This window comes from Toxotes jaculatrix, chromosome 20 (assembly GCF_017976425.1).
Source record: "Toxotes jaculatrix isolate fToxJac2 chromosome 20, fToxJac2.pri, whole genome shotgun sequence".
Classification (NCBI taxonomy): domain Eukaryota; kingdom Metazoa; phylum Chordata; class Actinopteri; family Toxotidae; genus Toxotes; species Toxotes jaculatrix.
Window position 1 is genome coordinate 2709321 of NC_054413.1, and position 144179 is coordinate 2853499.

Sequence of the window (144179 nt, forward strand, 5' to 3'; positions counted from 1 at the left end):
GTAAATAAGGTTAATTGGCCGATCTGTCAGACCCAGGAAGATGCTCAGGCTGACACGAAACAACCGGAACATGATTTCACCCTTTGCGCCCGCGCCCACACCCACCCTCCTCTTGTTTGTGTTCATTATCATTTTGAAAGGGGTGTGACACAGTAGCTGTAGTGGTGGAGACTGTACCCAAGGTGTGCTGCGTGGAAACCACAGGTGATGGCAGATGAACCGGAGAGTTCAAACCTTTTGTGTTCGGTGTAACATTCACTTAAGTAATGGTTTGTTGGGGATAAACAAAAGATATCTTGACTATCTTGCCGGTTAGGTTAAGGTTCCTGTTAAATTTAGGATATTTTTGCTTGTACTCACTGGGACCCAGTATATCAATGTACCTTTAAGAGACTGCAGACGTCATGAAAACTTTATAATGATATATAAGGCCTCTTACCTGCTGCAGAGTGGTGGTAGAACTCAAACAGTTCAGTGGGCAAAAGCACTTGAAAGAAATAGCGTCAGTGTTAATGAGACTGATATGACAATTACTTACAAGGGTAACTCATTAGTTCTGAGTGAAAAGAGAGGACAGGACAGCGCTGGGCTGGATGGTTTAATGTGCATAACATCAGCATTCTCTGCTTTCTTTCTTCTTCACGCTCTCATTTGTTTTCACATTCACCACCTTATGAGTTAGGTATTGTAACGGCTAATGGAGGCTATAGTTTTGGGTGTCCTCATAAGCTATCAAGATTTTTGGCTGCTCCCGCTAATGACAAAAGACAGTTAATTAAAGGTCTTGTCTTGTGGGAAATGTACCTACCATCGCGTTTACTGAACCAATCACAGCCCTGCAGGGGAAAAATGAATTCTATAAGGAAGCTGCAGCTCATATGTCTTGATTAGCTTAATATTTCTGCACCAAGATGGTGATTGCAGAGGGAAAATTCAGAGAAAATCATCCATTATGGATTGCTCTTGAAAGTAAGAGGAAAAAAAGAAAAGAAAAATCACTTGAGATTATCATCTCTGATACTGAGCATAATAAAACTAAGCCATGTGCATTTTTTTGGATATTGCAGCAGGAACTTGAAGAGCTGGAACCCAAATCCGATTTTTAACTGCTCTCATGTTTTCTCAGTATGAATCCCTCCTGCGCCTTAACATCCACTGCAGTTACACTGGAATCTGCTCTAAGCTTTCATTGGCTAAAGAAAGAATAACAAACACATTCAGCTGAAGGAAATATTTTATGGTTTAAATCAACAAATGTCAATTATTTATCTTTTTTTTTTCTGTGAGAAAAAAAATCTCCACTGAAGATATTTGGTGTCCTTCAGCAACCAACTCACACTCAATGAGTTCACTGAAATTGTTAAAAGAACAGCTGCAGGTGCAACTAAAGGACAAGCAAAATTCTCAGAGCATAGACTGAATAAGAAAATCTTACAGGGATAATCTGGATTTGGAAAAATAAAAAAAAAGAAATATCCCTGTAAGCCTGTAGTTGTCATCCATTGCAACATCACAGGTTGATTTCATAATAATAATTTTTCTTTTTTCTTTTTTTTTGTTCATTTTTCCCCCCAGACTGGGTCATTATCGTTGCTCAGATTTAATTCTGTTATGGCACTGCTATAAACAAACACTATAAAATGAGTTATGTTAATGGTTCTATCAGAGATCTTGAATATTACAGGGAACTCTGAAAGGTTTCATCAAATGAGCACTACACAGTGAGAAACCATGGCCTAGTTATGATAATCAAACTGTAAAATATTCTTAAATATATTCTCACAAATCATATATTGGAACTTAAAAGACAAAGAAAGAATCCTCATATTTAAATTTAAATCCGTGTGGATGTAGGAATGCACACAGTATAAGCACCAGGTGAACCTTTAAAGCCCTGGAAACTATTCATATAACATATTAATCACATAGAAAGTCAAAGTGTGTGCCCTGTTTCCTGTAAAGATTTAAAAAGAATCACACCAAAACTAAATTATTCAAAAGCATAGAAACATTAAATTTTCTGAATTTTAACATTAGCTTCAAGCAATGTGCTTGATTCTTGTAGAATAATTAAAACAGGTAGATATCGGTACAGTAATTTTACTTTCTGTGAGTATGGAGCTGGTAGACTTTTCCCCATTAGCTGATCTGCCTTTGATGTTAATTTATCCTGCTGGATCTCCTTGTCTCCTCTGAGCCAAAGTAATGGATTTTGAACTAACGATCAAAGCACCCTCAAGAGTTGGTTCTCTCGCCTTCTAGCGTGTAATCCTTCTGCATTTAAGCAGTCCATGTTGAACAAACCACTTGGTCGAATTATAAACTCTGAGCTTTAGTCTCGACCTCCAGAAACTTTAAACTGGGGAGAAATATCATTCTCAGATCAAGTGTCAGACCGCTGATAGACAAGGCTTCTGCTGATTTAATGTCAAAACAGATACTGTGTGACTTGAAGAAGGATGCATGTTGGAGAAAATATGAGATGACATGACCATATTGAATAAAAACACTCTTTCCACGTCAATAGACACCTTCATCTTACTGTGTTCTGAACTATGCATCTGCAAGCAGATAAGAATACTTTGAGCCCACATGTCCTCAAGACACTGACCCCTGAAAATTATTTATCTAATCAATGAAAAACAATTAAAACGAGTGTGACTCACATGCCAAAGAGAAAAGCACAAATGTGTTCACCTCCCATTGAACCTTAATGTTTTAATATCTCCCATTATGTTCTACAGAAATAATGAACCTAGCTAAATGTCCCTCATCCCAGATCCCCATCTAAATCACTTTTTTAATCAAGTGAGTGCCCTCTCTAATAAACACTGTGCTAAGAAGTGGCAGACTGAGTGTGACCCTTGGCTGGTGATGTATCTGTCAATGCTTTTATTTATGCAGCCATCTTATGATCACGCACCAATAAATCTTGGGTTAAATTTTAGAGGCGCTCATGTTCAAAAGACTAAACTGTCACCTGACAGGGGATAGGAAGACTTTATGAGCACGAGGAACAAAACCACATTAAATAGCCCCTCGTTTAATCACTAGTGGATCGAGAGGGATGCATCGTTAGGGCTATTAAAGCTTCCCCAAGGCTGGAACTGCAAGACTAATAATAAATCAATAGTTTCCCATAAATTGACTAGACTAAATACTTGGGTGTCAGAAGTGTGCACATAACACTCTCAATGTTTGGCCTTAAGGGCTTAAAATGTAAAAACAAGACATGCTGGCAGTACTTGAGCAAATGTCATGAGTGTACACAACTCGAAGCTAATGTCAGGGCAGAGACTTCAGTATTTTCATGTTGCCTGTCCTAAGGAAACGTTGTACTAACAATAAATATTACTTTTGTGTGTGAATGTGCTCATATTTTCATACTGTGAATACAGAGGTTGAGGATGAAGTAGCTCAGTGCAAGTACCCTTGTGGTGAATCACTAAAATAACACTTAAGTGATAGTCCATCAGCATGTTGCTTGACTGTTTTGCATGGCTTCCTCTTTAAAAGGTCACAGTCAAAACATGTAAAAGGTGCTGGCTCAGTTAAATGACAGTCAGATTCTGGCACACACGCAGGTGGATCTCACTCTTTCTTCTAAGAGGCTATTGTCATTTTTTTTTACCCACTTTAAATCTGATCAGCATGAAGCACCTTACCACCCACCCAGCTGATTACACAATACTGAATCTAAGTCATGTGTCTGGTTCTATTTGGAAGCAAACTGTTGAAGAGCAGGTTTAAAGTGCTGAGTGGCAGGCAAGCAAAGAGTCAGAAGGTAAAAGCCATAAAATGTCCAGAGAGAGAATCTCACACAAACAAAACATCACATGGTTAAAATCCTGACGAGCAATGGAGCAACCAGCTCGTGGTTTCCAACGGAACGGGGTGGGAGATATCAGTTGTTCAATGCCAAAATAATTAAATGTTGTATTGACACATACAAATAACTGTGCAAGAGACATGAGATATTATTCAGCATCTTTGTGACACTGAATTGTGAGAAGTAGAAGTGTCATGTTACTATAAATTCATATTCCTTCTCATGCACCGACTGTTGCAAATTGTCTTCTGTATTGAGATACATGGAGCTTAATAGCTGGAAGAAAGCATTGGCTCACTGCAGATCCTGCCACTGTTTTCCAGTCAGCCTAAAATGGAACACCCTTGTGCTATTCATCATATGCTACTCAATTATGAATGTCTGAAAACTTGAACGTGCTGCAGTAATATATTTGCAGGGGATAAGAGGAGAAAGAGCTGTGCTCGGAAAGTCAGGCCGAGTCATGTCGCTATTAGAATGCAGAATGGATTCTTTGGGAACTAGACTTTGAAATTAAACCCTTTCTGATTTCTGAAATGTGGCTGCATTCACAATAAATACAAATCAAACACTCATCCACAGTATCTCATGTTATTGATTTAATAGTCTTAAAAATATCTGCAAGCATCCCATGAAATACTGCTTAGCCAGTGGGTGTGACTAATAATGCATTTAAAAGCTGATGCATTATGGTTTGTGGTGCCCTCTGGTTAATTTTCTTTTTGATGCCTTAACATATGGCTAAATAATCAGGGCAGATTTATCATTCCAGTCATTGTCCTCTTGCAAGCCTAACTAATAATAGTGAATCAGCCAAAGCCATTGGGGTTCCCAGACTTAATTACCCAAGCTCTCTTTGTCTAAAGAAGCTCAATAGAAGATCTAAAGCAGCCTTAGATGTGTCTGATCTGATCTTCAAACTGTGATGAGATTTCACTTCCTTTATGGCTCTAATTACTGAAATTAGATCTCCAACGGAGAAGTCTACTGTATGGAACTGCAATAGGCCGACTCTTTATCTCTATAGCTGTAGCCAAGTCTCTTTGTTCTGTTACAAGCCTTCATTTCTCTGGAACACGCCCATTTTCTCACATAAGAAAGGCTGATCCTCAATTGTAACACAATATGTCAAATGATGAACCACAGTTGAGAATTTGTTTTTTTTGTCAGTCTTACTATTTATTTATTTATTTTTTAAGTTTTATTATTGCTATTCTTGTAGCGTGTCCCTTATTGCTCCTCACCAGCTCCAATGTGCCCTACTTTCCATTTTGAATAATAAGGGGAAGGACTGGTACTTGGATGTGAATGGTTGTTGTAGTCCTTGACCTCAGGTGGCAAAACCTTGCCATAAGCTCAATCATAGGGTCTCGTTATCTAGTACATACATAATTAAAACCCGAAAACTCCTGCTTCAGAATAGGTTTGTCCTTGGAGGTTTCATATTTTAATAAAGATACTCAGAGGGCCAATTGGGGGCCTGCTTCCTGCTGACTTACTTTCAAGAGTGACAGAATCTCTCATGCCAACAGTTTATCAGGCACTAATTTGAGTTTAGATAATACTCTGAGGTTTATCAATTCAAGTGAGATGAGAAAATATACAATAACATGTATCCTTACTTTCTGTTTAAAGGTAAAATATCTTCAGCCCTACAGAACATGTCACAGTGAATCACTGAAAACCTATTCTTATAGATTCACTTCTGGTTGTGGTCTGATATTATGTGTTGAAGTGTTGGAGGAAGTCTAGAATGAACCTTAGGAACCAACCGGCTCTTTATCCAGCTCATTTTGCTCAGGCTGAATCAAGAGGTATGTTTAATTTATTAGAATTTCAAATGAAATTTACCACAGGCATTTGAGAAAACAGCTACCAGCTTTGCCATCAGCCAACACTATAATTTGTCAAACACATTTGGCAAAGCCAGCAGGGAGATTTTTGTTTTCTTGAGGACCCTAATTACAATGACTCCTGCACTGCAAAATGGCACACGGATAACAAAGCAGCACATTGAGAATAGTAAATAGTAGCCTGCCAGCAAAATACAGCCAGTTAAATTTTAGAGGTCTTGCTGTTAAAATGCATAGGGGTCCAGAGCATTTAGAGTTCATCTTAAACGTGATCCATCTTTTATCTTTTTCCAAAATCAGGCAGAAAAAACAATTTCATTATTTGATAATTGATTAAATGCTGCTTTCAACAGTCCACAGATTTCTCCAAGCTGCTATACAGAGTCATTATTCACAGACACACTTGATTCAGCTGTAGTAATGCTTGGACTGGAGTCAGTAAAAAAAAAAAAAAACACAGCACAGATTTAGTTCTGTAATTTAAAGGCATGTTTGGAGCAAGTAGGTTCTGAGAAGTTTACTCCAACTCTACAGGGTTTACTTCTTTGGTTTGATTACCTTTGGCAGGTAAACAATGGAAGTGATAGATAGGTGGTGGGGTAAAAGCCCACTGAGACACCTGAAAATGTGAATCTTGGTCGTCTCCCAAGAAAACTGGAATTTGAGAGGATGTAACGACAGGTAATGTTACATCATATGGCTTTTCAATGCTGGCCTGCTAGAGATATGTATTTTTTTTTTCTTTTTAACATAATCAAATACAAGATTTCCTTATTTACCTATTTACTGCTATGCTACAGCATATGTGCAGTAAAAATGTGTCATCGATGTGTCTTTAGCACAGCTGACTTACTATCCTGGATACCAATAATGTCTTCCACAGCGGAACAATTCTGAAAATTGATGGTATCAATATTACACAACCTTTCCTTTCTTTCCTCTGGGACTGAGTCAATACCATTCTCTCCTGAGCAAACACTGTAGGTATGAAATTAAAGTGTCCCTGCTGAAGAGATATCAGTGGGAAAAACATGTCTCTTGCTCCAAATGGAGCCAGGTTTATGCCTCAGTGCTGTGTCTTTCTTCTGCTCTCTCCTCCAGCATGACCAAACACCTGTGACCTCCACGACACCACTGTGCACCAGATCTTTTGGTAAAAGCTGTTGGTTGACATCAGGCAGAGATTAAATTAAGTCAGTCTGGGTTTTGCTGACATGTTCACAGGATTAATGCTGCTAGCGGTCAACAGGCTCCCAAACACACACCAACCAATGCTCCACTGTGGTTCTGTACCTGTGTCGCATCACAATCACCACACTCATGAGTAAAAATATACAACTCCCACTAGGACGCATTCTTCATGTGTCAAATTAGTGATCACTTATTAATTAACTGCCTATTAGTAATATATGTATAATCTAGTAAGTCTGTTTTGCTATCTAAAATCACCAAAACTGCCCACGCATTTTGCTGGAATGAAAAAATTAGGTTTCAAACCTTCAGGCAAACATTTATGGAAAGGAGAGAAGAAGCAAATTTAAAGTCTTCTGATTATGCACTCACACCTACAGCAAGAGACAAAGACACTGATTGCAATTTGTTTGAAATGAGTGCCGAAAAACAGGGATCAAAAAGAAAGGGGACAAAACACACGGAGAGTGGATGCAGCAATAAGACGACAATAAGTAAACCTTTCAACAGAACAAGAAGAAAACAAAATCAGAAAGTCAAACGGAAAGCTGAAGCAGTTACTACGTATACCGCCAGGGAAACGATGTTGCTTCACACTGCTAAAAAGTCTCAGAGATTTATTTTAAACACCTGACTGTCATAAACTCCAGTGTTTGACCACCTCATATTGACTTTCTATTTTTCATTGCCATTTCAAATGGGTAAAATTTCATTGTACAGCTGTGCACAGTGCATTTGATTAGCTCAGCCCCTTCTCTCCCTCTCTCTCTCTCACAGCTGTGAAAAACTGTATGTACACAAAGAAACTCAACACAGTGGCATAAAAACTTGCGTAGGCTCTGATCCCACAAAGAAGCAAAAACCAGGATTTACGTTTAAGTCCAGAAGTCCATGCAACTGTTGTATAGAAACCTTCCAAACCATAAAGCAAATTTCGCCATGACTTTGCTTTACTCTCTGTGCCACATTCATACAAACAGAGGCCAGGATGTAAAACTGCAAAACAGGTGAAAGAAATGCCTGTTAGAATTCAAGTATTTTGTTTGAAATGATACTGTCACGTACTGGCATATTAATTATAATTAAATATGAATAATGGCACCACATCTGGCAATGGTTGCTGTTCAAGCTTCTAAGAGGCAATTAAAAAGTTTTGTGCCCCCAGCGTTAATTGGAAGGAGTAAATCCACTGTGTGGCTCTGCTGGTTAGTCAGGTGTTATGTCTGCGGCTTCCAAAGGCATCTGGCACAAGCTGATTCCTTACACTTTTATTACAAACCAACAAGCCAGTCAAGAATGTTAGACTGTATGGTAATCAGTCATTCAGAACGACTCGAGCTCAAAACACATGCATTGGAGAGTTCATGAAAGACATGAAGTAAATAAGCAATGAAGAATAAAGCAGTGTATCACCACCTTTTGATTTGTGCTCGGCCAAGAAAGAAGCAATCATAAAAACTAAGGCACCAGGTACGCTATGTAACAGGCATGATAGTCTCATACCCCAACTGCAAATAAGCCATAAGGGAAAAACAGCAGGCAGAGTGACAGTTTGAGGAAAACCAGGTTTACACACAACTGTGCTGCTATTTATATCCTCCCTGAATTCACACACGCAGACACATTTATCAAAGAACTGAATGGCTATGACTACAACAATGTGAACAGTGATACAAACTCAATACTTTGTTGTGTCTTCATTAAAAAAAATAAATAAAGAAATTAAGTATATGTAGTTGTTAACTTACCAAGCTAACTACCCCAATTATTTTTTTTTAATTCATGCAACACAGATAAAAATATTTGAATATTTAAAACAGGAAATTTACAACTGTTGTATAGATGGAATATATTTATCTAACGACAGGCATTCTTTTCACTAAACTGCTACAGATTTTTATGTTAGTCTTACAGCTAACCAGCCATTTGCCCATTGCGATGACAGTGTGCTTTCCATGGGGCTCAAACTTTCTTGGAAGCACTCTGTGACTTCTGAGTGTCAGTAACACGACAGGGCCACAGATAATGCCCTGTCTTCTCAAACACTCCCCTTCCAATATAACTTCACTTTGAAGTCCAGTCAAGGGATCAAGCAGAACATTTTAAGTAGTTAATCCCTCATTTTTAGTCAAATGCACACTATCCACTTAATATTTACCGCTGAGAGGTTTCTAATTGTCCTGCTTACTAGTTCAAACTTAAAGTACCATACTGATTTTTTTTTTTTTATGTGACCACTGGGGAGATCTAGGCTGTATATTGAGAAATTGAGAAAGGGGTGGAAAATGCTTTTAAATGATATAATTAGCATAACTCTGTAAGGAAAAAAAGAAAAAAAAAAAAGCATCTCCTTTTTTAGTTACCGCAAGGTCACGGTGTTTAAGTATGGTACTTTAATTAAATTTGCTGTCCATAAAGTTGTTTGAGGAACATTATTATTGCCATCCCAAGTGTCAAAGTGCTTGTCTAAAAGAGAACAAAATGCCTTCACCAATCCTCCCTCATTTCCCCTAGCTGCATTTCATCCCATAAAATAAGAATAATAATAATAGTAATGAACTGAATTAGTTCCAGTTCATTACTAGTGCAGAAACTTTTTCCCCACATATTACTGTCTACTGAAAATAACTCTACACCACCTTAACACCCACTGGCTCACTAAACTGTAAAGACAACCATCCATTTTTCATTGTTCATTAGCACTTTGACAAAGCCTGTGTGAAGCCACTTTTATAAAAGAAAAAAAAAACTCCATCTGCTAAATGATTTTAAATGAGTGAGAATTTTACAAAACGCAGGTAAATTTTAAGTTTACTTTTTCAATATATTTGTATATAATGTACTGAAATTTTAATATTCAATCAATTAATAATAAGCAATGCCAGCACTCAATTTTTTTCTTCACATGGCAGATGTGTGGGCAGATGCATTGAATGCATTTATAGACCACAATCTCTGGTCAATTCAAAGTACATGGAAGCTACTCATGCCTGAAATTATACAGTTCAAGGGGCACTGATTGTGGCTGCACACTTAGAAAGTCAAATATTGGCAAAAGCTGCCACCACAGTTTAAGGGAATTACACATCTGGGAAGGGAATTAAAAAAGTTCAAATGGGGGATGCATAGGCTCCGATGACTGGGACCTTGATCAAATATTGATTGTGTGGCACAGTAGGGAACGTGAAACTGCTGAGAAATCCTAAATCCATACTGTGGAATTTGCGAGACGTGGGCCTCCATGATTTAATTATCATTGCCTTGAGTGAGATCAACTCTCCAGTCAAGCCTTGACAGCTCCTTTAGAAAAGAACCTGCCGGAGGAACCAAGGACTTTAATTTGCAACTTTTCGGTTTTCTTTCATTTCCGCATAACTGGTTCACCCTGAAAGCAGAGTCGATTCAATCCCTCAACAGTGAAGAACACAGACCTATTCCAGCTACGAGTAATAGACGTTGGTATTGGGGTTTATCACCAGAGACAGAGTGTAAAGTGTAAGAAAATGCCTACTTCTGAAATGCTTAGACAACCATTTAAGGGAATCTGGAATTCAAATCAGAGCACTTTGTTGTTAGTGAAGGTCGATACACCTCATTAGTGCTATCCCATGTAGTGGCTTACACGAGCAAGTGCACATTTCCTAAACTTAGTCAATCCTAAGAATTTATTTATTTTTATATGGGAACTCATTTGATATGTCGATGAAATATCTACACTCTGTTCAGTCCTGTTTTTTGTGTTCTTATGTGCATGGTGTGTTTGTTCATGCATGGGACTAAACACAGGGGACCCACTAACTCACAGCTGGGTCTCACATGCAGTTTTAAAGTCAGTGGTTTTAGAATAGATTTACAAAATTGTCATAGCTCACCCAAGTAGGAGTATTATGAAACATTACTGTCATACTTTTTTTTTTTTAGCCACGCCCACAAACTAAGAGACTTATTCAGGGTAAACCTGAGATTACACTGCCTGCATGTTTTCGCTCTGCAGCAGATGGACAGCAAATGGGTCTATTTTCTCTTCGATGACACTCAAGCAAAACAGGATTTATGTCTCTGCTCATCAGATCAGGGAAATACGTGGAAGAGAAAACCAGCTGAGCTTTAGCTAACAAGGCTTAAGTGAGGCAGAAGCAGAAGTTCTCTTCGACATCCAGGTTGCAGCAAGAGCACAGAGTAAACCAACTGTTAAATTTCAACAAATTCATCTCTTTTGTCTTTTTTATTTTCCTCATGTGTGCTTCTTTTTAATGGTTGGCATGAATTAGAAAGAAATCCCCACATTTAAGATGTTTTGCATTCTCACCTCTCTCTCTCTCTCTCTCTCTCTCTCTCTCGCCATATATATATGTGTGTATTTATGTATGCATGCATGCTTAAGTAGAGAAAGAGAAATATATCAACAGTAGTAAGCCTTAAGCCCTGCTCTCACGAGACCTTCATTATGTGGGGACCTCAGGTAAATAATGAACTATCAGCAACCTCTGTGGCTTGTGCACTGTGCCGTCGCATGATAAAAGTTCAGAAAAACCACCACTGCCCCAGATACAAGAATTTCACATTTGTCACTTTATGATTTGACACAAGAAAATTTCGAATTTGTCCAGGAAATATATCCAACACCTTCCTTTATCTCACTACTGCCACAATTTTTCATATGAAGAGAAACAGAATATTTCCCATGGAGCCAAAATTCACAGCAACCATACGTTACTGTAGCTGATGACCGGTGTTGTCATCTTATCAATAAAGCTGCAATCTCCCTCTCTGCTATGAACCACATCGGCATCAGAGGAGACAAGGTTCTACACAGAACAAAGGATAAAGAACAAAGAGTCATGTTTTCTTGACTTGCCTTTAGCCACAGTTTAGTTTAAGATAGCTTAGATTTGTTCCTGTACTTACTACAGTTAGTAATTACGACTGTTAGAGCCGGTTAATTTTTCCTCCAAGCCACAGAGTTTTAAAAGAAATAGAAAACCATTGATTTCCTTTTTATTTCTAGTGTCGATGACTCTCTGGTCTCCCTCCAGCACTGCTGCAGAGACACAAAACCCAACCTAGCTGACGAGCCATGACAACAGAATATCACGCCGCCGGATCTGCTCAATGCAATTCAGCACAAAGGCGGACTCACACACATCCAGTCGCTTGGAAGAGCGATCATCAAGTAAGGCTGACATCTGGACAAAGCTAGCTATAAGATTTCGTGCTACTAGATGCAGAATGCTTGTGTTTTCAATACTTTAAGTGAGTTTTCTGCTCTGTGTAAAGTGCTTTCACTCAGATTAAACCTTGCATGCTTGTCTCCCTCTCCCTTTATTGCAGAAGTGGCAAACATCGCCACCTCGGCATTTTGACCTCGGCGTTAGGCCTAAGTTATATAAAAGTTTCATTTTAGAGACTCGAGCAGAATTCTAATTTCCTCACCTTGTGTTCTAAATCCTTTGTCTGCTCACTTGCACACCCACAAGGTCTCACCCTCACCTTTGCGGTTCGGCGCCTGCTGCTTCCCTTTGTCTCCCTTTGTCTCTTACGCACACCCGCACACATCTCTATTTAGTCTAACAACTAGTTAGAATTTCTAATTTGTGCCTTGTGTGTGTAACTCTTCAATAGTATTGTCTGTATGCTTACTGTTATATTTTAATAAGTGCTCATCATTGATTATTCTTGCCAGAATATCCTCTGCCAACAAAGTACTCCCAACTGCCTCTATTATACTGTTATATAAACCTAGTTGCAACATAATTATAACTATAGTTAAGTACTAATAGTTTAACTTGATGTTCCATCTATTTTTATAACTTTTTTATAAAATATCTCATATCTTACTTTTTTTTAAAAACCTGTCACAAATGTTGCAGAAAGCACAGAACATGAACAACATGTTATTGTGTGTTAAATGTTATTATCACATAAAAACATCAGGGATTTATTATCGATTCTGAGGGATTAGAGCTTAGTGACCAATACCATGCAGGAAAAAGTCAGCTCCTATTTTTTTTTTTCCTTCTTCATTGTGGTAGATGAAATCTTACGGGTCAACTTGTCAATCAAAACAAAGGTCAGGAGAAAGCCAATAAAACAGTAAGTATGTCTCAAGGCCTTTGTTTGGAATGTCTCAAGGTTTGGAAATGAAGAACAACTCTAGAGGAATTCTCAAGATGAAATACTTTACTGTCATCAATTATCAACTCTTCTGTTGCAGGATCCTTGCATTGTGGGAAGTTTTTTTTTCCTTCTAAAAGTTTGTCACTTCAGTCATTACTTCTTTAATACAAACTTGAAACCAGCTGCCAATCCAATATCAATGGGATGGAAAAAGTAATACGGAACTCCCAAAGGAGTTTGGAGTTGTCTTCAAAGAGAAAGAAGTTACCGCTGGCGCACAACATTTATTGCAGTTTATGAAATATCCTTACCCAAAAGGCTTAGATGTCCATCCTGCACTTCCTGTGAACTGAGCCCTAAAAGAGTAAATGCATGAAACAGATAAATAAGTAAACACACACTCAGCTTTATACTCTGTCTGTAGACACCCACCTCCTTTTATATTGTTGGGACTAGCTTCAAACAAGGTGAAAAGATATACCCTTCCAGACTTCAAAAGTGCATTTGATATCCCAAGATGGACATTTGGCGCATAAATAATGGATTGTGTGATTTTATTATTTAAAAATGAATGGATGCCTTTTCTTCGAGGACTGCTTCCTTTTCATCATCTTTATGTGCAAGAAGGCTGAACACCAAGAAGGCAACATGGGGTCCAACAAAGGGGAAACTGTCAAAACAGCATTTAAGCTGGCCTTTCTTTTTCTTTTTCTTCTTCTTTTCTTTTTTTAAAGCCCTCCTTTGCTATATGCTATGAGAGACATAATGCATTTGTTCCCCACCACTATAGAAGGGGGAGGTGACCAAAGTGCAGTAATGGTGAATGACTCATATGTAAGTGGATGGCTCACAGTTCACCTGCGTCTGCCCGTAGCATTTTCTGCATAGAAGAAAGCCCCCAAGCAACTGTGAGCTACTGTTTGTTTTCATGTTCATTATTACAGCTCTCAGTGTCCATCTTTGTCATGCACCTCTTCTGAAAGGCAATCACACACAACAGGCTGTGCTCCACTGAGAAGGCAAGTTATTCCCTACTGTTTAGAGGTAACTGATGAGTGGCCATCAGTAGAACAATGTGCAAGTACCGGACCACCCGAGGAGCTAATCGGTGTAGCATTATGCAAAGCGACACCCTCCTGAAAAACAACACACATACTTTGAAAATCTGTGCTGAAACAATACAGGCTTCTAAAGATTTCCCAGACTTGTGTTTTGAATCCTTTGTGAAGCAGCGACCATTTTGGTTCAGTTTACATTCCAGATTGTGCTAAAACCTGCTCGTCTAGTCCGTGTTATTCTGTTTGGCCTACAGCAGTTTTTAACATGACACAAAGAAAATGTTATTATAGCATTCTGGTGCACGGATGATCTCCAAAGGCAAAGGCTCAATTTTCTTGACTCTATCTTTTCCCCCGGACGTTTGTATTATTGATTTATGTTTATCTGATTATTTGCTCCCTCTATTTGCCTGGGGAAGGTAGATTGAACAGTTTGCAGCCTCCACTCAAAGGCACCACAGAAATTAACCAGGTGTAATTTTTTTTTTTTTTTGCTCCCTCTCTTATCTGAACAACACAATCGGCCAAGAAAAACAGCTACACAGAAGTTACCAGAAGACAAAATGTTACCTAATTCTGAACTACAGTTTCCACTGTGGAGGAATTTTATAGAGCAAATTATTATTTGATAAATCAAGGAAATAACCGGCAGATGAACGGGTAACTAAATCATTAGTTCTCATTAGTAGTCCTCATTCATGTCAATATTTGGTAAGTTATCACAAACAAAAATGTTTTGTTGTTGTCACATACAGAAGGTCATTAATATTCTGTTGCATTTCTTCACTCGTGACGCTTTTCTCTCCTCCTCATGCCATCCTCTCATTTCGCCTTCTAAAATTTGTTTCATTACCATAGTCCCTCCCTGAGCCTTGAACACAGCTGAACTGACACATTCTGGCCTTCCTGACAGAGAGCAATTAGTGAGCGTAAGGTTGAACAGCTTGAGGCCTAAGGCTGCCAACACTACTCTTTACTGCCTGTTGGAAGAAACCACTTGATAATGATCCTGCACTCAACATCACCGTAAGCTAATGGTAATGTTGAGTGCCGGACCCCTGCCGAGCAGGCTGGACCTCTTCTTGACAGGTCACTGAAAAGTATGTGTTGAAATGGTATAAAGTGACAATCATTCATCAAACCTATTCTAAGGTGTTGTGCAGTGCGCCACATAATAAGCCCCCAGCTGAGCCTGCGAGAATTCACAGCAGAAACAATTTGTTTAGTCTACTTCGAGTGTAGTGCGTATGCACGTTGTTTTTTGGATTTGTCTAAATGGAAAAACAAGAGCAGATTAAAATCTTCAAGTCACTAAGAGCATTCAAGCAGGAACAGCATTATCTGTCGCGTACAAGCCTGTTGAAATAAGTGAAGAATGCCTGTGATTTCCTTCACCAACAACACACAAAATGCAGAACATCTAAAAACTTTGGTAAAAAGCGGAAATTGAAAGCGTCCTTACATGTAAGAAGATCACACACTGTACTGCCTCAAAGAGCCTGATTCTACTCAATATCCAAAGCGTGTTTCCTTCTTACTGTGACGCACAAATATGCATCAGGGGGAAAAAAATAGTACTATGAATAATGTCCACAGCCAAGGACCATATCGAATGATATTCTACTATTAGCTTACACATTCAGAGGCAACAGCAAGTCCCAGTAGCCCCTGGTAGAGATTACAGAAAGAAATAGGGTGGCATTTTTAGAAAGCATCCACCCCCTTTGTAGTATTTTCCTTCCAAATTTCCCTGCAGAAATTATATGAAGCAGGAATATCCCTTTATTTAATTTACCACACATGTTGACCACTGATAAACCATGTATGCCTAATGGATTGGACAACTCATTCAGCCAATCAGCTAAATGACACACGGTAAAAAGAGCAGCACATGGTGCCATGCTTTTAGATGAATTTGTGGAAAAATGTGTTCTGGGATGTAAAAACCACGGAGTATATTTATGGTCACAAGATGTCGCTCAACATAAAACAGAAAAACAGCCAGCAGATTCAGGCAGTGGAAGAACTAGCTGCAGTCACTGATGTTGTGTTTACGAGTTGTGCTAATGAAATACAGCAGGCGATACAAGTTTATGAAGCTCAGCGTGTATTCCCCAAACTTTAGGGTCCCTTATTATTCATGGTGAAAACAGTTCCTGAAGGAGAAGGTGAAGCAAGTCATTTGTTTGTACGGGTACCATAATTTTTAAATAATCTCCCTCCCGCTCTCTTCATCTGTCTCTCCCCGTGTGTGCACATGCAAACCAATCCAGCTGAATATTAATTTAAGCTCTGCCAAGAATGGCGGATGCAGCAGTGCTGCAACAGCATCAGTCTGGCTTTAATGACACAGTGCCAAATTAATTAGACTGACAGCAATTTATTGACCCAATTTTGAAAGAGAATTGCTGGAATCATCTTCATCAGTAGCAAATTAGGCTCTGGATGGTAACTGCTGCAGATCTACCTCGTACGTCGGCAATATCCAAGCTACTCATGGCACATGTACAGGCCTCATTATTTCTTTTCTTTTTTTTTTTTTTTTTTTTGGGGGGGCAAGTTATTTATTTTTTAAAAAGATAAATAAAGGGCATACTAGAGGCATACAGCCACATAGGAACCTTTGTTGCATGTTATTTTCCTCCCTCTCTCTCCATGTTTCCCAGGTGTGATCAAATAAAGTTTAAAAAAAAATCACAAATAAATTTAAAAAAAAAAACTAATCTCTTAAGCAGCTGTGGCACATAATACACAGCTCATTTGTGTTTTATGTCTGTTGTACTCTTCAAAGGTCCTCTTGTGTTTTCCAGCAGAGACTAACTTTAAACAATACAGAACAGAGCTGTCGTAACACATGAAAATACACAAACATCCGAGACGTAAAACCCAGGTGAAACTGAATTTAAGCCAAGGTCCTCCTTTGAAAATATTCAGGTACATTTTAGTGAAAATAGGTAACAACCAGAATCACTGATCATATGTAAATTAATAAATAAATTAATAAATGATTTACCCTTTCAAAGGCTTTCTACCTTTGTCCTAAACCATCTGGGATCTCAGCGTTTACATTTCTAAAATCTCAGCCAGCACCACGATGACCAATCGCTGCAAGGTGGAATTTGTTTTTATGTGTCATGTTTTAATATTTAAATATATTCATATTCTTCATATTTACATACTAAAAATTGCACTCTTTACTCTTTAAATTATATTTACAGTTTTTGCACTTTATCCCTGTGATTACAACCCTGGCTTTAACTAGCATGGAGCTAAACGCTGGTTTGATATCGTAGCTGAAGGACAAAGCGTTTGCTCAGTGTCAGTCAGATGCAAACCACATCTGCAAGCAATACCTTGGCAATCATGACAAATTTGCCATGTTCTGTTAAATGATAGAATATCAGTGGTTGAGGGGTGGCTTGTTGGGAGGGGAAGATAAATTCAGTTTAAACACATCTGTTGATTGGCCACACCATGGGAATTCAGCGAATAATAAACCTATGAAGGCAGTGGGAAAGAGCTGGGATGAAGGGCTCTAAATCCGTGCTGTGGACAAGCGGGAAAGCCGTTTCCCTGGCATCGTCGCTCCTTCAGAGATTACATGTCTCTCGTTTTCATTATAACATCCAAGTTGGCTTGCTACCATTAATAGGACAGACCTCAGCGCTTATCCCATCACAGTGGCCAGAAAAACAAAGTGCAGCAGGGCAAACTGTGTCATCCACACATCATCACAAACGTACAACATATAGCATCACAGCAGCACCAGAAATATGTGAGATAGATTTAAATATAGCACTTCTTTTCAAATAAGGAAACAACACAAAGTCTTTTTCACAATAGGAGGCTGGAGGTAAAATTATGCAGCTTGAGTGAAATACTAAAATACTCTCAAAAGGCTCAAGTGTGAGGCTGTGGGCTGCACTCAGGTAGACAGCATGAAAAGGTAATATACTGTAGCTGCAGAGCACAATTCAGAGCCCGCGGTGAGTTGAGGCAGTTTCTGCACCACAGCCCTCCTGGCTGTTCAGCCCATCCACGTTCACTCGTTCAATATACCTCCAGCTCTGCAGGCTGGATCCCATATACTGGCCGCTTCATCTCTCCGCAGTATTTAATGCGTTTCTTCCTTCCCACTCCCACTCGAAACCTTTGCCAAATGCTTGCCTGACAACACATCCCTCAGCCTTTACAGCAGACAAGTAATACAGGCTCATTTTGCAACAGCCCGTGGCACTGACAGCAATGCGCTTGTGTCTGCCAGAACTGATTACTTGCAAATATTGCTGATCAAATTGTTAAATCATCCAAACTTTGAGACAGTTTTCATTCCTACCTGCAAAAAAATGTGACCCCATTTTAGTTGTGGGGCAATTTCTGTAACATCCACATTTTGCAGAGGGAACCTGATGTGACTCTGAATCAAACTGCATGCGGGTTTTTCTCCCGTACGGCCAATATTTTTCATCCATGAAAATGAATTCCACCTTCAATATCTTAAATCCTGTACCAGAATAATTCTTCTAGCGTTATTACCATGCTTTTATCTTCAGCTGGTGGAAGAAAAATATCATCGAGGAAACATTCACAGGCCACTCTCAAATAAGCATTTTTAATCTCTTTCATTAGGCTGGAATTACTGCTTCCAGAAACTGATTAGATGTCTCATTCCTAGTGCCTGCACTGATTGTCGTTAATGGCAACCTGTATTGCAGGGGCATTGTCAGACTGAGTGTTTGGCTCGCTCCGTTCAAGCAAGTCTCTGAAACACATGGCTGTTTTAATTACCGCTCCATTCAGATCAATGCGGCACTGGTGCTGTGATCAGTATTCAGTATTTGAGTTTTCCTTAAAAACTCCTCTCGTTGTGCCTCAGGTTTTGATTGTGAAGAGCCTGTTTGTGCGAGCACACTTCATCCGTGCTGATTTAACACTGTGGATGGAGATGAGTTCTCACAACCAAATATAACTATATCCACAAGGAAAAGCTCTGCTCTAACAGAGTCGTTAAATGCTTTGTGTTATTAGCTTCCAACTGGTTCTTTGAAATAAAGCCGGTTTTCTTTGTAACAATAGTGACTGAAATGTTCCTCTTGAACATCTCTACCATAACACATTATGAATTAATGCTATCAATAGCTGAGAGAGAACATACTGTGTATGTGGAGATGTACTGATAATACCAACAATGTGATATCTTGATAGAATAGGAGGAAATTGATGGTCAGATCTGAAAAAGCACAACACGACTTATTTTGATCACTAAATATGGTCATTTGATGCACACTGGGTTAAATATACACTGAATTAACCACACTGAAAATAAAAATCCTGCTTAGGTTCATTCTCACCAATATATTACAAGGATACATCTCTGAAACTTGTCAAAAACAAGGTGTGCTTGACCTAAATGGAACCACAAGCAGAAATCATGAGGCACAGATCTGGTGCATTCGTTACAGGCTAATGCCTGTCTCTCTCCTGCTGGTAATTCCAGTGAGTCAGAGAGGAGGAGGCAGACCGGAGCTCCAGATGCCCTATTCTGGGCTAGACCTCCCTCAGGACAGGCTGGTCTTGTCTTGAGCGGCGTGATCCAGAGAGAGGCAGACTAGTGATTCCATTAGCTGGGCTGCTAATAAGAACTACACCTGGGTCCTTGTCCTGCTACACGTCACCATCCATCCACCCCCCTTCATCCCGTCATGCTCCAGAAAATTTATGAGTAGAAAAGAAAAATAAATAAATAGTTGCAGTAAAATATCTGGATTTTTCTGTTAATAAATTTCTCTTCTCTGCAAGCCTCAGAAAGTCACCCACCAAAATTAGGTTCGCAGAAAGTTTACTTCAACATTACATCTAAATTACTCTGTATATTGAGACCTAGCTTGATGTACTGCGTTGCTGATCAACATGTATTTAGGATACACAGCTTGCCCTCTTTTCCATTCTTATTTTATGTACACTAGAAATCAAGTTTGCATTCCAACTGAAACTATAGCCACCCAATGAAATTTTAAAGAAAAATAAGCCATTGAACTCCTCTGGTGGCCAATTAAAGTTAACAGATAAACCAGATGCAATTAATTCTGAATTATTACTGTGCATTAGTTTGACAGTGTAAATACTCCCTTAGCTTATTAACAATTCAGAGACATAATTCACAGCACAGTTTCTTTTGATATTTTATTCCTTACGAATATGGCAATATTTTAATCAAATAATAGGGTATGGTTCTGTCCTGTGGAGCCATTGAGGAAACCAAGCAAGTCTGGTGCAGTTCAATCAAAGTTACCTATTTCTGACCCCCACCCTACATTTGTTTCTTTATTTGAATTTTTTTTTTTATTTAAACATAACATTGTAGAGGGCTGATGCCGATATTTTCCGTATCGGGAACCTCCATCCAGTGGCCAGTAACTGTGAATCATGACCTTCAATTAAATGTCAGTCAGTCCTTTGTATGGACTGATGCCATTCATCCTTGCGTGGGACAAATTTGTGTCCCACACAGCAGTGGGCCAGTCTGAAATGCCCTGATTGACGCCTGACGCCGAGCATCCGTTCCACCTCTTGCTTAGCAGAGTCTGTGCCAAGAGGATTAAAAATGGAGTCCTCTAGGGCCACGCCATGCCATCTGGACAGGGTTGATCTGGGAGAAGGGTTGTCAGCCAGGACTGCTGAGTGTATAAAATGCTGCATAACTACATTCAAACACGGCTTTCAGCTTCTGAGAATAATATTTAAAAAAAAAAAAAAAAAAAGAGGGGGAGCATTATTTTCATGTGACTCCGAGTTTGTTTTTTGTTTTTTTTAATTGCTTTCTGTTTATATTGGGTCTTCTGAGAACTGTGATTTTCACAGTCTGCAGTTATATTAGAAGAGAAATGGGAAATAGGATGTAAATGGTGGAGTCTTCAGTTGTTCACTATCTTTAGATAAAGTGGTTCTTGCTGCCAAGGACAATGTAGTGAAACTACAAAAAAGAGAAAGTGAATAAAGTATTTTAGCAAGTAACTGAGAATTTGTGAATCAACAATCGTGACTGCACTGAAGTTAAAGCATTTTAACAAAATGGAAGGAAAAGAGGGGGAATTTTGTTTCTCTGTGAGGCCTGTCCATCTTCAAGACAGTGAAAATGAAATATAGAGAGGACTAAATGCTAATGCCGCAATAACCTTTTCCATAGAGTGATGTGTGCCACCTTTGATTCCCACATCACATCAAGGTCTAATTTTAAAGGTTAAAGCTGGTGGTTGCTCCTCAATATGCCAGAGAGAGACACGGTGACATCTGTGTTCTGCATGACCAAGTAAGGCAAGTGGCTGTGCATTAAATCATGCAAGACATGAAAATAAGAGAATTTAGGTCACCGTCAGCAACAACTGCCAGACTTCAGAGAAACCCGTAAAGTTTTGATGTTTAGATGATGTAATTCTTTCTCTGCGCTGATATCTGTTGGGAATAGAGGGGGGAGGTGATGGGTTTCTTTATTAGCTCTTTCTCTTTGAAAGGTTATGGTATTAGCAGGAACCAGCTGATGCCTCCTCTTCCAACTGGATTTCCCACCCCAGGCCATTCCCCTTACCCATGTACTTTATCACTTCTTTTACAGCCAGCACACGTGAAGACACATTTCACAACCCCAGCAATATATCCCCGCACACGCACAACATTTGCATTACAGCACCCTAGAATCAGATACCAACCTTACCTAACATTAACCATCCGCTAACCTTTAGCCAAGTTCTTTATCTCACTTTAATCCTAATACTTACTTCAACCATAGAACCTGACCATAAAGTACTCCTAATTTAAAGTCTATAATTTTATACATAAAATTCAATGAATATGTGTTTAGCATTAATCATTTAACCATAAAATCCCACTTGACCTCTGGTTTATACAGTTTCAATTCTATTTGCTTTAAGGTTTTTGTTTGTCTTCTGTTTTCCCCAAACAATAATCTTAAACATCCATCATAAACCTGACACTAATTCCACCATTAACATGGCCGTGTGGCCTCACTGAGAGAAGGGCAAAAAATGAAATAAAGCTTGGAAACAAATCCTGTGACTGTAACACTAACAGCCATTCGGCAGCAAACGACATCAAAACAAAAGAGATGTAAAAACATACGTTTTTATAAAGCAATGTAATTATTTTATCTGGAAGCATGAAGCACAGACTCACAACTCAGCTAGCACAACCTGATAACAAAACATATAAATGGACTCGTTAATGTCAGCTGTAGCAGCTTTTTCCACATTCTGATCAGTTTCAATGCTGACAAAGTAATAAGATGCCATTTCTTCGCTACCAGCGCATTCTTGGTAGCAAACACCCGTACACCAACACACTGCCCGGCCTTCTACAGAATATAACTGGATATAGCCAAAGAAAAGAAGATTTTTTTTTTTGTCATCCTGTCCAAGAAAAGATTAACAAACTGACTTCTGGCTGCAAAGAGGGAGAAGTTCTCTAATTTCAGTTGGACCACAAGCACACAAACTCTGGACAAAAGAAACCCGTCCAAGTGTCTCTCCGATTAGAATATCCCTGGTGACCACAGCACACACCACTGGCTGTGTGTCTGTGTCACTGGGGGGGGGTTCGGGGGTGGGGGCTCTCTAGTTGGCGCTAATCTGCCTGATGATGAAGATCCCTCGGTGCTCAGGGGACCTGACGAGGAGGTGGGGTGGGGTGGGGGGGGGGGGGGGGATTTGCGCTGCTGCTTTACGCCAGTGCAATCACAACTGACGCTCGCCTCTGAGCCTGCAGCGCTCACAACCCCTCTAACATTCTCTCTTGCTTTCCCCCCTCTCTCTTTCACACACACTTCCTCTCTCACTGTCTCACTCACTCTCGGATGCATGCACACACACAAGCTTCTCTTCTCTCACTTCACCGCTCACTCACTCACTTGCTCTCTCGCTCTGCCTCTCTCTCTCTCTCTCTCTCTCGTCGTCATTCTGTAACCGCACGGACGCACTCCACTTTGTGTGTATTCTCCGGCTATTCTGAAGCTGTTGTCTCTGTACCTCACGCAGCGCATACACTCACAGGCATCTGTTCTGCTTCAGCGTGGGCTCAAACTGCACACACAGAGCGGGGATAATGAAAGAAAGGCACCAAAGAGGAAAGCAGGGTGAGAGAGGGAATTAAAAAGAGGAGTGAAAGAAGCAAAGGAGAGAGTATCCTCTTGCGCAAAGGTGGGAGGACAGTTTGATTCAGTGCTTATTTGGATTAAACTGGCTACGTCTCTGCTATAAAGTGTCCCACTAAAGGTAAGTGTATCTTCCTTTAAGCTATCCTTACTCTGCCTGTAGGTATTTTACATGTAACCTAGTTTTCACCTTCATGGAAATTAAACTGATTTCCAGCAACTGAACTGTCGGTTGGTTCGCGCTGTTGATATACATTTTATAGCTTGTCAGGGCTTCACAGGACACAAGCAGCTTTATTCGATTCTGCTATTGGTATCGCTCCCTCTGCAAACACAGTTCAGACACTTCTTTCTAACAGCTGGTTAAGTGTGATGAAATGTGGCTCTGCTGTGTCCTTGACAATGTTTGAACCAAAGGAGTTAGAAGAAACAAGACTGCTGTTTGAGTCAGACGACCGCAGACGCTTAGGCAGTTGTGTGACTCTTGTGCTTTCTGTCCTGGCTTGTAGAATGAAATGAGAATTCGTTAAGTGTCAATTAAAGCAGATTGGTTCACGTGACAGGCAACACTTCACTCTGAATGTGCTGACCCCATTTGTGGGTCTGAGTTATTTTAGTTCATCTGCATATGAAAGGCTACGTAGCTTTTCAACTCCGTGTTGGAGTGTGTTCAACCCTGATTATAACACCATGGCATGTCAAGTAGTTTTGGCAAGTCGATCTAAGCTGCGCGCAAATAAGATCGCAAACTGCAAGCATTTTAAACCACATTTCCTTTTCTTCTTTAACAATTATAATTAAAATGGGAATACTATTAATTAACAGTCTGCTCCGCGTGGAAATGATGATTTCAAGGACAACAGAGTGTGCTCAGTTGAAATGTAACAGATAGTGTGGTAAATGTTTACACAGCGCAGTGCTAATACAGCAGCGTTTTCTGTGGAGAGTTAGGGCGCACAGGGTCTGACGGCTCAATCACAGGCTTGAGATTATTCCTTTTGTTTGCACACAGTGTATATCAGCAATATTATTAGTGGCTAAGACCATTCTTGTGGTGTAGATAGGGATTAGAGTGAACAATCTGAGAGGATATCAAAGAGGCTTGACAGAATCTGATTTGCTGAGAAACATGGGATCACAGATGCAACCTTGCCCCTGTTCTGCAGTAGCAGATGCTTATTCAGATGAGCCAGAAAGGAAATATAAGGACGCAAAGTATAGACACGTACCCTCCAGCGATGCTGAGCTGCATCTGCTATGAACTTACACATTTGATTTTTACATCAGCAGCCCCACTGCAAGTTGTTATAACATCAAATCTGCGTCTCTTCAAATGTGGCGAGGCACAGTTATCTCAGTCCTCTGTTGCACCAAACGCATGTGAGCAACTAGCAGCCACATGGACAGAGACATAGTCCAATGACTACAGCCACTTTATGGACTTTTGTACCAATGTACATCACTATTATCACACCAGGCATACCGCAGATCACTTACTTCCCATTCCCAGTACGAGTGTAACGTTATTTCAGTCTGACTGAAGAGATGCCTTGTGAATTCTAGCACCTCTTTTCAAAGTCAATTCCATCTTCACTTTCAGATTAGATTAAAAAAAAAAATAAATAAAATAAAATAAGCTCTCTCCTTCCACTACTTTAAGCACATCTAATGTAACTCACTTCAGTGTCAGAGGCACTGAGTCTTCTTATCAGCATGCAGCTGAAAAACACCTGCTTTGGAATAATCAAATTACGCTCCAAGGAGTCCACTTCGAGGGGAAAAGAGGAGCTGGAAGCTTTGAGTACACAGAGGCTACTGTGCAGAAAATGAGCATTCAGAGAAGGCAGCCACCATCCACTCAGGTATTATAACTGCATTAGAGGGGATAAATGAAGAGACGTGCAATGTACTCGTGGTTTATTAAGTGATGGCAGTGATACTACACGGTTCAGGTGCATATCATGGCATAAATGTATTTATTTAAATACAGTGACAGAGTGAAGTGGAAGAAACCCTTTTTCCTGACAGTTAAACCTGCTGACTAACTTTTTATTTTAGCAATGATGTCAGGTTTCTGTAATATGTCTCCCGTTATATATGCACACTTTCTGTGCTGCCCTTGATATGTGGTGCTTCCCTGCAAGGACAGGAAGCAGCAGCCTATCATATTGTGTTATACTGAAGTGTTACTCCAGATCGTCTTGCTTCACACTGTACCACACTGCCTCCTGTTCAGACAGATTTAATCAAGTCTCAATGCTCAATTCTTCTTGGCCGATGAAATGATTTGAGCATGTGCACATTTAATCCTACCGCTCTGCAATCAAGTTTCATTAGTTTTTAAGATTTATGACTAATTTAACTCAAGACACCTTGTGCCCAAAAAATGAGTTTGTCACTGAACATTCCTTTCTTAAGAATTTCACATGCACATGTAGGACCGGAAGAAACCCGACATGGCCAAAGCAAAACGTGATGTTTTCAACTGCCGTCATGGTCTGACAGATATACATCTCCCACCGCAGGACAACAACACCAGTGGGTGAATGTAAAGTCAACCCGCCCCATTATGCCCGTCTCTACGCTCCACTGTGTCCATGTAAATTTAATGGCAGGACTGAGTGCTTTGTGGTAAATTAAAGCACATGTCCACTTGGCTTTCATCATATCATCGCATCCGCTGCACTGTTTGATTAGGGTGAGCTGTTATTTATGGACGGTCCGTAGCCTTTAACGTAAGCAGAACCGCAGTGCTCAGTCATCCGGATATGCCACCTATCATTGCATTTTGAAGTAAGTGTCCATCAAGAGCCTTGGGCTTAAACAGGATCAATACTTGAGATTATTTGGAGTCTCCTGACTCTCTTTACCTTGGGCTCTTCAATCTCCGCCCCCACTCAAGGACTCATTTTGACATCATTCCGCTCTAAATGAGGTGTGTCCAAGTGTGCATATGTGAAACCATGTGTGTGTCTGTGTGCATGCGTGTGTGAAAAGTGACAGTGTGTCTGTCTGTATGCATTTCAACAGCATCATAAGATGTAACGACGTGACAGAAACTCGCTTATACACTTCAAAGCAACCAAATGCTAATCAGTGAGTGAAATTAGTTGTTTTGTCGGCAGTTTCAAGGCCAATCTCAGATGAAACTATTGTACTTGTGTGAACATGCTTTGTGTCAGGCAGCAATTTCTCCCACAGCGAGCCACACTCAGCCAAGACCCCCGCAGACCTCTAAGACAAGGCTCTCCCCAGCTCTCAGACAATCATCAGCAAGTCCTAAACATCTCAAATTAAAGTCTTGCAGTGATGGATGACTCTCAATCTCCAGGAGATATTGCGCACGCTTCTGCTCTGAATGATGGGCAACTCCTCCTCACTCCACTTAGCAATTATTTATATAGATTTGTCTCTGTTCATTTGTCAGTTTTTTGGACACGGTGTTTCTTCCTCTCTGTGGTAGAAATACCCCGCAGTGGTTAACCCTCACAGCCTGTGCAGCCCACTGATGCCGAAGCTTTTCTGGAGAGCAAACAAATATAACCTTCCCTGTGGTAAATGTGTGTTGTTTGAAGTAGCAGTGAAAAGAGGAGTAGGAAGGATGCAGTTACCTGAAGATGCTGTTTTATATCGAGGACAACGGCTTTGCTCTATAAACATAACAAAACAGTGAAGTGTGCTGTGTGACATAAAAGGTGAAGCAGGTCCCCAGAGACTCGCCTATGAAGAGTTTGAACATTGATTTTATATTTAATATATATTTTGGAAACTTCACTGACATTGTTAAGCTGCTTTGCTCAGCTTTTTTTTTTTTTTTTTTTTTTTTTACAAATCCATTTAAATGCTTTTTCATTCACAACCGCTCCCTCTGAAGACGTTTCCAGGAAACTCCACAGTGAGGTCACTTCATTGTTTCTGCTTTCGTTAGAGTACTTTATTAATGAACTCTCTTTCATACATGTTTTGAATACTGCAGAGCAAAGTCTTAAAATAGCCCAAAGAGACCTTGGGGCCTTTGTGCCTTTGAATACATTTCTGCCATCCCTTTGAAAAAATCCACCACAGATTCTCAGCCAACAGTGGGCAGGAACGGTTGTGGTCATGAAAATCACTGGAGGCCATGCACAGGCACAAGTACAAGAGGATGATGGAAGGGGTTTTCTTTGCCAATGTGTTTACTCTACTATCTATAAAGTTGTTGTTTGTTGTGTCTCCATATTTGGCAAGCTCTGACTAACTGGGTTTCATTGCCTGCCAGTTTCAGAGAGACAGGCAATTAGCAGGTTATATATGCAATGCCCATCCTTTGCATTCGTGATGAAATGCTTTCGATGTGACACACATTCGTTCATCAGGATCCATCCAAACAATAAACAGTCATCTCTGGCTGGACTCGACTCTATAACCTTAAACACAACCTCACCAGCCCCCAATGGCAACTTGGGAAAGATTTCCTGTCACACAGGTGAATGACTATTAGTTTACTGACCCTAGAGGTAGAGGGAGATTGTAATGATTTCTAGAGAGGGTGCTAGGGGGCCTTTCATTATAGGGGCTGAGCAGCACCGGAGCACTTCTGCAGGAAAGTGTGAGGTGGAAATAGATATGGAATACTCCATTTTGGTGAATTGATTAAATCTTGAAGAGAACTCCAAAACCATTAACATGACTTCCTCTTTTTTTTTTTTTTTTTTTTTTTTTTTTTAAGATAATGGCTTTGAAGGATCAATAAAATTCATACGTGTTTATTTTCATTAGAGTCAGGATTTAGTCTAAGATGACCACCAAGATACAGCTGTCTCACCTGTCTATAGTAAAGACAGTGTTTTCCTGGAATCTGCCATTAATTCTGTCCTCTACTGTATGCCACATCAAATTTTCACTTTTATTCATCCACGTCAAAACTCATCTTCATTTCATTAAAAGAAAATGTGCTCCTTAAATCACATCACTTCCCACTGCGGCAGACACCACCTTCCTGTGAAGTAGTATATCACATAGTATAACATTTCACATTTTGCTTAACACACTTGAGCAAGTTACACTCCCGAGCATACAGACCAGTTTAAATGCAACCAGTGCAGCATAAATGTTTTAGCCTATATCGACTGTATTCAGCCATCACAGCATCTCGAACCAAACACACGTATCAAAAACTCCACAAAGCTCCAGTTGTTACTACAAACTGACAGAACAAAAAGGATATACACATTAAGAAACTGCTCCATATGATTTACAATATCCGAGGTGTAATTCCAAATCTGTGTGCATTAGAACGGCTTGTGTAGGTGCTGAATTATAATTTGAAATATTTACCCACGGAGGTTGCTCCTTCTGGTATCTCCTCCTCTTATCGTTATCAAGGCGGACAGGAAAATTACATCATAACTTACTGGAGTAGAACAGAGGCTTAGCTAGCATAGCAGCAGGCAGTGGTTTGATATGGGCAGATGGGGGCTAACCACAAAACTCAGTTTCACTTACCCCTAAAATATCAGCCTCATTTATATTGTTTTCGTGCTTGGAGTCTATAGTAGGGTTAGACAGCCCGTCACGTCACCCAATGCTGATACGATGAAGGTTCCACTCTGTGACCAAAGCTACATTAAAGCATGTTAAACATGACCTGGGACTTTACTGATACTGCTTTTAGCTGATTCATTTAATAATACTGGACTATGGTTTTTGTAATAAACTTTATTTTACTTCATTTTAATATTTATATTATTCTATTATTAAATCTGCGTTTATTGCAATGGAGTTTTTGCAAATGTTGAAAAAGTTTTGAGGAAATTATTTGGAATTGAATGATAAACAGTGATGTAATGCAACTCCTGTCGTTAACATTATCCTGCAAAGTAAAAATCTCTCAGTCATTCTAGTCAGAAACTTCTGTTAGAGCATAAGAAACTCAAACTCTGAACTGTGGTCTTAGATGAGCACATAAGGACAAAGAAACACTTCCCTCTGTATCCATTCATGCTTATCTTCCAACAAATGCCTCAGTGGAAAATGTCATTGAGGAGATCGGGGACATTGTCATCTGTTTCTTAGTTTACTATTCAGAAGAGTGCCCATTTAACATAAAATTACCCATTCACCCCCCTCACACCTAAATCACTGTGACTCTAAAGGACATCTTTTTTGTGTACAGGGTTTTTGACTTAACAGCTTACCATTTCAAACAGGGTGGGCCCTTATGCCTTATATAAACCATGAACCTGGGGAGTGATAAAGCATTGCACTTCTTCCATTAAATAGAATAAGAAATCATCTTGACAGACCCTAGATCTTGGCCTGGGTGAGTCTTCTTATGAGCGAGACTTCCTCAAGGTCAGCGTGATCGTACTTTCCTCAGTGTGTGCAGTGCCTGTGATGAATAGGAGGAGGTGAGGGCCGGGGAAGGGTGTGTGTGTGTGTGTGGGGGGGGGGGGATTCAGTGGGGGTTAATGTATTGTGTTTACCTGTAAAAAGAGGCCACAGAGAGTTGACTGTTTCTCAGTTGTGATAAAGATTAAAGAGACAGCAAATGCAGAGTGCCTTTTTAATTGTTAATGCCACAAGTTGCAGAGGAAGACATAAAACTTTGGCTTATCAAAAGTTACTTATATTGATAAGTCACATGACAATGAAAAAAATTAACTCTAAGATCTGCTTTTTTTTAAATTGCCATTTACAGACTCAACAGCTCAGTTCATTTTAGATGTGTAAATCACAACAGCTGACAAAGTTTATCAATCAATTATCAAGTTTATTTCTTCATCAAAAAGTCGAACAACTTTTAAAGTTGAGTGGGCTGAGGTTGGGGTTTCACTAATTTTTTAAATGTACAGTTAGCCCATTCAGCACAGGAATGTTATAGGTAGTGTGTGTTTTTATGGTATCCTTAGACTGCTGTCTCAGGAGGACACCCGAGCTCTGTTTTTTACCATGAGAGTGTATTTCTCACCTAAAAGTGGACACTTCACATAAAGTACTGCCAAAAATATTACACATGAAAAGAAGTCAGCCTTACTATGAAGAGGTAGAAATATGTTTCTAGTGCGCTTCCAAAAAATAAATAAATAAATAAATAAAAAGGCGAGAACTGTATTTTAAAAAAAGAGGGCTGGAACAGACAGAGTCTGGACTTTGACAAGCAAATACTTTAGTCAGTGCAACAGACAGATAAAAATGTAGCAAGAGCATCAAACGGTTCCTCTTGCCTTGAGGAAAAACTAAACTGGTTGGTAGAACTGGTGCCAGCAGGGCCACAACATGGAACTGAACAGAACCAAAAAAAAAAAAAAAAAACCGGACAGAATAAAAGGTGCGAAAAATGTGTTTTAGTCGTGGGGTAGGTCTTGCCATATTGACTTTCAGATGACTGTGTTGGATTTTGTGCTTGTGTGTGTGGGTACATACTTGGGGTGCCAGCAGGCATGTGTTAGCCCATGAAGATGATGCTTACACAGGTGCTGCACTGCAAGACTCTGGTAATATGATAAATACGATGAATTTTAATACGATAAATTACGATTCAATACGTTGCAATATATCGTTTACCGTATCACCGTAAGCAAGGCGATATACTTAGTTTTCTTTTTTTTTTTTTTTTAAATCATACATAGGAAGTGTTGTAACACACGCCACCATATGAATAACATATGAGCGAATTTACCACAATCCCTGTGACATCCAACAAACTACTTTTTGTACAATCTGAGCAAAGGAATAACAGTAAATATCGCTGTCCTTTGGTAAAAAAAAAAAAAAAAAAAAAAAAACAATAAACGTGCTTGCAGGATGTTGTTCTAAAAATCTTTCCATCGAGTCATTAGAGCTGTTCCACCCTGTGACATCGTCTGTGATTAACCTGTGTTTTGGCAGATGGAGCAGGTCTTGTTTGTGCTTCAGCTGATGGCTGGATGTGGTGCTGCATCTGAAAAAGGTAGTAACACATGTGATCCTGCCGAGTAGGCGCTCCGCTGCTGGAGTTTTCAGTGCTTTCTGTGAGACGAGATTCAGGCTGTGCTGTCCCTGCGATATTCTCTCCTGTGTGATTGTCACACATCGCTCTGGTTTGTACCACACACAGGTTTAAATTCATCTGTTTTTATCTCCTTGTGTAACTTGGGCAAAGAAATGTCACTGATGTATTGTAGGAAGGGTATGGTGTAACGAGACTCCGAGACTTTTACGCAGTGCCAGGTTTATCAAACAATTTAAATAATGTATATAACTTTTGATAATGTACCACAGACTCCCACAGAATCAGCTTGTGTTTTATGTGAGGTCAGAGATAAAACCTTGAATCCAGCACTTGGGAAAATGAAAACTAACTACCACTAAAAAGTTTTCTATATGACAGATGGCTGCTGATATGTTTTGACTTTATTCACTGGGTCTTATTTTGTTTGGCACATAGTTCATGAAGCTGCAGTTATTTGTGAATTGACCCCAAAAAAACATCTGGGTTTTTACATGGTAATGCGCATGTTGTGAAGGCTGGATACTGTAGTTACACAGGTTGGTTTTCTCACCTGCTAAAGCACATATCATATATCAAGGCTGAGGCTTTACCAACAGCGAGCCGGGTCTGAATCTGGCCTGGGCCCTTTGCTGCAGGACATCCTCTTTCTCTCCCCTGCCTTTCCTGATGCTCTCACTGTCTCAAAAATAAATGAAAGGCACAAATGCCAAATAAAAGAAAAATGTTAAAAAACACTCCAAAGACAGAGCCCCAAGCTCTGTATTTGACCTAGCCTGCTGAGTTTCGCTGATGAGCAAAGGTCCTTTGACTTCATGGTGTAGAGCATAAACAACAATGTGCCCAGTCACCCTTGTACAAGCAAGGCCTCCGCCGGCCCCCATCTCCGACTGTCTACACAATCCACTGGACTGACAGATCTATCATCTTTCTTCTATGGAGCCATAAATCACTCGGGCTACGTTTTTGGGAAACATCTTAACTTTAAAATGGATAACTTTTTATTTCAGTTTAATTTGAGGCACTGAGAGGCTGCTCTGTTACAGTAACAACGCCGGATTTATTGCATGTGATCGATTCCGAAGAACAGTGATAACTGAACAAATTAGACGTGTATATAAAACTGAGTGTGCGTGTCTTACAGTGATTCTAAATTGTCAACATCACGTTTTTAAGAAAAGTTATTTTTTACTTGGAACTAAATCAATATGTTGGACACAATTTCTTTTTTTTTTTTTGAAGATAATAGTTTTGCTTCTAACCAAAGCACTGCTACCTGTTTTTCTATGCTGAAGCATTCTGCACATTTCTTCTTCATCCATAAAGCATTTACTGTAAACACACAGAAACTATTCACAGCTCTGCGGTGTACTGATGTTGTGCTATCGAGCTAATAAGTGAAGTTAGTGATCATGGTTTAGATGAAAACGCAGCGCAATTAAAACAAGTTGCTGTAAATAAACTACTGCTGCAACAGGCATTTTACATTCATTGTAATGATTTACTCTGTTTACCTCACTCACATTGCAGATGTTTTTGGTTGAGTGATGGTTACATCTCCACATGGTAATGCATGTCGTAGTGTAACATTTAGATATACAAATTATGCCTGATAACTGTGTCAAAGAGAATGAAAAAGATAAATAACTGAGACATGCGACTAATTCAAGAAACATGTGGATGATCTGTCATCTTATCACATGAGCATGAATTACATAATTAACAACTGCTCCGGGGAAATCATGATTTGAGGCTTGAAGCTGCTGGAAAAAAAAAAAAAGAAGCTGCGTAGTGTCGTCACATTAGACAGATGTCTCACAATAGCTGCTCATCAACCCTTTATCACATTTCCTTCCTCACTTTAAAAATCATTTCATTTTTTTTCCCATGTGAACAGCAGACTCCATTACTGGGAAAAGATAGCCGGTTATACTTGATTTATTTTCCAGTATTTTATGGAAAAAAATATCTGGTAATCTACAATATACCAAAATACTGACCTTGTATGAGTTGGGGGTTTTTTATTTATGCTCTATTCCACTTGAATCACATTACCTGAGCACATTTTACAGGCTACAATAAGAACAAAAATAAATCTTATACAATAGTTTTTTATGTTCACTTCAGTTATATGGATGAACAACTTCAACTGTCTGTGGAAGATTTCCCTCTTCTTAAGGAATCCACATTTACCTGCTCCAGTTTAAATACATAGCAATAGCTTTTCAAACTTCACTTGCTAACTGGAACTGAATAACCTAGAGGAGGGAAAAAAAATGCAGTATGTGAAGTTATTCATAAGCCTTTTATAGCCATTGTCAGCATCAGACTCCATCTATTCAATATTTCAATACAGCTTTGCAAAGAATAAAGTACAAATGGAAAGAGAGCGAGTGAGAAAGTTCCTCCCTATGGGACTTTTAGGGCCAGTATTGTTGCAACACAGACTAAAGATATTGCATGCTATCTGAAATACAGAATAATCCTTCATAAAACTCGACCAGTAACGTATGAGAGAGGTGCTTCCACTTCTAAAATGTAATGCAGGCATTTTTACAAATATTTTGGTATCTCAAATCCAGCAGTCAATATTTTGGCTTTTAAATACAGGAGTTTCCATTGTTAGACATGTCAGCGATGGTTTTTTAACACGTGGCTGTCACTTCTTCTTAACTTAACAATGCAACAAACACTAACACGCAGTGGCAATGGCAAACAGAGCTTTTAACACTGAGCGAACAAAGTTGCACAGACAGACCATCAGAGAAAAGGAGCTGCATCTTCTGCGCTCTTTACTTTTCCATTTGGTGCACGGGGCAAACGATTTCATTCCAAGCCATGAAACCCCCTTTGCACCATCCTCAAATCTTCCTTAGCCCACTTTTGTATGCTATACCATTATGCACCATTGACCCAGTGAGACAGAGCCATTACAGAAAAGACTAATTCTTAATCTAGGATATTGCTTTCTCATTATTCTCTCTCCCTCTGGCCTCTTGCGTGATAACTGTTTGATTAAGGCAGTTATGTCACCTGAGAGGCTGAAAGAGCCCACCTTTTAATATTACCTGGCTGACTGATTATACCAGCACTGCTTGAAGCTAATAATGTTTATCTGTGATGCCTGATTACCAATGCTGATGGGCCCTGAGTGACACAGGGCCTTCTGTGACAAAGTAGCCCTCAGAATTCTCAAATATTAAAATCAATAAACAATGCAAATTAATTTTCCTAAAGACCACAAACCGGATCTCATTGCCAATTCATTTTTAATGGTAAGCACTCAGGCAGACTGCCCATTTACCTTATTTGCTAACTTCCAGTGTAGGCTATGTGGGTTGCACGGTCTGCATGAGACGTTATAGCAGCCGCCTTTCAAAACTGCACGTTACATGTTGCATCATTTCTCTGCACTGAAAATTAGAACGTGGAGCACAGGAAAAGCAGCAGTCCACTTCAGCGAAGTGAAGAGACTGTCATACCTTCAAGAATGCTCTGATTAAACACTCTGGGAATACTGCTCATGTCACATTAATTAAGTGCTGAAAAACACTGGTGCTTAAGTAGATTTCCGAATGTCTCTGACGTCAGACCACTCCTCTTTAATGGCGAGGCTCATCTGAGGGTCCGTTACATTATCTTTGATTTGAAATGGGGGCTCGACAGCCTAAAAAAAGACATCTCATGAAGGGGGAAGAGCCATGGCAGAGACAGAACACTCTCAAAGGGGCAAGTATTCAAACAATAAATAAAGACAACTGTTGTAGCTTGTTATTTACTTATAAAATGTGTTTTCAATTTCAGAAAAACATCAGACTTTTGAGGCATGCAGCTACCCTGAGAGAGAACACAGGATACTGGAAATGCTGGAAATATTTTAAAAAGAAAAGAGAAAAAAAAGCACTTCCTCTCTAATTGAAAGAACATCACCCTTGCCATTCCTAATGCTCTCTGTCGGCTTTGTGCCTCATATTGTTTTCAGTAATCAGAGCCAGATGACAGCAGGCAGTGGAAGTGGCAAATAAATGAGATCACAACCGTTTCAAAACGATAATCCCACAGAACATCCACCTCAAAGTCACTGACTCTCAAAGTGACTCCTTTCCTATCTGCACAAAAGGTATCACAGGTTAAAGTGAACCTCTTTTCCTGGAACTGAGAGTAATATCGTCCAGCAGTACAGACTACATAGCTGCAAACATCAATAGCTCGCAGTGCCGATTGCTAAAGGGGCGGAAGATGAGATTCCATGAAGCGTATCATTTATATCACATACTGTGGTCACTGAGGGCTGCCTAAGGCAAAATCCTGCACACAATTCTCTTCTGCTTGCACTCTTGATCTGCATTAATTAATCAGATAATTATTACACTGAATTTCCAGTGTGTGCAATGTGCATAATGGCCCATTAGTGCGAGGTGATGAGATCGGACCACTGAGTTTCTTCCACTCACAGAGTCTACGAAAAGAATTTGAGGAAATGTTTACAGTTTTGTTTATCGGTCCTCTTACACCTGGCGCACCGTGATCACCACGTTCACTCTCCAACTCTAAGGGAACATACACACGCACACATGCGTACACAGATGCACACGTTGATGAACATGGCCATTAGGGTAGAACATACACACAGAGAGAACACAGAGACCCATTAGCATAACCAACGTGATGATCATAGCTATACATCAGTGAGTTCCAACCCTAATGCTTTTTGAGTTTATCTTTGCCGTGATAATGAGGCTCAGCTTAATGTGACTGTGTGCCTAATAACCCATAACACCATGAAAAAAATATTTGTTTTTGGCTCTCTCTTTCTAGTTTTATTTTGCAGCACAGCTGAGCAGAAAATGGACAACGTGCAGGAGACAATGAAGGAGCCATTTAAAACAAGGTTAAAACCGAGCAAGTTGAGGAGGAGTTGAGGTTGACTGGAGGCCAAAGCATGGTAACCTGTCTGAGGTTGATTCACTCCCACCCCTCCTCTCCCCTTGACAGAAACTGGAGACCAGAGAGTTCAACTGCATCATTTTAGGTTCACCGACTTGGCAAAATCTACCGTTTAATGAAATTAGGTCCAGAGTGCTTTGTCGGGAGGTTTCATTTCAAGGACATAACTCCAGCAAAGGAGAAATCAGCCCAGTTATATTACTCATATGATATTCTTCTCCAGGCTTCCACTTCAAATTTTGGCATTTATTATTTTGTGTCTGTTGAAGGGCTTTCTGCATCCAGATGAGTCATAAGACACATCAGTAAACAGGACAGACGAATCATTATTAATCAAATACGTGTTCTACACGTTGAAGTATCATGGCCTAAAGAAGAGTTCTTTAAAAAGCACGATGACACCACATATGTTTAGCTGTGCTTTTTATCAGTTCATGTCTCAGAAAAGAAGGAGGCCATTGTAAATCAATTTTATAAAAGCAGGTGACTCATCTCTGTCTTATGCATGTTAACTTCAATCAGCTCCATCTGTCTTTACAACTGTTGTTTTATTTGTTTGTTTTGTTTTTTCACCATAAGTGCTAAACAGGAAATTGTTGCTCTCCAGGGTTCCACAGTAACAGTTGCCCAGTTGCCCCAAGCAAACGGATCCGAACCAACGTCAACAATTATGTGAAGTATGGGTGACTCTGCTCGCAGCCAACCGTAGTGCTTTTGAAAGAAATGATGCACTTCCCTTGGTAGAATCTTCTAGCTGGACAAATAAGTAGACAGCCTTTCTGATAAAGTAGCAGCCAAATAAGACAACAAAAGAAAAGAAAAAATAAATAAATAAATAAAATAAAATCATCAAAACTGCAGAGGCAAAGTCGGGCTGATAAACAGGAGCAGAGCTAAAACAATATGGCAAAGAAAAAGCATTACAGCAGATGCACAATGGACACTGCAATTAAAGAGAAAACAACAAATCAGGCTCCCGGCAATTTTCAAATGTGGACCCTTTCAAGTCTCAGCTAAGATCTCACACAAATGATCTAACACACATCTAATCACGCATGCAAGAGGGACTTATTGTTCCTCAGGTAAACTGCCCTTAAATGGACGAGCTACCTGCTAACACTGCAAACATGCAGTCTTAACTTAGTGAGTTAACATATGTGAACTGATGTCTAGTGTGTCTCCTGTGATACACCTCTGAGACACCTTTTTTTTTTATTTCTGTCACAGAGAGAGGGATGAAGAGAAAATAGAGTAGGGTACAATATTTTTTAAAAAGACACAAGGGGCAACTATTGAATTATTGCTTCTATATCCGACTTCATTTAGGCTCTGTTGCTCATGGACATCTAAAAATTAGAACTGTTCAGTTGGTTTCTATACTCCATTGAACACAAACACAAAAACAGCAGGAGGACTGGAGCAGTTCATTCCTCCTCCTGATAACTAACAAAGATCTCTGTGATATAATGAAACACAAACAGGCAAAATGCATTTTGAATCCTGCCATTAAAGCTCACAGATATGGTCAATGGTGTATGATGATAACATTTAACTGTCCAATGACCTCATTCCAGTGCATTACCCCGTTAAATAAGTTCACAATAACACTCCTATTTCCCCTATCACAGTCACCAGCAAAGGCTCATGTGAGCAGGCAGTCCGTGTATTTTGGCTCTTGCGATCACGCTATTCTCCGAACAGTTTTATTTTCCTTTGACAAAGATTCCAAACGAGAGGGGACACACTGGTTAAAGGGTAAACGGGGTAAAGAAGTACATAAAAACTGGTACAAAGGACATGTCGGATAACAACACTGACATAACACACAGGTCTTCACGATTTCATTTTATTCCTCTAGGACACATATTTGTTGTGCTGACATTTTGACACTCAAAGCTGAGAGCGATATCGATTTGCAGACTCAAGGGGCATTTGTTTAACTATCCGCAGCTCAACCTGCACACATAATCTAAAATCTATCAAAATTTAGGGAGTGGAAGATGTATCTAAATCTCAATCACATAATTAGAGCAAGACCAGCAAAGCTGCATATTTCTGGGTTATACTGGCCTTTTATCACTTATCAGCCAGGCATGTCGTCCACCACAGATTCAATAGAAATCTCTCCCTGACTACAGCTGTATAAAATCTGCCTGCTCCACCTGTGCACTATATATTTAATTAAAGTGGCCTGTGGATGTATATTTTTATTAACTATTCATTAATGGCTGTAATGTATTCCAGAGCTCTCCCCGACACTGAAGTGTTAAGTGTCCCCACTGCTGTAAAGGATTTTTTTTATTTAATTTATTTATTTTGTTTGTTTTTTTTTCTATAATCTTACTTTCACATTAATTACGATCATGTCGGCCAAGCGACAGGAGCATTCAGATATCAGATAACCAGACAGGTCTTTGATTAGAAGAAACAGAAAAAGTAAAGGTCTGTTATGACTGTGGTCAAGTGTAGTAAGGAAGTAACTCCACAAGATCTACTGGTCATTTACAACAGCTAATAATTTTAAAGTTCACCTTTATTTTCACTCACTCCAGCTCTGTCGATCATGAAAACAGACCTTTGCATGGGGTTAAAGGTCAATGCTTAAATATGCTGCAGGTCTCAGGGGGTCTTGGTCGTCCTGCAATAAAATGTCAAACATCTGATCCCTGCAAGACTCAAGACTTTAGTCTTCTGTCACACAGACTAATTAAGAAACACATTGAACCCGCGTACACGCTGATGAAGTGTTCAGTATCATAAATTTACATGTTAATGTGCCGCTTCCTGTGCCTGGAGTTTCGAGGACTCCCCGCAGTTACTCTGAGTCTTTGTCATTATTCGCTGCAACAGATGTAGTCCAACAATGGTGATACCTGTGGAGTTGGCTTATCCTGACTCTGTCATAACATGGACAGACAAACATAATCACAGTTAATCTGTGTTGATTTTCCATGTGCACCTCTGTGTTCTCATGGTCAGCACATCGTTTCCATTACTCACTGCAGCCGCAACAGTAATAATAACGTATAAATACTGAAATGCAGCTATTTTTAAACAATTGTTTGCTTGTGCTTAGAGGAACCTGCAATTATTCACATACTGATATGCAAAGAAAACGGATAATTGATAACAGATGACAGAATGAAGGAAGAAGACTGAGTACATGTGAGCCAACAAAAGGATTTTCTACCTACAAATTCTGCAGATTCAGCTGTTTCATTTAGAGTGGATGGGAAGTTCTGTAGCAGAATAATTGTCATCTCCTTATCCTCTGTTTGATGTTCATCCATTTGATATAGATTACCGAATCCATTTGAGGTATTAAATAATTAAGCAGACCTTTCCGAGTTAAGATTTTCTCATTATTTATTCTAAACGCTTGCTGGACCACAGCAGATACGCTCTCAAACGTAATTATCATTAGAAATGATTAAAATGTTTGCATAAACCCGTTTCTCTTACTAAAGGAAAGCTCAAGTAAAAACTAATTTAATACGTTTCCTGTGAGAAAAGTTCAGAAAGTACTTTGACATTTTAAGAGTTATTCTTTTAGTTTCTGTTACTTTGAAAATTAACCTAATGTAATAATGTTCATACTGTATAGAATTATTTGCTCTGGTGATTGATTGCAGAGGAACAAGCTAAAGCAGACAGCAGTTAAATGATCAACAAATCATTAACCTTGTCAGTGTGTTGTATTTAGCAGTAGTTAACTGTGGATATTGAAGAGAGACTTTCCTGTGCAAACAGATGTGTGGCCACTATCCATGAAGCCATTTCCATCAGGAGACAAATCAGCACCATGGACAGTGACAGAGAAGGAAAAAGGCTGGACCTGATGTTTTCAGTAGTTCATCTTATCAATCAATCAATCAATCAATCACACTGTAACAGCACACTGCCAGACAAAAATTTTGATTTACAATATTTTTGTGCACATTCAAGAACACAGTAACAACTAAGACAAGACTCCATCCAGCCTGTTCCTCTCCTGAGTTCATTAGGCTACATGTAACTGCCAGTTCACCTTTAGGTGTCCTATACTATTTCTGTGGTGCAATGGAGTCACATCATTAGTAACTGCATTAAAGAGAAACCAGTTCACACTCTGCTACTATATAACCTACACATCCTCAGGTCCCCATTGTTCACTCCTATATCCTCATAGTCTGACCGCTCTTTTTACTTGTTAAAACTTTTCTGCTTTTCACTTGTACTTTTAGTAATTAGTAATTGTCTTGTGTGCAGTAGCACATAAGCTTGTTACTGTACATCTCTCTGATCCCTCTACTTCAGCTCTTATTACAAAGATGTTCTGAGTTGCAACTAAATGTCAAAATGTTAAACGAAACATTAAATCCACCTTCACGTTCCAACGACACACACAGACGGCACAGTTTGTCAGCGGAGACGGTAAAATGTGTAATTAGCCTCAGCTGAAAGAGTCTTCTTGAACTCATCAGTGTTTTATCAGGTAATTTTACGAGCACTGATAGAATCCGAAGCGTTGGCATTACTCAGGTCTTTGACTTTAAAGAAAATGTTTAGATGTCGTATTCAAACAGCCTTGAGAAGATTAAAAAGATTGTGATTTTCACCGCATAACCAAATGTACCACCAGACTCTTATCACCAACAACAGATTTTTTTTTTCTGTCACACACTGTGTAACTTCCAGTGTTATTCTTTCACAGGACAGTTCAAATTCCTGGCGCCTACACACAAAAAAAAACTGGGAAACAGAAATCTGAAAAGAGTTCTATTAGTTTCTCAGGGAAGTAAACAGAGCTGAGCGCGTAATGTTGAGCAAATTAGGCACCAACAGGCTCATTTTAAAAATCCTGTCTGCAAGCCCCCTTGTTAACAAGAAAGATGGTAAAGAGGATAAACTCTGTTGTCTCATTTAAACATCCTAAGCCTGAAAGCTGACATGCTTTAGGACTACTTCACCAAAAAAGTGTAAACCTTGTATTCATCTGATCATTTCTTTGTCCCAGGTTAATCCTTCATACAAGAGTCCAGCTTCCTTTTACCAGTCTCAGGCCAAGATTTGGCGTCTTGTTCTGAACTTCGATTGCCCTGCAACACTTCCTGTACGACACCTGAAATTTATCTGCAGAAATATAGGAAGCTTTCGTGCTCCGTGTGTTTCTGTGTTACAGCCTAACTTTGTGATTTAGCTTCATGACAGCCAGATGGCTCTCATTTTGGATTTATGTTGCCGAGCTTTAGGAGACAGTGAAGAAATGAATGATGTGGATGCAGATACTCCGCAGCCTTCGCTCCTCTAATGAATGAAGAGATGATAAAAAAAAGGCCACAGCTGGCGCCCCTGACCACAATGATAGGGTACAATTGAGTGGCAATGCCAAAGCAGCAATGCATGGAGGAAGATTATTGGTATCAGACCACCGACACGTGGGTTTAAAGTTACACGGGGACAAGCACGTTCAGCTCCTGCGCTATGGGTGTATTTACAGTCCTGAGGAAGAGCGGAGATAGGAGAAAGCAACTCACCAGGTGTCACTCAGGACTATGCCCATGCAGGGAAAATTGATGGCAGGGGCAAGAAGGAAGACAGGAATGATGAAGCCTTTCACTGCCACCAATCCATATCAGTGCACCCAGGATAGCTGTGGCATCACACTGTGTGTAGACAGTGTGTATGGTGTGTATTTCCCTTCTCCCTGAGCAATGAAAGTAGCTTGGCTGACACCTTCAGTGAAAAAGAAAAAAAAACCCTGCAAAGCTTACATTTAAGTCCAGAGGGTAAACGCAGCATATCCCCCAAGGATTACAATTAAACACTGGATTTAAAAAGGACTTGATGTTGGAACCGGAATATGATCAGATTCAAAATTAAGATCATCGTGGAGTACCACCAAAAATCCATAACTCAACTTCCTGATTCCTCCCTGTAATTCGATGATTTATTTCAGTGTAACAGTCCACTCTTTAGTCATCTCAGTTTTACACAGCTGACTCTGTCTTGTTCTGTAGATGCAGATGCAAAGCTTTATTTTTGTTCAATTAGTGACATCTTTTCTTTTACAATATGTCAAGATGATAAGCAGTCTGCATTGGAGATTAAATTTCCATGTAACAGAGGTAGAATAGGAGGGGAAAAACACATCTCAATTCTAGTGCACATGCTGTGCCAGAAGCATCATCCTGGTGGAAATCGGGACAGTTAAAATTTGCATTTAGATTACTGTGGTAATAGAAAAACCATGGTGATGAATCTTGTTCTGAAAAAGAGACTAATGTGGTTGTATTTTGAATAAAATGGTAAAGTTAAACGCTCAGGGCGAATCTGTATGAAAAGATGTGTAATGGAATCGTCATAATCAATCCATCATCATTAAACAATAGCAGCTAAGCCCCAGTTTTTAACATGTAGGAAACATTATGCAAAAAGAAACAACTGTTATGATGATGGACACAACTGTCCACACTGTACATACTGCACAGCTACTGTTAGGGAGTACACTGGGACTTCAGCCAATCAGCTTGCCACCACCATTGTTTGATAATGGCCTCATCTGAAGTGTGCTCTAGTTCAAGCTTTCTTTTTTCATGTGTGATTCTACAGACAGTAACAACAATGCCAAGTTGAGATTTCAGGAAATATATCTTTATAAATATAATACATATGAATCTTAAATTCTGTTGCCTTCACTCGTACGTATAAAAAAGAAAACCACATTTGTACCATATAACTTAAGAGACATGGGAAATAGTAAATCTACAGTATTTCAGTCCTGAGAGGCATTTCCTACACACCACGTCAAGTGTTGATTTTCATATTCATGAGCACCACATTGTTGTCAATAGTGCATACCAAAAGGGCTTAATTTGTTTTCGGTTCTCCCCCGTCCTCCAATCGCAAAAGTGACGGCTCCACGGCATCAGAGCCACTTAATTAAGCATCACCGAGCCTCTAGACATACACACTTTTTAGAGCTGTCTCAAATAATCAAATAATAAGGCATTCATCGGGTGAGAATTCCCCCATCGACTGTAGTCATTACTGTGGAAGGGAAAATGTAAACAAAAGCAAAGAAACACAATTGAACACAAGTCGGAGAAAAAAAAAATATTCACCAATAACTTATTCTCTACTTTCTTTTCAAGCTGAGAGAGAACTTTATATTGCAGCACAGCGTGACGACAGGGTGGCTGTTACTTCATACGGCATGTATTATCCACGGGTGGTGACACAAATAGAAGTTTTTGTTTGTTTGTTTGTTTGTTTTTTGTTTCTTTTTAATTTCTAAGCAGACACTAACAAACGTGTTGCACCACAGAAGTCTAATGAAGGGCACAAACTGAACTGTCAGATGCCATTAGAATTCAGTTGACTGCAGAGGTAAAGATGTTAGCCCTATTTAAGCTTCAGTGAATAATAATCCTGAAGAGCTTACTATTCATATATTTGAGAGTACTCAAAATCAACACAAGAGCAATTCTATTCAATACACGCTTGCACCATTTTTTCTTTCCTTCATTTCACCAACCTCAGGAGAGAGTGTTATCTCTTGGTTGTGAAATGTGAGTTATCTGTCCACTGCATCAACAGGATAAGTACAACACAGGCTGTGGTTGATGTGAAGACTGTTTCTGGGTGAAAACCTTCTGATCTAAATGTTGAATATAAGCTGCCATGTGTAATAGCTTTGCTTGTCCGTATACAACATGAGAACCAAATGAAAAACTAAAATAAATAAATAAATAAAACAAGTCCCCCTCAGATGGGGAACAGGGGCAGCTGCCTACAGTACCAGATCCACACTTGTTGATTGGAATAGGGACTGGCACCTTCAAAATGCCACAGAAGTGAACAAGGCAGGTTCTTTTTTTTTTCTACCAGTGAACAGGAATTCAGGAACTGTTGAGGCCACTGCCTATTTTCTTGCTCTCTCTCTCTTTCTCTCTTTCTCTCTCTCTCATATCTAATTTATTGCCATCTGCTCAGCCTGGGTGTAAATCTGAATGCACACTGACTTGCTCGCCCAAGCTTTATCTGTTAACATTTAGCAATGTCTAATTAAGCGAAAATGGGAAACGCGTTGGCTGAAAAATGCTGCGGCCGGATAATGACAGTCATAATAGTTTGGGATATATGTCTGTCACAGCAAGCAAATGCACTTATTAGATCAGGGTAATTAGAAGAAGACAACAGCTGTAATAGGCAAAAGCTGTTCATCCGTGATTAAAGAGGCCAACATGCAGTACATCAATTGTTTTCTCATAAAGTTTCAGCTGTGCAAATGACTGATGAAGGTCACAAAGGCAAAATACCTAAAAATCCTCCGTTCACCACACCCACTGAAGGCTTGATTAAAAACCTACAAATACTTAAAGTGTTCTTTTGGATAATCTGATAAAAACAACACTAATTAACTGTGCTGGATCTGCTCCATAATACTGAATCACCACTAAGTTGGCTCAATACAAGGCTTAAAGGCAACGTTTCATCCACCAGCAGCCAGGACTGAGCAACAACAGCTGAACAGCTCACTGCTTTTCTATAATTTGTCAACACAACACAAACTGATAGACAAGGTGCATTTTTGTTGTTTACTGTATGCTTGATGACAGAATAATTTGGCTCTGACGCATATAATCAAGTTTGTGCTGCAGATAAAGCCATATTGTCTGCTGCATAGCAGCATTATCTGGTCAGCTGTCACCGTTCTGCTGCCAGGGACTGTATCAGTGGCTCTGTACCTTTAAATCCATGAAACTGTAAGCTGTATAGACTTTACAATACCACTTTGCAATGCATCCCTAAGTCTGCTGATTGATTTCCAGCCTTTATCTTATTAAAGTATAAAACTAAAGTTGAACATAATTATGCAAAAACTGTTTTGAAACTAACTAACAACCGAATGATACCAGTTCATTCGTTATGGGGCTTAACCCATGACTGAATTTAATGTACTATAGTTAAGGGCCCACTCCTCAACCTCACGAAGTACAGGGTTAACTGACGCGTTAAATTCAGTCATTTAAGTGACTCCCAATTTGATCTGCATCAGGGACAATAAAGACATTTTCAACTAGCTTTTTAAAAAGAGCGCTGGTCCCCTGTAGTATCTCCTGAATATTAGGAGTCAACACCATCAAATAACGTTCATGATGGAAGCAGGAGATTTGTGGTTCAACTGACTGTATTTTTTATTTTTAAATCTCATCTTTAGTGGGATTGAGGGACATCAGCATGTTTGCAGCACGTATATATTGTACTTTTCCACTATATTATTTGACAGCTTGTCAAAGAAGACCAGTCACCAACAAATAGTCACATTCACTGACTGTTAGAGTCAGTTTTTTTTTCCTGGAAAAGGAAACTGAGGTACATTTATACTGTAAATCCATACCTTGTGTGACATAAATAAAAACATTTAAAGTTTATACAAGAATTTTTTGGGGTGATTTTGGAGTTTTTTCCCCTCTTTGGACAATTTCACATTTTTTTTTCTACCTTGAAAAGTCAGTGTACTTGACAACTTGCCCAACACCATCTGTCTTGTTATAATCTGACTTCCCGTTTATAACCTCTGTAAATAGTTGACATTGCCTTCAGCAAATTTAATGACACACTCTGTACCACAGCGACGGGGTTCAAAATTCAGCCTTACAGTCTGTCTTTTCTTAGTTCAAACTGAAGCAGCAGGGACCGAAGCACTATCTGAGTTTGCACTGCACACACCCTGTAGTAGCAGGTAAAGCAAGATTTCCCCCCACTGTCAATTTGGCTTGTGGGTTCATAGTCAAGCTGTGCACTGACAGGTCTCCACGTTCACACCTTTTATTTTAACGTACATTCATTCAGTTCAGATCAGAGAACAGCGGCAGCCATGACTCAGACAACGGGAACCGAGCATCGGTTCTGAGCTGTTCCACCTTAAGGGAGACTTTCTGTTTATGAGCCTGCATGTGCAATATGCTACAGATTGTCCATGGCATCTAAGAGTGAGGAAGAAAAATCCATAGTTCTGATCCTGGGCACATATCTGAAGTTTTATATAAATTTCCTTTTTAATCATAACCTTTCATTGGAGCTACATCTGTTGCCTCATAGACTTTGTTGGCAGGGGATCCAGACGTGTTCACGCTGGGGAGAGCTGAGTCAGTGTGGTGCTTCTTTATTGCCTCGGGCCAGTTTTGTCTCCACAGCTAAGCCTTCCATATCTTCGGGGGGAAAAGTTCATTCTCTAACAGAGAGGCAACCTTCGTTCAGTAGGACACTCAGCTAATTTATTTATTTTTCATCATCGCCAGATTATACTCAAGGTGATATACCATCTCAAGCAGTGTATGTACTCAGTAATATGAGAGGTTCTTAATTGGACAGAATTGAACTGATGAAGCCAAATCTTTTCAATAAATATTCAAGTCTAACACAGCTACAACACAGATAACCACACAGCAATACAGTAACTAAAAGCACCCAGAAAAGAGGGCCGACGCTTCTGCAGGTCTACTGAGGTGCTTTCAATAAGCAGTCAATAGCATTTCAAGCAGCATAAGTCACAGGGTCAAAAATCTGTTGTAGCCTCACATGCTTGAGAACTGTCTGCTCGGATGACAACAGTTGCCTGTGCACCAGTGGTGCTCCATAGCTGCCTTGGGGCAACAGCGATGCTTCACTTCACCTTTCATCTCAGTAGCTGCCTGTCTTTCACTGCTCCAAAATAAGATCAGGCATGTCTCCTGACTCTGAATATTTGTATCTGTCAAAACTTCAGATGTCATGATAAGATGTGATAAGACACGATAAAAGACAGCAGGGGACTGGATTATCAGTATTTAGGAAACTTAGGGGGGAAAAAGATTCGATGTTTTGATTCATTACCATAATAAGAAACATTACTGTAAGCTCTGGTCTGACTGTGTAAAAAGGACTAGCCTGAATAAACTAGAATTTAAATGTATGTTTAATGTAAGATAAAAGCCGGTGTGCTTCTATCCAGTTTTTACTTCTCTGCTGTTTAAAGTTTAAATATTACTAACTATTCTAAGAGTTTCAACATATCATTGTAATATAAAAGGGAAGTTAATATCCCCCACCCCCTGCCTGATTTCTGTTGATACATGATAAGCACTGAATTGGCTTGGGTTCAGGCTGAAAGTATTGTCAGGAAGGAGTCGGAGTGAAAATGTGGGAGTGATGGAGTGACAGGCATTTTATACAGAAAAAAGTTGACATCTGTTGTATTTCTTGCTGTGACAAACCTAACCTCGTGTCGTTGGCTTTTATTGCCAGACTCTGCTTTCTGGCAGTCACTTGTCAAAGCCTTTCCATTATAAACACCATGAATATTGCTGAAACTAGGGAAGTCCCGATTATTCTGGCCATGATCCAAGTCCTCTAACACTGGGTATCTGCTGATTCCTGGTGTAAGCCGACGATTATATTTACCTTAAATTTACTGTTGATTAAACTTGTATCTAACACACTGAAATAGCGGCTGTGAACAGCTAAACCTGCATACTTTAAGTTTCACAAGCTACTTAACTACTGTGAGTTCTGGCTCAAAACTGCTAAGTTGATTAGCCCTAGAGTTGGAAGCTTAGTGAATCCGTGTGACCTTATTTTGCCAATCCAGGTGTCAAAACACCGTCACTTTCACTGGTGTGCATGAAAACATCCACACACACACACACACACACACACACACACACACACACACACACACACTCTTTCACTGGCACACAAGCAAAGCAGAGTGCTGCACTGTGGGGCCCAGCTATGGACAGTAACACTGCAAGAGTAGTAAGCTGAAGTGAACAAGACAGTAAAGAAATAACTGTTTTTAATTGTTTTCATTTGTTTGTTTTGGTTTTTTTAGCTGATACCTGCCCCTAGGATGCAACAACAATTTTGATAAGTGGATATTAAATGTTTCTGCAAAATATTTTAAATACATACATCACATACGATTTGTGAATGAACTATGTTTTTTTAAACAGAAAATTGATTTCTTGATGCTAACATTTCTGTAGTCCAACATTTTTATTTTTTATTTTTTTAAATCACTGGCAGCCAGTAAAACTGTACTTCCAAAACAGCTTCCCCAACCCTAACAAAACCCTCTGCAAAGTCTCTTTCCAGTGATGACTTCTCAGTTCTGCCGACATAGCACTTCAGTAAAGTAAGCATCAAGACACATTTATCACAGAAATAGCCTTGGCAACGAAAGAAGTTGCCATTTGTCACTATTAAAAGAATGTGTTTTGGCTTACTGTCTTAGTGTTCTAATGAACTCAATGAAAGATAGAGGTGTTCCTCAGGACAAATCTATGGTTGAGAAAAAAAAAAAAAAAAAAAAAAAACTTAGCCCTGGAATTCAATTGTGATATTATCTCTTTTAAATCGCCAAGGCTATTTATGGCTGACTCAAATTTTCAGCTGTGGTAGCAAATAAAAAGTGCTGTGCTGGTGGTCAAAGCCCCTGTTACGAGTAAACTAAGCTGCACACTGAGGGGTTACAGTGAGAGAGGCAACTATCAATATATGATAAAAACAAAATCAACTGTAGTCTCCCTGCAGTGATGTCCTACAAGCGCCAAATCGTTGCTAGAGGAAACATCTCATTAATGCATTCGCACTTTAACCCAAATTTATAAAGCTGCTGTTTTCAGGGTCTGACTGGGAACCACAATGGGTGGGAACGTTATTATTATTTTGTAGATAGAACAGCATCAGTGACACACCGAGGGGTGACTTTGGCCAAGTAAAAACTCATCATATTCCTGGTATGAGTGCCCTCAGCATTTCATATCCACCACCAAGTTTTACTACTTGCCAGACATAATGTGAGTTGAAGGCATCCTTTGGCTCTCCCCAAACATAATGTGCGTGGGATGTAAGAAAAAGCGGGGAAGACGACTCATCACATCATATTAATGTTTCCATAGTTCAGGGAACCAAATTTTGTGCACAGGCCTTGCATGCAAGCAGCCATCCTATGAATATCATTAAGAAACTAAAATAATAAAAGATCTGTTTTAAGCGCGGTATCTTTCTTCTCCCAACTCTGCAACATATCCACTGTGGTGCTTTGCATCTCACGGTAAAGTGTCACTGTTTCACACCTAGCCACAGATAAAGCGTCCCTGTTTTTGTGCCTAGCCAACACAATTCCTGAAGCCAAACTGCATCGTAAATGAGTAAATGTATCTGTGTAACTAACAGAGCCATTCTATTCACTATTCATTACTTTAGTTGTGCTATAACCTACGCATGAGGTGTTTTTTGATAATTTAGCCTGACTGGCCAGCTGTGTTGATACTCCCATTTTCATTACATTGCTTCCACCTACACTTCTCTCCTCCCACTCTTCCCCTGAAGGGTTGCAGTGATATTACAGTCTTCTTTGGTCTTAGTGTTAAAAAAAAAACAAAAAAAAAAAAACAATGTCTTCAAGGTGATTTCCCTGACTGACTAACACTATTTTACTTCATCTCCTCAGCCTCAGTGCACATATTTTCTCTTCAGTCAGGGCTGTGGTTCAGCTGAGGTCGCAGTTTTGATCACTGAGGTGACAGTGCCGAACATCAACACATCTGTTATTATGAGAAAAGCCTTCACTGCTATTACAATAAGATTCTAAAAAAAATATGATCCGTACTATTATAGCACTGATCCTTGTATGTGTGTGCAGTGTCATAAATAGACATTATTAGATAATTTTCTTTCTTTTAAAAGCAGAGAACTGTTAATTGCTGGGCTAGCACATCTACATCCACAATACACATACAACACCATATTCAACATTTACCATACAGCACATGTGAATGCAGACACACCGCTTCTATTTCTTCTGGAATCATTAAAAAGGAGAAGAAAAAAAAAAGATTTTACTTTTCCTGTGTTCTCATCAAATAAAGTCTGGTTTGTGATGCCTGAACAAGAGTTTAGAAGCAGCTCTGCGATGCATTCATCAATACTGATTCAACACTTATGTTAGCTTCATTAGACGTTTATGTAATACTTGAAGAAACTAATCACCTTGCTATTGGCTAATCATTGTTTGTCCAGTTACTATTCTCAATTTGTGTTACTTTTAATGTTATTAGTTTATTGAATTATATTGTGAAACTAATGGATGACCACTTCTGAAGAAACAAAACAAATGCATAGTAAACTAAGTACAGGGTATAGCTGGGTTTGTGTGTTTTTTGTTTTTGTTTTTTTTTAATAGATGCAAAACTTAATGCTACATGAATTTTTTTTCCCCAAATAACACAACTGTCATTTAATTCAGTTTATAAAGTATAAAGCTGGCAACATGTGCTCATCCTGATACTCCTCATAGCACAAACATCAGCTTCCCAGACTCCTCAGCGCAGCCTGTCTTCACGTCCATCATCTCATATCCATGCATTCAACATCACCATCTCTCAGCTGAATCTATACTATGTTAAAGTACTGCTCGTGAACCGCACATGCTTTGGTTGCATGATGATTAGGTGATTTATGCATCTGTGTATGGCAGAAAAAAAACAGCCCAATAAACTGACACAAAAGAGTCAATACATTTAGAGCATTCTTCCAAATTTACACATTAAGCCAATTTTTTTTTTTCAACATTTCAAAAGCCTTCTTGAAAAGTCAGTGATGACTAATTAATTCTTGTCAGAAGCAGGAGTAGGCAGGTCCATAACCTTATTAAAACTATGACTTCTTTATATCCCTGAATGACATGTCAGTCCACAATGGAAAATGCTGCTGTTGTTAAAGGGAAAAAGAAAATATCTCTGCCCACATATCTCTCAGGAAACAAAAGTGTATGCAAAACAAGAACTTGATCCAGATGACTCATTACTCCCCTCCATTCTAGAAGTCAATGCCTACTTATTTGTTTGTCATGTTTATGGCAGCCTTGACGACTAATAACTTTCTGTGGGAGTCTCTTGTGGGTGGTAATCTGCACCAGCAGATCGGCTGGCCATATGTTCTTTGATTTTTGAAGGTGGTGTGTGAGAACGCTGTCAGCCCACTGTGTCGTGTTATCTGAAGTAGACACATGGGTCAAGGCTCACAACCGAAGCCCGACACATGCTAATGAACTTATCTCATAAAATATGCATCAAGCCCTCCCAGGGCCGTGCAGTGGCAGAGGCGTGATTTCGCAGGAATTATGGGAACAGTCATTTTCCATTATGTCAATGCTAAATGAGGAGCGACCCGAGCGAGAGGCATGTCCGACCCGTGTCCAGATAGTTCCTGCCAATTTTGCAAGCAGAACTTTGCAGATCAGTTTTGACTTTTAAGATACTGTAGTGACAGAGAATAAATGGATCTGGGTGCACGGCGTAACCTTGTTGAAGCGGTCCCCCTCTGAAGCCGACATTCCAAGTCTGTATAATTAATCAAAGACAATGATGTCAATGAGGGCGCCGGTTATGAAATTAGAGGCACGCTGTCTTCCATTACTGTACAGCTTATAAGTGCATTAGGAGGGAGAGAGGAACAATGAAACAGGTGTGGAAACCATTAGCTCCATTCTTCATTCCAACAATTTGTGGTTGCCTTCTCTTCTTTTCAGCGCAATTAAGTGTCTCGTAACAAGGCCAGAGCTGAATGGTTCAGTGTTGATATGGTAGCCAGGATTGCAAACAAGGTGTGAACAGCAACAGTAAAATAGCGGTTTGCACCATAATGAATGAGGCTTAACAAATCAGGCCGTGTCTGTAATATTTCTTTTCCGTCGATGCATCAACTGTATAATGAACAGCAAAATCATGTTTTAGTCCTCTTAATGATAAACATGTGCCATCTGTCCAAACATAACTCACGTGACGTTGATAAATACAGGTAAATAATTTAAACCAATGTTTTATTTCTGTCTACACTCAGAACCTTCAAAAGTCACAGAGTGCAGAGTACCCTATCAGAGCTAGATGGACTTCTAAAATCCTGTTTCACCTTAAAAGCTCTAGTTTTTGGTTTGTTTTTCTGTTTGTTTTTTTATTTTATGAATGCTTTTACATCACATACACCTGATATGACAAAATGTTCAGTACCTGCATTTCTTTTGGCTCGTTTTTATAATCCCAAATTTAAAACTTAAATATTAAATCTACATGTACTGTGATTGAGTTGTTTAAAAACTGTATGAAATCTGTGTGGAGAAACATGCACACTCATTTTTTTTTTCCTGACTACACTTGTGCTTGACTCATGCATGCAAAATAAGTCTAAATGGCATGACATGACAAAGCTGTGACACACTGCATCCTGCCCATGCTTAGAATTCACTGGTACCTCCACTGAACTATGTGAAGACATAAAACAAAACATATTGGAAGAAAGAACAAATTAAATATTCAATGGCATGTCTGTGAGCTGGATTTCATATTGGTAATCTTCTGTATGAGTTCCCTCTTTCTCAGAAAGCAGTCTGTCAAATGACATGCTGCAGCAAGCGGAACAATCTCCTGTGGCCGTGGTTGTCAAATCTGTTGTGCTCCTCACCGGAGTGATGTCTGAGAGAAAGCAAAGTATCTTAAAGAAATCATTGTGAGCACGATGCTTTGCACTGACATCTCATAGAGCACACATGTCATTTTGATATATGAACTGCCAATGTATCAAGCTGTATCTTCAGATGGTTGCTGCAATTGATGGAACAACATCACTTTTTTTTTTTTTTAAAGGGCTTATCTCCATTTTTAGCAGCTTTCTGAGAAGGTTTAACTTAAAACACTGAGACAAGGTTTGTGAAGGGTTAGGGTTAGGGGTTAACCCTAACCCCTAAACCCAAGGTTTGTGAAGCAAAACAAAAAAGGGTTAGGGTTAGGCTCATCAGCACCGTCTCATTAAGTGCCATTAAATAATACATGATTTTCAGTGTTAACAGGCGATCAAGGAACTGCAGTAACACTGACAGGTCTACGGCACAGTGTGAGGTGGCCTGTAACTGACAGCGAAAATAAAGTCACAGTTTTCACTTAAGAGACAAGTAATCTCGCTAATTAGACAATACGCCCAAGAGGACAGTCTTGTTCAAAGGTAAACCCTCAAAAGGCAAATAATTTTAACACTCACTTTTATGTTTGAGAATGCTAGTGCTCGTGTAGATCAGTCATCATCACTGTGACGTTTATGAACGATTAAACACCTCATACCTACTGTTCATGATGAGCCCGTGTGCTGTGAGTCAGCCTTGGACCGGCTCTAATCAAAGCAAGATTCAGCAAAAAGCAAACGTTTTAAACTCTGTTTGTTTTGTTTCCTTCAGGTGATGAACTCCATAAATCTCTGAGTGGGATCCTGACAGCCCCAGGAAAACTGCCTTGTGGATTTGCCACACCCGGTGCAGCCCCCTCCCCCCCACTTCACCCATTCCCCTTTACGACCTGCACAAGTTGTTTCAGTGTGGCTCAGCTCTCATCACTGGACTTTAACTTGGGGACCTGAACCTCACAGATTGCCAATGCTAACAAGGAACTGCCTGCTGCTGTTCCTGTGGATTCTTGTCGACGCAGGCTCAGTCTCCTCTTTACATCCACCTTCACCGCCACTAGGACGGAGCAGGACAGGGAGGGAGCACGCCAGGAGCTTGGTGGGCCCGATGAGGAATGGGGCAGCTGGATTTCAGCGGGTCAAGAGGGGCTGGGTGTGGAACCAGTTCTTTGTACTGGAGGAGTACATGGGGTCAGACCCGCAGTACGTGGGCAAGGTAAAAGCCTTATTTTTCCAGTTATTTATGGTGCACAAGAAGTCATAAATCACATAGTAAGGAGCTCGGGAGAAATTGAACTAGTGGCAAATGGAGGGAGCCGTAGAACACGAGGGAGACAAAACAGGAGGAAAAAGAACAGAAAAGAAGAACACAGCAAGTTTAAACTACTCTGGTCTCAGCTGGGCAGCATGGAAATGTATTATTGATACATGGACATGTAAATACTGGGACGATCTTTTGGCTAAGGCTGTTCTCCTAAACAATAATAATCGTACATAGTCCATCTACAAATTTTGATCCCTATTTTCATCTTGTCCATGTAACCGAACCTCAATCTAATAATGCTCCTGTTGTAAAGCTGTCCCTGTTTGTTAGTATTTTAAGATATAAATGGTCTCAGGCACGGGGGGAAAAAATCCATACATGCTAATGAAAGTGTGCCTACACTTCCGTGTTAAACTAGCCACACACACCACAGTGAAGTGGTGAAGAATCGATGGCATGGTAGAAATAAATTTAAACTACAGTCCTTGTAAAACTGTCAGAGCATCATAGTTATGAGCCAGGGAAGATGCTGTCAGCAATAAAAAGACAGCATAGAGACCCAATAGCCTGAACTGAATCCAGATTGAGATATATACATGCATCCCATCAGACACACTTCTTTTTGTCCCCCCTCAAACCTTCGCCATCTCCATTTTTAGTAGAGGATTTTATATTCTCTACTGTGGCTTAAAACATTCGTAAGCAAACTCTGTAGGGGTTTAAGGCTAAAGTTGTAATTTGGCACTCCTAGCTTACATAGGATAATAGTAAGACTGACTTATCTGCCCCAGTGCTGCTGCAATCAGCCCTGACAAGCCACGCTGTTTGTGGAAGTCTCTAAGGCTAAAAGTAGGGGGAGGGAGGCTGCTGTCTGCTGCACTCCTAAGTCACTTAATCCTGGGCTGCTGCACTGCTTCAAAATAATTGACTGATTCTATGCCATATGAAAAGCATTTGGAGAGGAGATCCTCAGACCTTTGTCAGGACAATCTTTAAAGGGAAGGCTTTTGCTTTAAAATGATTGGATTTGAAGCAGGATAAAAGGGAAACAAATAAAGCCCAGAGACTGGGAGGGCAGGGTGTTAGTGACATGTCTTCTAAGGAGTTGTCAACTACCATCACACAGGCCTGTAACAAAAGGTAACAGTTTTGTTTTCAAGGCGCATAAATGAGCACTAATGGACCATGAGTCTTACTGCAAAGAATGCTTGTCCCATAATATATCAATGTCTAACTGTGGTAATGTATTCACTCTACAATGTAAACGTGATTTCCACTCAGTGACCTACAGAGTACTGGGGCAAAACTATTACTCATATTATTTTTTAGGTTTCAGCATTAATTGCTTTCAGTGACTGAGTTGAGGAGGCATGCTGAACATTTTACCTCTTTCTTACATTATATTCATTGATGTCCAAAGTAAGTTCGTTACCATCATGTTGGAGATTTCCTCAGTTACGGTCGGTTTGCTAGTTAAAGCCAGTGCTTTTAAAAATCAGGTTATGTGCCTGTTTCTTTGGTTGAGAGAGGCAACACAAGCTAAAAGAAAAAGCTGAGGGAGACAGCATCTGAATCACATTTCATGTAGAACGTACTGTCTTCTGAACAGTTGCTTATCCAAACACACCTGTAGAGTGTGTGCATGCTACATCATGCTATTTCTGATGATGTAGTAAGCCACTTCCACTCAAAATGTCTGTGGCCAGTGCTGTTCGTTATTCTTTTCTGACTGATTTATGTTCTCTTCCCTCCATCCCTGCTTATATTCATTGAGAAAATGCCATTTACCTTTTAAATGGCTCCGCTTACACAGAAAGCCCTGTTTGTTATTTTAAGGTAATTTATAACATCCCTTGCCAAGACTGGAATGGTAGCTAAGTGGCTACTTTGATTTTCTTGATGGCTTAAAATACGAACAAGTCTGTTAGTTAAGCCTCAAGAGCACCTGAGATCTGTAACATTATGCTTATAATCAGTGCCAGTTTTACCAAAACCTGACCGTGTCGGAAATAATAAAATCTATTTCAAGAGTTCTAAATTAAATGAATCACTGCCAAATCACTACTAATTAGCACTGGCCAGTAAAAACATAATTCTCATTACTAACAAGATGTGGCAATGTTGTCAGTTCTGACAGCACGCAGAACGCAACACAACTGCTGAAGGAAGAAGGGAGGCAGGGGTACAACCACTGATGATGGAGAGTCAGAGTACGAGTGTTACGGATCAACTAGTTTGTCTATTAGCTGGTGACGTTCACCTGAATGCACCAGTGGTTGCTAGTAGTGATGGCAGACGTTTGGAAACAAGATGATAACATTTACTTGTCCTTTTGAATATTACCAGTTTCTTTTTGACTGAAATTTCAAAACATAGTCACCCAAACCTATATCTACTACAGTGTTCTGGCACATTCATCGCCATAACACAAATACAATTATCTAATGCTACTTGATACTAACACATTTCACCACTAAAGTGTTGTGCATAACAAAGTCTTCAAGCACCTGTTCCACTATAAACAATACAACCTTACAACAACACAATACAATGCATCATTGTGCACAGTCCATCTTTACGTGATGTCTAAGCACGCGACCAAATCTGAGAACAAAAAAAACAAACAAGAAATACAATACATTCAGATTGACTGTACACACAACTAACATTCACTTCCTAAATGTGAAGTGAATGTTAGGAAACCTACAGTCACAACAGGGAGCTGCTACTTACTCGACTTACTTAATTATCCTCTTTGCTCCCTGAGGTGCAAATAAGGTCATGACAAGATTCAGCGTGGTATTTAGCACTACCACTGGCCTACAGTACTGGCATTAATATGGGAGCAACTGCCCTCAGGCCTTGCTCAAGGATAACTGAACTGCAGTGGTTTAGAAAAGTGGTTACTTAATTTTTTACAGAGGGTCATATTCTCTAAAGAGTCTGGACCACTAAGATTCCTCTGTGGATGATGAAACTGCTACTAAGCGAGAATGAAATTTATTTTTGAATTGGTAAAATGAGGTTATTAGTACAACAATGGGCATGTACTTTAAATAAAGTCAAAGCTCTCTGGCAAGAATATTAATAGAAAGGTTTTATACCACTTATTACCGCTTCACGTTTATTGCGAGGCTGGACTTCTGAGTGAAAAGCAGTGCTGTGTAATTACCACGATCCAATGCCATTAACAATAAACAAACAGAGACGAATATCACTGCCGTTGGAATGTTATGACCGTCTTCCTCTGCAGTTAAAAAAAAAAAAAAAAAAAGGTTTTAAACTGGTTATGAATAACCATCCTCTTGCTTGAGACACAAAGGAACCATGAGAGCATATTGATTAGAAATCAATTTTAGAATCAACATTTCACATTTACCACAAGCCTTCATGTAGAGAAACTTCTGACAATCTCCTGTTGACAACAGCCACATTATGGCAGATTAGCAATTAAAGCCCAGAGGGCTTAAGGGGGTTAATGTAACAACCCTGTGCACTCACAATTAGATAATGCTGAGGCCTTTCCTATGCTGAGCGGTGATTATCTGCAAGAAAAATCTGCCATTAGTGGTGTGGCTGTATATCAAGCCAAGCTGCTTCCTCTCACTCTCTATTAAACTCTCCGCTGAGTTCAGCAGCTATTCTCCGGCATTTCTGTCTGGAATCATGGCAGTCTTCATTGAAACATAATGGCCATGAATTGCTGTTCGACATATTTTCTCTGGAATTACAGTAATATGTCAATTCAGAATCCACTTAAAGGAATTGTGCTTGTCATTTTGATGAATGATAAATATTACGATGACCACTTACTACCAGAGGAGGTGTAATCAAAAGCAGCACATCTCTCAGGCTTGCCATCACTAACAATGCTGGGACTTTCTGACTAGATGCTACAAAACAAAGCATACAGTGTGTCATTGTGATGTAAGTGGATGAAATTCAGACCACGGCAAAAAAAGAAAAAGAAAGATTTTCCATCTGAGCTGCCTAATTATTTATATTGACTTTATCTGGTGATAGCACAAAGCACATAAAGGCTTTAATTTATGAGTAAAAGATGAACATGTTTTTTTGTGTATGAAAGAAAGAGTTAGATACAGAAGGTACAGAGAGACTGGTTAGAAAGCAAGGGAGCTTAGAGAGACTACACAGAGTATTTGTCCTGAGCCCCATGCTTTGCAATTTCACTGACAAGGGACTGGACCTACATGTGGTAACATAAGGGCAGGGTCATCTCTAGACTCTCAGTGTATTTAAAAAATAAATAAATAAAAATAAAATAAACATCTTTGCACATCAGAGGGAGTCCATTGTGTTACCTCCCACAGAAAGCAACCATTACATGGCTGTGGCTGGTGTGCAGTAAGGGAATCAGTTCCATAAATTGGAAAATGCAGTAAGGGAAACTCACTCAACGCTCCAGCCATTAAGTTCAGAAAGCGAACATCACACCCGTAACAGCACATGCACTGAAGGTTAAAGAGAAATCCAATCAGTTTAGATAGAGTCACACTTAGTACCTATAAAAAGGAAAGGAAAAAAGTTTCTCTGTAGCCTTTACTGCAATACACAGCATGCGATGGCATGCACCGGCATGCTCCAATGCCTCGTTTCTTACACTTGCCGACAAAAGGTCGCTCATTTAAATAAAAGTCAATAAACCACTTTTGCTAGAAAGGGCAGCCCTGTTTCTCCCACAACTTGTTTATTCCCTTGCTTCCTGCCTGACAAGGAATGACCATCCTTCTCTTTATTGATGGCTCTTCCTCCCAGTCCCACCCCACACCTGGCTGAGATTTATTACTGATGTGGAGCCCGAAATTTAATCTTTCAATGAGGACCTATAAGAAGGACATAAAAACCTTTTCAACAAGACTTATGTACCAGGCCCAACAAAGACAGATTCCATCATCTGACCGTACGAAATTTACCAGCCTTACTGGCGATAGCGTGTTCCACATTGTTAAATATGGTTCGGTTTAAATGCTCTGGAATTTAGCTGTAAAATGCTTGAAAACCTAAAGAGGCCCATATAAAAGCAGCAAACCTGTTTACACGGCACGATGATGATGATAGCCACTGCTGTAAAATACTTCAGTGGGACTAACTGCAAGCCAGCAGCTAATTAACCTCGTCTCCGAAATCACAGGGTTCATAACTTGATTGCTTTGCGCTGTATGCAGAGGTCTATTCAGTGACCTATAGCTAAGCAGGGCTGCTACATGCAGAGCCTGAGCAAAGCGCCAAACAATAATCTTGTTGATCTATCCATGACATCCATAAAGCATGTCCAATGCAGTAAATGATTGTCTGACACAACAATACTGCAATCACTCAGACGGGGAACAAAGCACACCAGTACATAAATCAGCAACTAGACGACTACAATCTAGCGTTAATACAGTTATTAAATAAGAGGAATTATACTCAGTGATACGGATATATGTTTGAAAGCCGGGGGAAAATACAGTAGTAAATATGTAGATCGGAAAAAAAACAGTCTCCTCCATATACGATCTTATCCCTAAATTCATCTGGAAATTTGTTGACTATGTAATTCACTGTCAAATGCAAAGTAATTTGAAAGGATTGCTCTGCTGAAGTTTATGCACGAGGTGTGCCAGTGATTCAGGTGCTCGTTAGAACATATTAAGAGGCTGAGGGCATTTACAATTGTAATGTATGTTGATGATGAATGTTGGGAGAAATTCTGAAAAGAACAGCTGAAATAAAAGCTAATGATGCCATTCATCTGTCCTGCCAGAGTAATATATTTCATATATTTTGTCCTCACGGGTAATGGACTTTTCTCCCAAATTGCCTGGATCATATTTCCAAATGGTGTGCTAATGTCCCAATCAGTATCACTTACTACCGTGGTCAACATTTTCCATTTGAATCTTGACATTGATGGGCAACATCGTCGTGATTCTAGGTAGAAAATTGCATTCTGTATGTTGTATCAATATCACTGTATTGTTTAATCAACTGTGATATGAGAAAAGGGAATCAAGCCTTAACCCCAGTCTCTGAGATCAATAACAATCATGTACATTAATGTGATATGGCAAAAATCATTCTTACACTATGTCATTTGCTATGCAAGACAACCTCACATGATAACATATTTTAGGTAACTTTTGTTAAAGTATTATAAATACGTTACATTTTGCATCTGAATAGTTCATAAGATCATTGACCAAAGAAACAGTTATATCAACAACCATATTTACAAACCTCTATACATCCATCTACAAACCGTGCACCCACGTTTTCGTGACTGTTCACAGCTGCAGGTGAGATGTACGGAGCACTGAACTGCACTAATGCAGCTTTAGAGGTGAATATAACTCAACTGCTGCTATTTGTTGTCACACCCCGTAGGCTGTATCTGTCAATCTATTCCATTTTGTCCTTTCTCCGTCTCCCCATGCTTTTTCCCCCTCTCTCTTCCTCTGTCTCTCACATACACACACACACACACACCGACATGTTTTCCATGGTTGCATATCTACCAGTAGAGTCTCCTGTGTGTCTGTGTGCATTTTTTTTTACCTCCATCCTTATTACCTGACTGAGGCATGACACAACCCAGATAGCAAGCTCCGAGCTGTCAGCAGCAAAGAAATGGCTCGCAAGCCAATATCGATCAGCTATAATAAGCCTGCAGCATTTGACAGTGTTTTCTTGCCATCAGCAGCACACCCGTACACAGACTACCTGCAAAAACTTGCCATGCAACCAGAACTCATGATGTGGTACGGCATGGCACTGGCCTGACAATGCACAAACTCGGAGCCACCAACCCACCGACATGCCAACACCCTGCCAATCTGTCAACACAAGTACTGGGGTTGGTAGGACAGAGGCTGCATTGCTGTTGGATTGAAAGGTTATTTCAGACCTAATAATGAATGGCAGCATATAGATAGATTTCAGAGAGCACTAGGCCAGGGATGCATACTGAGCAATTTAGACTAATTAAAAGCCCAGTATGAATTCTGACAGGAGACATACATATAGTGTATGCTCTGCTCTTGCTTAAAGCAAAATTCATCATTAAATATGGATCAGAATCAATTTACTCATAAAGTATAATAAAGCTACAATAAATGGCTTTGTGATACCAATCAGGAGACAGGTTTAAATTATATACCAATAAATATCAATACCAAACACATTAAAATACTATAGACCTTCTCAGAGGGTATAAATATACCAGCTGGCGTAAGGTTGCTGGGCCATTCAAGGAACAATGTTGGCTCACACATAACAACAAAGAGTTGTGGCTTCCATATGCATTCCTGAGAGGAGCTCCACATAATCCCGGTTGCAGAAATCCAATTACAGCATTTTCTACAGAGGTTGGTTACATTCTCCTCTGAAATCATTCAAATTAATCAATATGCAAGTTTACTGCATAGCCAATGAGGGGCTATGCGCTGCAAATCCTGTAAGTAAAAGGGAACACCATCCTCTCTCAGAGTCGAGAAGAGAATTCCCTGTGAAGCACAATCACTATTCTAAGTATGTGGTTGCTGCACAGCCAATAAGATGAGCTACGATTTTACCCATTTGTACCAGTAGTTGAGTCGCTTCAGTCAGTGGAAGTATTTTGCACTTATGATTAATAGGAGACAAATAATGGGCTTGCCGATATTTGTTTTGAGAAAACCGCTGATGCACTGGATGCACATCTACGCTGCCTGAACTGTTCCAGACAGGGCCGAGGCGGCCTAATGAGTAGAGAGAACACTGTGGAAGTTACAGGTCACGACTTTGAAACCCTACAGTATCTATTGCACGAGCATAAAAAGCGATACATCCTGGCAAAACGGATAAGAAGGATAAGAGTGACTCTAAGACAGTCCGTCTTGGCATCTTGAAAAACTGTGAACACTGAGCAATCATTTGAGAAAAAAAAAAAATATCATGAGTGCAAACATAATTACTCAAACAGATGGTAATAGTTTGGATGGTAACACAAATCTTATTTCAGTTCCTCGTACTACCTGTGTCTTTTTATAGCTGCCGTGTCAACTGGTACCCTGAGCAGAGCATCTTGCTAATTATGCTTATCGTGAAAAATGGAGTGTAAAGACATTTTCACCATAATATGGGTGCACATCATCATGCTGTCTCCACGAGCCGGCTCTCATTCAGTCTTTCTGCACATGCTTTATGCTAACCAGATGTATGTTTGCTTTTCGAATTTACATAAGGTTATCACGAACTCCATCATTTGAACGCTGCATGCATAGACTCCGTTTTGTTGATTCATGTGTTATAAATTGGAAACAACTGTTACAAGAAAGAAATGATTAATTCTATCCTCTCTTCAGTAAAATCGCTCCTTTTCTTCTGACACACTGAAGGTTGTGGCTGCTGTGGATCTGCCTCTTGTCTACTGAGCTCAATGGGTGTTTTCCAGTTTAAAAGAATCCATTGTCTACCTCTTTATTAAGGAATCTTTTTTTATATAATTGATTACCATTGTTAGAGTAATGGAATTTTTAATTAATATCAGTCAACTTCCTCTTATAATTAATGATGCAATGTGCCTATTCTTTTTACATTTGCATTTCTTTTTCATCTTTAATTGTGCAGTTCTGAATTGATTTGCAGGTGCCTCTCCTGGGCACTTGTATTGAATAAACCACAACTGTGGAAATTTTTTTTTTTTTTCCACGTCAGTCAAAGGACAACCAAATGTAAACTCCCCATTAATCATGAATACAAAGTGATAATATATTCAGTATACAAAATATGATCCTGTCCACAGTACAAAGACGCCCGATGCCCTATCCAGCACTCACAGAAAGCATTTTGTGTTGCCTGAGCAGCCTGTTAAAGTGAACCGCCTGTTCAGTTGTCAATATAGTAATCATTATCTATATAATCATCAGTGTCACCACCTGCCTTCACATGCCTTTGTGCGGTGTAGTATATGATGGAAATTATCACACCTAAACAACCTTATGCAATTCAAAACAATCTGCCTGTAACAGATTCTGCTATGAAGCTTACGATGCCAAATTTCTGAGTGTGTGTCAGAAAGCTGTTGATTCAGCGCTACAAGGCACAGACCTCCCTGTGAGGGGCTTGTTATTTTTGTCCACCGGGGGCGAATGACAAAATAAGATAAATATCTTGTAATATAATGCAATCACACTCACAAACTGTATGCCATCAAAAATTCTCAATAAAACTAGAACACCATATTTTCACAACCGTGTTTGTTGCGATCAATTTGTGTTGGATTGCATAAGGCTGTACACAGGTGTTCGTGTTGTTGTTGCACCCACTGCAAGGTTTTTGATGGCTGCGTCTAACTAATAAAAGATTGTGGACCCTAATATGACTGCACTGTTGCAACAGTCCATCTGCCACTCTGATTTCTCTAGTATGCCACAAGCAAAGAGAGTAACAACTGTCACCACGCCTAAGAACGGAAATGTTGCTCACTGGTATTTTCATTTCATTTGTCTAATAAGACAAAACTGCTTGAATAAGTCAGAAACACTACAATCTTGAGATAATCTATTATAATGAGGTCGCAGATAATATGAATGGATTGCAAAAGATTACAGGATTACAAAACAATAGGAAACGAGATGGATATTAAATGAACAACAGTTACGCAAAACAGCTACTCTTTCAGCATTCCCTGTTACTGTCTGACGGAAACATAGGGTACTGGAACACAGTGTTTCATTAAAGATTGGCAAAGCTGGAAACATAAGTTTCTAAGGAGCACCTGAGGGCAACAAGACTCTTAAACCATACTGCTGACAGCATGATATGCCCACAAGAAATTGCTCTTTCATTTGGCTCAACTTAAAATGTTATTGTTGGATGATTGTGTTTTGTTTGTATTATATATAACTACAAAAAAAAGAAAAAACACACAACCCCTAGAGTAATCTTTACAAGTTAACATTAAGAAGGGTTGCAGACAAAAACACTTATGAAGACTCATACCTCTCTAGCTCTCTTTTGTTTTTAAGGGTTTAAACACAAGGCTGAAATCCTAGACATTTTGTGCTGGTAATTATTGTTCTGCAGCCTCACCTACAGACATGCCAGTGAAATCCCATTTCACACAATGATATATAACTATGACTGTTACTGCTCAAATAAGTGCTTCCCCATTTTTCTGATGGGGAACTTTAATTAGAGAGGGGGCTCTCTGCCCAGGCCATTTTCCAAAACAACCAGATACGAAAAACACAAACTGTAAGCAACTAACAACACTGCCACAGGTCGACAAAAGTATGACACGCATACATGAGTAGGCACAAGGGCACATATACACAGGCACGTACAGTGACCAATATAATACAGCCCTAAGCAAGACCTTCACAGTATCCATTTCCAACCTTAAGTCAGAATCCCTGCACAACGGTTTCTACATTTCACACATCATCAACTACAATTGAGACCAAATCACTAAATCACTTTTATACTTAGGCAACCGTTTAAACCCATAAAGTTGAAAACACAAGCCTGCTGGCTTTGTGCTAATTAATTATAAATGAACCAAGCCTACATTTTAGAGACATGCCATGCCTCACAATGATGAGTTATTGCAACAATTACAGCTCAAAGTATTCCCCCAACTTGTCTGATAACACACCCCAACACATAAATGTCCACAACTAAAATCCATAGATCAGCCATCACTAATATCCACACAGCAGGTGGGACCAAGTCGTGACGCACATGCTCACAGGTAATGACTGGTGCAGCAACCAACATCAGTATAAGGGCATGGCCGCCAAGCAGCACAGAACGGTATGATGTCCTACCTTTTGTAGTCAGTGAACGCCTCTCCGAGGTCAAATCTTCCATCTGGTCCAGAATTTCCTGCTGTGTGTAAAAAACCATCATAATACCCTTCTCCTACTGGTTGTTTTGGGCACACCATGCAGGATATGAAGAGTATTTTGTGGCGTAACAAGAAACCGTACATTGCAATAAAATATTTGGAACAGAAAACAGAATTTAAACGCAAATACTCATAAGTTTACATCTTTTCCATTTCGATATCAAACAAATATCTGTGCACACACATGCACAGAGGGAAATGAGCAGCACAGCAGTAAACCAAAGCGTAATGGCACAGCGGCCTACAACCAAAAAGCATAGGACAGCCCAGCACTGCACTGAACTGAACAGAATAGAATAAAAATAGACCAGAACGTCACTTCAGTATCTAAGACGTGCCTGTGCATATGTTTACACCCACTAAAGCGCAGAAGACTGGGCAATATGTTTTCAAAGGATGTCCCAATATTTCTTTGAGCGTCCATCCCCTAATTTAATATCGTGATATCATGTCAAATGTTATCAAAGCACATACTGCAGCACTGCAGAATAATCAATGGCACGGCGGCCTTTCGACAAGGAGACAGTAAAAGAGGCAAAGCGACCTGCAAGCATCACAAAACAGAAGAAAATTAAATTGTATCCAACCTGTTGTGGTCTCAGGTAACTCGGACGCGTGTTGACAACCTGTCCACGTCTCCACAAAGCTTTTCGGCTGAAGTTCAACTCCTCAGTCAGCTCCGTCAAACGTTCACCTGGAGAACGAGCCGTGTGTTTAAGGTGTCCTGGCTCCTGGTGTTCTGGCTCCTGGTGTCCTGGTGTCCTGGCTCCTGGTGTCCTGGCTCCTGGTGTCCTGCCATGTTGAGTCAGCGCCATGTCGGTGGCGAGATCCGCTCTCATGAAGGGCAATGCGTTTTTAATAGTTCAAAGAAAGTCAGAAGAGTTTGCATTTGTGAACTTGTACTTCCAGATGTTTTGGAAACGTGGTGAAACGCAGCTTGCGCTAAACTTTAGCTAGCTCTTGTCCTTTCACCTGAGTAGTTTTGCAGTTTTAAAAGCACTTTTTCACCTTGTCGTTTCTTGGTGGTGATTAACACCAACACAGCGACTTTTCACCTGTGAAAGTCCATCCTCCTCCCCGGGAATTAGGAGGGGAAACCCCAAACTGCTCGACAAATATCACGAACACGTTTGGCGCAAAAGCTCGCAATACCCTTTCTCCTTCCGCCATTATCTGCGCATGGCAATTGGTTCACCTGAAACTCCATGTTGCTGCGCAGGTGTGGGCGTAGAGGTGCTCAGTGGTCCCACAAATTCACGCCTACATTTTAAACTTAAGTGAAAATTTTCGGTTTTAAAATCAGTTTTGATTTTCCCTAATTTCCCAAAGCTGCACAATAGACGTTTTCTTTAAAAAGCTCTTTATTTATTTATAAATAAGGACACATGAAAAAAAAATCATAAAAAAAATAAGTCCTGAAAGAAAAAGAACTAAAATAGTTGTATGATGGTTACTGATTGTGTTGAGTCAATATGAGTCTCTTCAAGCATGTTTACATCTGTAGGTTTCCCTGCTTTCAAAGTTATGGCATCACTTTCATTGACTGACTTTGAGACCTGATAAATTTCAACTTTAGTTCATCCCTTGTTCCTTTGCTCAAGACTAAAAGAGCAAACTTCATCATATCACAAAGTAAAAGAAATCCAAAGGGGAAAATTTGCTTCGATCCACAAGATTTTGCATTTCTGTTCACCATAATGAACAAACATGGCTCCTTCACCTTCTTCCTCCTTTGGCTTCAAATTTGATGGACTCAAGTGTAGACTATTCTTTGCAGCCCAGTTATTAACTGTTAAGCTGGTACCTTACTCTCCTGTTGTCAATCGTGGGTTGGAGTGGCACATCACAGCTTATTGAACATGGGTATCATAACAGTTAAAATAGTAATTATGGTAATAATGATGGTCATCTTTATAGTGCTGTGTGCTGGGAAAGGATAAATGGGGAGTTCAGTTTGTAATCTACGTTGTTCTGGCAATAAGCAAGATTGCCTAGGGTGTGGTGAAGGAGCATGTCGTTCACATAATTCATACAGACAATATATAATTTACATTTCAGATTTTTTGGCTTATTGCAGAAAATGTTGTGGGATCTCATTCTCATTCCCAACAAGGGTCATGTACTAAAAATAATTCATTCATTTGAATATCAATGAATAATGCACCATGGGTGAGAACATTATAACGCCATGCTATGCTGTGTGAACTGGGCAATTTGCACTGAATCACCAATCACACCCAGTGTGTTTGTGCTTGCATCTGCTTGTCTTGAGGTGTTTTGAGCTGCAACTTAGAGAGAATTTATAGCAGCATTTCAGTTTTTTTCACTTCTCCATGACTGGTACTACAATGAAGGTTCAGTGGAAAACTGCCTATATGCAAATTAAATGCTTAATATTTACAAGTGGGGTAGAGAAATGCTTGAGTCACTAACTAGTGCACAAATAAGCAGATGACTAGAGGACGGTGTACAGTCAGATGACAGCAGTTTGAGAAGGCTAGTTACCATCTGAAAGCAGCCAGAAAAGTAACCATGTCCATTTAGTTATAGCTTCAAAAGACCCCACACCCAATAAGAAAGTGTAGAATTAGAGGCATCTCAATGCAAGTTATGGAAGAAGAATTTTGGCAGAGAAAAATGAATCCGCATTGCCTCAAGCCAGCAGGTTTCCTGGTCAGCCGGGTAGTGCGCGTGCCTCTGCTTCAGCACTTAAAATATCCTTTTCTCGTCTTCTTGTGTCCTGGAATAAGATGCTGTTTAACAGTGTTGGTGGAAAGTCCATGCCATTGACAAGAAGGAAAAAATCCATATCCATCCTGTACATGGTGATGATCACATTGCATTAGAGCCCTTAAATATTTAAAATGCTTTGAATTGTATAACTGATCTCTGCAGGGAGGTAAACATAACTATGTCAATAGGCTTTCTGCCAAAAGTCTAGAATGTGTTTGTCTTGCACAAAGCGAGCTGCCGTGGCCCTGGATCTATATTAACAAAGATGCTCTGTGACTGGAGTCAGAGAACAGTTTTGCAGCTGTGCTGAGAATCACCCGGTCACAGACCTCCGCTGTCAGGTGAAGGAATTACAAGTATTTACTTCCAGTTTTCGCAGTCAGATCTTTACCACTTTGAGGAAAAACTCCTATCTCGCGTCTCACACAAGAGAAGATTTTTGAGTCATGCTTGAATAGAAATGAGTTCATGATGCTGAAGAGTTATCACTGCAGTGTAATTGCACAGAGAGAATACATTATTTATGTGAGATTTAGCCTCATTAATCTGTGAAATGTTCTGACAGTACGATCATTTTATTTTTCTCATGACTTACTGTTTTGCAGATCTTTGCAGAGACATGAATTTGCTCTTTGATGCACAGTCAGTTTCCTTGAGTCTCTTTGTGAAATAGTGTTCTTTGACAGCTCTTCCCCTGTGCTTTCAATGAATCATTATCTGTGCCAATGTTTGCACTCAACTTGTCTTTTTCCTCTTGTCTTGCAGCTGCACACTGACCTCGATAAGGGGGACAGTGCGGTGAAGTACACTCTCTCGGGGGAAGGGGCTGGCTCCATTTTCACAATTGACCAAACAACGGGGGACATCCATGCCTTAAGGAGTCTTGACAGGGAGGAGAAGCCTTACTACACTCTGCGAGCCCAGGCTGTTGACATCAACACCAATAGGCCCCTAGAGCCTGAATCTGAATTTGTAATCAAGGTTCAAGACATCAACGACAATGAGCCAAAGTTCCTGGAGGGACCGTACACAGCCAGCGTCCCTGAGATGTCACCAGTAGGCAAGTGACCATCTGCAGTGACTTGTTCTGCCCAGTAAAGATAGAAAGGCCTCTTCACAGTAAAAGCTTTGTTTTCTCCTTTTAAACTGATGAAGACAGAGTTTCAGGAGAATCACATGTACAATCAGAGGGGCGAAGCTGCCCCCCCTATCCGATTCTGACATTTCAGAGAGCCACTTATTCTTGGTGTGCCCTGAGTATATTTCACAGCTTTGTCTTTAAATACCCCCCCAGGGAGAACAGATCAAGGTAATTCGCTGAGAGACTGGCTCCTCTTGATCTGAATGGCAATGAAGCCCTCAAAACTCCAAAATCAGCAGTCTCCCAAGTATGAGTAGAAAGCAGGACCAACACAGCCCAGACTCAATGAGCACTTGAAATCATACACTACTCTGAAACTGTTCACTGTACAATCAGTGAACCGCATGAGACGTTCAGTGACCAGTATGAGCCACGGCTCCCAAAACTCTTCATCCTACATTTCACATAATGCAACTGGGTATCATCCCACTCTGTAACACCAGCTTTCTGTTATAAATGTAAAGTCTTAAGCGCCACTGAAAACATTAGACAGCTTTTTTCGCAGGCTGAGTAGTGCTTCCTGTAATGAGTAAAGTTAACTTCACGTGTTTGCCCCTTTTAATCGTAGGGGATTACGTTAATCACATGTGATTAATAATGCCAATTATTCATGAAAAGAATTCTAGACAAAATATGAGTGATTACTTTTTAGGAAGAGGCTAAATTTGAATATACAGTGTTATTTATTTATCTATTTTATTATTGTTTTTTAAAATAGCAATGTAGGAAAAAAAACATGAAAGAATATCCCAGAGGTATTTCCTGCTCCTGTGCTTTGATCCGGATCTTGCCTACAATATCAAATCAGCTTAACTCCAAAAAACAGTCAGACAAATAAAATATTCTGATTATAAAGCAAAATGAATTAAGGGGTGTCTTCAGAAATAACTTTCACTGTTACACAATACACTGGAAACCATAAAAAAAAAATACAACACTGATAATTGCTGCCAAATTCTGCAGAATGATACTACTAATAGAAATACCTTTGTTGAGAGCTGAACTGTGAGTTGTAAACATCCCTCTACAATGTGTGTGATAAGTTCTTTACTTCCAGTGGAAAAAAAAGATACTGCAGGGGATGCAACCATTGAATAAATATCAAACCCACTAAAGTCTTTATCAATATTTATACTATCAAGACGTGTGTGATCAATGGGTTCATTAACTGTTACACCCCTCTTGTTGTCTTTGGCTAGAATGTCCCTGTGGATGTTTTTATGTTAGCAGGGCAAAACAAAAACTAAAAGAGAGAGATGCCGAGCTTAAATATGCAGTAATGGTTGGTAATGAAGACTAATCTACGGCCAAACATTATAAAATTACTAATGGCAATACTCCAGAGACTCCCTTTGAATAGTTAGCAGTGAGCTTTTCCCTGATTCATTAGAGAGGAGAATGAAAGTGACAAATAAAAAAATACTTTAAAGAGTTGCCTGAAAAGAATGTAATTACCACAAACTGTCTTCAGCTTGATGAATAAACTTGCTTTTAATTGTGCTAATATCAGGCTTTTCATCTTTTACATATACCTCTGCAGAAGTCCTTTTCCAATCACACCAGTCTTTTCATTGCACTGTTGCACTTCTTTTATCTTTAGCTTCATATTTGAATATAAAATATGTTTTATATTTCAAATATGATGAGAATATCTGTAAACATTGTATACTGTGCTAGGTTAACAGGTTTCCTCTGGATTGTATTGTAACACAACTGCAAACTGTCAAATAATACATATTGAAGTGAGATAGATAATCTCTATTTTGCAAAACTACTGTTTGCTTTCTCTTTCTGTGTTTTCCAGTAGTGACCTTTGAAGCCACTCCTTCCACCTAGTCCTTTCTCACACACCTGAATTTCCATAATCATACAAATAGAATTTATTTGTTTATAGTCTCGCACGTCAGTAAAGGCTGCTGCCTTTGTTGCCTGGAAATGCACAGGTATTGTTTTGAACTTTCACTACGTCTGAGCTCTTGGTGCTGTGGATTTTGTCCCCTTTGCTGAACTGAAAACATGTTCATGAATTATCTCATCTCTTGTAAATTCATGTCGAACATGATGCAGTCCTTCTCTGGGATGTCTAATCAGGAATGTGTGCCTTTGTTAGGGAGGATTGAGACACTAATCTCTCTCACCTAATGTTTTAATGCCATTGTTACCATCTGCTCAGACTGCAAAGCCTGATCGCTTTAATATACAGCAAGTTCTTTACAGGCAGCTAGGAGCTTACCAGAATTTAAAATGACCATGTAAATCCCATCCCTCTAGTTAGTGTCTCCTATTCGTAAGTAAATCCTGCTCTTGAAAACATTTGACACACCGTGTTTTTAAGCTATAGCCACATGTGGATATGTGATTGATACATGAACATATGTGCACGAAGCCGTCTGCCTGTGAAGGCATCCATGTCAGCCTGTCTGTCTGAATCTGAATCTGCCCATCTGCCCAAGAAACATCAGGCTCGTGTTTCTGTCTTAGAGTTATAAAATAGGCTGACAAGGCAGTTTTTTTTTTTAGTTACTCAAACTGGAAACTTTTGATTGAATCTGTTGAAAATAAATGCATGGTAAATAAGGACTGTGCTCATGGAATGGTGTTTTCAGTGCCAGCTAGTTAAGAGAGATGACCCAAACCTCCAACAAGTAATTATGCTGTCCCTGTTACTGCAAGAGTTTGGAAGACTGCCATCTTAATACTATTCTTCTCATGGATCTTTGTTTTCTTAATGGTAGCATTGTTAAATAAATGGTTGCTTTATATTTTTGTTTAAATAATAGCCATTTAGTAATGCTACAAATGTGCAAATCAAAACATACAACAGGAAAATTGGACTCCACATTCTGTCTCCTCCACCCTCCTCCTCATTGCACTCTATCAGGGACTGTTCAGCATTAGCTGCAGCTTTCTCAGTTGTGATTCATCATTTGTTGGTGTCAGGTGTGGTCATTTAGTAAACTGATGAACATCAGAGAGTTTGGATTTCAGCCTCATGGGGAAATGAATTAAGTCAAAATCAATAAGTCTTCCCACTGTTTTCCACAGGGACGTATGTGACACAAGTGACAGCCACAGATGCAGATGACCCTACCTATGGAAACAGTGCCAGAGTGGTATACAGCATCCTCCATGGCCAGCCATACTTCTCTGTTGACCCTAAAACAGGTAAAGTAGTCATCCTACTTTCTATTGAGTATTTATGTGACAAAATAGTGATTTAGCCAGTGGGAAGTTCATAAACATCTTTATATTTTACTTTAAATATGCGAGTCAGAAAAAAGTGCCTCTGTTTTATGTGCACCTGGCACTTGCAGCGAGGCAATCTTGCAGCGATATAAGCTTATCTAGGCCATTAGTCTTGAATGATGTGAATGATTGAGTACCCTCTAAACAGTGAGTGTAATATAATGTGCTCTGGTGGAACCATGCATCAGGACAATAAAACAGGTCCAACAACTGACCCTTGGGACACAAAAGGACACATGCTCTCCAGAAAACAGTGAATTATTTCTTTCACAGGTATTAAGTAAAACTGGCAATTGTAATTGTAAGAATGCACTTAAATCAAACAGCACTAATACCAAGCATTTGTGGGTATAATGTATAATGCAATGTAAAAGATTCACAATATCTGTTTCAGAGAAAGCTAGGGAAAAAAAAATCAAACATATAATTTCTTTCTGGTACGGTCGCGCTAAATATAGTAGGTGCTCCTGCGGTGGTACTGCAGAATGTCATCACTTTTTGCAACATATCAAAATGCTGGGTAAACCCATAAACTGACAGTCTCAGTGTCAAGAAATAAAACTGCTATCTCTAAACCCCCGGTGATTTTCTGAATCTTTGCTGCAACAATACTGAGTAGTCAGAGTTGTATACTGTTAGTTAACTGCTAAAGCAGGCGGCTTGAATTCAAATCACCAAAAAAAAAAACAAATAGCACAATAACATTTGATGCTGAAACATTAACAGTGTTAGTTGTTTTCACTTTCTTTATACCTGCACTTTGCTGGATTGGGTGGATGGTGTCATAGGGAAAAAAAAAATGGCAGTAAAAAGGTTGTAGAGTGGCAGCAGGGTGGATATGGCAGATGACTGCTCTAAATCTGAAACACCTTCATAGCACCAGTGTTTGCCAGTAGTGAGCTGCTGCTGGCTTACTATCTGGGACAGTTCAAAGCATATGAAAATAGGTTCATACATATCACACAGACAGATACTGTGGAATCTGTTGCTGATTATCCCTCTTACAGAGCACATACTGTGACTGTATTTCGAACTGATGCTGGAAAAAATCAAACTGTTAAAGTAAATGTTTGCCCTGCTGGGGCCTGCATTTATCTCCAAACCCACACCAACAAGTGGTACAAACACAGGGAGGAAAAAGGTGAGCAAGGGGAGGGGGATGACAACAACACACGTAAATCACCATGCATGTGATGGAAATTATCCCTGTCAGAGACAGACGCCCCTCTCTCTCCAAAATATATGACAGAAGTTTAAGAAATAAACATAGTCTTTGATTTTGGATTCACACACAGGCACACAGGAGACTGTGGATCAAATGGGACATCCTCACCATATTAAATGGAATAAGAAGAGGGAAAAAGTGCAGGCCCACCTATGCTGCCCGCTTCCTTTTAACCTGACAACCTCCCACTGACCTAGCTATTAATCTGCAGTACAAACGCTCTCTGATCTCAGGGTCTCTGATCCTGAAGTGAATCATCATATGGCTTCACCAGAGTTCCCTATTGGATGTCAAGTGTCTCCAGTTTGTGAAATGACCTCCATTTCAGCCTTGGTCAGACGCACATGTGCAGCTTCTTACTGGGGAGCGAACTCCTTAGGTGGAAATATATCGTGCATTTTGAAGTAAATTGTGCATTTGGCATCAAACATATTTCAGGGGGTTTTATGTGTACGGCTTTTTCCCTTTGTCTTTTTATCTCACCATCTCTGTCTCTCTCTATCTCTTCTTCTTCCTCTATTTCTCCCTTTTTTTTTATTATCTGTATTTGTCATCAATCTTGCTGTACACCAGGGGTTATAAAGACAGCCCTGCCCAATATGGACAGAGAGGTGAAGGAACAGTACCAGGTATTAATCCAGGCCAAGGACATGGGGGGCCAGCTAGGGGGGCTGGCCGGGACCACCACCGTCAACATCACCCTCAGCGATGTCAACGATAACCCACCCAGGTTCTCTAAAAGTGAGTGCCCTTTGTGGATAATGGATATTAAAATTTAATGGCTGTTTGACAAGACCGACTTTCACTTTTGGATAACAGTAATAATGCAGATGACCTTGTACAGGTTGACACGTTTTATGATAACAAAATAAACACTGTGCAATTACAGCAGGGCAGGGGGTATTCATCATGCCTACTCTTTGTAATTGGTTTTCATTATTTGTTATTATGCTTTGTTGTAAGAAAAGGTCTGTTTATTTAGCATGATTGCATCTGCAGCCACTACTCTGTGCAAATAAACCGGGATTGGTGTTATTTCACTCTTGGGGCCTCTTTCTATATTTAGATCAGGTTTGAGTGTGATGGTGCTGCACCAGGGATTGAGTCAGTGTATTTAAACACTGTATTTTAGCTGGTATTTTACATAAGCTGCTAAACCAGATTAATTTGATTGTGGCGTTCACCGGGTCATGTAAAGAGCCAAGCTGGAAACATAACTGTAAACTCATTGATCTGTGAAAGCTGTTCTGCCTGTAATAAGCATAAATATTAAACTATGTGCAAAATGTATTCTATTCTAAAACAGCAAGTGTATGACAGGAAAGCAAAAATACTGTTCTGTCCTGACGCAGTCTCTTCAGGTATTTTGAGGTGACACCAAGTGGTCTCCTCTGAATGCAAATTCAAGCAGTCAGACGGTCAAGCTCCTTTGGCTGCGTGGAAAAGATGATATTTCCATAATGCTGTCACAGCACAGAGCTTTGGGCCAAGCATGGCGGCTCCTCTGCCCTGTCCCAAATCCTCTCTTTGTCTTCCTCTCTTTTCTGTCTGTAGACGGCTTACAGGTAAAAAAAAACAAAAAAAACAAAAAACGTGTTGTGGCTCCATCAGATGTTTCAGATCATGTATTATATTGTTGCATGAATCCACCCCACATCTGTCTTTTCCATAAATCTCTCTTTTCCTCCTGTGTTATTATAGATTATGCATTTGTGGACCGTCAATCCCCTAAACCTCTACGATGGCACCAGAGGTGGTTGCAACTGCAAAGCCTGCAGAGGTCACGAGTAATAGTGTTGTTTAATACCTTTATCTGGCTTTGCTGAATTATCCTAGAAGCTTGTTTAACTACTGACAATGCCATCTAGCAGCCATTTGTTAATTTCTCTTAACCTGTACAACAACCTCACTCCATTCTGGCACTGGAGCTGACAAAAAGAAAAGCTGTCCCACGCCTTGCAAGGACATGAACCTTGAAGGACCTTTTAAAATTAATGCATGTCCTTGAAAGTATATGATTATTTATTTAAATTGTAGCATCCTTTTTCAGCCCTCTAGTGCCAAGTGCCTGACACTCTCGCTTACTTTGGGCATTTGTGTTCAAGTTCATCCATCTCCAACTTGCCATTATGTGTCAAGTAGAGAAGGAGTTTATAAGACACTCATCCATTCCCTTCTCTGTGGCACATCATCTTCTCTTAGATGTATCCATTCTTCAGCTCCAGTTTTTTTTTTTAGAATTGGTCTCGGCTGTTTCTTTGTTGCAGCAGGGAAATGTGTTAGGAATTTGTTTAATTAAAAGTGTGAATGTGTTAAATCAATGTAAATACTGCTGTCAGAGCTACACCATCATCTCTTTCATCTCTGAAATGTGAAGAGTATGAAAAAGGAGGTGTAATTATGAACAATGTAAGGATTTGCCCACAAAATCCCAAGTCCTGAGAATAGTAGTTACAATACTTTTATATTCTATGGCACACAGCACCTGTATGATGCCACCAGGTGTAGTTGATAGACTTGTAATGCAGCAGTATAGCTTTAATGTCTCTGGCAAAAGCAGATGCCATTAGTTGATCCATTAGCAAAGAGTGAAGGAAAACACAGAAAAGATTCATTTCCATGTCTTCTCAGGTGTAAATGATAATCAACAGTCCACTGTTTGTTGGTTTGTAGATTTCTTCCCAAGTCCTCAGCAGTGATTTCTGTTGTTGGAAGAATCAAAGCGCCTGGGGTCTTGTGTTTGTTGATCTTACAGGTTGAGCCAGCCAATTATAAGGAGCTGAACAGCCTTGATGTCCAGACACATCAAAACTGAATAATGTCATGCCTATAGCTACAGGCCTGACTTCAGACAGAGACCATATCAACTGCTTGCCTGTGGGTGGATAAGACATCCTCGGGTGGGTGAGAGACTACACAAAAGACAGAGGATGTGAAGGGCTTGGTATTTCCATCCGATGTCAAGTGATGATAATGAATGGCCCTGAGCCCACTCTGATGTTTGTTTGTTCACAGGTTTTTTTCACCTGAGAGTTCCTGAGTCTTCTGCAGTGGGGTCGGCTGTGGGTAGAATCAAAGCCCATGACTTGGACATTGGGAAAAATGCCGAAGTGGAGTACACCATTGTGCCAGGTGATGGAGGTGCCATGTTTGACATTACCACCAATGAACACAACCAAGAGGGGATCATCATTCTCAAAAGGGTAAGGCCTCAGGCAAAACGTTAAACAGATCTGCAAATTCTCATGTAAAAACTGAAATAAAGGCTGAGTATGAAATAATACGCAGCCAGCACAAACAAATAAATGCCAGTGCTAAGCAGGGCTGGGGAAAAAAACATTATCCCGTACGGCTCACATGATAAATTCAGAATAATGTTCCTTTCCACAGCACTAATTCTTCTGTACAACAACACAGTCAGGTTGTGCTCTCCACTCTGCATTTCTATTTTTTAACAGAAGAGCTGTTTCATCCATCTGTTAATTCCAGTGTTTTTCATTTGTCTGTTTTGATGTTAGGTTGCTGTCAAACAAAGTCAGGACTTACTCTAGATTTTTCACTTTAAAAGCCTCCCAATAATGGGAAGGCTGGAATACTTTTAATATGAAAAATTTGCTTGCCTAAATGTTAGAGTGAAACAAATAGAACGAGATGGTTAATTAAAATGGTTTTCTGTCACAGAGGAAAAACTGAGAACAGCGGCGGTAAGTACAGTATCACATGACTTTCTGCTCTACTGATGGAATTAGTGCTGTGGAAGTGCACACAATTTTGTGTACGCTTCTTTGTATACAATCTCTAATATAAGCCAGATAAATAAAAGCCTGGTTCTCTCCGACACTGAGGCAGCTAAAAGGGCCAAGGGCCAATATTTGAGAAATTTTTACATAACTTGATATTCAGGAAGTAGTGTGTATTCCATTTGCATTCTGTGTAGGAAAATGTCTTGAATGTTGTTTTTTTTCCCTGAAACATAAAACATGTGAAAAATATATCAGTAAAATGTTGCCCTATGGAATCCATACAGTCCATCACATCACATCCTGACAGCACCACATCATGTTATCAGACAATCTGACAAGATAAAAAATCAAGAGTAAAAATAATTCTACAGTAAGACGTAGCACAGAGTTGTGACTTTTATTGCTACTATGCTACCGGTTGAATACCGCACAGGGAACTTAAATATTTCTTTCATTCTTAGGAGGCCGTCTACATCCTGTCTTAAACTTGTTCTGCTTACGATGATTTAAAAGAAGAAAAGATATTGCCAAATGGGACCAATAGGATGTAACACAACACAACAGAAAGAAACAGTCTTGCATCTATTCATACATACATACACATATATAGTTTATAGCCTACCTCAGCAACTTGGAAGCAGGCGTGCTGTGCACCCGGGGGTGGGAGTGTTGCTGCACTTCTAGCCCCCCTACTTCCCACAGGTATGCCATTCTGTGTGTTATATTTACACCTAGAAACTTCCCATTGTTACTATTCCACATTGTGACTGCTGTTTTGGAGCCGTATGGAAAATTACCTTTTGCAGTGTATTTTACACTGACATGTATTTACTTCAGGAACAGAAATGTCATCATCAGTAACATCTCAGGACAAAACAAGGGAGAAAATAACTTATAGATACACATAACAAAATAACTAAGAGAAGATATATGATAAGATACTAGATTGTAAGTGTGCATATGGTATCTCATTATTTACCACCAGCAGGACACTTTGCAGACATGAGGGTCGAACCTATGATCTTTCAGTTTTGTGATATTGCTCTCTAGCTGTTTGTCCTTGGTGTCCGTGCCTGAAAGCACAGTTCAGAGCAAAGGGATTACTCTCTCTGAGCGACTGTGCTATATAAAGCATTCACTCAGCATGTCAGGGCTCATTTACTATGCCATATGTTCTTTTTGCTACATGGATTAATACATCCAGCGCATACTGACCCACAGCAAGAGGTCTTAGTCTTTGGTTGTACTTTCTTTGAACCAGAGAGCAAAAGTATCTCATTTAATACCAACTTTTACCACATATGTCATTTTTAGAGCCATGATATCACTTCACAAAAAGACAAGTGGCACAAAAGCACCAGTGATATTAGAGAAATTTATTACTCCTAGGATAAACCCCTTGAGATCTGTCATCTCATTTTCAAGAGGGGACCCACAACTGCTGGAGGTGAAGAAAAAGGACATTACAGCCCCAGACTAAAATTAGAGGGAGAAATAGAGTAGTCCAGTCAGTGCAATGAGCACTAATCTACTAAATATCTAGACTATAATAAGACTTATTATGCAATCAATTATTAACTTTAGCCTATATATTAAAAAATTATAAACCTCTGTTCCAAAATTCGGTTCATTCATATTTAAATAATATGACCTTATGTCCTTAGGACCTTAGCACAGAATGAACAAATGATAGATATTTCATCTCATTTCAAACATACCACAGTGCAGTTTTTTTCCCCTAAACAATGCCACTAATAACCCTGCCAATTTTGAACTTGGATTAGAGGACAGTGAGTAATAGAGTAAGAGCTTCACAATTGCTCTGTGGATAAGCCCGATAATGTCATCTTTCATAATGTATTCATAATGTTTCGCTTTATTTTGTACCCCCGCATTTGTGTACGTTCTCAGCTCTGCCGTGACAGTCTTCTAAGGGTATAACTAAAGATTTAAAAATCCATCATACCCAAAGACACTAAACAGAAATAATATCATTCTTCTACCCACAAGCATGACTGTAGGAAGTAAGAGCAGCATGCATTAGTTCTCTTTAGACACTGAAAACATTCGGCTCAATGACAGTGGGTGGGTAATGTACATTTATGAGTGCTGCATGGGCAGAAACAGAGTCTCACTGTTGTCTAATTTAGGTTTGAGGACCCTACTCTTAAAAGATACATGTGCTTTTAAAATTGTGGCAAGCATCATGGTGCATTCATGAAATCATCATTATACTGACTTCTTGCCTACATTTGGTTGTATTAATCAGAACGTAAGTGCACTGTACCGGTGAATCTGGGCTCACTGAGGTTGGTTTGCTTCCCTCTCTCATCTCTACATCAGACATCAAGCATCATAGGCCAGGTTAGTAAACAACACTGTGCAGTTTTCAACAGTTGACAAGCAGTTACCTCTCTCTGCCATTTTAAGCCACCAGTGAATAATAGAACTGCTCACACTTCCACACTTCTACCATTAAAACACATCATGTCATTATCACTTGAAAAGCTGGCGCGTTTGCTTTGAATCTGCCATAAAGCAGTCATGAAGCGTATAATATCAGTGTTAAAGTTAGTAGGTCTCGCCCACACACCAAACTATACAGGTGCACAAATATGCCTTTTTTTTGTGTACTCTCACACACACATGCAGGCAAACCTGCAGAAATAGAAGCTTTCAACCTGCTTTTGTGTTACACACTCAGCCTGACTTGCTCACACAAGCCCTTGCACATTGATTCCTTCATTCTCTGTACTGCAGTTGCCTTTGGCAGGATGCAGTAGACCCCTGTGGTGAGTTTAAATGCCATTTGTTGTCAGTGCTATTGAGGTTCAATAAAAAAAAAAAAAAAAAAAAGAACTGCACAGCAATGCTAAGTTTGCATAATGCAACAGTCACAAAATACCTCTGCGATACAACACAGGAGAAAAATGTAAATGTCAGAAAGTGAAGATTTTTGTAAGCAAGGCTCTAATGATGAGATTCATTTTCTGGCATGAGTTCTCTTCTTATTTTCCCAAAAAGCTGTTTGAGATTTGGGTACAAATTGGCATTGGAGATTTGTGTCATTATTTCCAAAACGTATAAAAAAGACTTTCATTATTAGAACAAGTTACAACTTTGCTAGCAACTCATTCTGCTTTACCATCACGTCAGCAATAATCTTGTGAGAGCAAACATTATTATATACAATGGATAATATCTCATTTTAATTTGTTTAATCACACAGCACTATTGTTGCTCTCTGTTGCTGTCGTACACAGACTGTCCTCCCATAAAAAATGACCAAATAGGTCATCTGTGCAAGTAACTTATTATGACCCATAGTTATGTTTTGTCAGGCGAGCTCTAGCGGCTGTAGTAATGATGATGGGAACAAAGGAGGAAGTCAAGTGACGTATTTGATTAACAAAGTCCGTGTTGGGAGAGGTTTGGGGTGGGTGCATGGCTCAACAACACACAGGACTTTCAAACAGTTTCCAAACCACAAACTTTTCCTAAACCTAACCAAGAAGTTCTTGTGCCTAAACCTAACCAAACTGCGACTGAATGTTTATTATTGTTACTGTGGCGAGGGACACTAAGGGGAGGATTGAAATCACAGACAACGCCACCTGGGGACTCGCACCCCAGGAAACTCCTAGCATAAACTTCGTAGTAAATGTACAAGACACACAGGTACGTTACTGAGGCAGAGACGTGAGTTAAAAGATTTATAAATGTATTTAATAATCACAAAAAAACAAACAAAGACTGGAACTGATGAGAACTGCTGAAAAAGAAAGAAGGAAAGGTGAAAAGAATACCAGCAACTGAATAAAATAGTTAAAATGTATTTTATTATATTTTATATACTTAAAAAAAAGGAGGAAGGCCTCAACAATAGAGTTAAAAGGACAATATATTTAAGATTTTAAAATTTAAGTTAAAAACACTAGGCAGAGGCCACATGCAGAGAGGCAGACTACACAAAGGAGTGCCAGGAGTGCTACCACTACTCACCCTTGGTGCAGCAAATCAAACTCACGGCAACCTCACAGCAAATGGTGCAGCCTCCAATGTCCCTGTGTATTAACGCACATGCAATTCAGTGAAGGGCCCTCACCACAGGTGCCTAGCCTCTCCACAGTAGCACTCCGGCTAGAAAGAAAAGAATCACAAAACAAAATTTAATCGCAAGCAAATGAACAATAATGGTAAAGCAAATATAACCCGGTAAACAATAATCAGCCAAGCAAAAATACAAAATAACCCAGTTGGCCAGGAGCAAATTCAAACAAAAGAAATCAGTAAGACAATAACTAAAGGAACTGAAGCCTAAACTCAAGGCAAAAGTCAAAAACAAAAGGTCAAACTAAATCTACCAGCCAAAACTAAATGTAAAAGATAAATCTAAACAAGTAGACAAAGGTTAAACTAAGGTCCAACAAAGGCAAACTAAGCGCAAACAAAGGGGCAACTAAAGACAACTAAGGGGCAAATGAAGGGGCAAAACAGCAATAGTGCAGGTGAACCACAGGATGATAAAAACGATTATCAAACCCCTCACAAGCAATGCAGCACCTGGACGGCCACAGCAGGAACAGAGCAGGAGGCAAAGAGAGAGACAAAAGATCACAGGTGTCTTATATAACTTGTTCCTGATTAGGCGGAGTTAGGAGGGACTGGCTCAAGGCTGCACTCAGCAGCTCCACCTAGAGTAGGGGAGGATTCCCCACCACATTACCATGATGACAAAGGCTTGGTTTGCCTGCCGCTGGTACAGTCCTATGAGTTGCATTACTGTTACCATGACGACAAAGGTCAGGTACACATACGTCTGGTATGACAGGGATATGATATGATAGGGACAAGCAACTGTATGGTTGTTTAATTTGGAGGACTTAACAACATCAACGCAGCACACAAGCTGAAATAAAATCAAATCAAATCCTTCAGACTTCCTCCAAAACTTTGCAGCTCCACAAGCAAATTCATTTCTGGAAGATTAAAAAAGTATGTTTCTCATTAAATTTCGCCTTTTCCATGAAAATTCACAAAATACTTTTAAGGAGTGGTAATATGTCTGTTTTTGTCACTTGTTTCATTTCAGGCAGACAGCATATATTTCATCTGATTGCAAAAGTAATAGAAGAAAAAATGAAAAAATGTGCATCCAATTCTATCTGGTTTTCTGCCTTTCAGGGTATTTCTGATGTAAGTGTCTAAAATGTTCTTTGGGGGAATGCAAATCTGCATTTGTTTTTCTGATGTATCAGGCTGAGGTATTCGTTAACTGGTACATTTTTAGTACATGCCCCAGCACACAAGCACACAAAGGTGTGTGATCCTTTGATCCCTAAAAATATGCAGCTGAGTGAGTAATTGATTCCCTGCTCAGTGTAAGAGCCCCCTCAGTACTCCATGTGCATGTGCGTATGAACACGTCTGTGTGTGAGTCATGAGCATGTATACACTGTATGTACTGAACGTATGAATGGTGCTTATAGTCATGGCTATATATCACTGTGTGGTGACCTTCTCATTTGACAGTAATGTAATAACAGAACGAGACAGAGAGCAGTTATGATGTAAATGAAGACAGTTATTTGTTTATATCATGTATACCCTCGATGGATGGCAAGAATGCATCTTTCCTCCTAATTGTTTTACTTCCAGTGTTTGATATGCTGCCATAACAACAATGAGGCAGTGTGATGTATCCCCTACAGTGGGAGACTACTGCACAAAGCCACTGTGATGGGGGATGTTCTGAGCCCCTTTCACTGACCAAGCCTCCCACAGTGTAATTTAGTAAACAACATGTGATCCTACACATGTGAGATTGTGATATTGGCAGGACATGGACAGAGTAAGGAAGAGAGGAGAGAAAGAACCAGCCATGCCTTGGAAAGGTGTGTGTGTGTGTGTGTGTGGAGTAGGTAGCTGGAGATGGAGCCTTTATGAGTTGTTCTCTGTGTTCCCAGAATACTGACCCGCCCACAGACTTGTCTTATTTCAGATTGGTAGAATATCCCCAGAGACAGGTGTGCAAATGTGTGTGTAGACAATCCTTCTCTCTACCCCTCTCCCTCTCTTTCTGTCTCTTTCTCTCTCCCTCCCTTTTGACTTGCCTCCCTCACACACACATCAAAAAAAAAAAGCAGGACAGAGACGAAAGCCACATTGTACACAGAGCAGACTTTGGCAGACCCCAAATTAGAGACTCAGGAAGGTTGGTTATGATAAGAGGATCAGGCTGAGTAATGGGTTCAAAGGATGATCATCTGTTTCCCAGTCTGCCGATACACAGGGAGAGGAAAAAAGAGGCATGGAGGCGCGAAGGGGGTTTGCACATCCCATCTGCAAAACATAAGATTATGGGAGACAATAGATAAATCCACCAATGAATTCCCAGGGAAACGTTCAGACAAATGCGTGCACAGAGAGGTACGTACTGTACATGAAAAAGCACGTGGAAGGACACGGCTGTATTCAAACACTGCTATACATACAGTATACCAAGAGCAAGAGCACTCCCACATATTGAGAGTGTCTGAATGATAACCTTGGGTTGTGTTGGTAAAAGAATTGTTAGTCAGATTAAATGTCGTTTGTCCATTTGCATGTTTATTTACCTCCTCCTGGGAGAATAGAAGATGGCAGATATGCGTAATTGAAATTTGCTGTTCTAAGCCTAAAGGAACAGCATTGTTTAATGACAGCATGTGTGGCATAATAGTTGCTGGCTCACATTCAGGGAATCCATTTTAATATAGGACTATCTCCTCTCTTTACAAACTCAGTGCCCCCAGCGCCAACAGTGCATTGAATAAAGAGCATTTGCTGCACAGACCTCTGGCACTGCCTCCAAATCCATTGCCCTAGGCTGTCAGAGGAGTTCCCAAAACAATGTAGTGCAGGTGACTTGTTTACTTCAAACTGAAGTGTGTACACTTAAACACTAGCATTTAGTTCTAAAATATTTCATAGAAATATTTAAACTTGTGTGGTTGACCACCAAGTAAACGTATTTTGGTGGTTGCTTGGTTCTTCAGGGTGCAGCTAAGGTGTTGTGAGGTTATTTCTAGGCGTTACAGTACTTAATGTGGTGATCACAGTGGTTGCTATGGTGTTGTATACTCAATGTTAATTGGGCAGCAGTGACTCAGGTTGGTGTTTTGATGCCTGGCTTCTTCTGTCCACATGTCCTTGAACACGACACTGAACCCCAATTACTCCCGCTGGCTAGGCCCGGGAGAATGATAATCACAATGCAAAGCACTTTGTCACTTTACCAGCGTTTGTGGCAGCTCTGATATTCAGAGTTGTCATTCTGGTGTTCGTAAGTGATTCCTGGAGTGTTCATGTTGGTTGTTAAAGTGTCGATAGGTGATTGTGTCCAAAACGACGCCCCATTGCAAAGTGCAAAATCCAAGCCCAAGTGCAAATTTAATTAAAAAAAAAAAAGAAAAATAGAAACTGTTGGCTGACTCTAGTCCTAGCACACCGATCTCAGACCACGTTGATGTTTATAAGTATTATACAAGTATGTAATTGGTTTAACACCGCGAACTGATTTTTAATGAGGTAACAGTCTAAAAAAGTATGCAGTGATTCATCCCGCTCACATAAAATGACATTGTTTTTCCACTTCCAAAGAACAGCAGTTGTTCAAGTGATTAATGTTATAGTACGGCATGACATTTAAGAAAAGAGCTTGTCACCAACAGAGTGCAAAACTGATAAACATTAGCATATAAAACAAATGCCACTAATCGCCTGGATTACCTCAGCTCGAACATGGCTCTGTTTGGACTTCCCCAAAGTCAGAGCCATTGGCAGTATTGAGGCAAGAAGCCTTTTTTCATCCTTCCTGCCATCAATTAAGGACTTAATTTCACTAAAGCCAGACAGTGACTGCAGTCTAATTTCTCTATCAGAAATGTCATTATTGGGCTGTTTGAACAGTAAATCATTTCAGAGAATGGGAACTGTTAGTGCCTTTTCAGTGTTGATGAGATACTATCAGGCAGTAAAAAAAAAAAAAAAAAAAAGTAATGGCCAAATGACAAAAGTAATGAACAAACTGCTAACTTGACCAAAGGCCAGAAAACACTGAGGAATGTTGGTTCAGTTCGAAAAAAAAACCCCCACAACAGGCTGTTGTTGAACATAGTTTGTGGTTTACACAAGGACGTTTTAAAATAACGAAATGTCCTTACCTTGACAAACATATGAAATGTCTATATTGCCATTGGTGTAATTGCAGGATATTACAGCTTAAAACTGATATCCTTTGTATCTAAGAGCTCATCCAGTAGCATGATACCAACTGAGGCTTGCTCACAGACAGGAGTTGAAACTAATCTATTGATTATGGTGCTGAATGTTCCAGTGGGAGGTGAAATGAGTTATTTTAGGCCCTGGTGTGAAAGGAGCCGAAAGAAGGCGGAAAGATGGAAACAATACCTCAGAACAGCAGGAGACCCAGGTGCCCAACACAGAAGAATAACACCTCACCAAGCAACCAAGCAGGGAGCAACTTGTGTGCGCATGTATTTGCATACGTCTGCGTATGCATGTGCTGTGTGTGAGAGAATCAGCACAAAGACAGAAAGGGAGTGACACAGATGAGGCTGAGGTGGTGCTTGGAGCCGATGAAGTACCTTGTCTCTGGTGGCCTGGGGAGGCGTGGGTGTAATAGATTAAACTAGTGTCTCGGGGCTCATCCCATGGCTAACCCTGTCCTATTAAGAGTGGCAGTGTGAGTCTCTCACAGTCACTTCACTCTGCTGCAGTGTGGACAGGCCTGCTGGCAAGGCTCTCAGATGGCACTCCAGTGTTGTGAGCATTGGGGCGATGGAGATGCTTCGAGGCAGCCAAGGACACAAACTGATGTGACTGATGGCAGCACAATAAAGTGAGCATCTCCTCTCCACAGTGTTAGGACCCCCTGGTATTCAGATGGACATCAAATGGCTCTCTGGGGCATGTAAGCTTTTCTCAACTGAAGATAAGCTCATTGTGTTGTGCTCTGTGGTCAGCCGACTGCTGATGGCACAATGGTGGCTAGAGGTCTTTAGCATTCTTCTGCATGGCAGAATATTCCTGAACTGTCATGCAATGACTGCAGTGACCTTATAAAGAAGTCATTCATTCACAACAGAGATATTAGACCAGACTCAAACCACTGAGTCATAATTGCCTATCTCGGAATCTCAGTGGAATTTTCACACTGAAGCGGCTTTGCATTCCAGAAATAATGAGTTTAGCTTATTGGGTATTGTTAGGACTATTTGGGCTTACTGCAGCCCAACAGGCAAATCTTTTGCTTTTCGATGATGGGTGCCGTCATGTGGGATCAAGAGGTTTTGGCCTCACTAGCATTAAGCTTTAAGACATGGCCTAATGTTTCTGTTTGGAGAAATGTGCTGGCTTACACAGCTGCAATTAGAAATGTGTGATATTCTAGGCATGTTTGGCTTAGCTTTGATTTGCTCTTAGGGGATAAATCGTGTGAGGGGGTGTTAATGATTCATAAGTTGTATTGTAAATATATAATACTGCGGTTAAATGGATTTAAGGCCTCTCTGCATATCACAGATTAAACAACATTTGCAGTATTTTTCACCCCATTTAATCACCAGCCTCTTCAGGTAATACCTGTGTTCAGCACAAACAAATGAAATCAGCCTGCTAATGACCTGCTATGCTGTGATAATGATTCTTCAAGGGGGAAAGACTAGATTCCCTCATGGGTGTTGGCAGAAGACCGTTCCCCATATTAGCAGGTGAATGCGGTGGAGGTTTGAAAAGAATATTGAACTCTGCTATTGTACTACTGAACTGAACACACAAACAAACTGAGAACCTATTAAATATGCATATCATCCTGCTTCTCCAATCCCCAAAATAACCACCAAGCTGAAAAAACAGCTGCAACTAACACTTTATACCATGCAGAGAGCAAGCTGTGAGGGAGGGACCAGAGGCAGACCCAAGTATCAAGTGAGGAACATATTTTGGTGTATGGATTTGCTCTTATTATATCTCACTATGAATTATCAACGAGCGCATCCATTGTTGTGTGTTCACACATCATCTGACAGTATGCTGACTTTTTAATGTGTGTGAAGTATAATACTGTACCTGTGAGACTGTGATGCCTTGATTAGTCCCCTGTTCTAAATTAACAAATTCCCTTGGAACATAACAGGTTCAATTGGCAAGAAAAAAAAAAAAGTTCCTTCATTCAGTATTACTGCCAGTGCAATGAAGGTGCACATTTACATATCAAAGGGCGCAGCACCATGTCTAGAATTTCAAGTGTGTTCTGTTGTGATGTTGAAGAGCAGCAGCACTGACATGAGAGGAACTCGGTCTGTCCTCCTTACAAATTCTACCGTTGATACACTTCCTTGTTGTGTCCGCAGTAACCCATAAAAGGTGCATAACAACTGAAGCTATAATGAGACACTTCAAACGTGTAATTGAACATGCAGTGGCGTATGCAGCGTGTTTAAGAATGATATATGTGTGGATATGGGTAATAGTCAGTCATACAGCGCTGGTGCTGAGCAGCGTAAGTAGGCCATCTTCGAGGAAAGGGGAACAACGGAAAATGGTACATGCAGTCTGAGAACCAATGGCCATTTTTTCCTGGGAATTTCCCCTACGGCCTCCAGATCTGATTTGATTCTCCCCAAGTCAAGTGTTGACACATTAGCAAGTCTTCTCATTAACTCTGAGTTTCCCATTACCCCCTCCTGGCCTCATTTTATTCCTATTTAACAATGGATATCCCAGAAACACTCAGACCATCCTGCGTCTCAGACACATTAAAAAGACAGTCGGACTCTCAACATTACTTTTTGCACCCAAAAATATGCAAAATTAATCTGGGGGATTTGCATGACAGTTAATCGTATGGCAGTCCACACATTGTTCCACTAGTGTCAAAAAGGCCTCTCCCTCCTCCATCTGCTGAGGAAATGAGCAGCAATTTGTTCCTGAGATGTTATCTCTTTTCTTTGCTGCAATTTAATGAGTACCTTTTCTGGCAAAACCTGATCATCAACCCTGATGATATACTATAGTGTGTACTAGACTGGATAAGTATGTTAAACGGTCTATGTATATTTTATAGCAAGTGGCCATGTAATGATTGTACAGCCATGGTTTCGTGACCAGCTGAATTTCAATAATAACAATAATAATAATACATCAAATTTATATAGCGCTTTTCCGGGTGCTCAAAGACGCAGTAGTAGAAATATGTCTCTTATTTTTGTTGTCTAGTCAGTGACAGGAAGGCCTGTTAATGCAGTGGTGGCCACATGAGCCAAGAATTCATCAAACAGGTCTTAACTCAGTGGTGACCAAATATTTTTACCTTTTCAAACCTTTTCAGTCACTTTTAACATTACTGAGTCCACCTGCCACTAAATAATATTTCTCATGTTCAGCTCTTTTAAATTAAGGCATTATTTACACACAATTATTTATCAGCTGGAGCTCCAGGATGCCAGCTGTGCTTGCTGGGAGATTTGTGTCAAAACTGCAAAGCCTGTGTGAGAAAGGAGCAGCTCCCCATCACACCACACAAGTCTCTGTCTTCAGCTAGCTGAGTATTACATGAAAATTAGACAGTTATAAAAGGTGAGAGTTTGGGCTTCTATCCTAATTGTGGTGATGCAGCATGTTGAGATGGAAAGCAGCGCTTCTCCTCATCCCCAGTGAGACTCATGGCTAATGAGGCCTGGTGTACACCTCCTGCTGTCCACCTCCCCAGCATCGCCTTCCCTCCTCCTACCCCACCTGTGCACGTATTTCAGCTGAGCTATGCATGGCTCTCTGCATGCACTGGTCTGGGCACAATTTGATACAAGAGGGCCTCCTATTAGGTATTTATATATTTATATATTTGTATGTTATTTACTTTAATTTTTTTTTCTTTGTGGTTTTGCATCACATAAACTCCACTACTTAGTACTTAGCGAGGTAAAGTACATTAGGTTCCCTCTGATGCTGATTTCCAGCAATTCACAGGAACCAGCGAGGAGCTCGGAAAACTGAAATAACAGCCGCCGTGCATTTTCAATCACTTTATACGTGCTTGACCGGAAGTCTTTGGGTTTGATTGTAGGGATCAGCCTTTGAATGACACCTTCAATGAATTGAGTTTTTATACGAGACTGTTGCTTCGGAAAGCTTGGTCTTCACTCAGTGTTGTCACTTCTTGAAAGAGATTGAAAGGGACAGAGTGTATTTCCTGTTGAAGGATCTTATAGCTGTGCCTAGCCAGTTGCATCTGGTGCACTGTAATCAAACCAATCATGGTGGTTGATGGTCAATGATTGCTTTCAGATTGGCTTGCCTTCACATAGCTCTCTTTTTTTTTTTTCGTTTTAACGGACACCTGCTGTAGCAGAAAGACTGTGAAACCATGGAGATGGGGGAGAGACAGAGAGCTTGAGAAGCATCTGCTATCCCTGTGAAATCATGACTGCACAGCCTCTGATCATTTCTAGTGGCTGGACTCTAATTATATCCCTAATTCATGTGCATTTAATTTGGACAGATGATTGGTCATATTTATCTTGCATCACAAAAAAGCTTTTTTTCCTACACCCTCCAGTGCACCTCCCATCTCACATTCACTGTCTCTTTGCATAAGCGCATTTCACAGTGCCATTACCAGCTGTTTTCACTTGGTGTCTTTTGGAACAACATGCCAGAGAAGCCAAAGTCCTGAGGCAGAAAGATAGCATTGCTGCCATAGTGGTTACATGTTAGTCAATTTGAAATACACAGAAAGGAATGTCTCTCATGTGACTCCAGGCCAGCGGAGCATGACCGACTGCAAGCTCGCCAAGTATGGTTGGTCACACATGAGAGGGCAGGAGACAGGCAGAAGCACGAACACGGGTGTCACTGCTGTCGAATGTTTACACCTCAGCTGCAGACATGCCGAGGATGCCGATTCCTCCCCTCGCTTTTGACTAATTGACCCTGAGCTGATATGTCAGAGGCTTGAGGGGGGCGGAACATATGAACCTCTAAGCTGTTGTCTGAAGAACTCTTGTAAAGAGGTGAAGTTCTGTTGAACCAAGTAAGCGCAGCTTGACTTTCTCACGCTGGCAGGGCAGAACATTAACCTGGTCAGGGCCCACTGTGAGTCTCTCATGAAACAGACACCGCTCTTCTATTGACTTCCATTTGAGCTGCCAGTTAAACAACAAAAATACATGCAGTAATCACCAGTGATACTATTTCTGAGGGTGTTTTCTCCTTCATTTCTGCTTTTCATGAAAGTGAGAACAATGCTATCTGAATGTGTTTTGTGTGACAGCATAAACATAGGAAATCACCCAAATACTGGAATTTGTTGGATATGAGGAGAGTGATGTTGACACCTGATAGCAGTTACTCATCCTCGAAAATGCTAGAATAACAAAAACAAACCGAGAGCAAACTGCTGTCGACACTGATGCTCCCATTCAGTTACAGCATTTCCTCAAGAGCTCTTATCCACTGCAGGATGAACACTACACAGAAAGTAAATTACGGCAGGAGCGCTGACACGTTCTCTACCATGACACCATTATGATTTGAAAATAAACTGTTCGTGTAAAAGTAACTTGAACTGTACTCTTTATTGTTTTTTGTAGCCTCTGGACTATGAAACCAAGAAAGCGTACACCTTTAAGGTCGATGCCTCCAATGCTCATCTGGATCCACGATTTCAGAGCTTTGGGGCCTTCAAAGACACAGCTACAGTGAAGATTAACGTTTTGGATGTGGATGAGCCCCCGGTGTTCAACAAACCCTCCTATGTGATGGATGTGTATGAGGACACGCCTGCGGGCACCATCATTGGAGCGGTGACGGCACAGGATTTAGACGCCAGCAGCAGTCCAGTCAGGTAAAGTTAAACTCTTCAGTTTGAAACAATAGGCTCTTCACACACAACTTTCTGGACACGGTGTTATATGATTCTGTTGTGTGAAAGAGCATTCAATCAGATTTTTTATTTTTTTACATTTCAGTCATATGCAAAGTGATTAAATTTATCAAAGTGAAAGCAACGTTTTTGTTGAAATACAAATTTGCTTTGTTTAGGTTAAACACATAAGCAAATGTTGGACATACACTTTGACTTTGAAGTTTTAATTCCAACATTAATGGAAATTATAGGGACTTGGTGGAGCATCAGTATGCGTGAAAATAGAGATGATTCAGCTCTATTTTTTAAATATAAACATATTTCATCCCTTTTCGGTCTTTTTAAAGGTCCATCTGCAGTTTCAGTGGATTTTTCGAGTCTATTTGTTCAAGTCTTGTTTATTTTAAAGAAGCCACCGTATCCGCAATGACTGAGTCTTAGTCTGGAACAAAAACTTATAGTAAATGAAGCAGGCCTGGGTCTGGGTGCACATCTTCATCGTGAGACGCTTTACTATTGAACCAAATCTCCTTCGTTACTCCTGTGAGGACAAAAGAGCTAAAGGGAGAAGTACTGTGATACTGCAACCAGTGATTGAAGGTGTTAGAATTCTAATCCATTCATCAATGTCATCGTGGCTTTAATCTTGAGAGTATTGTCAGTTTTACTCATCAGCTTGAGGACTAATCAATCTATGTAGAACATTTAACAATGTCATGTAAAATCCTGCTAGCGTCATCTCTTGGCAGGTCAGGAGTTGTTAGTGACACTGTGCAACAGAGAATATTATAACATTATCAGTGGCCCCGTATTTGCATAAACGCACCTGATGTCTGCACTCTCAAAAATGAGAGTAATATTTGCATGAGAGTGCAGATTTTATCTGACTTTAGTTTGATAATGGCTGATAAAACTATATTAAACTTGCACTTTAAATTCATTCAGCCACTGTATTTGCAGCTGGACGTTTGATGGTACCTTATGTTCAGTTTCTGTGACATTATGTGTTTTGCATGTTAAGTGTTTTGCCCTGTAGCATATGGTTTAGGACTGTAGTGCTGTGGGAACTCACAGGCAACTTTAAATAAATAAATAAATAAATAAAATTTCAGCTGAAAACTAAAACTCCTTATGGCTAAAAACTTGACATGTTTTTAGTTTCAGAAGGAAATGATCACGCCACCTCTTGACCGGTGATGTTTATATGCAATTTCTTCCTATTGTTGCATCACACCTACTGTTGCGGCCCCTTCTGTTGGCTCTTTTGAGGAACCATGCATATGCACAGCATGTTATCCCCTGTGGCTAACATCCACTAAGGCTCCAGAAGATTTAAGAAACAGTTAGGTCTTTGCAAATGATATCATTGGCTTTCATTTCATTTCCTGAATAGAGGGGGCAGCTGTTTCCATGCAGTTAGGTATGTTATTTAAAGCTATTTAAAATTTAACTGGTAGATTATTTTACATTATGTTACAGTTATTTATTGGGATGATTGACATGACTAATGGTACTTATATATTCTTTAGTTGTCTGGATGTTTGTGTAGAACTACATAACACTGAGCACACCACCTGCAGTGTTGTTTGGCTTGGCAGAGTGGTATGACATAATTGAAACGACAGAGAAGTGGATGTATTGAATATTTGTCAGAGTTCTGTTGTACAACTTTCTCTGAGGTAATTAAAATGGACACAGAGGAAGCTATCCCAGTGTTTTTATGTTTTATTAATCTTAGTTGATGCTAAGATTAATAATATTGACTTTAATCAGAAAAAAAAGTGTTTGGACAATACCAGAAAGTATTGTAGATACAATCTAAATAAAACATGACAGCTGATAAAAAAACATAAGCGGTTGTGTAGTATATCAGTATATCCCCACAGAAGCAGAGGAACTGAATATCAATGCAGTCTCTCTTTCTTTACTGTTTTAATTTATTCATTAAAATGAATTTGTTTGGGAATTGGAATTTTGTTTTGATTTGTCTTTAATTGTTGAAGTTAAAAATAAATCCTGTCGAACATCCTGTCGTCATATTTTAACAAAATTACATGTTGAATAAAATACTTTTACAGGGCAGGACACCGTAGATCACTGGTCTTTGCTCTGTAATTATTAGATGAGACATTCAAACATCACTGTTCAGTTTTATAGATCTGACATGCCTGACTCAACTCCTGATTCGTAGTCAGGACAAGTCATTCTTTTTCTTTCTCAGTCTCTCCGTCGTACAGTACACCCACTACCACACACTCATGTACACACACGCGATCCTAATATAAAACTTAAGTGGTAGATAACAATAGACTGTCTTTTGCAAAGACAAAGGAAGTGCATTCTTAAAAATGTATGAGAACCCTTTTGTTTTTAAAATTTATTAGCTGCTTTTGCTCAGGCGGATTGTTTTGTAGGAATGGTTCTTCGAAGATGTATCCTTCAAGCGTAACACAAATGGTAAAGATACCTGTTGCACTGAGTTGTTTTATTATGAATATTTTATTCCACAGAAAACAAAAGAATGGAAAAAGCAGAGATTTGTACAACAAAAAGCGCATGCCCTCCACCCTGTGGATCTCCACTTTGTCTACCGCAGTTTAAATATTCATCAATATCACAGCTGACATTGTTCATTTGTGTGCCTTCAGAGAGCAGCCTTGCATTCTTCACTTCAAAACAATAGACCCAATGACCCATCATGCATAGGGAATTATGCTTTTAGACTTTAGACTCAACTGATTCTGCTATTTAGCAGTATAGTGCTAAAGAGTTATCTCTGGGGATACAAAAGGGCATCATGAATACTGCATTGTTGGATGATTCTAAAGAGCTTCCTAGAGTTTGAATGAGTTTTAAAGACTGCACTTTTGGCCTCGGTCTAAAAATGGTAATATCACAAATCACTAGACACAGAAGAGGCACAATGGTCACGGACTTTAAAGGCTCTACCGCAGCAAAACCTTTAACTCTAAAAATCAATGACTGAGAAAAATAAACTCATACACACCTTCCCTTCTTCTTAAATTACCGTATGCATTGTGTCATGTTCACCGGATTGAATTAACATCACTGCAGTTCAAAGCAGGAGATAACACTGTAATTAATTTTCATATCTACAGCGCTTAGTACTGAGCCGAGCTTAAGTAGACTCTTTAGATCTGTGATTTCTTTCTCACAGCTGTTGATGAACTCTATTCTCCTCAAAGATAACTTAGAGATTGAACCAATTACAAGTGACGTTTTATATCTCACAGGAACATACAAAAAAAAAAAAAGAGTTTCTGAAACATTTTTCCATTTAGCTTGAGAGGTAGTGAGTGAGCTGGATGTGGTTTGTCCTCTTGTTCAAGGAAATTTCAAAGCATTCAGATACAGTGTTTGTGATTTCACCTGTATATTCCAATATTCTGGTTATGAGGCAGTCCCTGAAACCACAGGGCCATACTGACTGTGATTGTATATATCAGTCGCAGCTTGACTCCGCTAACAGCCCCCCCCAGAAAATGTTTTGCCCTGAGGAAGAATTGCAAACCATTGATCTTTTGAACTCTTGATGTGAGTTTGGCTGGAATATTTATCAAAGAGACTCATACTAAACTATTTTGACACTATCATGTTCACTTCAAGGCTGCACGCAACGCAGAGTTAAAGAGAGGATGTGGACAAATCAGAATAGAAACAGAAAATCTGATGGAACGAAAGCTTGTGAAATATTTCTACTGAATTGGTTTTATTATGATTCTCATTACAGAAAAGGACTTGGGGGTTTGAATATACACTAGACCTCTTTCTCTTAATGACTGAGTCAAGTCCAGTTTGAGGCTCTATAGTGTGAAAAACAAGCATGATAAATATTAATGAGAAATAGCCTTTTAAGATCAAATAGCTTGCCATGTGCATAGAAAGTCTGTTCTTCATTTGAAAGGCCCAGACTCAAGCCCATGAGAAATTAAGCATCACTCCCGTGGAAATGCCCAAGAGCAAGGCACTAAGCCCCCAGCCTCTGACCTCCTTGTGAAGGGGAATAAAAGACAACAACGTGTTTTCTCCTGTGGGAACTCCACTAGCCATGACAAAATTATTAATGAAAAATAGCCTTTTAAGATCAAATAGTAATGCATGATGAATGGCGCTGACAGTGGCATGCGGTTTGGTTTCAGATCTCTTTTGTATTTCATTTTGCATTCAGAGCGACTGGGCAGGACCAAAGATGCATTTCACAGACAGGACGTCTTACCTTCTGTTCCCAGACACCAAACCAACATTTTAAGCCTTTGATTCTTCATCGGCCAAGATTGATTTGGTTTCAGCCGTGCCTAATATTCATTTATGTTCCCAAGAAAACCGTTTGCTCAGCATGGCCACAGTACATGTGCCCCATTACTAGATTGGAATGTATATGCGATCCTCAGCACATTTTCTGGAAATGACCATTCAGAATGAGTAATGAAGGCTATGCCAACATTATATTACACCTAATTCATGGGCCCAGAGGGAAAATCACTATGGTTTAATTCTCTGGTTTATGCTGGAAATTAATGCTATTATACAAACATTTTCTTTCAGGTATTCCATCGACTGGAAGAGTGACTTGGACAGCTACTTTGACATTGATCCAGTGGAGGGAACGATTTCCACAAACGAACTCCTTGACAGAGAGAGCATTGCCCAGCACAATATCTCCATCGTGGCGACCAAACTTAGTAAGTATGACAACAAGATAGACTGTGATTCATGCAGGTGTTGTTGTCCTTCCCCCGCCATAATCTGTGTGAAGGATTTAACACACTTTTACTCAAGTCAATACTCAATCCCATTTTGCTGGAAAGGTTTATAGGTGACTATAAACCATGATGGCTCTCCCGGAGGAATGTATCTTCAGGACATTGTCTCCTCTAGCATACTCGTCTGAACTCTGTTTTCATTTTTAACTGCCTTTTTTAACACATTTGATGACATTGGCATTGGAAGAGAGCTTTTCTTGCCAGAGTCAACTTTTACTTACACTGCAGTAAAATGTGAACCTTCCAGAGTTTTATAGCAAGCAGATGCACCCGCATCACAGCATGTTGTGAGCCGAGCTCAAGAAGAGTGAACTAATGTGGAGCAGTGGCTTTAAGACATGTCATCAAGCTAATTATGTTTTTATGAAGGAAGTGGAGCAAATTTCCGGATAAATAAGCAAATCCATCGTCACCAAGTCATCAAATCTGCTAAGAACCGTCAAAGTCATTATCCCAGAGGCAGGCTGGTGCTCAATCAAAATTACCCACGCTGTATATTCATTAGGATAGACTGTGAAATATGGGCTGTTAAAACTTGAGTCATTGTCGCCTTGGAAACTGATATTACTCACTTCCCCTCAAGGTCATGGCAGTGACATGCTAATTCTGTTTTCTATGTGTGGGTGTATGTTTCTTTGTGTGGCTTTTGTGTATAAGTGTCAAGGAATTGCAGGATGAGGTAAAGTGAAAGGATAAAATGTGGATGGAGGAGGGAGATGGAAGTTTTACAAGAGGCTTCCATGTTCAGTTCATCATACTTGATGCAGGAATTGAGCCGTATTTCTTCACATCTTGCCCTCGCCCACCTACATTTCACTCCTTTCTTATCACCCTTCCCCAAGTCAGCCTCTGAACCAGCCCTATGCCCTCTCTGGTTCCCCTCTCGAAGGACCGGTGTTTGTTCAGAGACAATTTCCCCCATGACAGAAAAGAAAAGAAATCACATCCAGAGCCAGTGTTTAAAAAATAATGGTTCCACTGTTGCAGTAAGCATAGAGATAAACCCCTGTACCCCAGGGTTTTCGTCCCAACTTGTGAGTTCAACTCTGTTTTTGACCTTGAGTGATTTTTGGCAGAACTTTGTGTTCTGAGTATTGGAAAGCTGTTACGGCTCCTCTGTGACGCATTCTATTATCATAGCTGGGATTTTGTCCATCTACTATTCGGGTTTTAAACAATGAAGAACCGCAATACACTCTGAAGCAAAGACGCCTTTAATGCCTATAGAAATAATACACACTTTGTATTGGTTGTATGAAGAGTTACACACACACACACATATGCACACACACACACACACACACACACACACACAGAAAACATGTTCTGATTTTTCTACAGTCTTGGGCAGCCTAAGTTTGCACAAAGCAGTTTTCAATAAACAATAAATTATTGCAGACCTCCGTATTTGACCTGTCTCTACATCTACTGTGTGTCCTTGCTGCTATTGCTTTTAAACGTTCATCCACCCACACCTTTTCCCACTTATAATGACTCAGATAAAAGAAATTCAACAATATAAGTCGTCGGCTGACATTTTCCTTTCCTTTACTCTGCATTGATTAGCACAACACCTGAGTTGCAGACTTTTCACTTCACAAAGCCTCTGAGGTTTGTCCGGTCATTGCTAGACACTGCAGTCATGCAGCAAAATGAGAGCAGTGTCTGCTGCTCTCCTGAGACACAGTACACAGCAGAAGGTGTGCTAAATATGAGCCGGGGCTAGATTAACTGTTTGCTTTTTGGCATTTAAGCCCAGTGGCAATTTTTAGGAGTCAAAGAGAGAGGAAGATCTATTAAATGCAATAATAACCTTGGCAGGAGGCAATGAGGAAACATACTCCCTGTCCATTTACAGCAACTGAATTTAGTTTCACACTTTCACACTTATTCTGGCCACAGTTGCACTTTTAACAGATTGTTATCCGCAAGGAATCTTTTTATCCCTTTTTTCCAGCACACTTTATAGATCTGTAGTTGATGGCTTGCAAAGATTGCAGATTTTTTATTAAAATGAGCTTAATTAAAAAGAAAAAAAGAAGTAATATCCAGCAGAAAAGCAGTATAAGGCAAGCAACTTTATGGCTGACCGCTCAAGCAAGCAATGCAGGATTCTTATATAATAAAATAAACAGAGCATGTGTTATTGGGCTGAAGTGCTGATAGTCAGATTTGAATATAACCACTATACCATTGCTCCATCTAGTGGACTCAAAGATATATCACTGATGATGTAGTGAGTCAGTTCGCCGTTATGAACATGAGTTTTTTTGTGATGAGACGAGAAGGAAACGATTAAGATTGTATCCAGAGGTCTGGGATTTTCAAAACAAAACTTTACAAATTCTATTGATGTTGAAGATTTGAAGTTGCTACAACTTTTTGAAGGCCAAAGAATTCAGGACCTCAATGACAGAAAAGATCAGTGTTTTTGCTGGCTGAGCATCAGTGTTAGTGGTTCAGACAGTGCAAGGCAGCAAATCCCATACCCAGTGTCATTTTTACCTCGGTGGGAAGATTGCTTTTTCCATCAAGGTCAGATACAGGTTACTAACTGAGCCGTGGCTGCGTCTCAATCCCCTGGAGACGACTCTACAGATCCCCCCTGCATTCTTCTCAACCACCCACCTACACACAAGCCTACGCATCTACGCGGCCATGCACTTGCACTCACACAAACAAGTGCACAGTAAGCCCCCCCCCCACTGAAAAGAAATCCCATTCCCACATCAAATCCGTAAAGTTTACCTTACTTGGGCTTCCACACTAAAAGAACATTTCCCTGCTGTGCCCCTGTAGTGAGGAAGCATTGCAACAAACAACCCTGGATTCAAGTTGGTCCCTCTCAAGGGGGCTTTCACACTGTAATTAATATGGGCTGTACATCTTATGGCTAAAATCCATAAAAGAACCTAAGGAAAAAAAAAAAAAAACTCGTAAAGAAAATATATTCTCCATAGAGTCATTTTCCGTAATGTGAGGCATGCTTTATCTGTAGTAAGCGCATGGGATGCATTTATTGTGTGTTTTTATTTAATTCTCCTTTTCATCATCAATCAAAGGCGTCATAAAACAGCAGAGTCCTGGTGCAATTTATGCATCAACATGTTCCAGACCCATTAGAGAAGCATCTTACATTAGGCAAGCAGCTAGGCAGCATTGCATCTGCTCAAGGACACTCTGACTGGACACTCAGGCATGACAGCCTCTTTAACCACTTGGCCGTCCTGCTTCAGTAGTGATAAACCTTTATGCTTTGGCTCATCGTAAGGTAGTAGTACTTTAGATATCCACATGATGTCAGTGCTGTGAAAAAAAAAAAAAAAAACATATTGTATTTTTGTCTGCATTCATGTAACACTGTCCGTTTGTGCCTGATTTAAACTGATCTGTGTTTTTGTTTTTTGTTTTTTGTTTTTTTCTCCAGATAGTCCAGTTCTGACCAGTCGGGTGGCCGTCACCGTTCACGTGTTGGACATCAACGAGTTCCCACCTGAACTCGCCAGTCCTTATGAAACCTTTGTGTGTGAAAATGCAAAAATGGGACAGGTACGTCCGTGTTTACTCTTCTCCCTGCCTCTTTCTGCACATACATCATGAGCACATGACGTTGAACACAACAAATTTGCTAATATTAAGATGTGCTGATTTTTCAGTGAGTTGACAGCTGTTGATTGGAGTGTTGTTTGTCCTCCTACAGAGCTGATATGGCTCCGAGGTGGTTGTTAAAAACTATCTAAAGGTGCTAAATTGAATCTTAAAGGTGTTGATTTATATAAACACTGGCAAAGTGTCATTGTTTACACTTAGGCACAAATAAACGCATATAAAGATCTGGTGATGTTTTTTCTGCTTTTTGGAGCCCTGTATCACTGTAGTGAATACATACATTTAGCTCTCACGTTGATACCTATCAGAGGGTTGGTTTCCATTGTTTTAACTCAAGGTCACTTGAATGAAACCTTTTATTTCAAGGGATTTTGCAGAGAACCCTTCAGCACAGAGCATGAATCTAAATCTTGAACTGAATGTGTCATGTAGTTCAATGCAGCAGGAGAAGCAATCATAAAGCACGGGAGTGCTTTGCATATCAGCAACCTGGAGTACATTTCAGATGATATACTTGAGATGCTGTGGAGAATTTGCCTGTGTGCATTGTAAACCACCTGTGCCTGTAAATTAGCCCATTAACTAGCATCTATATGCAGTTAGCGATGTGAGGGAACAGCTTCTTTGGCAGTCTATCAATTTGCTGTAGACTGCTCATCACATTGAGGACGTTTTGTCTCTCCTCACGCCTGTTGCAATCAAAACAACGGCTGTGGCCTCCATTTGAAGGCATCACTGTCTTCCTTGGCATGAGAATTTGCCATGTTTTCAGCCTTCAGTCGTCAAGACACCTAGAGAGAGCCAATTTGATGCTTGAAAACAAATCAAATCACAAATGCAAAAATATCTATTAAGCATTCTTTTAAAAGCCCCGATGACCTTTTCTTTCAATCAGCTGCTTATTACAGTGGGGTCCTACATGAGCACACAATTTCAGCAAAAGTCTTTGTGTTTTTTTTTTCCCCTCTGGTTTCTTGGAGGAGTTGGAGCTGGAAATACCTGACTTCACATACTTCAATTTTCCAATCAGTAGTCAGCAACATTTGAACCCAAATCTGATGACAGTGGTGTTTTTTTTTTTTTTGGCTGATGTTACTAAGGCTCTGTCAATCAAATCTGATCAAACCACATCTACACAGTTTTCTTCCAAACTTTAACTTTCATCCTTGCCTGTTTCAAACCCCTCTCCACTCAAAAATGTCTTTTGCTCACTGCCACTTCACTTGGATGTTTGCTCTTCACGGTGCAGAGTGAAGTTTGTGCAGAGTTTCTGCTGAAGGAGACAGTTTCTGTGGGCTCACTTTCAGTCTGAGTTTAAGAAGTTTTCAGTGACGGAGAAGGAGCAGATGTAATTTTAAGAATTTTTAATTGAACACAATAGACCTTTTCAGACACAAGTTATTCAGAACATGCTATTTTTATACATTTTGTAACTATGTCTTGAGATGGATGGAGTTATAGACAAACACTTAAATTTGAAAACGGATTTTCAGGGACCTTAACGATTTTACGATAACAATTTGTCGAGGTACAGAGATATTTTAACACATTTAGAAAAGAAGTGCACACAAAGACAAGTCAAAGTCAACAAAGGCAGAAACAGTGCAAGACTAGAAAACTACAGCCTTATATTCAGATCAGCTGTAATCATCACAAAACGTGTGCCTTGTATTTAAAAGTCATCAGTCTCTCTTCCTCGTCTCGCCTAATTCTCTTCTATCCTTTTTCTTACTCCTTTACTCTAATCTCCTGCTTTTTATCTGCATTTTATCTTCTCCTGCTCCTCGCTCCTCTCTTGCCCTCCAGTGCAGAATCTACACTTTCCTCCAGTGTTTCCACAGCGTGAGTCCACCAGGTGTTGTGCACAGCTGGTGGATGATAAAGAATTGCAGATCCTCTCTAGTAAAATCCATCACATTTCTCCTGTGATGATTATCTGCACTCACACTGCTCAAAAAACATACAAAGCGTTTGTTTTGGAGAGTGTCACGCTGTGGCACAACCTCCCGTGGAACATAATCTGTATCCAGGACATGGGCAAGCAAGAGAAGGAACTGACTATTTTCATTCAAATTTGTGGGAAGAGCAGGAAGAAGAGTGGCATAAGACTATAAAGTCAGATTCTTAAATGAAAAATGGGTCAGCGCTGTGGCAAAGTAATACAGTAGAATATTTCTTTATTTTATTATTTACAGAACTCAGAGGCCTGACTGGTCAACTGGTCAAGTGTGAAATGAGAGAAAGCAACCACAAAGGAAACACACTACAAGCATTTTCTGCTGTGGAGTTCTATGAATTAGATGTACTCAGGAGAACCGGTGCTGTAATGTGTTCCCTGCTCTTCAATGTATTCCCTCTGCTTTTTAAAATGTGCAGATTGGAATGCTAACCAGCTGAATCAGTTTGTAATGCTGGAATAATTACATTTACATTTATGGCATTTAGCTGGTGCTCTTATCTGGCTTAACTTACAATGCAGCTGAGTGCAAAAGCAGAATACACTTAAAGCCATTTCACACGTACAATAGCGCAATAATGAGCAGTTATGGCAGGCACAGCTTTACATGTGACTGAGAGGAGGTGGGAAGCACTGAGAACAGGAAAAGGAGCATTTGTACATGATAGATTATAATTAATACCGCAATTAGAAAATACAACAAATCTTATTGATTTAAAAACTGTCAAATGCCGATGTGTTAGCTCTGAAGCTGATCCAGTGTCATATACTAACATTTGATATTTTCACTGGTTTTATATTTATTCTTGCCTCTGGAACAACATTTAAAGAATTGTTAGACAGATAATGATGAAGTCTAAAGATCAACAGCAACAAAAAAGGTGCAAACAAAACTTGTATTGTGTCTTGTCTTATAGAGATTGACCAGTATTTAAGGTTGTTAATTTTACTTAATTTGAGAGTTTATTAGAGTTGGAATGATTTGTAAATTAATCAGGCAGATGATTAATTACTAACAATTTTTATGAATCATTAATTAATTTACCAAGTAAGAATCCAGAAATTTGATGGTGCACACTTCACGGAAGCAACTGCTTTTCCACCATGAAAAAAAAAAAACTGTACTCGTAATTGTGTAATTGTTAGTAGCAGCTTTAGATTTATTCATCACAAAGCTAATTTGGTCATAGCAAGTCAATAGTGTTAATTGTACAGTAAATCTGCTGTAGGGAACACAACACAGCACTCATCACACCTGGTGTCAGGTTTAGTCCCCTTGAGGGAATTTTATTCAAATACTGAGAGGTGAAAGAGACAGAGAGCAACACAGTCAGCAGCAGGAGGGCTGATTAGTCCTGCATGTGGGAGATCCAGGGCCAGGGGCATCAGGTCTCCAGCAGGTCAAGCTCAGTGAGCAGGGAAGAGCAGACTGGTAGCACAGCTGGGCTGGCAGGACAACCGGTTTTAGAAAAAGGCTCTGAGACATTTAGGGAAAAGAAGAAAGTAGATAGCCGTCAGCAGTCTGGTATTTGAATCGGCAGTCTGAGTCTAGCAGGGTGGAGGTACAGAGAGGTTAGTGCTTGGTTGGCTAGGTGTTGTCTCAGTAAATTCTGATTCACATTTTCACACATACATGTTTGAGTTAGTTGAAGTGTACTGGTAGGTTCGAGTAGGTCTTTTTCTTTTTTTATTGTGGGTTATAGCAGATGTTCTGTAAAATAAGTACAACAGAAAATACCTGGATTCTCTTCATGACCCGTGAACAATCTCCAGCATTTTTGAATGAACGTGATCCATCACACTATGTGGATGTAGATGCTTCAACAAGTTATCAGTCAGGTGCTCAGTGACTGTATCCAAAACTACCAGGAGAACAATTCACTGCCTTGTTTGCAGCACTGACAGGTCTGACATGCAGTCAGTTCAGGGCGAGCTGATACTTCTGGTCGATGTTGAATAATTTCAGATTTCCTTACAGAACAAAATGCCCTGTAGGAATTTTATTTTCAATTAAAGAGAAACATCTGACAATGAAACAACAACTCAAAACAATTCATTCCAACTGTGGGACCACTGGAGAATTAACTTTAACTAAAAGTTTAAAATAATACAAGTAAACACCAGCTGAAGGTAAAATAAGAATCCCTTTCTTTTTTATAAATAAATTTTCTTTTTTTTTTTTAACAGGTGATTCAAACCTTCAGTGCAAAAGACCAGGATCTACCGACTTCTGGACAACAGTTCTCCTTCAAATCGCCAAAGGAGGATATGAAAAACAACAAGAATTTCACCATCCGGGATTTCGGGAGTAAGTGTTACACTTTGGCAACAGCTGTGTTAGGTGGCATGGTGAATCAGTGCAGTGCGATGTAGTATATAACCTGCAGATATCAATTTGTGACAGTTTATGCAGCTTCATCCTCTAAACTCCTGAAACCACATAACACTAAATTTAAAAAAAATGTGTAATATTACAAATCTAATATAAATGAAATTGGACAACTATCCACTGAAGACTAATTATTAGCTAAAGGTTTGCTGCTCTAAGCAATGAGAGTTTCTAAAAATAACTTCAGCACATGCAGTCAGACGTCTTCTGATAGGGGCATATATGGCACTCTGCAGCGTGCACTGGCCAAGCTCTTTGAAGTCTAACCACAAAGACGGGTAATGAAAAGTGGGGCATGGCAGGATGAGGCCAGGGAAACAAATGTATTCACCATCCTTGACAAGCCCCGGTCCGAACCTCTGATCCAGTTTTACCTTTTGGACACACTGCCTTGCAGTTTCCTGCCTGCCAGGGGCCCTGCAAGCACACTCTCCAGATACAGAGTGAGATCTGATAGGCAGGGACAGGAAATACAAACACCATAGGCACCGCGGACAGGTTCAGCAAGAGCAGGAGAGGGAGCACAAACAAACTCGCAGTTGTGCACAACATGCAAGGTGTGCTAAAATGCCTGACCTCCTGTCAAGAAAATGTGCAAGGCTTCGTCAGTGGAACAAACCTAGCTTGACAGAGGTCAGACAGTCTAGCTGTAGCAGACACAACCAGGCAGGTCCAACCTGACATGTTCCCTCTCTCTCGTATACATTGTCAACCTCTATTCCACTCGGCATCGTTACACCTCCGGCTGTCTTCCCAAGTTGTTCCTTTTTGTGTTGTTATTTTTATTTATTTATTTTTAATCTATTATCTCTCATTGCTAATCCGCTTTTTCTCTGGAGTGATGCTGCCTGCACAAAGAGATAACAAAATAACTACAGATGCAAAACGTTCTTACGGTGAAGGTAGATGGAGTTCAGTGTTTCACAGAATAATGTACTGGGCATGGTTAGACTCAATCAGCTTTTAAAGTAAGCGGTGTAAAATGGAGTGAACTTGGATAAGCCCAGTCTGTGGTGCGTTGCAGTTTCTCATCACATTCAGAGAGGCACACTTGGAAAGGATCTCCTATCAAACATAAAGAGTTATCAGACATTGAAAAGTTTGATCTTTCTCATACTTGGACCTACAGACATACTTAGACCTCTGAGCTACTGATGTAGCTACTGATGTAGCTTGGAGGATTGCCTGACTGATGTGACGTTACGCCAGGCAGAATATTTTCTTTTGATTTGGTCAGATCACTCTAACCTGTGTAGATCAAAGAATAAGCACTTGTTGCACTACTTTAGGCCTTTCCATACAAGTTTGCAACACTCTCTCAATCAAAGACTACATATGTTTAAAAAAAAAATCTTATTTCCCTTCTTCTAGATAACACAGCTGGAATTGTGACAAAGCGGAGTGGCTTTAGAAGACGTTTACAGGAGATCTATTTCCTTCCCGTGGTGATCGAAGATAACGGCTACCCACCGAAGAGCAGCACAGGCACCCTGACCATCCGTGTATGTGGCTGCGAATCAGATGGATCCCTGTTAACTTGTAGCGCAGAGGCCATCTTCCTCCCTGTGGGTCTCAGCACAGGAGCTCTGATTGCCATTCTTCTATGTATCACCATCTTGTTAGGTGAGACCTGTTGTCTCCTGTCTTGTAAACATTATTCATTTTAGCAGCTGGGTATGAAAGATAAATGTTTGGGTTTTGAAGAGTATAAATATATCCTTTAATTTCCATAAATTCTGTTTTTCTGTTATATATTCTGTTCTGTTATAGCTCACAAAGCTATAACGGAATGTACAACAAATGTCTAAACGGCCAGATCTGTTTCCATTCCACTGTGTTCCACTGTGCATTGGTGGTTGGCGTCTCTCCGGGAGTGTCTGCAGTTAATTATGGCACCCATATGATTTTGGTCGTTCAGTGGGACATTTGTGATTGGAGGGGGGGATGCTTGGCTCTATAAACTAAATTCAATTCTGCTGCCCTGTGGCTGCTTCCCAGGCAACAGCTTTTATATTTCCCACAAGGTCATAGTTGTAAAATTCCTTAGTTCCCTGCTATTAATACCCAAACACATCTGCATAGCAGGGAGGAAGTATATAGAGGTTTGTGGCATCATTTTCTGAATTATGAATGTGGGATGTTGGTCCCATTTTACAGTGGAAGTCAATGGGCGTCACTTTTCTCTATCTCTCTCTAAAATATGACTAAATAAAGAATCATCCATGAAACTGTAACCGTGCTTCAACATTTAATCCATTTTCATTCATATTAATGTGAAATATCAGCTGGAGCCTCGTTGTTTTATATGTGAGGGAACATAAAAGCACACAGTGGTGCACTGTGGGGCTGTGTCGGTGTGTTCACTTCATCTGAGGAAAATGTCTTCAAAGCTCCAAGTCGACTCGCCCACAAGGCTGAGGCTGACGCCAAATGCCGTCCCTGAGAAGGAAAGTAGCAGAGAAAATCAGAACTCACACTGAGAACATTTCCATAGAGCCACTTAGTTCCTGTGCAGGATTTGTCAAGATGACCCAGTTGTAGCAGTTCTCCTGTGTGGAGAAATGATGAGGTAAATTAAACAGACCAGCACAGAGACTTTCATCTGCATTGCTGTTTCTTCCAAACTGATGTGGATTGGGTGCACCCAGTGAGGAGCTGTGTTCAACCAGAGAGTCCTGCAGTACCTGCCTGTTGTTGAAGTCTATGTTCGTACCACTAGGGGGAGCTGGCACACTATCACACTATACGCAGGTATTTAAAATCGCTTGGGAGTGAAGGAAGGCAGAGAGGAGGCAAGACACCGAGAGGATGAAAGTAAAGAGACATACTCAAGGCTTTTTGTCAGTCTGAATGTATTTATTGGACTCTTTCATTTGAATGATTTCACTTTTATCCTGGCCATTGCTCTTCCTCGTCGATGCAACTGTATATTAAAAACCCAGAGGAAAAACACATATTTTACTGCATCTTCACTAAGGAGACAGAGAGAGGGACACAGAGGGAGATAGACAGAGAGAGACAGATTGCACTGACAGGAAAGCAGGAGCAAAGGAAATTTATTGTAACATTATGTGTTAGAAATCACACAGCGGCACAATGTTGAACCAAAATATACAGAACCTCACACAACCTCTGAAAGGATGTGTACTAAAGAAATAAACTGTTGCTTTAGCTATACTCTCAGTGATACAGTATTACCCCCAACAGTGTTCTTGTGCTATCTTAGTATGTAATGCTGCCAATTCACACGATTTGCTTTGTGCTACAAAAGCAATTCAAATCTCTGTAGGCATTGATTTGCAGGTCAGAATCCTGTCCCCACCATCTGAACACCTGTAACAAATTTCATGGTAGTCCATCCAATAATTAAATAACTGTTGAGACATTTTGCACAAAATCAGAAATGGCAGCCTGATGGTGGAGCTACAAGACAGCTCAGAGAATTGCCAAAGTAAGAAGGCTTCATCCTCCGCGTGAACATGTGCACAAAATTTCATGGCAATCCATCCAAATGTTGGTGAAATATTTTGGTCTGGATCGAAGTGGACTCACTGACAGATACACTGATACTGACATCCCTACAGCCACACTCCCAGAATGGTTAAAGACTGATGTCTAGCATCTAAATATATCAACCAAATTCTAACTTTAATACCTTGATGTCTTTTGAGCTGCAAATCACCAAAACCATGATTACAAGGGCAGTAATTTGTGTCTGCTGACAGTGGTCTGATGTATAATTCTCTCTGTTTCCCCAGTTATTGTGGTCCTTTATGTGGGCTTGAGACGGCAGAAGAAAAAGGAAACTCTCATGTCATCCAAAGAGGACATCCGGGATAATGTGATCCACTATGACGACGAAGGAGGGGGCGAGGAGGACACGCATGCGTTCGACATGGGGACACTTCGCAATCCCAAGGTTGTCAAAGAGAACCTGTACCGCAGGGACATCAAACCTGAGATGAAGAGAGATCCCAGGCCGCCTGTCTCTCAGGACAGCGCCGACATCCGAGATTTCATCAACCAGCGTCTGAAAGAGCACGACATGGACAACGCAGCCCCTCCCTATGACTCCCTGGCCACATACGCTTACGAGGGCGACGGCTCTGTGGCCGAGTCACTCAGCTCCATTGATTCCCTCGCTATAGACCTTGAGGAGGACTATGATTACCTCAATGACTGGGGGCCCCGCTTTAAGACATTGGCAGGGATATTTGGGGAGCAGTCAGAAACTCAGTCGGACTCAAAAACCACAGAGAACACACATTGATGTTATTCACAGACTCAAAAAGCAAATATGTAACAACGTTCTTTTGGCTGGCGACACGCGATGTTTCAGCATCGTCCCCCCCCCCATGTTATCTGTTTTCATCTTTTTCCAGCTCAGTGTTTTCTTTTTTTCACGTGGTACTTTACCATGCTCAGTCCCAAAATTGTAAAAATCAAGGGAACATACGGTGACATGATGATGAGCAGAGCAGCCGTTCAATTATCCTTCAATTGAATGTTGTTTCTTGTCTTACATTTTGTTTCCTCTTGGGGAATACGCATACACACGGAAATGTTGTCATTTCCTACAACATCCTTAAAAGTGCCTCAATATAATTGTTCTTTCACTTGCTATGTCATGCCACATATCCAGTGTTGCTCCGTAGAACCCCATAGGTGAAGCTGATTCAGTCAGCATACAGTACTGTGCTCTAACTGGCCCAGGCATCTACCAAGACCAATGTCAACTCTGTGGGGACAGTGAAGTGGCCTGAGTTTGGCCAAAGATGTTTTGAATGTTATTTATTGTTCTATTTATTTATTGGCTGATTGAGTTTGATTAGATTTTTGTGTATTTATCTATTTATCTCTCAGTCATCAATCTGTATTTTTTATTTTTGGAGACACTCGAGTAATTTTGTAATTAATCAAGGCCCACATGAAAATGTACGTTTCTGTTAGGTGGGTCCTGTGAATAGACTTGTACTAGAGTTGTAAAAAGATCAGTTAGGGCTAAATACAGCAGTTCAGTCATGTAATAAACACTGTTTTCTTAAATAAACCACACTTGGACAAAATCCCTTTCTGTGTTTACTTACTTGATTCACATTATGTCTGATCTATTAATATTCAAAGTTGCATACTTTTCTGTTTTCTGAATTTCATGGTACATTTTTAAGCAAAAATGTATGATAATATGATAATATTGTACGGGATAATCAGTATGAATGGGCCATAACACTACAGACTTAAAAAAAAAAAAAAAAGGTTCATAGGTACATGAAGTAGACTGTAAAATGGTACTCTGATTTTCCAAACAGAGATGTTGCAATGATGTGTCATTTTAAAGCAGGCAACAAAAAGACTTTTTAGTTCATGGTGACATAAAATCTTGGCATAAATTAGTTTAAAACTGCTCAGAAATATGCGAACAACAACCTCCAAAGCAACGAAAACATTCTTTTCAATCCCCGCGTTTCATATCCTTCATATTTACCATCAAATTACACAGTGTTAAACTCGCACCTTTTTTTCTAAATCCCTCTAAAATCGCAGTGCAACCTTCCTTGAAGAGAGAAATATCTTTACAGTTGATTGGTTTTCTTCAAACAAATTAACAAATAAATGCTTTCAAAGGGAACGTTTCCTGATTCCACTAAATATCTGCATCCTGAAGAAAAGCAATCAAGCTGCAAGAATTATAAGAAACCCAGAGGCTTCGGTAAGGTACCAAAATGGCCCTAATTCCACAGACATTGAACACAGTGGCTCAGACCTTTCTTGCCATGGTCTGCTGATGACATAATAGAAGGTCTGAATGAAAGCTGAAGCAGTGAGTGACATACAATACAGCGCCTCTCCCAATGGATGTGAAGTGATTCCCTTTTCTGTCTCCCTCTATCACATCCAACAGGTGTATCTCAAGGCTGAGCGTCTGTAAATGTGCGGTGATGCGTTTGAATGGACATTAAGTAATCTATGACCTGTGGAGGCAGCACTGACAACAGTCACACAAGTTAACCTCTACACTTATTTTGAGTTCTGCTGGTGTGCAGCTGACACTCACCGTGTGGTCACATTTTCAAAAGAAAGGAGGGAGTTAACTAATTAGAGCAAAGATCCAACAGAAATACATACGAAAGAGGTCACGCATACCGTGACACAAACAAGAGTAATGATGGAAACTGTGCATCACTTTGATGATTCCCTGACCTTTCATCTGGCATCAGGTCAAAATGTCAATTTTTCCAATGCTTTCATTTATGACTGTTACTTGTCAAACGAATGACGTTCCCATCATCCTCAGCTGCACTTTGTGTTTGGTTTGGCTTCTGCCTGTTGCAGCCCTGAGTGAGCAGTCATTTTGATGAAAACAATCTTTCCATTGGCACAACAGGAGGCTGTGATCACTTAACACCATATCCCCCCTGCTGTTCTGTGGCCTTTCCCAAAACACACCATTTCCACACTACTTATGACTCACCCTGTCTAGTGGCACTAAGCTGCGTAGACAGACCAAACAGAGACATCAGCACTAACAGGAAGGAGTGGTGGGTGTGGGAGTGAGGGGGCAGCCATTCTTTGCATAAACATGAGAGAACTGGCACAATATATACGCAAAAGCTCAGGGGAGCGCAACCATTACCACTGGCCAAAGCAAAAAGAAGTGATGGCATTGATACTGTTTATGTTGGATCAGGTTCAACCCTCTGTGCCCCAGTGAACAGCACTGTCCAGCCTCATTGTTCAGTCTCCTCTCTCCTCTCTTATGAGTAGAGAAACTCGATAATATCAACACGTCCCCTTCTGTGCGACTCATTCATCCCTAATGTCATCACAACGAGACGCTTTATTTTTCCACAGGAGAGATGCAGCAAACATTTGACTTCACAATGTAGGGAAACATCACAATTTACAGGGCTTACAAATTATGGGAGCATTGTTTGGTTGTGAAGCAGTGTGTTTACAGCATTCAAAGTCATACAAGTCTGTGCAGGCATAGTTGTCATGATTCAACAAAGACGAGTTGTCACAGCGTCTTTTGAATAAACTGCTCTATTGTTAAAGGCACTGAACAATTTGTTTAGACTGAAATAAATGAATTCACAAACATCGCCAAGACCACTCTCTGCTTTTCACTTTGCTATGGAAACATGCCTCACTTTCTAATGAATCCCTGTATTGCATCATGGTTGGGAATTACAGTACTGATACATATGGGTGCTTTAATTAATACCAGTCACTTTGTATTATTCTGCATGTAAGGGTCTTTTCCGAGAGTGTTTATACATATGGAAATAAAGCTGTCACCACCTCTGCTGAGTGTTCTTTAATCTGACAGGTTTGCTTAACAGGAATGTGCTGATCTCCGCGTGCAAAGCTGCATACATTTGTGGCCACTAACCTTCGTTAACCCTGTTAATTATGCAAAAGCAGCAGCGACTACCCTTGAGACAGTGGCATAAAAGTAAACACAGCAGTCATCACTCTCTAAGAACATGTTTACAGAGTGTTAAGCAATAATTAAGACATTAAGTGATGAGAAACAAAAACAATTGTTTACATGGTCAATTCTCTCTCACTTGCCAGTTTGTTAGGTACAGCTTGGTGGTGTAAATCTCATGTAATTCAATTCACGTTCAGCAAAGTATTATATCTTTATGAAGCTCAAAAAGCAGACTTTTTGTTGACACTAGGTCAAGTGATGGGGTCAGTTTGATGGGGAGTAAAATTTGTTTTGGTGTCAAACACTATTTAAGTCAAAAGTGGTGAAAACTGCATCCTTATTTTCACCATGATTTAAAACCACCAACGACTCTAGAAAATCAGGGCACATGTATAACTCATTTAATTGGAAAACACTTGAGAAGTCTCAGCCACCAAACACAACCCTATCTCTGGTATTACCCTGAAGACTGGGTTGAAAAGAACCGGTTGAAAAAGTCAGGCAGTGAATAAAAAGCTGTGTATTTTTCCTTTGAAGGTATTACATCAAAATTGAGCTGAAAAGTAAATTTTTTAAATCCCTCCTTAACCTTTTAAATTCCATGTGTGAAAAATTTGAAATTCTTCTCTCATGTAGTGTCTTTATTTTCCAGCTTGTTGCAGTGTTGCTCTCCCGGAGCAGTGATCCCCAAAAAGTCAAAAAATCCCTGTATTGCATTAATTGTTTCTACTCAGCGGGAATGACAGTGCTGTTAGGGGAAAAAAAAAAAATCAACAGTAACATTCAAACACCAAACCAAAACTGAGACACTGAACATTTGCTCTAGGGGGATTGTTTAATTATAACAAGCAAAGCAAGAAGTCAGGTGATGCAGTAAGACAATCAATAAAGTCCACATGAGCAGGAGGCTGGGGTAGATGGAGACAAAGGAGACTGCTGCTCCTTTCCCTTTTGAAATCTTTAGTCAGACCTTCTTTTATCCATGACTGTTCCACAACATCAACTGCTTGTTTATTAGTGTAACCATGACGACTTAGTTCTTTAGCCTTGAGGACCAAACTGTGACAGTTCCACGACCTTAACAAGCGACCTAATTACGTTGGAGGACTTTTTGTAATTTAAGAATATCAAATAAAACACTGGACGGATTGCATAGTTTACGTTACTGGTACAGCACAACATTTCCTAAAATTTAGTTCCTCCCCTTAAAACTCATTGCTTACTTATCCTGAAAAGTACATCACACAACATTTAATGAACAGAATACAGAATATTTAATGAGACAAAGATGAGCCATACTGTAGAATAAAGAAGAAGACAAGGTGCTCCTCATCTAAATGCAGTTCAGAACACAGGAAATGGAATAAGGCAGTACTCTCAAATCTTTCATTTGAAAACAATATGTAAGAAATAGAAAGTTTGCATTAGTGATATTTTGTAATTTAACATGCAACATATACAAATATATTCAAATTTTGATCTCCACCTCAATCCTCCCAGACTCTTCTGTAGTTCAGAACATCCTGGATTTGGCTGCTCCAGGCATTCAACGGCAGGAGTGGAGACAGATGCATTAAACAATAAATGCCACAATAAATCAGCATGAAGCTTGTTCTATACACCAGCACACAGTCACTCTCTCACACTTTAAAAAGGCAATGGCAAAAACATAAAAACAGTGGCTGCGCTGCTCCAGGTCGACATGATTGTATGCGACACAAACTAAAAATATTGAATTTTTCTAGAAATGTGTGCTTCTTGCCTCACATTACAAACAATTATCTCACTTTTTCTCTCATGCTTGAGTAAAATACATGTATTAAAGGTTTGACATGGTGCCACTAAATCTGATAACAGAACCATTCATTCACACAAACAACTAACAGTTTGTATGTTATTCGTTCTATGTCTGCAGACATGAAGGGGTTCTTGTGTTGCTGCTAAAAATGTAAGACATGCTGTTGTTGTTCTTCAGTCACAGTACAACAGGAAAAATAATTGTTACTCAGTAACAGTGAATGACTCAAAGACCATGTGTTCTGTGCTCTGTTCAGTCTCAGCATGTAGAATACACATGGCTTGAACTCATTCCTCTTACTCATCCAATTGGCTGCTTGTGTGCTTTACTAACACCAACAGACACAGACCATTTCCTACGCAGTATCTTTCCCAAGGGTCTCTGTGTGTGCTATTTTTAAAGCCAAAACAGGTTGAGCTCCAAGGTGAGATACAAATGTGAACACTATGACTTAGCCAACTACTACAAAGGTGTTAGCTAAAGGAAAATTGGTCAAGGATTCTCTTCCTTATGAAAATACATTTGTACTTCTATTTTTTTTTTTTTTGCCAGAGGGAGGGACTACAGCTGGTTGCCTCTCTGTCAAACTCTCTGATGTGAGGTCAGGAACACAAGGGAGAAAAGGCAGTACGTACAGAGTCCAGCAACACAAGGAGCAAGCACAGGAGGAAAACACAGGCACAACCACAAATGAACTGACAGAGAGAGAGAAGCAACAAGACTTAAATACGTGGGAGGTAATCGGCAACAGGTGATACACATTAGGGCGGGGCAGACAATCAACAAGGCGGGAAAAAGACAAAGACAGGAAGTAAAGAAGGAACAGATACACAAGGAACAGGACTTTCAAATAAATCAGAAAATATAAAACAGAGACAAAAGAAACCAATTAAGAGTCCAAAAGGAGTCCACTGATCAAGACAAAAACCCTGAAAAGACTTGAAGTAAAGGATTTGGCTCAGGATGTAGATATTTAGCATGCTTGGAGAAGTTTATTCCAACTTTTTTAAACCAGTAAGTTCTGTACATTTCCAACTCATGGGCCACCAGAGAACCTCGCCGAGATGATTCAAAATGCAGCTCACAGGTCTCCTCCACCTTGTGCTCGTGGTGTTTAAATACAAATCATCTGAACAAAATACAGTAAACCAACCCAAAATCCAAGGTTTAATGGCTATAAAAAGGCAGGTGCTGATATCCAGCAGGCCTCACTTCCTAATGCTTAGAAAATGAACCAAGGGCAAACCACAGCCTTAACTTAACAGTTTGTTTCATTATCTTGTGTTGGAGGTTGGTGAATGAATTCTCGTTAAGGCATCAGCCAGCTTGGATCTGGGTCTGCAGAGAGCGAGAGCATCAAGACTATTGATTTTAGCAGAGCATCCCTGCCTTAAGCTTTCTTCGAGGCACTGCTGGTACAGAAAAATGATTTAGCGTGGAAGACCCTGATTCCTTGAAAAGATTTGACCACAGATCTGTGAAATTGAGCAGATTACTGATTAACAGTAGAAAGCTCTCAGAGAGTGCATACCTCTGCTTAGGCTGTACAATCCTCTAAATTTGTTATTTCAGTAAAACTGTCTGGGAATATTGGGATTTGTACAAGGGTGGTTTGTCCAGCAAACATAAGACACATTACAACACTTCAGTTCCTACTGACAGTGAGGGGCTATGGCCCATGTGGACCATTTAGGCTCAGCCTGAAGAAATTACTTGGAGCACCCATCCTGTGGATTCAGTTCCTGCAGGGGTAGGCTTTGGGTTGGGGTGCACTGTAAGGCAGGTGGCAGGTTGCCTATGATGCCTCCTGGGTGCCTTCCATTGTAGGATTTCTGGGCATGTTCAAGTGGTACGAGCCAGGGTCTGTCCCAGCTGGAGAGATCATATATCTCATCTGGCCTGGCCTGGAAGGACCTCCGGCTCCCCCAGGAGGGGCTGGAAAACATTGCTGGGCAGAGGGACCACCAAACACCAGATAAGCGGCTGAAAATGGATGGATGGATGGAAAGTCCTGCCATCACTGTGATACAGGAAATCTCAATCAAATCTTTTTGTCTTTGTGCTTCCTTGGTAGTGGAATGTGCTACAGATTTTGTCAGCAGAATCCTTCTCTGTCTTCAAAAACTGCTTGAAGACCTGTTGTACCTCTTCTGAGAGTACTTACTCATCCTAATATTCTCTTTCTCTGTCTTTCCGTCTCCTGATCCTTCTCTGTCATTTGCTATGCTCTTATGTGTGACCTCATGCACTGCAGCCTTGTGTCACTTGTGTCAGGTGGAACGTGGAGTTGAGTGTTGAAGCATTTATTCTCTACAGCTTCTCCTTGACCTGCTGTGAGTTGGATTATACCTTGTTTGTACTGTATGTCCCTCTGGACAAAAGTGTGTGCCAAATAGAGAAATGTGAATGTCATGTATTGATCACATAATAATAAAAATCCTTTCTAACAAAAATTAGTGTGTCACTCATCATCAGAATGTGTAGAGACGTTACTGCTTTTAACCTGTAAACAAACACTTTTGACAGTTTTCTCCATGTTGATCTTGTTGTCTGGCAGTTTTTATACCATCCCTCGCAACAACAGTTGTGTTCAGTTATTATTCAAACTGAGCCTTTGACAGATTGAAAATGAAATTTTGAAGTGATGTTAAACCTTCTTTAAGATGCAGCTGAGGTGTAGGTGTGGCTGCTGAATAGAACGTAATGGAGACTGATTGATTGTAATTAGAAAACAGTTCATTTACAGGCTTCATAAACTTTCTGTGGCAGAATAAAAGAACACTGATCATCCTCATCACAGTGATAACTCTCTGGAAAGGATTCAGTTTGTTAATTTCATGTAACATCCACTGGGGCCACTGAACAAAATTCAAAAACACTACATTCTATTGAAAAACAACCAAAATAAAATCTCAGCCATATTATACAGTGTAATGACACCTGTGATTATCCCTGTGCTCTGTGAAATGCTACCTTGGCCACCTCTCTTAAACGCTGGGGTGAAACACAGGCGTTCAGTCTGAAGCCCCAAGCTAATGTATTTTTACAGCCCAGCCTGGGAATATAAACAAGCTGGGACGGCTGCCCTCAGGGGTCTCTAGAGGGACAGCAGAAAAAAAAAAAAAAAAAGAAAATACAGCAGAGGGAGGAGATAAACATTGCACATTTATTGATTTTTGTAGTTAATGTCTCAAGTGCTGCAGTGTATTATAATTCAATTTTTTTAACAATTTAAATTTTTGTTGTTAAAAAATCAATGTCCTGAATCTACTGTTGTTACTGTTGTTAACATAGTTATTTTAACTTCAGCTTTCGCTTGTGCAGTTTGGTTAATAGTGACTTTGCTGATTCAGGTTTTGCACATTCTGTTTAACACATATAGTTCATATTTATAAAATTAAATACACTATATGAACAATTTGTGGTGTTTAACTAATTTCATTGCACAGCTCCACAGAGAAGGCCACGCATGTTTAGATCATCAGTCTCCTTTGTCCGGTCTAAAAGTGCTTCTGTAGGTGTTTGTTGTTTTATTATTATTTTAATAATGTTTAATGTTTACTAATGAAAAATATTCCATAATCTATATGTGTATACTGCATACTATACAGGTTTGCATCATCTGTACAGACCACATCTGTATTTCCTTTACAAGCCATATGTAAGTATATAATGAAAATGGTAATGAAAAGAAACTAAGTGATGGCAATTCACCCTGTTACATTATGTTGCTAATGGCTGCCTTTCCCAGTATCCATACAAAGATGTGACAGGATTGCTTTTATGCACTGGCTGCTTTACTTGTCCATGTTATTCAGACATTTTGATAACAGTAATTATGTCTTCATCATTCAATCTGGTTCTGTATGTGCAATGAATAGATTAAATTTCTTTCCCACACTTAGAAAATTTAATGTTTTATCTTTCAGTAAATATTATCATTTGATTTCCTAATAAAATAAGTGCAAAAAGTAAGAATATGAAGCTGCTGTTTGAATTTAAACTTATCTAAAATTAATTTATATTGGCTGACAAATGCTGTCACATTTCCTTTACGGTAAAACCTTTATTTATTTAGTATTTTTCCATCTTGTATTCCCTTTGATTGAAACACCTCCAGCAAGGTTGCAAGGGTGTAATTCTGCCAGATTTCATTAACTCATTAACACCACATAATCCAGATTTCATCACACTGAATCCTCGGCCATGTTTGGAAAGACTTACTCAGTATTCATGTGAGTTACTAGAATATCTGTGCGTGGATCTGAAAGGTAACTTAAACATTAATTCACATTCAGAACTGTCTGTTACTCCAGGGATGAGCTGGTCTCGAGGTGAGAGTGCTACAGATTTTGATCTGCATGATTCCATCATAATACTGTCTACTTGTAATATCTATTTGACCTTCATAGTGAAAGATGGACACAGTGAAGTCTTTAGATTTGTGCTTTACGATTCTTGATGCCTCAGTCTGTGTTCAGTGTAACAAGATTCAGCTGCACAGTTCTCTTAATCCTGTGAGGGGAATACCTTCAAGGCAGGCTACTTCAGCCAACTGAGCCAATTCAATTTAATCTCTCTTGCAATTTTATGCATCTGTTGTTGTTTTCTGTCATGTTTTGTTCTCTTGTCATTTACTTTAATCCTTGTCTTTTGTCTACTCATCATTGATTCTGTTGTTTTATTATTTGTTTATTATCTTAATAATCTGTTTTTTTTCTTCTTTCTTATTTACTGTCCCTGTCTGCCATAAATACTTGGGTGTCATCTCACTTCTGACACCTCTGCTACACCTGAGATTTGAGACTGAGTGGAAATCCTTGCTGCTGCCTATTAATGAAAAAGCAGTTCACCACTTCTGCCAGGTGAGATAACTGGTTTTCTGTGACACCCGCAGCACTGCTCTGCTACTACTCATATAATTACTATCTGTAAAAACCTTGTGTGTTTCAAACAACGGTTTTCTTTTCCTAAAATTTGGCTAATTAGAAGTTCAACAAGTTAGAAATAAAAGGTGCAACCTGTGGGAAGAAGCTGTAAACTGCACGTGAGAAAGCACAGCTACACTCATACTGATTGTTGAAACAAGCAGTTAAACTCAATACAACAAAAAAACACTGGGATACTTGAAACTATGACTGATTGCCAGTAGTAGAAATAAATAGTTAAGGTTTTATCAGTCATTAGTATTGTATGTATTTTGTATTTAAGTTAGGGTGATAGAAAATTAGTCCAGGTGAATTGCTTGGAGACTAAAACTGGTGCAGAGAATACCAGCAGACAGTAGCACAGGTTCAACTCTAATGACTTTGCCAAAAGCCCCTACATTGCTGAAATAGAAACTCGCTGAGAGAAAATGAGGAAACTCATTACCCTGTCAGTTTTGTTCACTGATGAGTAGCACACTACTCCAACTCCACAACTGCCAGGGGTGGAAGAAGGAATGGAAGAAAGAATATAGTAACCCCAGAATTGGCCACTTCATTCAGGTGTAAGTGCAGACGTTTACAGTGTAATTCTGTTCTGCGTGATGAAACTCTCATTATCACTCCAGCAAAAAGGATGAAACTAATTCTTGATGCCTAAGAAAGATAGTAATCACACCCAGCTAACAGTGTGTCCTCTGCAAACTGCCTCACTCAGGATTCTAAAGTGAAAAAAACAAATGTTCATGCTGGGATTGTGGTGTTGCTCCAGAACAGTTTTAAAGTCATTTGTTCTGCTAAAAACTTTAAAAACTTTGTAGCTTGCTTCTATAAATAAACAATATAAATTGTTATTAGTATTTTGTTTTTGTTGCCAGTAGTTCTTCTAGTTTTATTCTTAATTGTTTCTGATTGATGTTTATTTGTACCATCTTTGTCGGACAAGGTATAGACATCCCACACTATGGACAATCATTTGCCCAAACAGTTCTTATGAGGGAACCATTAACCGCTCTACAACCATTAAAAAAACAAAACTTCACTATTTTTAAAAGTGAGAAACCCAACGCATTCAAATTTTCACAGTATTTTTCTCAGGACCGGCAGAATTTGAAATGAATTTGTAGCTGAACCTCCCGAGCAATGTCTAAGTAATCATCATATGATTCTGTTGCGAACAGCCATGTAAATGAGTGCATGGGGTTTTAGTGAAGTTTGATTGTGAAGACAGAACCAGGATTTTATTGAAGTTTGAAAGATGGAAAATGCAATTCTGCTCCTACAGTATTATCAGCAAACAAGTGGAACTGATTTCCTGCTTGTTTTATCCCTTTCCAGTTAATGAAGGGACTCTGGAGGAAATAAGCACCGAACACCTTTCTAATGTGAGGAAGAACAACAGGGAGCCGGTGTGAGCTGAAATGAAAATGAGCTCTGCATAAATTTGTTGCGGGTAGTGCTTCGTTGGTTAATCCTGAACGTCAGTTTCAAAATAAGATCTTCCCTTTGATGTGACAAAGGTAGGTCAGGGAGAGCAGGGTTAGTTTGGTTGGTAGGTAGGTAAGATCAACCAACCCCTGTTTCTAGGCAACATCTCTGAATTAATTATGCTGAATCTGTTGGGGAAAGTGGTGATGATGAGCAAAGTCAAAAATGTAAACTTGTGGTAAATTAATTGATCTGTTAGTGGTAAAGACATTGTACAGTTGTCCTGAAATAGAAGCAAATGTGATTAAAGCTTTGTTGAACATTGTATTAAGGCCGTGAACTTGGTACAGTATAACCTCATTTTATGCCCTACCTGGTTTAAAGTAAGTGGGATGAAAAGCATAAGTTCTCTGATGACTCTGCAGTGGTGGGGTGAATTAGAGATGAGAAGGAGCTGAAGTACAGAGAACTGGTGGCTGGCTTTGTGGAGTGGAGCAGCAGGAATCATCTAATCCTATATGGATAAGATCAAGGAGATGATGGTTGACTTTAGGAGGAGATGAACTGCAACTTTATCATGATGGATGGATGAGGAGGTAGGAGTTGTAGAGCACAAGCACTACAAGTACTTGGGGGTCCAGTTGATCATCAGGCTGGACTGGACGACTAACACTGACATGTGTGTACAAGGGGTAAGAAGACTCTGCCTTCTTGGGTAGTTGGGCAGAAGTTTGTCAAAAATCTTAAATATAGACATGAAATACTATTTGACATACTTCCACATTATATAATTAAAAGCGTGTGAAGGTTTTATGATATTGAGGCTGAAAAAAAAAGAGAGAGAAAAAATATACAGTTTAAAATGAAGTTGGCTGCAGTGTCCCTCTGCTGATGGCCCTCACCTGAAGAGATGCCGAGCCAGACACAATGCTCTAAGGCAGTCTGGCAAGCATGGCTCTTGGAAAACATCTGGGAATTGTTTCACAAGAAGTGCTCATACCTGAAAAATAAAATAGGTTACTGTCTTTTAAAATGACCCACATGGCTGCTTCAAACATTATTCATTTGAGTGTTTTGGGTCAGCCACCTTTATGGTTACATCCTGGTTAGTTAAGGCAACCAGAGCTATGCTAGTTAAGTTTGGGAAAACATTACTATGTCGCTGAAAAGAAGCCACTGGTGACTGTTGGTCTGAGATGTGGTCTACCTGTACTAAAGTCACCTTGATGACCCAACACCTAGCCTTAGCAACAACACACTACTTTCAATGTTGCTACTTAGAGTGGACAGTAATTACACTCATGGCCACAAAATGTCACTTGTTGAGGTGAGAACCTGCTCTTTTGTTCATGTTCTTTGTGTTTCCGTTGAGAATGAATTTTATTTATCATTGCTAAGGTTTGGTGCATCTGCCTCAGGGAGTGCCCAAGAGCCTTGTGACAGACCATGTGATGAGTGTTTGGTCTGTTTGGCTTGTTTTTAGCTCATTTAGTTGGTGAGAGACTTGTGGACTATCACCTAAACCTCAGTCATTTTATTTTATAACCACAGCAAACAGGTAATTAGAGATTCTAACTGTAGAATGAATCATTAGGAATACACACATGGCAGCCACAGTCGAGAAGCTGCATCACTGACAAAGCAGCGTCTTAGAGACGTACATGACATCATGGGTGTTCTTTTGATTTTTCCTTAGCTGGATGAGCTGTGGGCCAGTCTTGAGTCCACCAACACTGACAGAAAAAGATAACAAAAAAAATATCCAGTGCTATTTGATCCTGCAAATAGCATTTGGACTGGCTGTCTGGCTCCACACAGGTGATGTGTAGTGTCTGTGTTGGCTAAAAATTCTTTATCTCATGAGTTCACAGTCTTTTCTTCTGCCAGCTTTACTTTGGTAAATTCTCCCTTTTATATACTAAGCTAACACTGACAGACTGATTGTTTCTTGTGTGAATGTGCTGGAGGACAGCAAACTGGGACGGGGGACAGCCTAGACCTCCTATGATCCCTAAGTTTCCACAGTGTTTGCTATGAATTCCCAAAATAGGTTACATCCTTCACAATACTTGGCCATATGTGTGTACGCATATTGTGAAAATTGGGGCAGTGGGTGGAGTATCTGTGGGTTGTTGTGAAGGGCCAGACTGGGTCAAATTTCCTGGGACATTTTGCATCAGTGTAACTGTTGGTAATACAATGAACTGGGTTATAAAATAACAGTGATTTTGTTGCCTTAAATCTGAACTGTTTTGTTAATTGTCGTCCACACCAGCTGGTCAAGTTGTACCAAAGTTGTGGAGCGTGTTCCCTGACCATCTCCAGATCACATGGCTACGGGTATACATTACCGAAGATAAGATAAATTGCACAACTGAAACAAAGAATTTTTTTTTTAAACAAAGTATGCATAAGCCCCTAAATATCCCAGCTGACAGTAAGGACAGGAACAAACTTAAACCCCATCAGACATCAGAGGTAACTCCAAATATTGTAGGTATTTATATACAGTTGAATTTGCATCAGCGAACGCAAAGGAAATTCATCACCATGTTTGTTTCTTATAGCGACAAGTTACACAGGGTCCTGAGAGAATAATTACTAATCACCAGATCCTCCCTTGGTGATGTGATGCCATCTGGAGTGTGTCTTTCAGTCAAAAATATCCTGTTTCATCATAAATTCAAAAGTTTTCGGGTGTTTGTTCGACGTAAACATTGCTACAACAAAGCAAATGTTAATTTTGCTATATGCTTTTGCGGTTAGTTAATAAAGTCCTTCATGCTCATTAAAATGATTCTCAGTGAAATGTCTTAATTGAAATTAAATTGCTTGTGTGCCACCGTTATTATAGGCTACCTAATCTTCTCCTAAGTACATGTCACCAGCAATGCTCAAGCGTACTAACTTGTGTTTTAAGCTTCTGCAGTGTGTTTACCTGCAAAACAAATTAGACCAGGAAAGCTCATTCTGGTAGGATTTCTGTCCATTTACTAAACCAAAAAAAAAAAAGCCACTTGTTATATTCCATGTTGTTAGAGTCTCTGGTCTCCAAAGCTTCATGCAAATCATTTCATTGTAAGACAACAACCTTATCTGTGTGCATCCCCCATGTGTCTGGGCTGCCACCTGGGTGTTTTAGGTGTGGATCAGCACAGGAACACATGCTTTGTTGGCGTAACTCGAGCTTTGTGTGTCTGTAAGCCCCGTGATTTTAGAGCATGGGAGTAAATGGCAGATTATGCATGAAGCCCCTTGCAGCAAGGCAGTCAGACAAGGTGACACAAGAGAACAAGGCTGTGTTTGGAAGATATGGAGATCAGTGTGGTCATCCATGACTGCCAGTCTCATACTTTACACTCCACCTTTTCCAATTCCAATCTAACTGCTGAATTCAAGATAGGCTGCACTGCATCCCCACAAAGCATTCACACATTTACAATTTTTTCTCCACCATTACTAAGTGGCATTTTATTCATACACAGATGGTTGTTTGCCTAATGAAGAGAGAGACTCATTCAGGATTATAATCATGGTTTGAATCCCACTGAGAATGTAGCTTCTAACCACAAAACACATGAGGAATTAAGTTTATTTAAGACCTGTCTACACACAGAGAATTATTACAAGTATATGTGAGCCATATTGCAGATATGATCAGAAATGCCTGGAAAAAAATCATAAATGGCCAAAACTCCAGACCTGTGCTGCCAATATGTTTGCTGTATTTTAATGAAAAGGTCAACCTACTGCAGTGTGTATGCATGGCACAACGAAACGCTCAGAATTCAGTATTACCATTCAAGTCACTGCCAAATATATTGTGGGAATGAAACAGAGTGCACCAGTGATACCTGTCTTTTTCAATTAAAGATTTTTGCAGTCATATGAGGAAATTACATGAAGCGTGTAGAGTCAGTAGATAGTTCCTGGATTTGAATCTCAGTCTTTATTAGTTCTATGTAGAGTTTGAAACTCTCTAACCAACTCTGACTCTTTTCTTGTGGTCACTGTAATGTACATCATGTCATGTTTATGCTTGTGGGCAGTTCTATGAATCTCAGTTAATTATTGACAACACTCAACTGTTGGTGCAGCTCAAAATACTTAGCTCCAGAGCAATAAACTTTCAACAGTCCTCAACTTTTGTGCCTTTGTTCCAACACCTTTGAGAGATCATTTCTTATGTTTCTGTTCCCTTAAGATGCCTCCTGAAATCATGTCAGAGTGTTCAAAGCAGCTCCGGCTGATGCTGCCCTATTTCAGTGACAAGACCGGCAAGGGAACAGAATTCTGCTCCAAAACAATGAAACGCTGTGGAGATTCTCCCAATACTGCCTTCTTTTTTCGTAGGTTGTGAGCGTTTGAGAGTAGATTCGCTCACACTGCTACAAAGCTGAGCCTCAGTAAAATTTAGTCGTCAAGAAGGGATCCCCTCACTCAGCCGACACCCTTTGAAAGTGAGGTTCTGATCTTTCTCTGTTGGTGGCTACTTAAATTGCAGTATCATTCAGTCAGACTCTGCCAAGCATCCACACAGAGCGAGGAATACACTAAAAAAGTTTCAGAAGCTATTTAAAAGCAAATAAAGCTGACTTAGCTAACTCTAAACCCATTTTCTGATGTGTCATCACTGTCCTCTCCTAAACCTTCACCTGCTTGACCCCATATTAGTCTTGTCTGAAAATCACCTCATTGCAGTGAAATTCTCTACAGGCCACCCGCTGATGCTCTTCTCATGCAGGAGAAAATGAACAACAGTCCACTCACACTGCTTTTCAAAAGCAAGTAATTATTGATGGAGTATGAGCCAAGGGCATCAGTCTCTCTCTGTGAAGTCTGTTTAGGGTCCAAAGCATGGTGACCTGAGTGGGTCCCTCTCATGCAGCACATGTGTTGTAAAGAAATGGAGGCAATGTGCTGCAGTGGTTTCTGTTTCATGATTTGATGGAAAAGCCAGAGCCCATGAGGACTGATTTTTATTTATTTTTATTCAAGTGCTGGAAGTATGATATGTCTCCAAAGTATCATGCAGTAAGTTCAAAATTATGAACTCAGACTATAAACACAAATCAGGTTTTTGTTTTGTTTTGTTTTATGTTATTTGTGTATTCAAACCTTTGTTAGTTATGCTTTTATAAAAGATTTTTGGCAACTTGGGGGCAGAACTTTACCGTCACTGACATGTTATTAGCTTGTTCTGTTGTTTTGGCTGATGTGATGGCAAAGAATTGCCCATTAACACAGCTAGAAGGCACAGAGTTAGTAACATTAGCAATGATTTATTAATGTCATTATAATGCACAAACAAGACAGTAACAAAGTCTGTGGTAAAGAATGGAGCTATTTTATTTTGGCACATTATGGTAAGTGAGTGGAGTAAGTGAGGATTAGATGTTTCATAAAGATTAGCTGATGGTAACTGGCTAATTGTTGGCTTTTGGATCAGAGGCATTTCTAGGATTTCAAACAAACGGTTTTTCTTTCTTTAACGTTCCTAAGTAACAAAATTTGTGCATTGCAACAGCAGCATTTATTAGTAGGTTTAATATGATCACAACTTGCCCTGTCAGAGCCTTGTTGTAATTAGTTCTTAAGTGCTGTCATGCAGGGAACCAGGGCTTAATGCTGTAACACAGCACAATCATTTCTGACGTGACAATACTTTATAAATTGTTAATTTTTTTCTCCACTGTTACTTTTCTTCCCATGAAAAGCCAAACAGATTACATTGATTTTTAAAGTACAGTATGACATTTTGGAAAATATACTTTCTTGCACAGTTATAAGAGAAGATTGATACCATTCTCATGTCTGTGTGATAGATGTGTTTCAGCAAAGGAAAGGAAATGGAAACAAATTCCACCTATCAGCACATCTAAAGCTCCCAAATGAACACATCATGACTTGGGTGTTTAATACAGACAAAAAGTGTAAAATTGATAATTCACCATTCAGAAACTACTCCATGTGCGGGAGTAAATGTCCCCTTGTACATGATATTAGTAACAAATCATAAGCCAATTGCAGTGTCAAAGCAGAAAATTATCATGTTTAAATGTTACAACACTGGTTGTGTGTTGATAAGGCTGCTGATCCGTTCAATCACCTCGCATTTTTCCATTTGCTGGGATTTCAGGCTTTTAATTCTCACTTGTGAAAATGTGCCAACTAAATGCCACCACAAGCTGCACCACGGTCCCGTCAGTGTTTTTAAATTCCATAATCGTTGTTGGGGATAAAAAGGTCTTAGACCTCCTTTTTTCTAAGACCTTCATATTCCCCCAACACACTTTGAAATACAGCATATATTTACCATGTTGCTGCTATGTTCATGCTCAGAGCCTTTATGTTATTTCCTTAAAACGGCAAAGCACTGAAAATTAAATAAAATTTGAATTAGGAATTCAGGTGAACAGGAGGATCACCCTGTAGGCCTTGCTACTTAAGTGGCTTAAAAATGTAAAATGTCAAAAGTGGATGACATTGACTGGATGATATCTGACATTCAAAGAGAAATTAAGCATTTGCTTTTGTTATTTTAGTGGAGATTTTGTATTAATCTCTGAAGAAAAGGGAATAAGAATGGCCAAATGTTTTGTGTATCAGCATAAATTGAAATAAAATACAGGATTTAAAAAAGAGACATAGCAAAGCAGCATACTTTCCTTTCAATCTTCGTTCTGGGAAGATGCAAGAACAGAAAATCTCATTTAAGCTCTATCGCCTACCTCACCGGACATACTAGAGAACTTTATTGCAAGCAATGAATAATTAAAATGAAACTTTGCGAGCTCCCATCATTTCATTGTAATGCCAACGTGCAGTGATGTAGCTAATGAGATTTTGGTAATGGGCTGACTTCTCCCACAGGTGCTGTGATAGCTGTGTCTTCAACAGTTTTGGTGGAGCCAGGAAATTGTCTTGCCGTGAGGTCTGTACTCTGATGAGCTTTGAGTTCTTCAAAGGAAATACAGCACCTTTATGATCTCCACTCCTCCGAACAATTGTTGCACGTTGCAAAGATGGGGCACTTGTCACTTGTTTTTTCGTGCTGCACAGACAGATATTGCTATTTTGGTGTCTGAATGTCAATAATATTTAAGCTAAAAGTGGTGTTTTATGTCCCTTTATATTCAAAGGGATGTCAGATACAACCCTCACATCATAAAGGTGCCACACAGATTGTTGTGTTTATGAAATACTGTGTGTGAGTCTGTCTGTTGCATCTGTTATTGCTTATACTCAGACCTCTCTGACATACTTTCGGGATGTATTTTAAACGAACAAGAAAAAAAAAATCCATGTGAAGTCACTTGATGCTTATTAAAAACCAATTTGCTGTTTTCTTCTTTTACCTTTGATTTAATGTCTAATTAGTAACAAAAGGTTGACAAAACTGTCATTTAAATATAAAGGTTTTGTTTAATTGACTATGCAGCATTTCTTCACATTGTCATGATGAATTCCCTCAGCTGCTCAGGAGCAAGTCACAGACCTGAATCACATGCCTGGATAAAAACAGACTGGAAACATGATAGCTGTGACAATAACTGTCAAATCCATCATCATTATGTAATTATAGCAGCAGTACAACAATCAATGTAGAATTAGACCAGAAAAAAGAGGAGATGATTGCTGTGTTCAAAAGCCCCCAAATCTGTAAAATCTTCTTCTGCCTTTTCTTCTTTGATTAAATACTTTTTCCACAGGTAACTTCCTCCTGTGTCTCAGTGTACAGTATAAGCTACATAATAATTCTGGAATGTTTCTTTTATAATTTGGGTCTCTCATTTCCTAAACCTTCACTTTTCTCTGTGATGTGTGAAATATCTCATTGAAGAGTGAAACTCTCCATAGAGCTGTTTTGCAAAGTGAACAAAATTAAAATTCGCCTCACTAAGGACAATAATTATTCACTGAGGGCTTTTCTCTGAATGCCAGCCACTGCACATGCGGCTTGAATTCAAGTAGATTCAAATGAAATACCCAAATGAAAGCGTGCATGCCGTGTTTACGTGAATGTGCCAAGAACATTTTTATATATACTGTAGGCAAGAGGACATCTTACTGTAAGCTGGAAAACAGGCTTAACATTTGGTGTAGTCAATCTAAAGCTTGGTTTTTATATATTCAAACACATTAAAATAATATACAGGGGGGTGGACATACAATACTGTTCCCTAACTGTTCCCAAGCTTTTTGAAGTTATGGTTTCCAGTTTTTTTTGTTGAGCTCATCTCTGAAACATACGGTAATTTTTGTGGCCAGTTTGCATTGGATTGCATTATATTGCATGTTGTTCCTGTTATTTTGTCCATGCTCTGTAGGTGGACATGGCTGCCAATCCTGAGTCCAGCACACCTCCCACAGGATACCTCAGGGAACGTGGTCGTGAGTGTTTTTAAGATCCACAAAACGTATCTGGAGTGGATTAGTAAATTCCCCTGACATGAGGTTTGGAAATTGGTCCAATTTTCAAACACTGTTAACATGAAATCATACTGTAAATCCAATCATTTGTTCAGTTTTTCATATGGATAAAAATAAAATAAAATTAAAAAAACCAAACAAAAACAAAAACTACAGCCTTTGACCATGTCACAGCAGAGTGTGGGTGCCAGCAACCTCTTCATCTACATGTCAGTATGCTTAATTGTCATTCAGACATAATAGCCTGTACTGGAGCATATGGGTCCAGCAGAACAGTGTGCAGAAGGTGCCAACACATGGTCGCTTCATGAGCCTAACGAACAGTAAATCTCAGAGGAGCTTGTGAAATGTGAGTGCACTAAAACTGACAGCTCCAAAGCTTATAGAAGGAAGGTAGCTGAGCTCGGTGTATCTGCATGACCAGAAATTAAATGTTGTAAACTCATCTAATAGACAAAACATAGTGAAGTGCAATATGGTCATTCAAAATAATAAATAAATAAACTGTGTTTGTGTGTAGTTGTGTTGAAGCTGAGTCACCGATTACATGCAACAATAGACCTTTTTATATCATATTTGACAGCAGAAGGACTGTTTCAGTACGGTAATCCCCACAAACTCGCTCTGTGAATATTGCATATTTTGTGCATATTTTTTCTGAGTTTTATTGTTATGAAAGTTCATGAATCTGAGTTTTGGCTGAGTCATATTGCCTGGTGATTTCAGAATTAACATTAGGAGAAAAAAATTGCAGTTTAAGAAAGCATTAATGGGAATTCATGGGAGGAAAAAAATACGAAATGGAGAGATCATTTTTAAAAGTGTGATTTCTCAAATAATGAAACTAGGCAGTAAGTGAGCAATACTGGTTGATGTGTGTCTGGTTTGCAATGGATGTCCTCATGTAGGAATTGGTACCTGGGGTCGTGTACACACAACTAATGAGATTTTACCTGCACTGCCTTAGGGTCTGCAGCTCCATGAGACTCTCTGCAAGTCTCTGAATTATGTGTGTACACAATATTACACCATGTGTGAATATGTACTGAACCCATATGTTGGTCATCATAATTAGAATTTTTAATTGGAGCAGCATCATGTTGCAGAAGGGATCCATGATGTTTAGAAGCAGATTCAAATTAACACCATAAACCTTTTTTTTTTTTTTTTTTTTGTTCTTTTCCTCTCGAAATACATGTTGAAATGCTCATTACTTAGTGTGGTCACCAGACATCGCAAGTCAGATAATAACTAAATAAATAAATAAATTCTCCATCCATACCAAATATAATCCTTCATTTGGCATGCTAATGGTGGCGGAGGGCACCTCTTAGATGCTGGTTCGAAACTAATGCTTTTGCCTGTTTTTCCAGATTTCATCTAAAATTCCTTGGAGTAATATCTTCATGCTGCACAACTCCATCATACCACTCTCCACTCAGATACTGTCAGCTATGCACTGGGTCATCATTGGTAGATATTGTTAGTCTGGAGGCAGGTGGATCTACTGATGAGCCAATCACAAACTCTGCCCATGCCCAACAAAGAACATGCTTTAACAACTGTCTTTCAAGTACATATTTTCCTCTTTCCATCTTGATACAAAACTGAGGTCAGCTCAGTATTTTTACATGCCATAGAGCACACTATGATGTTAATTATATTGCACAGTAGGTACATGTAGTTTCTCCAGTCATTTATTGATTTTTTTCCCCCCCTTTGTGAATAATTTGTTGGTACATGTGAGATTGAAGAAGCTCAGGACCAACTAACTCTATGTTTTGCTAAATAAGAGTTCACAAGGACAGAATGTTTTATAAGGTCTAGCATATTAACAGTGTCAGCCATTGAAACTGTATTGAAGGTATAACAATAAGAAAAATAAAAATGTGACTGATGATGTTAATAGGGTTAGTGTAATTTGAATGACATTTCAAAAACATCATGTGGACAGAGAAGTGTTTGGACATTATCGAGGTCCTGTTGGAGCTAATTTTCAAATGTCTTGACAAAATATCCTAAAACAAATTAGATTTTTGTTAGACCAGACCAGGACATGACTTAACGTGTCCCTCACTTACACTTGGTAATTCTTTATTTCAAAGAGCAAACCCGAGAGATCTTAAATAATGAAGGACCTCTCACTATTTCAAAGGAGCTTTTCACGGTTAATTTCACTGAGATACGTCTGTCAGAAAGGCGGCACTATGTCAAAGACTTACATTTTTTATGAACTTTCATTAATTTGGTTTAATAATTCAGCAATCGCTTTGATGAAAGCGACATCATTCTCATTGCTCTCATGGCTGTCAATTTTTACCCTTTGTCTAAACAAGATTACCCAAGTGCATTATGCAACCCATATGTGCTGCATATGACAAATCAGGTTTTTCATCATCCCGTTTGTCCTAATTTTTCCTTGTATTTTTCATTAATTGTTCAAAGGCCAACATCTGCATGTCCATCAAATTTAGAATGAACTTTAAATGAGTATGTTGCTTGTACTGAAAAGTGTAGAACGAGATTTCTATATGATACCAGTGTGATGTTAAACCTTATGTTATAGCTCTGAGGTAGGTGCTGCAGAAAACTCCTCTTTGAAAGATGAGCGTATATTACTGGTGTTTTCACACTTTCAGTCCTTGAGCTGGTCATTATAATTTCATAGATCCTCCTTATTGGCTCATATGGACTTGTTCTGCATAAATATATACAGATTTTCTCTTTAAATATAGATTTTTTTTCCCATGACTGACATCTCATGATGTAGTTTTTTTCCTCATTACTATCAGTTTTTTTCTCAGAAAGAAAAACTTGAATTGAAATTGAAACCATTCCTCCTGACCTTTCTTACTAACAATCTTGTCTCTGAACCAACACGCCAATTATTTGGAATGGTTTAAAAAAACAAGTCTTTTTCTGTCCCCTGATTCCTTTTGCATTTATCACAATAAATCAGTGCAGCACTACTGATATGAGAAGACAGACTCATAGTATTAGAGATTTATCTTTGACTTGTATAATGCCACAAATGGTCAACCATGCTTGGCAAACCAAATGTTTGTTTGCCTGTCTGCAGCTTTACATCTGAGTGTGAAAGTGACACCAACCGCTGTGCATCTGCTGTAACAAGCGAGCTACAGGAAAAACAGAATCCAGACTTGATTCAAAATTTTCACCTGTTCTCTTTTTCTTTGGAGTCACATCGGCAGTCTGTCTATAGCACCGTAGATTGCATTGTAATAACTGAGAACTTGCCCTGTCCAGTCCAATAAACAAACCGAAGGAGCCTCCTCAGTGGTTGTGAGTGAGAAACTTTTCCTCAAGCTTGCGGCCAATCCAATTGCATCCCTGTGCTCCACACAGCCCGACGGTCTCTAACTTGATTTTCAGCAGACCTCTTGGAACGAGCCGGTGTTGTGGCTACATCAGTTTACTGCTGGTGTGATAGATGGCTGAGCTGCTGATTGAACTGATTCAGAAGTGCATTTTTGAAGGGGACAAATGCTTGCACTTCGACCACAGGAGTAAGTTAAAATGTTTATCAAACCCTTTACTTTTTTTTTTTTTTTTTTAAATGAACGTTTTATGAAAGAAAAGCATTTGAGTTATTTGTTTACAAAGTGATTTCTTCCTTCAACAACTGCACAGTCACTTCTACCTTTACTGTACTGTACAGGCTGCTCAAAAATGCCTGAGTGCTTTCTATTAAATAAACATAATCAGGATGTAATTAAAATCTGCAACAACATACACATTTAGCATATGTGCAGTAAAGTGATTATACGTTTCAAAAAGCCATTAAGCTAGCAAGCTTTACATCTTTTTAATACAATCTAGTGTAATGTCACAGGTTCTTCTAACAGCCGCTCTTGCTTAATGAAAGAGAGAGGACAGGCAGAGTAATGAAATGCACTTTTAATTATTTTGATAACTGCTGAATTGCGCTAGAACACTGTTCTCATAACAATGTCAGGTGTTCTGTAGAAGAAACACATAAGTGCCTTTGTTTAAGAACCATAAAAGGAAGTGTTAACAAGCAGCCCATTTTTATTTTGAATGATCAAGCTGAGGTCAGAGGGATAATTACTGTGTTGGAGCAGCAGATGATTAGAAACCAAAGTTTTTGTTAAGTGGACTAAGTGAAAGACAACAATCACATAGAAGGGAAGGGACTGTGAGTATGCAGACTGCCTTGACATGTTGCATTTTCCAGGTACAAAAATGATCATTTTGCCAACGGGTCCTCCAAACTCAACAACAAAATAGGTAATTTGTCCGTTGTTGCCTCCAAAAGTGAACCATATAAACCCACTGGGCACAAAAGCCAGGAAAGATCCTGGTCAGGGTTAAGAATTCCTGTGAGGGTGGCCGAGGAACCCTGTATACAGCAATGAGTTGCGACAGTCTGGAGCAATTCCTAATTCTGTTTTATTTGACAAAATTAGAGTCTTGTTCCAAAACTTTGCAGTAAAAAAATGCACATTGGCCAACAAGAAAGAGAAAAGCAAGCAACAAAGGGGAAAAAAACCCCTCACTTCTCAAGAAGAATCAAAATAATACACAACAAAAGAATTTGCTCTAAACTGCCTTTCTGGCTATACCCCTAGAGTTTGGAGCTGTGCTTGCCTCCTCTAGGCCCCGGCCACCACAGCCTCCTCACTTTTATAGTGGTGGACTGCACCTTCTCAAGAAATCAATATCAGTTATCTCTTCCAGCACACTTACAATAACAACAATATCAAATAACATGTTATCAAATAGAAGTTCACTTAAACTTACTTTAAAAACACATATTTCTTTTTAAACAAGATACTTATATTGGTCATTTCACCACAAAAGACAAAACACCCCTCCCACTCTACCACACTTGGTTTCTTCCCCTGTGAACCCCCCCTATTTAGCCAAATGGACCGCTCCAGCTCGGGTTTGGCTGTTCCTGGTCTGACAGAGGAAAAAGTACAACAAAGGAGACAGGTGAACACAATTTAAATTCAATAAATCAAATACACAATCTCAATGTGTCTTCTCTCCTTCTCCCCCTCCTCCAAATGTTCACACATTACCACCAGCAGTTCACACCAGGATCAACATTCTGATAAAATCTACCTGAGAAAGAGTGTGTAGTGCATGTGCCTTACTTTAGGGCATGGGGTCTCCCCGTGACAATTCCACTGTTCACTTTTGATATGAAACAGAATGCTAACACTTTATGCATTTGAACAAACAACCAGAGCTGCTGGACTTTGTGAAAACAGACTCCATTTTGTGACTGATACATCCGATAATAAGTAAGTAAGTAAGTTATACAGATAGTTTCACCAAGTTCACAGTTCTGAAAATGCACAGACCACATGTTTTTTTAAGGACATCTAAAGTAGTCGTTGATGTTAGCAATAGTTCCATGTCACATTAATATTTATGACATCTCCTCTTTGAGCTATAACATTTATTTCAATGCTTTAGAGGACAGATATGGTTTCGTGTAACCTATGTTAGGAAAAACCTCCTCACACCATCCTGCCTGGCTCTTATATAGAGAGAGATTTATAACCACCAAACCAATACTCTTCTGGATTTCCAAGAGAGTGCCAGAGGTGTTGCTAGGAGATTTGTAAATGCAAATGCAAAGTCTCTATAGCCAGTGTATGAACAGGCTTGTAAGTATGCAGAGCATATATTGAGAAAATATTAGCAAGATATCTTTATGAGAATTCAGCAGGTCAGAGAGCTTCACTCTGAACGCTAGATCTGAACATTACAAATATATAGAACAGGACGTGACCTTTTGGCATGCAGATAAAGGTTTTCTTTGTTTTTTAGATTTTGAGATGTGCATTTTGATTAAAATGAAAAAAACTTCTAATCCCTCCATGTCTTAAAAGACAATAGCCTGAGCTTTTAAAATTTGCAAACAGGGTTAATAATTGATCGGTGAATCGCTCAAGTGAACCAGGTGCCTCTTTTCATGACTCCGAGCCAATTTCATTTAAATAGACGGAGTATGAAAGATGTGTATCAATGATGCCCAGAAGCAGCAGAATTTATCAGAAACATCCATGAAGATATTTAAAAATCAAGCCTCAGTCATTGCTCATTAAAATTACATTCAGAGAATAAAGAATAGAAAAGGGAAAGACAATGGCCTTAGGCTGAACTTTTACCTTGGTGTGACATCATCTCTGAGCATCCCCGTTTGCCTGGAGATGTTTATATCCCAGAGAGCTTCAAGGAAATGCTACTGATTCTTATTTGTACATGTGGGAGTGTTTCCTCAAACAGATTCTGTTCTTGTTATTTCATTATTTTCTTCTGATTCCTGCCCCAGCAGACAAAATCGTCTTAGTCTCAAGCAGAACCAGCACAGTTTCAGATGTAGCACTTTCACTTTGCAAATGTCACCTCACTTCTGTGACAAATCCAAATGTATTGTACTTAAACATGTTATTTTCATTCCCTTCAGCAAATGTGTTTTGCAGAAAAATCAGCTAAACTCAGTGAGTGGAGGTTGGTGACAGTGTCCTCTTTATTAACACGTTAGCTGTTTTATTAAATACGGGTGACCGGAGTGGCAGGGTGGCTCATACAGATTTTTATGAAGCGCCTTAACTTGTTCTAGTTAGAAATATTATGGTTGCCAAAGAAAGATGGGAGCCGTTGGATGGAGAGCAGTGGAGGAGAATTTAATATGCTCAATGTGTGCTCAAATACAGGAGCTTAATGGTGTCAAGACCAAAAAAAAAGGCTTGCATCAAGGAGTTTCTGCTGGCCTGTCTCTAGAAATAAAGAAGAAGTGAAGTGATAATTACAACATGACTGTACCAGAAGTGGGATGATTTCATGGTTAGGAGTATTAAACACCTGACATGTTAATTATATGGTATATTCTAGGACCAGGACCCCAAAAAGAACATTATAAAACATACATAATGCTGTTTTATTTACTTAATACTTTGTGATTTTTCCCAGTTTAATGAGAATTTCTAATAAACATGTTTTGGGACTAATGATATGTTTCAGAAGTCCACTACAGAGGACACCAGCAAGCTTGTGTGGGTTTTACATTATAGAGACATGTAAAATTAAAATAATGACATTTTGGGATATTTTGACATTTTTTACCCTTTTTGTGAGTGACCTTTCTGTCCTTGACCTGTAGCAGATACTGTCAGACCAAGATACTTGTGCTCAGTGCTCAGTGTCCAGTGTCAACAACCTTGACTTTTATCTTCTGTCCAGGCGACTTTACCCACTGTTATCAGTGCATTTTACACACCTGAGCCAGTATGATTATTTGTAGGGGACATGTTTCTTGTGTCTATGTAGGACAGATGTTGTGTACTGTATTGGCTCTGTCCTTGCACAATGTGACAAGGAGGAGAAGGTCACATACGAGTCCCAGGTGAGGCCATCAGTGGCAGGATACATTTGTGCAATAGACTGATGAAGCGAGAGGGAAGAAGTCTGATAGAATCGAAGAAGTAGGAGAATGCATGGAGGGGAGAGGGAGGGGGGGGGGGGGGGGGGGGGTGCTGGGGTGACCTCTCCTGTCCCTGTAAAGCTGCAGTTTACTTTTGTAATCCCCTGCAGAACAGCTAAGGGGGATATTCACACTGTGCTTTCCTCGAGGAAGTAAAGGTGACAGTGGAAATCATACATTTTGAGCTCAGCGGGTTAAATGTGAGATTGCTGCCCAGATAGTCAAACCTCATCCCTGTAACTAGTACAGGAAATTTTCCAAATGACTAAGCTTCAGCATCAAAATTTTTATCAGTGTAGCACAGTAGAAATTACTGCTGGTTATATGAAACTAGAAACAGCTCATCAAAACAATCAAAATTCTCAACATGAGCTTAGAGCAGCAAATAGAGAAGTACAGTGGGCTTGCTTTGCACTTATGGCATGGCATATGGGGTAATTGTGTTTCGATCTGTTCAGTGTGTCTGTTATTATTCTTGTTTAGTGGCACCTTAAAACTGAAGTGCAGGCTAATGAAAATCTCCTCGAGCTTGCCTGTAGCTAAAGATGCCCAGTCAAGTCTCTCCTTAACTGTACAGTGTGCATGTGGGCCGGAATTTACTCTGCCACTTTATTAATGTAAAGGATTATCATCCACATAATGCCACACAAACAGCACAGCTTCAGATTTGTGTTTCAAATCTGCCTGTGCTTGTTCCTAACTTGCAGACTATCCCATCCAAAATGCCCTCATGAAATTGGAATTTGCTCGAGTTCAGTCCCTGCACGCTTTAGTCACTGTCATTCCTCGAACGAACCAGAACACAGTTTTGTTCGCAATCCCTTCTGCACTTGTAGGTAGTCATCTATTCATTGCCCTACTCTTGTTGACCTGGCAAGGGATGCGGCAAACAATTTTACAGACAACTGCAGGGAAAGCGGTGGAGTTCAGCAACATCAAGGTGTTGCAATGAGATATCAGAAAACTCAGCGAGGTTGATATGCTGTAGTGAGGAGAAATAAGAGAAATCTCTTGGAGCAGATCAGATCGGTCTCAAGCTGCATAACCCCAAGAATCAGCTTAAAGAAAGAAAGAATGTCAGAGCTGGCAACTTGACATCAAAGTAGAATCTCCCCCTCAGATGTTTTTCTCCTTTTACCTCAAAGGCCACAAGGTGTTCCTCGTGTTGGAATGAAAAGAAAGTTGGCTGAAGCTTGCTCAACTATTGCAAAAAAAAGGAAAAAAAAAAACTAGAATGCACACTGTGAAATTAAACCTGATCACTCTCCATGAGATTAGATATCGATTTGTCTTCCAAATGACTATAAAGAGATCTCTCCAGATGATTAGGTATTTATACTTCATACTATTACTTCCTTTTCCCCTGTGCCAACCATGGATGCAAGAATCTGAAATGATTACAGAGCTTATGGCATGGAAATCTGCATTAATAATAATCAATACTGGAATTATTTTGCATTTATTCTCAGATTTGATCATGTGCCACAAGCTTTTAGCCACTGTATATCATTTTGAATTGTACAGTTTTGAATTTAGCTAGAAACTGATTTCCTTTCCTTTCTCCTTTTTTTCTTTTTTTTTTGGTTCTGCAGTTACTTTCCTTTGACAGAGTCTGATGGAGGAGTTTAGCACGGCGCTGTGACCCTGGAGCTCTCTGCTGTTTAAATCTCATTTCTCCAGCCTGGTAGCGAAGGGCTTACTCTGGAGAAAGTGGTAATAATGACACGTGGCCTGAGCACTTCACGGTCAGTCGGTACGAAGATGCACATGCATGTGCCCTCTTCCTGAAGATCTCAAACACGAATAGTGGGCAGCACCACAGAGCACTAGAATATGCTGATGAATCATAGGTGGGAAACGAGTGAAAAGGAGGTTTGTGCATGGGACAGCACCTCGATACCTGTAACTTCACTTACTGTGGGTGAATGATTGTCTGACTGACTGGTTGACTTATGTTTGTGTTCTTGCATTATTTGATGCACTATATGCAAAGAAGCAGCAAAATGCTGAATATACCAACCCTTCAGCTGTTTGCATATTATGAGTCATGAAACATTTTGGCAGGTAATTCTAAGGGACCTAAGGTCCATACATTTTTCATATGATTCATTTTTCCTGCAGCGGCACAGCGTCTAAACAAAACAAATTACCCTCCTTCAAAAAAAACTTTTTTTATGCGCCTCAGTTTGTGAAATCAAAGTAGGCTTGAGTCTGGTTTCCAGTTTGCACTGAATAAAAGGGGAACATAACAAACACAAGTACATTTTTGTGCCTGAGAAAGGTTTAATTGGCCAGTGGCATTAAGGTTTGGACTACTTTCAATGCAGTGGGCAGGAATGAATCCCTCTTTCCATTTAGAAAGGATCAATCAATCATATTTCAAAGAGTGAACAGGGGTTGCCCTGTATTTCCATGAAACCATTCACCCAGAGGCAATGAATGTTCTCATAGCTGTGTCTTCAAATTTGGACAAATCTGTACATTCATTATTTTCCTCACAGAAAGCAAATGTGCACCTTTCTCTCTGTAACCTAATGCCATTTTGAAGATTTTACACAAAGTCAATTTGGCTCACAGTTTCTTTGTGTCTGGGTCTGTGTCAAATTTTATTGTGAAGCAATGATCTCTACAGAAAATTAAAAATGAGAATATAAAATATGAAACTGAAAATCCAAATTCAAAATGTCCCTTTCCTCTTTGTGTGACTAAAGATTTTTAACTCTTGTTTTCAGACTGACACTGTGACATGACTCTATGTAATTGTTTGGCCTGGTGGAGTGACACACTGTAAGTGACGAGGCGGTGAAGTAATGCTATGTGTTTATTGTCACAGTTCTGTTTTCCCTCGGTTGTGGTGATCATTAAAAGTTCCCCTGCAGACGCTGTCTGTGATTTACTTTGCCTGTGCTCCAAAAATAGTTCTAATGGAGTGACTACCTGGTTGACAGATAACACTCACAACAACCAGCATTGCAATACTGATGTTTAAAGATCATTTAATCATTCATTTAATTGCACATATGTGCAAACAGACATGCATGTGCAAATATGAAGTTTGTACCCCTCTCATGCATCCACATGAGAGGGGTACAAACTTCTAAAGTGGTTATTGCACAACAGTGACTGTAAAGATCTGAATGTCACTTATTCAATAAGCAATGTAATAATAAGATTGTTCATCAATGCATAACTTTAGAGGTTTAAAACTCAGACCCCTGCCAAGGTGTATCCTATCTGTTACTTTACTTTCCTTAAGGCAAAGTGGCAACAGAAGCATCATCCTTCATATGAGCCTGATCTCATTTCATAGTGAGTGTCAAACAGACAGCGTTTGCTTGTCTTATTGCACAGTCTGGTGTTGTCAAAAAAGTCAGAAGCACAGATTTTTCAATTCAGAGAGGGGGAAAAAAAAATACACACACACACACACACACACACACACACACACACACACACACACACACACACACACACACACACACACACACACACACACACACACACACACACACACACACACCCTGCCTGTTCAATCCACCCTCAGAGAGGCTGAATTATGCAGGACTTGTTTCATTGTGGTGAGTTTGTAAATAAACACTCAGTGCTGAGTGACTGCCTCTCAACTAACCCGCAAAATTAATGGAAGGAACATACATTCTTGATTATTCAATTTATTGCAGCTGGTTAGAAAAAAACAAAAAAAAAAACAGCAACTAGCAAATGACACCTGACAACACCTCTGGAGGCTGAGCCTTTGTTTCTCTTTGCTGTCTTCAATTATACAAGAAAACCTCCCCCTGCTTCACTCACTGACACAGTTTCAGCACACACCAACCTTGATGAATATCCTCAAGCTATTTTTGTAATTTTGTTGGCTTATTTATTTACATAAAAGCAGAAGAACAGACATGATGTGTGGGTTTGATTGGCAGATGATAAAGGGAAAACAATCTCTTCCCAAAAATGGTCTAGTTTACAGAATAAGTGTGGGGTATAGAACAGTTTCATCATGGCCACTTATCCAGGTGCATGGTTTTCTGCATCTTTGTCCTCTTAGAAAACAGGACAGAGAAAAAAAGAACCAAAAAAGTAACAGCTGCTATTTGATAAACTATCCCTTATGATCCCCCAGTCAGTTAAAGGGAAATATACACCATTTTAAAATGTCCCATGTTGCAGAAAGTGAGATTTCCATGTCTTTGTTGACTATAAAGCAGGTCTTGGTGCAACATAAACACTGTGAAAGTATGATGGAAGAGTTTTTGTTATTTTAACTTTATTAACAACTCAACACCAAGGGATCGTGCTGTTGCTGAGCTAGCAAGCTACAAGACAGAAAAATGTCAAGGAAACACTGCACGATCGTTGGATGTCAGGAAGACAATAAATCACTGCGCAGTCCTCCCAAGGAAAGTGATATTAGAGACCAGCAGCTAAAGGAGAAGTTTAAAATGTGGTACCTTTCATATCTTGGAATGAATAATTTTCCAGAAATTGAGTGTATCTATTTACAGCTGCATGTTGTGAATGAGCAGTCTTCTCTGTAACAATGTTCCCTCTGAGCATAAAAATGGAAAGAAGCTCCTGTGCTTCTAGCAGGGGTCAGTCACTAAATGAGAGGGCAAGGTCATTGAGGAAGAAGGTAAAAGGGAGGTGGGGTAGAAAGACAATGGACTTACTTTCACATCTGACCCCTGACTCCTGCTGGGAGAAGCTCACTGTAGAAGCACACCCCCTAAGCTTATCATGATGCAGTAGATACCCAGGATTTCCAGAGAAAAACAGGTTTAGAATTGCTCATTGCTACCAAACAAGAAACCCCAGCCTCAGATAACATATGAAATCCTGAATAGAACTGTATCAGATACCACTGATGAATAAATATAAACTAGGCGCTGCTTGGTAGAAGGACATTATTCACTTTGGGGCATTTTCTCATACAGTGGGCAGCCGGTGCAGAGCATGGATTTGCAGTGTGACTGGGCTGATTCAGAGGACATCCCAGTCACACAGCAATCGAAGAGGGATCCCAGGGAATATCATCCAAGCAGAATGTGGATTTGAAGCAAGCATCAGGGAGATATATGTGTGATTTTCCAACTCCTGATGAATAAATATGGACCCCGGTGTTCTTATGAGAAAGTGTACTTTTCACTAAAGGGATTTTATTGTGTACAAACCATGACAGAGACTCCAGCCTCTTGGCTGATTGGTTAAAGTGGCAATATGTAATGATGAAGTATTATCTGTAGCTACCACCACTGAGGACACATACTTTTTTTTTTTTTTAATTCTATTTTATTTTTTTGCATGTTGAAGCAACTGGGGGTTCAGAGGCCTGGATGGAGCTCACATTCTACACTGTGAAAATGCAAAGTTACTGTTCATTAGTAACAGTTCAACTAAGCTAAGGAAAAAGAAGAAATGGAGGGGCTGTGCCATGGAAGGATTTTATTTGGATAAAGCACAAATATCTGCAAATAAGTTCTTAGCTGTTCTTGGAGTTTTAATCACATTACATGACTTTCATCAGATGGAGTTTGTTGTTCTTCTTTTTATTGCTGTTATTATTTACATTTAATTGTTTTGTTGAGTGTTTTCTTGGGTCAAGCATAAAATTTGAAGCTGACTCATTTGGTGTTTTAAAGCACAAAGTGTTTTGTTCCTCCTCCAAAACACCACGACATAAGGCCGCAATGATAGTGCGACTCTTCCTGTTGAGGGACTGCATGCCTCATTTAAGTGTTAAACTGTGAACAGCTGGTTTTTCTCTGTGTCATAACACTTTCCTTTTGTGGGTGATACCGAAAACATTGTGTTTGTGCCTGCTGCAAGACTGAAATTTTCACAAGTAAAAGTTCAGATCTGCCAATTTTTATTTATTTATTTTTTCAAACAGGGCCATATTCATGTTTGTTCAGTAATATATCCACATCCCTTGGGCTATTTTTCCAATAAAAAGTTTGCCATATATCAAACAGATGATTCTCAGTGGATGGTTAGATGTACAGATAGATGTTTGTGCTCTTGCTGTCCCACTGCCACATGGACGCATGTCTTGATTTTAAACAGGTTACTGTCCAGCCAAGAGCCATCTCCTCCCCATTAGGTTAGCAGGAAGGGAAGTCAGCAACTGGCTTGTCTGCTGAAAACATATGGATCACATGAAAATTGATCTTCTGGGACAAAACGGCCCTCAGCCATCTGTTTGATTAATTCGTCTAAAGGTCAAAAGGAAAAAAAAAAAGTCAGGGTTGTGCAAGCATCTTTTCAAATTAGGTCAGCCAGGGGTTGAATGAGCTTTTACGGCACTGATATAAAACACAAACAGTAGTAAATGGCCACCGTTTCATCCATTTGTTTTTTGGATGTGGGTTTTGAACAGGCTGCTATGCTATACTGCCCCCACTTTATGAATTTCTAACTGTATCAGTCAAGTTTAATATTAATCTACCCACATTTGTTGAGACATTTCATTCTTGAGCAAAATGTTGCACCAACAACCTGATGAACCAGTGAACTGACATTTCCATCCCTTGAGCCACGCCTCAAGCACGACAGCAAAGTCCTCTGCTATTTAACAGACTTCCTTGTGTTTGCAATGAATCTTGATTGGCTAAGGTCTCACTTGGGATTTTGACCTGGAGGATGATACAAAACAGTTGTGGAGCAACGGTCTTTGCCAGACATCCAACATTGCAGCAGGATACAGAATGTTGCATAATCAACTGTGACCAGTAGAAAGCAATATCTCCAGCCTGATGGCATGATATGTTCCATGCCAGTTCCTTTAAAGGGGACATCAACTGAAGAGATGGTGTGGTAACTCCCTTTTGAGATGCCCAGGAGGTTGATTAGTTGACATTTCCAAAAGGCACATACGCACCCACACAGTTACTACAAAGCACTTTTTTTTTAAAAAATATCACAAAACAGTTTGAGAATGAATGAAACCTAAAGTCAAGTACCAAGAACAAAGGGGCAGGAAATACTCAAATACCAGGAACAGAAATATTACATTGCAAAGAAACACTGAAAAGCTTTCCTTGACAGTTTTAAACAACCCAAATGGGCTTTTTATGAAATAAAACACTGTGTGGTTAATGTCATCCTTTATCACTCTATCATATGCCATCCTGTGCCTGCTGCCAGAACCCCACTGGGAGCCAAACCACCCTCCTGGGAGAGGTGCACCTGCATCTTAACTTTTTCATCTTCATCAATCTTGAATGACAAAGCATCACAATAAAACCCCACCCTGCCTGTCAGAACCCCACACATGTATATTTTATCATCAACTTTTTGAACTGCAGGACAGTAAAGGACTTCTTGTGCTTTGATTTGCTTGAGTTTGGTTTTCATTCTGGTTTTATAAATGTCATTTGTGAGACTGTGAGCAGCCTCAATACGACAGATCCTGGTTTAAAGCCTTTGTACACACACTGGTTTTGGGTGCATCCCTGCAGTATTAGTGAAGCTCATCCAGAGGCAACTCAACCTCAACAACCTGCCCTACTTTCATTAATAAGCATTTGTCACAAAATGACCCAGTGCCACATTCTGTACTGACTCTCGAGACGTCGCTTTCTGGTCTGGACCAGAGAGGTGGCAGGAATCGGGCAAGACAAAATTAAAATGTCTGGTGGGGTGTGGGAAAGAAATAATCAGGATCAGGGGACAGAACCATGGATTGGTTTTAGGTCATCAGTTGCTGGAGGTGCAGATGGATGTCTGCTAGGGCCTTGGCTGCATCGAAGGTGAATAGCCAGTGGACCAGTCAACCATTGCTTCCTGGGGGCTCCAGTACCACCTGCTTGATGATCTCCTCCATGTTGGATATTCCCAGCTGCAGCCACCACCTGCCCACTAAGAGAAGCTGCTATGCATAATAAACATGGCATCCAAACTCAAATTTCTCCACAGGCCTAAAAGGCCCTGGATCTCATTCTTCTGGAGACCATGTAAATGAAAGTGAGAGCTAGATGTCTAATCTCAAGTACATTTGAAAAGAGCTGCAAGTCAGCCTATTACAGACATGTAGCAATCTGTTGTTGTCAGACTTATACAGCTCATTTGGAGATAGTTTCTCCTGGAAATTATGAAATGAAAGGTGGAAGCTTTGGAAATTGTTGCTTTCGAACTGGAAAGGATGGATCTTTCCTGGTCTGACAGCCACAGCCAAATCTCGTGCTCAAACTAAGACAATGAAACTCCACTCAGTAAAAAGAACAGCACTTGAAATAAGTGAAAATGTGGTGTCCATTCCCCTGGCTTTCATGTAAAAACATTTCTCTCATCAGATTTGGATTCAGATTCAGAATAACTTTATTAATCCCCAGAGGGAAATTGAAGTCTCAAAGTGGGTCCATCACCACATGTGGTGTGTAAGCGATTAAAGGAGGTATTTAAAATGTTGTAATTGACCTTTTTGTTTGATCTACCCTCTCTCAAACTGCTTCAAATTTATCTGCATCAGCTAATGTTGCATTTTATAGTTCCCAGAATTCCTTGTGTGACCTTGTCCTGTCTGAATTATCCAATGAGTTACAGGTGGTCTAGGTGGAAAAGGGGAAATAACAATGACGAGAAAGCTTAGTAATTGCCAAAAGGCATTATTCCAGTCAAGAGCTAATATCCTACTGCTGTGCTCCCCGTAGATTGTGGACTATTGAAGCTATAGTCAGAATAAAAATCTCTTCTTTCACAAAGAATTTCTTATTATGTGAAATTGGTGCATATCAGTGACTTGAATATATTTTACATTATTACCTTTTGTTTGGCATGACTCTGGAGATTAGTGTAAGACTTGGGTGATCACATATGTGCTCTAGGTACTCCTATAGAACTTTTAAAAGAATATTTTTATCCATTTGTCAGCGTGACATCAAAACCAGACACCCACTGTTGATGCTTAAGATCACTGATTTTCTTTTTTCTGCTATTGGAACCCCAGCTGTGCAGGAAATATCTCAATCTCACATGAGAAGAATGCTCTACAACAAAATGGACCCAGGAATTTAAGGTATGCCCACAGCTCATAGCTTTTCCTTTTTTTTTTTTTTTTTTAACCTTCTGTCACGACTTCTGAGTGAGAAAATGGCAATTTAGGCTTTCCAGTTTCAGCAGTCCAACATGAAATGTGTTTATCATCAATCCCCCCTTTTC

The 144179-nt window shown here is 39.7% G+C and overlaps 1 protein-coding gene across 1 annotated transcript; it reads left to right on the forward strand.

Annotated features, from left to right (window-relative positions):
* The first annotated feature begins 53576 nt into the window (after positions 1–53576).
* On the forward strand, positions 53577–107785 carry LOC121200290 (cadherin-12-like). Its single transcript, XM_041065489.1, has 11 exons — positions 53577–53822; positions 68260–68554; positions 71681–71800; positions 73680–73847; positions 76122–76309; positions 90502–90755; positions 95343–95479; positions 98988–99109; positions 103314–103434; positions 104887–105138; positions 107274–107785. The coding sequence occupies exons 1-11, from the start codon at positions 53577–53579 to the stop codon at positions 107783–107785; spliced, it is 2415 nt and encodes an 804-aa protein (XP_040921423.1).
* The last annotated feature ends 36394 nt before the right edge of the window (positions 107786–144179 follow it).

Bases quoted from the DNA above. Each gene is read 5' to 3' on its own strand.
- LOC121200290 (XM_041065489.1), top strand. From the start codon at position 53,577: ATGCTAACAAGGAACTGCCTGCTGCTGTTCCTGTGGATTCTTGTCGAC. The intron at 68,555-71,680 runs GCAAGTGACCAT...TGTTTTCCACAG, and splicing joins CCCTGAGATGTCACCAGTAG to GGACGTATGTGACACAAGTG. The intron at 99,110-103,313 runs GTACGTCCGTGT...TTTTTTTAACAG, and splicing joins AAAATGCAAAAATGGGACAG to GTGATTCAAACCTTCAGTGC.